A 125,172-nucleotide genomic window follows, 5' to 3' on the forward strand; every position below is an offset into this window, starting at 1 on the left:
AATCGAATGCACACCATCTCAACATTCTAAGGGGACCCTTCACTCCACACAGCTCAATCGTGTCCTGCCAGGTTCTCAGTGCTACGTTAATCCAGGTCTATTAATTTGTTATCTGCCACTATTGCTGCTAGTTGGACCCTGTCTGTCATTTAACTTTCAATTTCCTTCCATCTTGCTGAGTACGATGGTGGCGCACCAGCAAACTATTGGCCTCAGTTGGGCTGCATAGAAGTAGTCCCGCAGGGTAGGTTTATTCCCCCTTTTTCTTTTCTTGTCTGTAGCGTTTTATATCTGATTCTGGGTTTTTCCCCCTGCCAGAGGAATCTTGATATTAGTCCCATTCCATGAATTGCTTAGTGGGTATCTCCACTGGGAGGGTCTGGAACAGGTATAGCAGTCTTGGTAAGATCTTACAGTAGATTTCATTCACGGTATTTGCTGCCCTGTAACGGGCACCTGTTGGTACTAAATCCAGATTTAAAGCTGCCATTGGAAAGAGGAGTTTTGGGCCGATACATAGATATATGACTTGGCCATAATAAGGCAATTTATAGGCCTGATATTCTACATTCTATATTCATATTTCAAATTGCATGTATCCAGGTGGCGAAATTCAGTACTGTATCTAGAAAAAAAAACTGTAAATCATCTGCCCTTTGTTCATTTGTTAGATTTTTTGTACAATTGATCTTAAGAAGGTGCTGAATGGGGGTGCTCCAGTAGCACACCATGTACCGCGCTGCGTCGCGGAATACCGTGCTGCGTCACGGACCTGGTTGACTCCGAGTTCGATTCCCGGACTCGCCGTCATTTGCCGAATGTCTTCCCCTGCTCTCTCTCCCGTTTCACCCTATACATCTGTCGGTCATGCTTGACCAGAAAAGCGATAAACGCTAAAAAATGAAGTTTAAAAAAAAAGAAGGTGCTGAATGTTTCACTTTTGGTCAATGTTAGCATGGTGTTATTCACCGTCAAAGATGGGAAACAAATTTATAATAATAATAATTTATATTCTCCTTTGGTTCATTACAATTTACTCAAGCATATAGTAACAGACACAATATTCCTGCATTAGGAATACATTCCCTGAGGTCCATAGATGTCCCTAGATCAGTGGTTCCCAAACTGTGGTGCACGCACCCCTTGTGGTGCGCAAGCGCCCTCTAGGTGGTGCGTGACATGAAAAGGCTAATGGTGGTAAAAAAAATAAAAAATAAAAAATTACAATAAAATGTCATACAAATCTTAGTCAAACCTTTAGTATTATGGATATTAAACATGCTGGCAGAGTACATGCATCCATGTTGTCGTGAACATTTTAATTAAATAAAGAAATTCCCTATCCATAGTCGCCGTGGGAAGAGATAAAATAAAAAATAAAATCTGTGCACAGAGACCAGCAACAATTTTTTCTAACAGAAACCCATTGGGGGGTCAGCTAGGTCGGGAGGTGACAGGGGGTGCACGGCCAAAAAAGTTTGGGAACCGCTGCCCTAGATACCAAGAACATGCTAAATGGGAGAACAAATCTTCCATTTACTTGGGTATCGCTGCTGTCGGGACAAAACCTCATAACTCCAAAAACCCAACTTTTCAGCAGATGAAAAAAACTAACACAGATTTGAGGGTGAATAGAGTTAGGAGGTTTAGACAGATGATCGGTTTAATTCTTTCCCATTGTTTAAACTTTGTAAAACCCACACACACATATGGAGGATGATCTACGGAGTTGATTTATATAATAAAAAAATAAATAAAAAAATGGAGTTATGAGGTTTTGTCCCGACAGCAGCGGTATGTACTTTTAGGCAAATTTTCTGAAAATATGGTTAGTGTTAATGGCTAGGTTAATTACAATGACTGGTATCCAAACACACGCACACAACATCCACATAGATCATCCATTGTCTGCAGGAAAGAAAAAAAGGCCCAGCTGTGGACTTGTAGTCAGAATAGTGTTGTTAGAGAAACAGCAGTCTTGTGTCACCAAATACATATACTATCGATAATCTAGCGTTTATTTGAAAACGATTCATAAATAGGCCGAAAAAGTACGTTTTTTGTGTATGCCAGAATATTCCAGTAAATGCCGTTTTTTTTTTAAACTTTGACCAGACAGCTGGTTCTTTTTAGCGTTTATCGCTTTTTTCTGGTCAAGCACGACCGACAGAAACAGGTTGAATGGGGTATAGATCAGGGGAAGACACTCTGAGAGAATACGGCGAGTCCGGGAGTTGAACTCGTGTACCCCAGATCCGTGACGCGCACGGTTGTCCCTGACGCCGAAATGGCGCCGAGATACGCGGTGAGCTACTGGAGCTCCCCCAGTAAATGCCGTTTATCACGGAATCTTATATATTTTCCTGAAAAACGAGGGCTTTTCAAAATGCTATAAAACGGAAATGAACCGATTAAAAAACAATCCGTTTCGACAATGTTGACTGCAAACAAGTCATTGATAAGCGACGGGCAGATTAGACACATAGCCATAATTTAAGACATAGATTATGCGTTCACAACACTATTGAAGTGGGTGCTGGCATTCAACCATGTTTTACCATGTTAACCAGTGGCATCCAAAGTGTTAATCACAAAAACTGTAATTTAGGTTAAAATCCTGAAAAGGAATAATTATGAAGTATGGTGAGGACTGAACTTAATAATGGTATTCATATAAAAAATAATTGAACGATACATTAATCTGTGGGATACAGATTGAGTCCTTTTTTGAGAGGCCGGAGGGCTAACGAAGTGGTGGTTCAATAGACAACAACATCAGCATAGTCCAAATAGGCATTCATAATTGAGTACCTCAGATGTAGAACCATATAACTCTGAGTTTTCAGAGGAACCGTGTTGTGTTGACTTTACAGTGATTTAGATGCAGTGGTGTGTATCATATCTGTCACCATACATCTAAGAGAGCAGAATGATAAGCAGAATCTAGTGGTTTAAGGGTCAAAGGGGCAGCATTTCTGTAAATCATGTCTCCATAATCCAAGACAGATAAGACTGCTTCAAATAACCCTCTTTCTACTCATCATTGGGAAACTAGATCTATTCCTGTACAGGAAACCATTTTTTTGCCTCAATTTACTGGCAAGGTTTAAACAAAAATGTATTATCAAGCCAGATTCCAAGATATTTATTCAGTTACCCTTTATGTCAGACCCATTTCTAGTTGATATATGCAAACTGTTCAATCAATATTTCTGGCTCAGCATGCTTAACATGCTGCCTTTCCATCTTACATTCATTTAGTTTGACACATTGTTTTTGTTTTGAGTTTCAGTCATTATGTGTATTTGTGTCTTTGTATTGTATGTCATGTTGCACCACCCCCTTGAAAACGAGATTCTACATCTATCCTGCGAAACAAATAAATAATGTCCACAACATGAAAGGCGAAGCATAGCCTATATGTAACTGAGGGGTACAATTCCCTGACTGTATTGATAAGTATGGTATCATTAAACCACTACCTGCTTTATGTACTTTAAATACTGGCCACACAGTACATGATGTAGATATGATGAACACTTTCCCACCTGATGAAACGAAGTCCACACAAATGTATAAATCGAATATTTTATATAGCAAAGGGTATATACAACGTTCACTTAATGACATTTATGATTTGAATGCACTTGTAAGGCAAATGAGTATTCGTAGGTAAATCAACATTGAATGTCCAATCTCTGGTTACGCAGGGAGCAAGTATACAACCTGGTTCTTTAGGGAACTATAGCGATGGTACTTAAATGATTATAGCTGGATATACTAAAGGGGGGTCCCGCTGGTTGTAAGTCAGTAGGGGGGGGGGGGGGTTAGGAGAGCCGCTGGCGATATCCCATCTGGCCGACGATTTCTTGGGAGAATTCAGAGTGCTGAACACGGTGCCCACAGAACCTCGGTCCGCAGATGAATACAGCTGGGCCCTCTTGTAGACGGTAGCTGCCGGTCCACAACGAAGAGACGTGAGGCGACCTCACTCGGGGTAGAGCGCCGTCTCACCTGGACTCCTCTCGGGGGGGTAGTTCCAACACTCAGCAGTGTTGGCCGTTATCCATGGCATAATCAAAGCACCCAAAGCACGTAGATAATCCAAGCCGTGTAGGGCTCGCCGTCGTCCGGGTGAAGTAATCCAATGTACAGGTCCACTCGTCCTGGCCCAGAGCTCCTCGGATGCAAGCACCACACGTGGTCTGCCCAGCCTGGTTAAGACTCTAGATAACGCCAGGAACGATGGGGGTACTGCTCACTTTATAACTCTAACCGAACGATGCACCATACATAATAGACTATTATTAACTTAATAGAAATACGTCCCACTCGACGGTATAGTGCCAAACTATGACAATTCAACTATTAATCCACACGATGTCTCAATGCCTATTCTGAGGCCAAGTAGGCCATACTGCACCACACGTGCGTCGTGGGTGAGGCTTCACGTCTGTTACTAGGTTGGAGGGTAAAGAACTAATGGACTAAAAAGAAAGTTCTACTTTACTTGCGCCATATATATATGCGCTGTGAACAAATAGTACCATTCATATTTCGCCAGACGTATTCCTACGCGGAACCGGGCTTGTAACGACATGTTCGTCGGCACGATTGAACTTGAACCAAGGGGCTTGGCTGCTGGCGCCAGGTTCTCGTCCAATGGTAGAATGAAACTATTATGGGCTGTTAGTAGACTAAAGGGATATTCAGTGTATATGTACAAGGAATATACAGGGGATATCAAACGATATACAAATACTATTAAATATATATCCATAAATAAATATATATATTCGGTTTAATCTGATCCTTCACAACAGCCGCCCCCTAATTAGTCCCACCTAATTAGCTAAGCAGAGACAGATTAACCGCACTGTCTACCACTCAAGGTCCGCTGTAAGGGTCAGTCAACTCACAAAGTCGTGGGGTCATGGTCGTCATCGATAGTGTCTGGGAGTCTGGGCAGTTCTATTAGCCTCGCCACGGGTCGTGTGTAAGTTCGCCCTTGGACGAGCACCTCGGCTGCTCGGACCTTGCCATCGGCACCGGTGATCACTTTGCTTACGCGGCCAGCCGGCCACATAGCTCTGGGTAGTGACTGGTCGATAATCATGACGACTGTTCCTTCTGTCAAATTGTCTCTCTCTTTTACCCACTTCTGGCGGGTCTGTAGAGACGGTAGGTAGTGGAGTAGAAAGCTGTTCCAAAACTTGTCAGCTAGTACTTGACTGTACCTCCACATTCTTCGGCCGTTCGCTTCTTCAGGCCTGTACATTGTCTGGAGTAGCGCGGGGTCCAGCCGCCCCATCAAGAGTGTGTTGGGGGTGACTGGGTCGACATCTGCTACATCACTGGAGACGTAGCCGAGGGGCTTGGAGTTCAATACTCCCTCGATCTCCGTGAGGACTGTCATTAGGACTTCTTCCGCCACAGTCTGGGCCCCAAGCACGGCGTACAGGGCTGTCTTTATAGAACGTACTTCTCGTTCCCAGGTTCCACCGAAGTGGGGTGCGTTCGGGGGATTAAACTGGAAGTCAATCTGGGATGGAGCGAGGTGGGTCTTAAGTTCTGGGCCCATAGCTTGGAAGCTCTCTCTCAGCTCTCTTTCTCCGCCTTTGAAGTTTGTCCCGTGATCAGACAACAATGTAGACGGTTTTCCTTTCCGTGATGTGAATCTTCGGAAGGCCATAAGGAATGAGTCTGTGCTCATGGTTGAAAGGAGTTCGATATGTATCGCTCTGGTGGTCATGCATTTGAATACAATACCCCACCGCTTCTCGGTTCCTCTTCCTTTCTTTATATACAACGGGCCAAAACAGTCCATGCCTGTGGAGTGGAATGGCTTGTCGCCGAGTCGGAGGCGACAGGGAGGTAGGTCAGCCATCCGGGGTATGCTGGGCTGCGCGCGCCACTTTCGGCAGTCTAGACAGGTTCGCTGGAAGCGTCGCACTGCTTCTCTTCCTTGAAGTATCCAATAGCGACGTCTGATCTCCGCGAAGACTCTCTCTGCTCCTGCGTGGTGTACATCCTCGTCGTATTTCTTTATGATCAGCTCTGTGACCTTGTGTCGGCTGTTCAAGACTATCGGGTACTTAATGTCATCCGGTAGATCGGGGGCTCTCCGCAGACGACCACCCACTCTGATGAGATTATGGGCGTCGCTCTCGGGTGCCAGGTGGAGCAATCTGCTGTCTGATGGGACGGGCTTTCCTCCCTGTAGACAGTCTAGCTCATCGGGGAACGAGTCTCTCTGGGCTCGTTGTAGTAGAAGAAGTTCTGCTTCTTCGTAGTCAGCTGCTGAAATGTCGGCAGTGGACTGAATCTCTCGGTGGTGCCACAGGAATGTCTTTAGCTGCGCACTCTGTAGGGTAATGCAATCATCTATGTTGGGGTCTGTGGAGGCGACTGTGCTCAGTCCACAGAACATAGGTTTCTTGTTCTCAGCCTCCTCTTTACTCGCTTCCCGTGGGGTGGGCGTAGGCCACTCTTCTTCCGGGAGCTTGAGGAATTCTGGTCCGTCACTGTAGATGTTGCGACGGGTGAGGTCATCCAGGGACATTCCCCGGGTGATGACGTCAGCTGGGTTGTGTTTGGTGTCCACATACCGCCAGCTCGCTGCTTCTGTTAACTCTTGAATCTCGGTGACTCTGACTCCCACGAAGACCTTGTATCTGCATGAATCAGACTTGATCCATGTGAGTACTGTCGTGGAATCTGACCACAAGATTGTTCTGTGCACCGGAATGGTGAGTTCACGTTGGATTAACGTGGCTAGATGCGCTCCTGCTAGGGCTGCGCAGAGCTCTAGACGCGGGATAGATTGTTGCTTTCGTGGGGCTATTCTTGAGCGAGCCAGGATGAAAGCAGTGTGTATCTCTCCTCCCTTCTCTTGGGCACGCAAGTAGGCCACCGATCCATAGGCTACTTCGGAGGCGTCACTGAAGACGTGTAGATCCATCTTGCATGTCTCTGGCCTCACTGTGGGTGGGAAGTAGCTGCGGCGTATATTGACGCCTGGGAGTGAGCGGAGCTCCGTCTCCCACTCTCTCCATGTGGAGGCAAGGTGTGCGGGTATTGGGTCGTCCCAGCCCTGGTCCTTGTCCCATAGTGCTCGTACAATCATCTTTGCCCTGGTGGTGTAAGGTAGAATACATCCCAACGGGTCATATTGTCTGGCGAGTGTTCTGTACACACTCCGTCTGGTGGTCGGTGTGGCGATGTATGACGCCGTGGATGGCTGATACATCGGCGAGCGTTGGGGGAGAGGCCTCCTAGGCGAGTCTCCTCTTGCGCCTCTCTGTGGGCTGGTACCGGCAGGGTACCATGGCCCGCTGGTCCAGGTGCTATTCCTCGGGGCTGGTCGTGCGTCGTGCTCACCCGTGAATAGAGTCGGGGGTCTGTAGCGCAGCGCCGCGGGGGTATAGCCTGGGCTGTACTGGACCTCCTGGTCCGGTGGAGTACTGTGCTGTCGTCGGGCTTGGTTCTCCTCCTCTCCCTCTTCTTCTTCTATCAGGTCCTCTAGATCCTGTAGTCGTTTATTTAGCTTCTCCGCAGTGTATGCCGCTCTTTCCTTGTAGCTGGGTCTCGCTTGGACCGGTCTGGGAAGGGGGTCTGCGGGGGGTATAGGCTTGGTCTGTTGGTCAAGTTCAGGGTCGCTTGCTCGGTTAGGAGACGCTGCCCTTGACTGTTGTCTCGACGAGTTCCTTGAACCCCTGGCGGAGGGAGAGGGTGTTGCCTTGAGGATCAGCTGCTCCATTAGCTGCGCTTGTAGTCTGTCGCGCTCGGCTTGTAGTCTGTCGCGCTCGGCTTCGCGCTTGGTGAGATCTGCTTCTCTTTGGGCACCGGCAGCGGCGCGCTGGGCGTCGGCCCGGTCTCTTGCCATATTCTCTTCCGTCTGAAGGCGTCTCATCTCCAGGCGTATGCGCTCTTCCTCGCTCCGTTGCTGTGTCTGGAGTCGATCGCGTTCACCCTGAAGTCGATCGCGTTCACCCTGAAGTCGATCGCGTTCGGTAGAGGCTGTCAGGCTGACGAGGAACGCCTGTGATAGCATCCTCTCCGCTTCGCTGGGGGAAGACGGTTGTAGAGGTGAGCCGCTCCTGGCTGTACTCGTTGGGGAGTCCTGGAGCTCTATTTCCTCTGCGCTCTCCTCCTCTTCTTCCGTGCAGAGTTCTCTCTCTGTAGGGTTGTCTTCCTCCCGGGGCTGGTCGGGGACTACTTCTTCGGTATTGGCGGGGGGTAAAGGCATGTCAGCTCCCTCCTGGTCCCCACCGTGAGCTTGGTCAGTTACATTAGAACCCACTAGGGCCTCTGTGGTCGGGGTAACCTGTTCGTTAAGGTCAGACATAATTTTACTTTCTACTTTTACCGCGTTTACCGTTTGTCGAAGGCTAGGTAGTTGACTGACAGCGTAATCCTCTAAGTACTGAGGTGTCTGTCGTCTGCGCCGCGGGCGTTCTACGTTAGGAGGACCGTTTCGTGGAATGTTCATCATAGGCCATTTCAATATTAATAACACTATATTAATATTACACTAGTTACCCTCCGGCTCGAAGGACCAATTGTAACTGAGGGGTACAATTCCCTGACTGTATTGATAAGTATGGTATCATTAAACCACTACCTGCTTTATGTACTTTAAATACTGGCCACACAGTACATGATGTAGATATGATGAACACTTTCCCACCTGATGAAACGAAGTCCACACAAATGTATAAATCGAATATTTTATATAGCAAAGGGTATATACAACGTTCACTTAATGACATTTATGATTTGAATGCACTTGTAAGGCAAATGAGTATTCGTAGGTAAATCAACATTGAATGTCCAATCTCTGGTTACGCAGGGAGCAAGTATACAACCTGGTTCTTTAGGGAACTATAGCGATGGTACTTAAATGATTATAGCTGGATATACTAAAGGGGGGTCCCGCTGGTTGTAAGTCAGTAGGGGGGGGGGGGTTAGGAAAGCCGCTGGCGATATCCCATCTGGCCGACGATTTCTTGGGAGAATTCAGAGTGCTGAACACGGTGCCCACAGAACCTCGGTCCGCAGATTAATACAGCTGGGCCCTCTTGTAGACGGTAGCTGCCGGTCCACAACGAAGAGACGTGAGGCGACCTCACTCGGGGTAGAGCGCCGTCTCACCTGGACTCCTCTCGGGGGGGTAGTTCCAACACTCAGCAGTGTTGGCCGTTATCCATGGCATAATCAAAGCACCCAAAGCACGTAGATAATCCAAGCCGTGTAGGGCTCGCCGTCGTCCGGGTGAAGTAATCCAATGTACAGGTCCACTCGTCCTGGCCCAGAGCTCCTCGGATGCAAGCACCACACGTGGTCTGCCCAGCCTGGTTAAGACTCTAGATAACGCCAGGAACGATGGGGGTACTGCTCACTTTATAACTCTAACCGAACGATGCACCATACATAATAGACTATTATTAACTTAATAGAAATACGTCCCACTCGACGGTATAGTGCCAAACTATGACAATTCAACTATTAATCCACACGATGTCTCAATGCCTATTCTGAGGCCAAGTAGGCCATACTGCACCACACGTGCGTCGTGGGTGAGGCTTCACGTCTGTTACTAGGTTGGAGGGTAAAGAACTAATGGACTAAAAAGAAAGTTCTACTTTACTTGCGCCATATATATATGCGCTGTGAACAAATAGTACCATTCGTATTTCGCCAGACGTATTCCTACGCGGAACCGGGCTTGTAACGACATGTTCGTCGGCACGATTGAACTTGAACCAAGGGGCTTGGCTGCTGGCGCCAGGTTCTCGTCCAATGGTAGAATGAAACTATTATGGGCTGTTAGTAGACTAAAGGGATATTCAGTGTATATGTACAAGGAATATACAGGGGATATCAAACGATATACAAATACTATTAAATATATATCCATAAATAAATATATATATTCGGTTTAATCTGATCCTTCACAACACTATACATTTTAATTTGATCAACATTCACTAGTCTTAAAATTTGCCTATTTTGACCAATAATTAATCAGAGTTGCCTTGACAAATAATATGTACATAATACAGATCATGCTTGGAGTTGTAGCCTATAATATTGCCTAATCTTGCATTCCAGAGCAACACGCAATGATTTCGCCAACCGATTCGAAATAATTGAAAGAATAGTTCGACTGATAAATGGAGATGAAGGAAAGGAAGGAAAGATGAAATTACCTACCTGGGTTCCATCCTAGAGGCTAATCTCTCCTGTGACAAAATGGCATCCAATGTAATAAAAAAAGTCAACCAACGAACTCGATTCTTGTACCGGATCACCTCTCTGGTAAACAAGAATACCCTGAAGACTCTGGCAGGAGCACTCATTCAGGGGTACTACGACTATGCTTGCACCTCATGGTACCAAACCTCAAAGGCGCTAAAAACAAAATTACAAACATCTCAAAACAAACTGGTCAGACTACTGCTTGACCTTACTCCTAGAACCCACCTCACCCCTGCCCACTTTGACAACCTAGGATGGCTTAGAGTAGACGACAGAGTACAGCAACTTGCAATGGGCCTGGTCTACAAGATACACTACACGACCAAGGTACCCATGTACATGTCAAAATACTTCCCAAAGGTCAGTGAATACCACGATCACAACACCAGAGGGAGCTCCACAAATCATGTTAAACCCAGATTCGGCTCAAACAAGGGACTAAACACGTTTCGCAATTATGCCACATCAATGTGGAACGCCCTACCCAAAACTGTAAAGGAATGTGAATCACTACCCACTTTCAAAACCACTCTCAAGGGACACCTACGGGAGACTGCAATTCGAAACTGGCCCCTGTAAATGTCCTAACCCAACCCCCTCCAATGTACAGTAATTTACCTAGTATGGTTGTCAATATTCCAATGTACAATTTTGCTTGTTTGTACAGTGTGCCCCCCCCCCCCCCCCCAATGTACAGTTTTGCTTGTTTATACAGTGTCCCCCCCCCCCCCCCCAACCACCTCTAATGTAAATTACCCAGTATGGTTGTCAATATCCCAATGTACCCAACCCCCCCCACACAACCCCACCCAACCTCCTCCAATGTACAGTTTCTATGTCAAATGTATATACTCCCTTTTCTTGACTCTTTTTGTATCACAAACAGTACTGTATTTGCAAATCTGGTATGTCATAAATGTATAGATGTAGCAGTACTGTCTATCTGTATGTCATGTATGTCATATATGTCCTGATGAATTGAAAATGGGGGACCCTGATGTAAACAAGACGAAAGTCTTTCTCTGGTCTGCATAGGGTGACCACAGAGCAAAAAGTCCAAAAGCAGGACAACAGTAAGATTTTGGTGGGACAAAGTGGGACAGATAGATAATGTAATTTTTTTTATTAGAATAACATGGTCTTCACCGAGACCAATGTTTTTTTTTTTTGCTTCAAAAAGAGGGACATCCTCTCAATATGTGGGACGTTCGGTCAAATGGTGGGACAGTACAACCAAAAGGGGGACACCTGGTCACCCTAGGGTCTGCATCCCCTTAACAATTGTGGGTATTGAGCTGTACTGTATCGTACCCATTCTGCAATCTATTAATAAAGTTTTCAATCAATCAATCAATCAGTTGCTTTTTCTTTGGTAGGAAAACATCTTGGTGGGGCGGCTGAAGACGACAGAAACGTGCCAGATGTATATCTCTTGTTTGTGTATCTTCTTCACGTGTAGTGCAGTCATTCACCGGTGGCTCCCACAACACAACAACACAAGTACTAGGAACTCTGCGGCAAAGTCGTCATAAATAATTTGTTTTATTGAAAAGGTAAGAAAGGAGCTTCCACTGTGTGGAATACATTTCAGTTTGTGTTGTTGTGTAATCTTTGCGAGACGCCGATGTCAAGTCAACTCGTGATACTGTGAACAAGTGATCTAGTGTCTGCTCTTACTGCATGTTGTATCATAATTATGTTCTGCACAGTGGCCTATTATCATACATATCTTTCTAACGTACATGGAGTTATTTGCCCCCGATAGCCGACATTACTAAAGCCGGCGAGACGTGATTTAGGTTTGGTTTCTCTCCCAGGAGAGCAACATTGTGCATTGCAACGCGGATGTGGATGCCCTCTAGCCATTGAATGAATGAATGAAAACTTTATTTAACAGATTGCAAAATAAGTACAGTACAGCTCAATACACACAATTGTTAAGGGGATGCAGACCAGAGAAAGACGTTGGTCCCCCATTTTCAATTCATAGTGAATTACCATCCTAACCAACTCAATGTTAGCTCCAGTAGCTAATACCAACATCCAGGCGATTTCACACGAGATTCGTGTGTTTCCCTCTGGTTCTTGCACGAATATGAGTGTCCAACGTTACAGTGTATAGTTTATCCCATATAAACAAGTACATCTCTGTGGTTTTAGCTCTGGTTTTAGCCAAAGACACGAGGACGATAGTGGCTAGAAGGCATCCAGCATTACAACAGGCTGCCTCTGACCCCCTAAACTAAAGGCTCGTTCCGACCGCCTCCAGCCAAGTCCTGCAGCGCGGCTGCATTCAATTAATTTACCCCGTGACTGCACGCGCTCCTCTACATCGGCAATTAATTGAAAGCAGCCGCGCTGCTAGTAATGGCTGGAGGCGGTCGGAACGAGCCTTGAGGGACCCAAGTCAGTGGCGGAACTTTGGTCCCAGCGGTGGGGGGGACATATTAGGGGGCGTGGTCAGTGACGTCGCAGGGGGGGGGGGTAGGGGGGGGCACCCCCCCTTCACATTTTTTTTTTTCTAATACCAGGTGTGCAATACGCATTTTCCCAGGCGGTGGCGCCTCTTTTAAGAAGTGGTCATCGTGGAGCCAGGGCTTGTCCAGCTGCACGTCCGCTAATTTAATATAATGATACTAGTGACATTTTTTTTAACTCTGTCAAAATAAACGAGCTGCATAGGCATAATAAACTGTAAGCGACATATACATGTTTGCACTGTCTTTTTTCTATTATAAAGTGCCTCTCGAGACTCGGGTCCATAACACATAACAGATCAGTCATTTGATTGTAATGCAGGTGCTCGCATTATAAATCGAATGTATGCGAGACAAACAATGTAATCGTTTTGATGCATACATCTCTGCCCAGCCTACCCCACCTGTTGCTGTTGCGCCCCTGCACAGAGACACCCATATCCCCGCACCAGAACGCTACGACGGGGACGTCTCTAAATGTCATGCCTTTATTTTTCAATATTCACTAGTATTCGGACAACAGCCGCACACTTAAAGTGATACATCTAAAATCGCTTACCTTACCTGTCGGGGGTCCAGGACTCCTGCGTTAGAATGGGCGACAGGCAGCTCGATCTCCACTTCCCTCTGCAATTCGTTCCCTGCATACATCGCAAAAGGTATTCGACCACCCTCCCGGGGGCTCTGATAGTTCTTGTAACTGCCTCCGTGTTCAAGTTTAAGTTAAGTATGATGTCATAGACTATGTCAAATGTCATGACTCATAGTCATAGGGCAAAATCAGTACTAATAGGCACAATCTATAGACCACCAGAACAGACTGGTTTTTATGATACTCTGGATGTGTGCTTAGCTGGAGCTGAGGATGCGGAAAAAATTCTTATTGGGGATTGGAACACGGATATGCAACAAAAAAATGCACCCGTCTTCAAATCCTTCAATAGGTTTTGTGATCTGCACGGCCTCAGCCAACTAATCACCCAACCCACAAGGATATGTGAATCAACTCAGACTACCATTGACCTCATACTGACCTCTGACAAGTCCAAGATCTCCAGTAAAGGGGTTATAGCATGCGGGTTAAGTGATCATTACATGATATTCTGTACCCGCAAAAAGCTAAAACTAAAGGCTGGCTGTCACAAAACAGTCGCATCTAGAGACCTCAAAACCTACTCTAGCGAGGCCTTTAACCTTGAACTGGAGAGTCTGGACTGGTCAGATGAACTCAATGGTACACTGGTTGAAGAAACTTGGCTTGGCTTCAAAACCAAATTTTCATCAATACTAAACAAAATGGCCCCCCTAAGAACCACCAGGGTAAAAAATCGCGCTGAGCCATGGATGCACACTGAAATACTGACCGCTATGAAAGCCAGAGACAAAAAATGCTCTGAGTTTCGTAAAAGTCAGTCAAAGCTTACCAAAAGCACGAGCAGTGAACTCCAAGACCACGTGACTGAACTCAAACTAGAAAGAAACAGACTAAGAAATGACGTAAACTCCATGATCAAAACTGCAAAAAAAAATTTCATCAATGACAAAACCGAGGAAAACAAAAATAAACCACGTGAACTTTGGAAATTACTCAACAATCAACTAGGCTGCAGTAAAAAACTCAACCAGGTTCTCAAACATAAACATAAAGACGGACAACACGCTCATCACAGACAAGCTGGATGTAGCCAATTACTTAAACACTTTCTTCACAAACATAGCCACAACACTGGTAAACAAACTACCCTCCCACTCAGGGCAGTATGGGGTAGAACACATAGTAGCATACTACATGAACCTAGGCGTCCACAAAGACGACTTCAAACTGGAAATAGTAACTACAGATGAGGTACTCAAAAAACTGAGCGCCCTCCAACCAAACAAGGCCACTGGCCATGACAACATCCCCTCCAAATTCCTCAGAGACTCAGCAGCAGCCATCACCCCAGTCATCACACACATAATAAACCTCTCCATAAAACAGGGACACGTCCCCAAGGACTTCAAAATTGCGAGAGTAACACCCCTGCACAAAAAGGGCAGCAAATTAGACCCGGGTAACTACCGCCCTGTTTCTATCCTTACATCCATCTCGAAAGTCATAGAAAAAATAGTATACGAACAGATCGAAAAATACCTCGCGGAAAAAAATCTAATCTACGAATTCCAATCTGGCTTCAGAACATCCCACTCCACTGACACATGCCTTCTCTACTTGAACGACCACATCAAACAAGAGGTGGACGCGGGCAAATACTGCGGCATGGTCATGCTGGACCTACAAAAGGCCTTCGACACTGTCAATCACACCATTCTGATTGACAAGCTAAAAGCAATTGGTTTTGATAGTTTATCAGTGAGCTGGATACAATCCTACCTGGAGGGGAGGGAACAGATGGTGGAAGTAAACGGTACCCTATCCCCCCCCCTCACAGTGAGCTGTGGTGTTCCACAAGGAAGCATACTAGGACCGCTACTATTCCTAATTTATGCAAATGACATGTCGTCAGCTTGTGACTGCAACTTGTTCCTGTTTGCGGACGACTCAGCCCTGCTGGTCTCTGACAAGAACAAGTTACAGGTTGAAAAAGCCCTCAGCTCGGAACTAGGCAAAATCTGCATATGGCTCGCCGACAACAAACTATCATTACACATGGGCAAAACAGAGTCCATTCTCTTCGGTTCAAATAACAAACTCAGCAAGACTGACGGCTTCTCGGTTACAGTGGGTGACAATATTGTCACAAGGAAAGATGAAATTACCTACCTGGGTTCCATCCTAGAGGCTAACCTTTCCTGTGACAAAATGGCATCCAATGTAATAAAAAAAGTCAACCAACGAACGCGATTCTTGTACCGGATCTCCTCTCTGGTAAACAAGAATACCCTGAAGACTCTAGCAGGAGCACTCATTCAAGGGTACTACGACTATGCTTGCACCTCATGGTACCAAAGCACCTCAAAGGCACTAAAAAACAAATTACAAACATCTCAAAACAAGCTAGTCAGACTACTACTTGACCTGACTCCTAGAACCCACCTCACCCCTGCCCACTTTGACAACCTAGGATGGCTTAGAGTAGACGACAGAGTACAGCAACTTGCAATGGGCCTGGTCTACAAGATACACTACGCGACCAAGGTACCCATGTACATGTCAAAATACTTCCCAAAGGTCAGTGAATACCACGATCACAACACCAGAGGGAGCTCCACAAATCATGTAAAACCCAGATTCGGCTCAAACAAGGGACTAAACACGTTTCGCAATTATGCCACATCAATGTGGAACGCCCTGCCTAAAGCTGTAAAGGAATGTGAATCACTACCCACCTTCAAAAACACTCTCAAAAAACACCTACGTGAGACTGCAATTCGAAACTGGCCCCTACAAATGTCCTAACCTAGTTGTACAGTAAATGACCAAGTAAGGCTTTGTCAACATTCCAATGTACAGTGTAAAATGTGTATGTGTCCCCTACCCAACCCCCCCCCCCCCCCCCCCCCACCTCCAATGTACAGCCCTCACCCAACCCACCCAACCCCACCCCACCAACCTCCTCCAATGTACAGTTTCTACGCCAAATGTATATACACTCCTTTTCTGGACACTTTTGTATCACAAACAGTACTGTATTTGCAAATCTGATATGTCATAAATGTATAGATGTAGCAGTACTGTCTATCTGTATGTCATGTATGTCATATATGTTATGATGAATTGAAAATGGGGGACCCTGGTGGAAACAAGACGAAAGTCTTTCTCTGGTCTGCATCCCCTTAACAATTGTATGTATTGAGATGTACTGTACTGTACCCATTCTGCAATCTGTTAATAAACTTTTCAATCAATCAATCAATAGTAGAATCGGCTGGCTTGTTCGCCATCCGCCAGGGAAACCGCAGATATATTCCTTTACTGCGAATTGAGAGCGTCCCAAAAATGATTCCAGGCCGCTATTTCTTTACCAACGGATTTCCAGTTCCAACTGGTTCATGCGTCGGCTACACGCTGCTTTAATAACACTGCATTATCGAGACAGCGCCCCTATGTATGACTTTGAGGATCTGGCAATGAATTTCAAGAGTAGGGTAAATCTGCAGTGCCGGCACTGTGTAGTAGCGAGTCACAGTGCTGGCCGCCAGGCCGCGCAGTTGCAGCGGTTTGGAAAACATGGGGGGGACAAATACTGCATTCTGAAATCATGCGGGGGACCTTTTTTCCGGGGACCCCCCCCGCAAGTTATGCCCCTGACCCAAGTCCAAAACACCACTTGCAGTGATATTATCACTCTTATTAGAAAATATTAAATCAAGGGGTTCTTCAGATTAGGCCTGGTGGTAGGATCAGTGATGAGATGAAATAAATTAAGGTTAGAGGAAACGGAGGCGGCTAAGTGGCGCAGTGGGCAAGGCGCTCGCCACTAATGCAGGAGATGCTGGGTTCGAGCCCAGCTCTCGGCATTGCTACCAGCTTGGCTGGTCGTTCATACTAACGCAATTTGCAGTATTAGGGGTGGGAAGCTGGTGGGTGGGGATCGGACGTTGTGGACAGCGACTCCTACAGGTCGGTTGGTGTGCCTGTACAGCAGAATCAGGAAGCAATGGGGGCGGCGTGTCCCTCCCACGCAGACCCTCGCCACTGAGAGATCGCGCTGTGCAGGTGAAAAGATGCGACGGCTGCCTCCTCGTGTACCGGAGGGGACACGTGATGTAAGGCTTCGTCCACATTGCAGCCGGCCTGTGGCATGGCCTAACAGCGTTCGAGACAGGGGAGGGTAGAATTGGACGATACGAAATTGGGATGGGAGAAAAATAAAAAATGGGAGAAAAGAGAGCGGTCAGGTGGCGTAGCGGAGATTGCGTTCGTCACCAACACCGGAGACGCTGGATTCGCCTGTTCGAATCCAGCTCACAGCTCCGGCGTTGTCACCAGCTTGGCTGGCCGTTCACACTAATACAATTGGCTGTATTAGAGGGTGGGAAAGCTGGCGGGGTGGGTCCGGGTCGTTGTAAACAGCGACTCCTACAGTTCGGTCGGGGCGCCTGCTCAGCGCGGATAGGATCTAAGGGGGGTAGTGTGATCCTTCCACACGTTACACCCTCTCAGTGAGAGTCCGCGCTGCCAGGTGAAAAGAAGCGGTTGATTGGCTAGACGTGTGTCGGAGGAAGCACGTGATAACCTCCACTCTCCCAGACCGACTGTGGGGGGTAAGTGCGCAGCGACCAGGAAGGGGATTGGGAATTGGCATAACGACTAACATTGGGATGGGAGAAAATCGGAGGAAAAAGGAGGGGGAAAAAGATAAAAAAATTAAATGGGAGAAAAGGTAGATAAAAAAAAGATATAAATGTACTGAATTGTTATTTGTTATTAAAAATAATGAATAATCGTGCACCAGCAACTTGAACAAAACATAAAAAATAACAGGAATCAAAATTCTTTGTAAACGTTTAGTGCAAATAGGAAATAAAAGAATTCCAATATAAAATAATGTAGCAGCTGAAACTGAGAAATATATAAGTTAAATCACAAGTCAAGTAAAGAAGTAACTTGGTAAAACATTCAAAATAAACAGGTATCAAAATTCTTTGTAAACATTTATTGCAAATAGAAAAAATAAATAAAAAATTTGAATGTTTAAAATCTCTGATACCCGATCTAGCTATTTATATCGGGGCCGATATCAATATCTGATCGGTGCATCCCTAATTGTCATCTTACAGCACAAGTACAGTACAAAAAAAGAAGTTGGCCTCTAACCAGAGTGCAAGGTAACAATAAAGTGCATAACAATATTATACAGTGTAACAAGTGTTTATATATATAACAAAGATACTGAGTGAATATGCTAATCTGATGTATGTGTGCAGTATTATTATGTACAGTGATACAAGTATAAACACTAGGGGTGGGAATCACCAGAGGCGATATGATATTATCACAAAGCTAGAGTCACGGTATTGTAATATTACTATATTGCGACTATTACCCTTTTTCAAATGCATATTATGTCCCCAATGGGAAACTTTGTTAGAGGATAACTTCACTATTTTGGACCTTAGACCCACCTACCATGTACCCAACAGAGTATTGAGCTAGCTACACTTTCCCTGCAGGCTCTCACTGGGCTACAATAGAAGACAACGGGGCCATCCTAAATCAATAAATGTACCTTTCCTGAGACGGGAAGCTCGGGGTGTATTCTTACCCGGTCTCAGTATGCTCTCCTGTGAAATGTATGGCAATCCAAATGTTGAAACAACAGTTCCATTTGAAATGTAACGATTTCGCCGACCGCACTAGTACGCACTACGCACTGTAAGCTTCAACACTCTAGCTAGTCGTAGAGAAGGGAGGGCCATTAAGCATGTATGAATGTTCGGATGGCGATACAGTTCATGGGTCATCAATCATGACACGGATAATTCGGATGTAGGCTCTGTGATCTCTCTCTCTCTCTCTTTCTGTGTGTAACAACCTCTGCACCCACCACCCAATCATATGGATGAGTTAGGCATTTAACCCACTTCTTCCTCTCTTTGCCCGACCCCCACCCACACCCCACCTCTCCCCCTCCCTAGTGGGTGTCTTCTTGTCGGGACGACAGCATGCTGGCAGCGCAGGCGGACCGGGTCATGCTCGCGGGGGAATGGGAGGAACGCTGGGAAGAGGACAGAATTGGCTTCCATCAGCCCCACGTACACAAGTAAAGGATTCACTATTGCGCATAATAAGTAGGCGTTTATATGGGTCTCATCAACTATAAAACTAGACAGGCAAGCGCTACCGGAGTCAAATGGCCGCAGTACAGAGAGACTCAGAAGGAGCTTCTATCCCCAGGCCATCAATGACAATGACACTATTATGTAACAACCCATCATCTACACTCACTGCACATACATCCACATGTACACATACTCACTTTAAACAAACACTCACCTTACCACTCACTTTACTCACTTTAGACACTTTTAACACACTTTATATGTATCTATTATTAAAGAGATTTGCACTACATTCATACCTCGTTTGCACCCTACCCTAAGTTTTGTACCTCTGCATTCTACTTCACTGTTACTAATTTGACTCTGTATTATATATTATGTATATTGACTTTACTTACTTTTTACTTACTTTTTAATATTTTTTTTTTATTTTTATTTTTTACTTACTTTCTTTCTTTTTACTGTATGTAGCACACTCTCATGGGCTCATACAGAAACAAGCATTTCATCATAAAGTATTCTGTATTTTGTTGTGACTAATAATAAACAAACTTGACGTGTAAACCAAGAACTGTGTGATTATGCTTAAAGTCACGGAAGTGTTTCAACAGGATGCTGGAGAGTAACCTGGAGAAGGTCGTCGCTGGACGAGCGAGTGTTCGCTTCTTCTTCCCCCTCTGTGGGAAGGCGGTGGATATGAAGTGGTGAGGAGGTCATAGATGTTCTAAAAGACGAGTTGTTACATACATACAAACATGCATCCCAAACGCCACCTAGTGGTGTCCATTCTGACCAGCAGAGGGTGACATACAGATACGATTTTAAAGGAACACACCGACATTATGGTGAATTCACTCACCGTCTTCTCCAGAGTCAGCTAGCTTAGCACAAATGAATGGAAGCAGTTACGGACCAGCTAGCCAAAAACACCTCTCCTGCTCGCTCCCCACTGATTGTGTGTGGTTAGTCTAGTGCTGCTTCTCAACCGTTCTGAAAGAATGATTATTACAGCAGGTGACACAAGGTGATGGAGGTACTGTAGCAAGAGTCAGTGTTATTCCATTAACTGTTGTACATTTCAAAGAGGATTATGAGGAAGTGGGAATTAAGAATTGGGAGGCAATTCTCATGTCGTGTAGAAAGTCTCGTTTGGTTGCGTTTTGATTTAAAAAAAATAATAATTTAGCAATGTATTTCAAATGATTGCTACCAGGACTTGCTCCTTTTTTGTTTAGGCTGGCAGACATGGGCCATTCCGTGGTCGGGGTGGAGATGGCAGAGAAAGCAATCAGACAATTCTTTAAGGAGAACAACATGACGTACAGCGAGCAGCCCGTCCCTGCTGTACCTGGAGCAACGCTTTACAAGGTCAGCCAAGATATTATACACATGAACCCTTTCACTATCAGGGCGGCTAGGTGGTGTAGTGGGCAAGGCGCTCGCCATCAACGCTGGGTTCGAATTCAGCTCTCGGCGTTGCTACCAGCTTGGCTGGTCGCTCATAGTACTAACACAATTGGCAGTGTTAGGGGTGGGAAAGCTGATGGGTGGGTCCTGGGCGTTGTGGACAGCGACTCCTACAGTTCGGTCGGGGCGCCTGCACAGCGAGGGTAGGATCTGGAGGGAGGTAGTGTGACCTTCCACACGTTACACTCTCCCAGTGAGAATCTGCGCTGCCAGGCTGGCTGCCGGCTGGCTGCACGTGTGTCGGAGGAAAGCATGTGACAGTCTCCGGCCTCCCGGACCAACAGTAGGGGGGAGTGCGCAACAACCAGGAAGGGGGTTGGGAATTGGCATAACGACTAAACAGTGGGATGGGAGAAAAAATCGGAAAAAGGAGGGGGGGGGGGGGGGGAGATGATTAAAAAAAAATAAAAAATCACTACCACACTACATAAGGTTAACCCTTTCACTACCACACTACAGAAGGTTAACCCTTTCACTACCACACTACAAAGGGTTAACACTTTCACTAACGCATTACAGACAGTTAACCCTTTGTAGTGTGGTAGTGAAAGTGTTAACCCTTTGTAGTGTGGTAGTGGATGGGTTAATGGAGATTTGGTTTAACAGCAAAACATCCGTTTACAAACTCTCACAACTTTTCTCACAAGCAGTTTTGTGAAATACTGAGCATACAACTGGATGAACAAGACTTGGATTATACTGCACAAGTTGTGAGAGTTTGTAAAGAGTTTGTTTTAAACTGCCGAGTTGTGAGAAATGTATATCTCTATATCGTTAGAGAAATGAACACTCGCTAATAAACAATAACATACAGTAGTTTGACCACATTGTCTTTATCCCACAGAGCTCTGAGGGTAATATCTCCTTGTACCACTGTGACCTGTACAAATTCTCCAGGTAAGGCAACTGTGTATTTCCCATCTCTTACACTCATAAGAGAGCTGGGGAAGTACACTCTCCTGTTGTCACAGAAATGTATTTTTGTGCATTGTTATTGGAAATATATACAGTACTTTCTAGAATGATTGGTGCCCCGTGGTGGAAGGAACTTCCCAGCACAGTCAGGACAGCCGAAACCCGACCAATCTTTCGCCGTCGACTAAAAACTCACTTCTTCAATTAATATCTGAAATGAAGGAGAAAAAAATAAACAAACCTTCGTACTGTCTTCTACTATCATGCACTCTTCCACTAAATAATCGTCCTTTCCTATATTACTACCTACTATACTAACATGTCTCTACTACTATGCAACACTGCAGCGCCCAAGTTTCAACAGTGTTTGATGAACATTGTTACTCCGCTGAAAGAGTTGTACCCTTCCTGCTGACTTGTAAGTTGCTTTGGATAAAAGCGTCAGCTAAATGTAAATAAATATCAACAAAGGAGGCTGGGAGTTGAGTTAAAATTGTTCAAAGATAAACAATTTTTAACTTATTAAGAAATAATTATCGTTCTCAAAAACCTACACTCATTGGCACCCTGAGTAATCTAATAGATGTATATTCTGATTAAAATTAGACTTATGATGATTATGTACTTTCACATTTGAACTTCAAGAGGATGTAATCAGAGCAGCATACCTGGACCACACACCACTTTAACATGACCTTTAATCAGAGCAACATACCTGGACCACATACCACTTTAACATGACCTTTAATCAGAGCAGCATACCTGGACCACATACCACTTTAACATGACCTTTAATCAGAGCAGCATAACTGGACCACATACCACTTTAACATAACATTTAATCAGAGCAGCATAACTGGACAACATACCACTTTAACATAACCTTTAACCAGAGCAGCATAACTGGACCACATACCACTTTAACGTAACCTATAGACAGTGTTGGGAAAGTTAACTTTCTACATGAACTAGTTCAGTTCACAGTTCACAATTTTTAAAATGAACTAGTTCAGTTCATGGTTCATAATTCAAATTTTTTTAACTAAAGTTCATGGTTTCAAAAATGAACAAATTTTGTTATTTTTAGTTCTTTTTAGATTTTTTTTGTATAGAGATTTTTCACGTACAGTTACTTACATTACAAAAACACACATTGGGACAAGGGGGGGGGGGGGTCCTCCAGTTCATCTCTATGCCATCATCCACACCATAAGCAAGCAAAAACAAAACAAAAAGAAAAACAAGCAAAAAGGAAAGCAAACCAAGACAGGCACTGTACAGTATTGCACTTGCCTCGAGCCCATTCACATGTAGACATACATATATTTTTTTTCTTCCTATTTTAGGATCAGAGAAATTTAAGCAGGAAAATAGTCTAATAGTGGGGCCCACACCTCCTGAAAGGAAGCGTCGTTGCCTCTATGCATTGCACAGTGTCTTTCATGGGGTAGCACACGAAGATCTCTCTATACCACATTTGTTAATCCAGTTTATCAGAATGCATTTCCGGGCTGAAAGTAGAAGTTTATCAAATAGTTTGAATTGTAAAGGGTGTCACCCCTCCTACCCAACCCCCCCACCCACCCAACCACCTCCAATGTACAGTCCCCCCCCACCCCACCTACCCAACCTCCTCCTCCAATGTACAGTTTCTACGTCAAATGTATATACTCTCTTTTCTGGACTCTTTTTGTATAACAAACAGTACTGTATTTGCAAATCTGGTATGTCATAAATGTATAGATGTAGCAGTACTGTCTATCTGTATGTCATGTATGTCATGATGAATTGAAAATGGGGGACCCTGATGTAAACAAGATGAAAGTCTTTCTCTGGTCTGCATCCCCTTAACAATTGTATGTTTGATTGATTGATTGATTGATTGATTGATTGATTAAAAAGTGTATTAACAGATTGCAGAATGGGTACAGTACAGTACTTTGCTTGAATTGTCTTTATTATGAAAACTAAAACAGGACGTTTGCATATTCTCAATGTTGCTGTCGACGACTCGACGTCGATGTGCGGACTTGCTTCTTCAAACCGGGTGGACAAAGTTTACAGACAAACGTTAGATTGTTTCCGTCTGAGTCAGTACTGACTTTAACGTTAAACTCTTTTAAATGCGTCGCCGACGTCTAGAGGTAGAGTCTGACTCTGAGCGAATGCTGCTGCCGCTCTCGGCTTGATACTGCTCGCAGATTCCGCGGTTCCACTGCTTGTTGTGAGGAGTCTGATGATGTAGCCAGGGGTGACAGGCGCGTTGCCAGATCGGGTGGTTTTCCCGCATACATTTGATGCCTGTTTACAGTGTGTTTTAACTAGGTTTTCGGCTGAAATGCATATGAAATCTGGCACATCTTTGAACGCCGTTATAATAGAGTGCTGAGAATGAACGCATGTTTGAATGCCGTTATACAGCGCTGAGAATGAACACGTTCTCAATTGCGTTCATTTAGCGGATATACAGTACGTTCAGTTCACGTTCGCCCAAAATACGAACGCGTTCATGAACGATCGTTCATTGAACGTGTTCGGGTACATCACTGCCTATAGACATCAATGGATCGAGGGTGGAATGCTCGATCCATTGTGTTTCCATGTCCGTTTAAACATACTTGCTTTCCCTAAAATCTCATATAGGATTTTCTCTATATACAGTACTAGAGAACTCTGATGACATGCATGTTTTAGAGAGAAAATATTATGTCCTGATTTAAAAAATAAATAATTAGACATTTGAATTGTTTGAAAAACTCAATTGGTGGTTAGCTTTCTCTCATATGTTGAGTGTAAGGTCAAGCTGATGGACAATAATGAAAAATTAAATCACAGCCTTTTCTTTTTTCTTTTTTCTTTTTTTTTCATTTACCTAGGCTGCCAATAATTCTTGAGGGCACTGTAAGTCAAACTCACAAACTCTGTTTCTATTCCACAGCGCCATCGAAGGACAGTTTGGCGGGATTTGGGACAGAGGTTCACTAGTGGCTATCAACCCAAAAGACAGAGAAAGGTATGAGCACATAATGCTACAGTACAGTGTAACTTAAGCCCCGGGGGTGTGCTGTGGGGGGCGGGGGTATTGTGGGTCATATTGTCAATGTACCTAAGCAAGCCATACATCGTTGGAATGGGCTACTGTAGGTCTCTAGTTATCTTGACTGTACATTTTCATGAGGCTATGGTTATCCTATGGTCACAATAGGTCGTTTTATATAGTGAGGTCCAGTTTTATTTTTTAAACATTGAAAGAGCTATTATTGGGACTCGTATCACCACAATTGGGCTCATTCAATTCACAAGAGCCTCAGCAGTTTAGGGACCACAATATGCAGAAATATACAGAAATATAATAAATAAATACAATTTGTATAAGTGAAAATCACATCTCTGCATGGTTTTCCCTTAAAACCATGAAGGTGAGACTTGTCGTTCCATTGAGCCAATTCTTATTCCGATACCTTGAGGTGAAGGGTCAAGAGACCCCTTTTGAAAATGGCCAATTTCCCCACCAAAACATTGCCTAATTTTACAGCAATATTTAGCCCCTTTCCCGGTAAGCTAGCATAGCATAGGTCGGCACCTACAGAGTTCCTAGCGATCTCTAGTTTCATATGATGCCACTAGCTTGACAGAAATATAGTAGATTGATATTAATCAGTATCATTATCGTCATCATTCCAAATGAGATATTGTTTTTAGCACTGAACCCCATTTGTTTTGGTTTATTTTGTAACCGTTGTCTCATCATAACGCCGTATAGGTAACTGTTGTCTCATCATAACGTGGTATAGGTAACCGTTGTCTCATCATAATGGTATGGTATGGTTTATTTCTTAATCCCTGAGGGGAAACATGGTTTGCCACCAGAGCGAATACAAATATACAAACATGAAAGAAACAATTACATGATACAATACAAGATACACAACACAGTAAAAAGAGGAGAGCCTCTCAACACAGTGCTAACGGTGTTCGTTAAAAAATGTAACCGCAGCAGGGACAAAGGACCTTCTCAATCGTTCAGAAGAGCATTGAGGCATCAACAACCTATCACTGAATGAGCTTCGCAGAGCATAAAAAATAATGAACAGTGGGTGGCCTTCAAAGGATACAATTTATAATAACATCGTAACCATTGTCTCGTCATAATGCTGTATAGGTATGCTGCTCTGATCACGTCCCTCATGGCCCAGGACTGCAGACTCCTCCTGGACACTTTGCTGTACAACCCTGAACAACACAACGGTAACAACTAGCACATCACTGATAACGTAGTGTCATTACTATGCCAGTCGTCAGGGCTGTAATAATATGCCCTAAACTACTTGAGTTGCAACCAAATCTAGTAACTCGGTAGTCGTAACAAAGTAACTAGTAGCGACTAGTGGCTCAGGAGGTAGAGCGGTCGTCTGGTAGTCGGAAGGTTCCCGGTTCGGTTCCCGCTCCTCCCGGGCAGCGTGTCGATGTGTCCTTGAGCAAGACACTTAACCCCTAATGGCTCCCAATGTGCAGGTTGGCACCTTGCATGGTTGCCTCCGCCGTCGGTGTGTGATGTGTGAGTGAATGGGTGAATGTGAGGAACAAAATTGTAAAGCGATTTGGATAAAAGCTGCTATATATTTACCTTTTACCATTTTACCAATCAGTAGCTGCTACATCTCTTGCAAGGACTTTACACCCTAATTTAGACACAAAGTTGCGGATGTCAGGTACAACCTGCTCCAGATGTCCCCAGAGACGGGTGTAAAGGCACCATAGCCACGGGCAGGGACCACTGCTAATGGCGGCAGAACTCGAGAACTGCTAGGAATGTCTGATCACCAAGTGTGTCTGACTCTTACCGTCTGCACGGACTACAACGTGTAACGTATGGCGTATATATCATGCCAGTTAGGGTACCTTGTGTATACTGTACCTGTGTATACTGTTTGCTTTACATTACTCATAGGATATTATATTATAATTCTTTCTTCCCCATATTTATTGTAACGTATAATATAACTGTTGGGGCATACATCTGCACCTTTGATTACACTGTTTATTTTCTCATATTCTTATATCCAGAGTCAATTATATTGTTTACACTGTTCATTTTTATAAAAAGAGAAATTATATCAATATTTTTTATATTCAGATCTAATTGTATTGCCTGTATTTATGTATTCTACTATTACCCTGCCCATACCTGTACCTCCCCTCCCCCCTCCCCCATGCTGCTATGATGCCAGAATTTCCCCCAAGGGGATCAATAAAGGGGCGACAGTGGCTCAGGAGGTAGAGCATAGAGCCATATGAAATCCGCGTTCACGGAATCGCGGACGGAATCGCGGAATTGAGCAATAAAAATGGAATACTGTAAAAAAAAAAAAACGTATTATTTTTTTTTTATTATTTATTTTTTTTATAATGTTGTGGGACTTGTACAGCACTTTGTTCAACGTTGTCAGTGCTGTAAAGTTTAAACCTTTTAAAATCTTAGACAAACAAAACACTTTGCTTTCATGAAATATTGTAAGCCGTCATTTGAGGCTTTATAAAAGCAGCACAATGAACACAAATCTGTCAGTGCCGAGTCCGACCTCATCTTAAATAACAAACAGCATTGCTTGTTGTAGTTAACAAAGAGGCAGAGTTGATTTTGCACAAAAATAAAAATAAATATCTTTATTTTTTATTTTTTATATAATCTAATTTTATTTTCATATTCGAATCCCATGCCCATCGAACGAAGCTTCGAAGTATTTAAGACAGCCCTATTAAATGGACTGTTATATCTTATTAAATTGTGGACATTTATTCATTCCCACTTATTAGACACTATTTCTGTTGGTAGAATACGTGTACAAAGCAAAATACAGAATTTTGAAATATTAAAACGGAAAAAATGGAATTTGGACAAAAATAAAATGGAATTTGGAAAAAAATAAAACGGATTTCATATGGCTCTAGTAGAGCAGTCGTCTGGCAATCCGGAGGTTCCCGGTTCGATTCCCGCTCCTCCCGGGCAGCGTGTCGATGTGTCCTTGAGCAAGACACTTAACCCCTCATTTCTCCCGATGAGCAGGTTGGCACCTTGCATGGTTGCCTCCGCCGTCGGTGTGTGAATGTGTGAGTGAATGGGTCAAATGTGAGTAACAAATTGTAAAGCGCTTTGGATAAAAGCTGCTATATAAAAAAGCAGCCATTTACCATTTAGCCAATAAAGGAACATCTTATCTTATCTTAAGTCCAGTGAAGGACCCCCACACATGTTCCTCTACTAGCCAAGGATCTAAGTCCACCAGAGTGACCTCCTCTGTGTCTCTCCTAGTCTTTGTCCCACTCATCGTCCCGATGTGTCCTCATAAAGAAAAGAAAAAAAGGAGGGACATTGTCGTGTGAATGCATGATGTTTAAAGGGGAACTATCTTATAAATGGCCTTTTTCAGTGTTTAGCATTGTTTCCTAGCTATGTGGACTTATATTAATAGGATCTATGTCTCTAATTCTCATATTGGCGCATTCTTCCAATTCTCCTCTCACAATATTCACCCTCACTGAACTGAGTCATCTGAAAATGTGCATATCTGTGATGTCAGAGATTTCTCAGCTGCATAATAATGTGGCAGTTGATGTGGCAGTTGCCACCAGGCCACACACAGTGGTTGGAGCCCAGCCTCAAAACGGCTTAAGATCTTGAGGTAGAAAAATGCTGTTTTTGAGTACTTGATTAGAAATACAAAACAATGCATTAAAAAAAAAAAATAAAAAACTCAGAGGTGTTCCATAGACTCTCAGGAATTGTGTAAAAGTGCCCAAATAGTGAAAGAAATAGTAAAATAGTTCCCCTTTAACAAGTGAATCCTTTTCTGCTTCCTCATCCTCCCACAGGTCCGCCGTTCTTCGTGCCTGACGAGCAGCTTCACAGTCTGTTCGGTGAGTGGAATCACTTCAAAAGAGGCTCATTATTATTATTATTATTATTATTATTATTTCTCAAAGAACAGTTTATTGCCCAGAATCTTACAACACACAACACATGTGGTTCTTGGTGTGGTACGCGTGCAGACGGCCCAAAATAGGACTTCGTGGGGGGGCGCTCTAGTAGCACACCATGTAACACGCTGCGTCGCGAAATGGCCGACCCGGGTTCGACTCCCGGACCCCGGCGTCCTTTGCCGAATGTCTTCCCCTGCCCTGTCTCCCATTTCCTCCTCTCCCTCTCTCTCTACCGGATTGCCCGGTAGTACACAAACCAATAAAAATCGACAAAAACATATTAAAAAAAAAAAACAGGACCTCGTAGGCCTTTTGTGACCACCCCCCCTCGCTGACCATTAACGGTGCCAGTCCCATATGTAACAGGCACTGTTAAGAAATAACAGTCCCATTGTGGGCGGCTACGTGGCGTAGTGGGCAAGGCGCTCGCCACGAAATGCTGGAGACGCTGGGCTTGTCAGTTCGAGCCCAGCGCTCCACATTTGCTTTCAGTTTAGCTGGTCGTCCGTACTAATACACATTGGCCGTATTAGAGGGTGGGAAACTGATGGGTGGGGAGCGGGCGTTGTGGACAGCGACTCCTACAGGTCGGTTGGTGCGCCTGCGCAGTAGAATCAGGAAGTGTCGGGGGCAGCGTGAGCCTCCCACGCGTTACTCCTCGCCACTGAGAGATCGAGCTGCGCAGGTGAAAAGATGCGCCTGCTGTTACCTCAAGTACCGGAGGGGACTTGTGCTATGTATGACTTAGTCCACATTGCAGCCGGCTTGTGGGAGGCAAGAAACAGCGTCCGTGACAGGGGAGGGTTGAATTGGATGATACGAAATTGGGATGAGAGAAAATATAGAAAAATGGGAGAAAAAGTGGATAAAAAAAAAGAAATAACAGTCCCACCTGGGTATTTGCTTAAAGGATGAGGCCAGTGTCATAAAATATTTTGAAAAAACTACTACGTTGTTCTGTTGACTACTGTGCATTGATAAATTGATAGAGCAGAGTATGAAGAGTATTGACAGTAGAAGAAATGTATTGTAGGTCTTTGTCTTTTCGTAGGCAATAGGGGGGGAATGTAATATACATATTATAATAATATAATATTAGTGCCTGTCTGACACATTATTTTACATGAAAAATACACCACAAACACACAACCTAGAGACATAGTGATGTCTGTTCTGACCACCAGAGGGCGACCATGCATTACATAAAGACATAATTTAAAGGAACGTGCATAATTTAAAGGAACATTATTTCCTCTCTCTGTGCGTTCAGTAGAAACCTATCCGGCTGCAAGCTAGCCTAGCTTAGCACAAATGCATGGAAACGGATACTGACCACTAGCCTAGCTCAAAACTCCGGGAGGGGTGTTTTTGACCAACAGCTAGGTTAGCTGGTCTGTATCCGCTTCCATTAATTTGTGCTAAGCTAGGCTAGCTCGCCTTATTTTGTTCGCCCACCTTCGCCGTTGTAGTTCTATTAATTTCCATTTGCTGTACAGTATATATGGACCAAACTACTTAGCTAGATCATTCTCCTTGTAACGACGATAACTGTGAAAATAAAGAACAAGAGGCTTGCCTCTCGATGGACCTCAAATGCTAATATATCCCTCTGAGGATACTATGCCACGCGCGCCTGGGAGGTGGACTTACAAAAGTGGGAAGCGTCCCTAGAAACGCAAGGAGAATAGGGTAAAAAAGAATCGTATGATTAATGAACATACTGCATATAACGTGATGCTATGTACAGTAGATATAGTTGGACTGATATCATAAAAGAGACTTTGTATAGGGAGGTGTAGTCTGACGTCACTTTAGTTTCCCATGTAGTCCACCCGTATAGGGATTTATCATTTGGGAAAATGTATTATCGGCTATCGGCTAGGGGGACTGCCAATGGAAATTAGCCTTTTGGCTCAAATTGGGTGCATTTACATCTGTAAAATGTTTTATTAATGTACACTGTCCCCCTTGAACAAATAAAGTAAACCTATTGTAATAATTCTGCCTCATGAACATTGGCAAGCTTTCCATTGCACAAAATGAGTTCCCTTCTATCACTATCATTATTGTTTAAGCATTTTTGGTTGAAATACAATTATACGTAATTATTTTACGATTAATTGCGAATTCTTTCATGTTGAGCTATAGATTGTGGATGAATACACACAGAAAGGTTTTGTTACGACACGATTTAGAAATGTGTCCATTGGAAATGCATTGCAATTTCAAGCGAGGTGGACCGGCCGGAAACAACAATGACATAACCACTACACCTCCCTATAGTCTGACGTCACTGGTTGTTCCACCCGTATAGGGATTTATCATTGGGAAAATGGATTATCGGCTATTGTGACAATTCTGCCGCATGGAAATTGAAAAGCTTTCCATTTTTGCACAAAATGCGTTTCTAACATAATATACATAATAATATAATAATAATAATAATAATAATAATAATAATAATAATAATAATAATAATAATAATAATAATAATAATAATAATAATAATAATAATAATAATAATAATAATAATAATAATAATAATATACTAACATAATTGCATTTTTGGTTGAAATAAGATTTGGCAATTTTTTTTTTATGATTAATTGCGAATATTTTCCTGTTGAGATAGATTGTGGATGAATAAGCACAGAAAGGTACACCATGCAAATGTTAATGCTTTATTTGTTTTAAACAAGACGATTTAGAAATTGGCAATGGGGAAATACATTGCGTTGGACAGAGGGGTGGGAACATGAAAAACGGCAATGACGTAACCACTACGCCTCCCTATAGAGGTCCATATTTAGGGTTGAGCTTACTGTGCAGTATTTAATAGTGTGTATATGTTTTTTGTTTTTCTAGGGAAGACTTGTGATATCGAGTTGCTTCAGTCAGAGGACGCCCTGACGGATAGACACAGAGCCTGGGGACTGGACTCCTTCACTGAACATGTGCACCTCATCATTCCAAAGAGTAGTAGTACATAATCTTGAACGGAAATGTTAGTCAAAAGATTATATACAGTGTACACGGTCGGGTAGCAACTGACTAGTCCACAAGTAATCGGTTTATGAAAAATAAGGTAACTATAATCTGCCCAGATTACATTGGGGAAAATGGGTAATTATAAGGACGCTTGATTACATGTTTGATTACATCTATAAAATGTGGCAATTTTCAACCCCCACCCACGAGAGCTCAGCAGGACAGCCCGGGTCTCTAATCCCTGCGTACCAATCCACACCTCAGCTACTGACACCCCCCTCCCCATGCCCCCCCCCCCCCCCATCTGATTGATTGATAGATTGATAGATGGATTGATAGATGGATAGATATATAGATAGATATCTCTATCTAGCCTCTCCAGCTCCCTCTTCACCTGGGACGAAGTGAAAGACAAAGGTGGTGGTAGGCTGGGGGGTGGGGGAGGTGTTGATGGTAAAAAAAAAAATAAGGTAAATGGTGCATTGATATAGCATAGTATAGCTTTTATCCAAAGCGGTGTACAATTTGTTCCTCACATTTTACCCATTCACACACCGACAGCGGAGGCGGCCATGCACGGTGCCAACCTGCTCTTTGGGAGCAGTGAGGGGTTAAGTGTCTTGCTCAAGGACACTTCGACACGCTGGGGTGGGGGGGGGGGGGGGGGTTCCAGAGACTTATAGAATCTATGGCTTGAGACTGCCCATGTTCTGAAGAGAATGTCATGGAATTTCTTTTTGATTCTTTGAATGACTTGTAATAAAGCCTTTTTCCACAGCCGTCGCATCTTTCATTTGAATGTGGGGCGGGAAGGGACTGAGATAGAATCCAGTCCGGTGTTATAATATTAGTTCCACTTCATTTTACAAGTAGGGCATACACGTCTGTATGTCTTTTTCTGTGCCTAAGCCGACCACACCCCTTGAGACTTGAATAGGAAAAGAACAAGAGGTTTATCTTCTACAGTATATGTATGTCGGGTGTGTTGTGGAATATTTTAAATGAGTCAAGACGGCGAACTGTAGAGTCAAATTGTATAAAAATAGAACAGTAAAAAGTATCCTCAGTTTACAGTCCGAGATGAGTCTAACCACGAGCGTCTGACCAGAAAGTGAGAGAGCTCTGGTCAGATTTACAATTTAAGTACCAGCTGGAAATGACAAATAAAAACAAAGATGAGACAATTAAAACAAAAGATGGGTTTTGTCGTGTCTCACACGAGACTGATATGAAGACAACAAGAAAAAGAACAAGATGTGATTCTTATTGGACGTGTCATATCTAAGTCAAGCTGTCCTGGGCCTTGGCCGTAGTTTTAAGAACACTTAAGACTGTCGCCCTAGTATCTGAGCTGTATACTAGTTAACCATATTATCTAGTCATGGCTGTACAGAGAATATGTATTTAAACAGCTATGCACATGATCATATTTTCGTCCACAGGTGTTTCTCACACACCAAGCTGCAGAAGAATAAGGATGGTGCAAAATGAGAAAGTTCTCGAAGCTAATGCGTTTTTTCCAGATGTACACTATTACTGCTAACAGCAATGACTCATCCACCACCCTTTTTAGATGAATATAAAGATTGTATCTGTAGAATATCAAGAATAAATTAGAAATAAATCAAAGGGGCAATGGTGAGCTGTGAATAAGAGAAACGATAGGTTATGACTATAACCAAGTTCTGTTAGTTAGGGGCGATGCTTGGCATCACACTGCACTATCTCGCGTACGTGCACGCGTACTGAATAAACCACAAATGTACCTCTAATACCAGTATTAGTCTGACCACACCCCTCATCAGCTTACCTTCATAAGCAGGTGTGTGGTCACCTGCTCTCCTCCTTCCCAAGCTTTCACCACAAGGTGAGGACAAGGGCTGCAGCGGCCGTCTGATGCCAAGCATCGCCCCTAACTAACAGAACTTGGTTATAGTCATAACCTATCGTTCTGCATCGTTAGTGGCTTAGCTTGGCATCACACTGCACAAGGGAGGCCAAGCGGAGCCACTGGCTGACAAATACACCCCGCTGACAGCCCCCCCACAACCATCAGAACAGGGAGGGCCGAGCCCCCCCGACCCCCCCTAATGGCGGGTAGCCCCCCTATTAGGGACGTCACGGGAGGGCGACGGACCCGACCGTGCGAAGAGGCACTCAAGCAACTCAACGCACAGGGTGAGCAGACCGTGGCTTGACCCCACGACTACACACACGCACAACCCGCATGCCACCCGGGAACGAACGGAGGAACAACCTCGTTACTGCCCCCAGAATCACGGGGTCAAGGGCAAACCCAACCCCGTGGCAAGGCCGTAGCAGCGGAGCACGAAGGAAGACCCAGACCCACCAAAAGGACTGGACTCCCTAGAATGGGGGCCCGGAGAAGTCCATGATGCCAGCATCAAGACCCCACCAGGTGGGCACGTAGTGCCCCGCCCCCCACATCGCCAGCGTATTCGGACAAAGGCCCCTCAGTTACCGCACCTGGTATTCCCAGGCGGAATCCCATCCAAGTACTAACCAGGCCAGAACCTGCTTAGCTTCCGAGATCGGACGAGATCGGGCGTGTTCAGGTCGGTATGGCCGTAAGCCGAGCGGGCCCCGTCCCCCCAATAGTACACCGCCTGGCACACTGACCCTGCAGAACAGGCAGTCAGCATGGCCGTAAGCACACAAAAAAGGTTAACCAACGGAAGCAGGCAGCGCACCGGGGAAAAACCAGGCAACAGGCTGTTAACCCTAGCCTGGAGACTGCGGACGAGACAGGCGCCAGAGGGGACAGCTGAACACAGCCGCCCCGGCGGAAGGAGCGTAAGCTGGCGGTGTTGCATGACCAAGCCTCCATTTAACAACCCCCACCCAGAGGGGTCGAGGCAGAGAAGGCTGACACGATTGGCAGACGTCATGAACGTGCAGGGGCACCCTCAAACGGTGAACCCGGGAGTTGACACTGCTCCAACACACCAGGGAATCAACCACCTCGGTGTTACCCAATGCGGTGGTTGTTCCTATAACCCCTCAAGAAAAAACTCCAAAACACACCTGCGGGTATACACCGGCTATACCGCAGTACAAGTGTTTCAGTTTCCAAAAAGGGTTAACCCAGGCCTACGGGTCGCAAACATCACTTCGGACCGGGCCTGGCGGTACGGGAAGCACAGGGTCACCAGAGGAGGTCAAAAAACCACCCCCACAGGCCCCTCTTCGCCATGCGTGAGAGAGGAGCGAAAAATAATGGAGAACCAGCCCCTAAGCACACCGTACCTGGTATTCCCCGGCGGTCTCCCAACCAAGTACTAACCAGGACCAACCTGTGTAGCGGCCGAGATCCGACGAGATCGAGCGCGTACAGAATGGCATGGCTGTAAGCCATGACGACAGTGCTGAGTAAAAACATACCCAACCAGGGTCTCCATAGCGCTTAACCCTGTGACACCCAGACCGACCTGGCATTTTTCCCCCTGAAAAAAGCCCAAGTCCCTCAGGGTACCAGAACAGCAGATCTGCATCCCCGGCGGACAACGGGTTCAACTGATCTGGACCAGCGTGACCAGAACCAGTCCCGTGCCCTAACCACGCCGACATGCCTACTCCAGGAGAAGGGCAGATATGCGTGTTGATCTCAACATGAAAAGAAGGCGCCACCCAGACGTTCGGACGAACCGTGCCTGGTGGCCCACCCCAAGGGCGTGAGACCCCACTACATATGTTCAGATCCATCCCGTCATCATCCCCCAGACATGAACGAGAATCCGTCGACAACCCACCCAGGTCATGGGATGTGGTCGTCGGAAGAGGAAAAACCCCCATCTCAGTTGCTTTATAAAAACGCTGTTTCAACCACAAGCAACCAAGGCGTGCCAGTCAATCGCCTGTTTACAGCGAGCTAGCACTATACGTGCGTCGGGACACACCCCCATCAATGAACAGGCTATTTAGACCTGACATTGAATCCCCAAGGCGCCCAGGGGAACGACAAGAGGGGTGTGACACTCCCTAACTCCAACACTTCTGGAATAGAAAGAAGGAAGCATCAACAGTATGTATCCCAGTCTACACAGCCGGGGTAAAAAATGTTCACATTTTTACATCCCACCACCCTCCCATAGGAAAGAGACGGGGATCCCCAGAGAGACTTCCCACGCGAGCTGTACAGATTGAAAAGAATATATTGCACCTTGAGCCATGTAAAAAACTGGTTTTAGGGCCTCCGGGGAAGAGGCACTGAACCCATACACACTCAATAAACGAATTGAATCGAATATACATACAATACAGGCTTGTGGAGGGGACTGAAGACAATAACTGACTACAAAGTCAGCGCCCCCGCAATGGGGAGCGACGACGCCTCTCTAGCGGACAAACTCAACTCCTTCTACGCTCGGTTCGGTGTAGACAGTGTCGCCGCTAGCCCTCTGGCTAGTGACGTCACTGGCGCACCGGCTGTTGTGGAGGGGGGGGGGCAACCGCGGGGGGGCGGGGGCGCTCTCTCGTTGTCGGAACACAGTGTGAGAAGAGCATTTATGCAGGTGAACACCAGGAAGGCTGCAGGCCCAGATGGTATAACAGGACGCATACTTAAGTCCTGTGCAAACCAGCTTGCCCCGGTGTTCACCGCCATATTTAATCAATCCCTGGCGGAGTCAGTAGTCCCTGCCTGCTTCAAGATGTCTACCATCATCCCTGTACCGAAGAAACCCTCCCCAACATGTCCAAATGATTACAGACCGGTGGCACTCACCTCTGTGGTCATGAAATGTTTCGAGAGGCTGGTCAAGGACCACATTTGTGCCTCTCTCCCCAGTGATATGGACCCTATGCAATTTGCATACAGGACAAACAGGTCCACTGATGACGCGGTCTCCCAGGTACTGCACAGCACTCTCTCCCACCTTGACCGTCAGAAGGGGGGCTATGTGAGACTGTTGTTCATTGACTACAGCTCAGCGTTCAACACCATAGTCCCCACCAGACTGGTGGACAAGCTGATCGAGCTAGGCCTGAGCTCCGCCCTGAGCGCCTGGGTACTGGACTTTCTGAGTGAAAGACCCCAGGCGGTCAGGGTGGGGGGTCAGACCTCCAACACCATCACCCTGAGCATCGGGTCCCCCCAGGGCTGTGTTCTAAGCCCCCTGCTGTACTCACTCTACACACACGACTGTGTGGCCAAGTTCAGCTCCAACTCCATTGTGAAGTTCGCCGACGACACGGTGGTGGTGGGGCTGATCTCGGACAACGACGAGAAGGCCTACCGGGAGGAGGTTGAGGTACTGGAACGTTGGTGCCAGGACAACAGCCTGCTCCTGAACATTGGTAAAACCAAGGAGCTGATCGTGGATTATAGGAGAGGACAGCGGGAGACACACACCACTGAGGATTAACGGGGCTACCGTGGACAGGGTGAGCAGCTTCAAGTACCTGGGGGTCCACATCTCAGAGGACCTGACATGGTCAACACACATAGGCACAGTAGTAAAGAAAGCGAAGCAGCGCCTCTACCACCTGAGACAGTTAAGGAAGTTCAGAGTATCGGGGAAGATACTTCAGTCCTTCTACTCAGGAGCTGTAGAGAGCATCTTGACCGGAAACATCACTGCCTGGTATGGGAACAGCACGGCACAGGACAAGAAGGCCCTACAGAGTGTGGTGCGCTCAGCCGAGCGTACCACGGGTATTGCGCTACCTCCCCTGCAGGCTCTATACAACAAGAGGTGCAAATCCAGAGCCTGCAGGATAATGAAAGACCCCCACCACCCCAATAACAGCCTGTTCCAGCTGCTGAGGTCAGGCAGACGCCTGCGAATTCTAGAGACTAAGACGGAGAGGCTTAGGCTAAGCTTCTTCCCCCAGGCCATCAGAGCCTTGAACAATGAACATTGAGAGACACAGAAACTGAACTATCCACACACAAGTACATACACGACACGCACGCTGAGCACGCTCACACACTAGCAGCCACTTTAACACTCATGCCGCACACACGCACACTTATGGCCAGAGGAAAGGCCACTTAAAATAGTATAACATCAGGAACAGTGTATTGCACTACTAAAGCTAACTAGCATGTCCTATATGCTCTGTAAATACTAATGTACAGATACCGAGATGGCACACCATGTACCTGTTTATTGCACTGTTTTATTGGATTCTATTAATATGTTGTACCACTGTATTTAATTGGATTCTATTATATGTTGTACCACTGTATTGCACATCGTCGCGGGCAAGACCAGCCGCATTTCATTGTATACCTGTATGCCGTGACAATTAAAACTCTTGAATCTTGAATCTTGAATCTTGAATAGAAAAGGACCCTTCTAGAGGGTCCACTCACTTTGACAATCTGAGGAGGAAGGCTCTGTACTCTGATGGAGGCTTCCTCACATGGAAGAAGGAGTCCGAACTCACAGAAGGCCTGAATAGGCGCTTGGTGAGGAGGAGCCCTGACCACCCCCCCTGAAAACAGATCCATCACATGGACCTGAACAGCACACGGAAGTCCTACCAACAGAGACGCGCACGGTGACGTACTCTATGGCGGGGGAATTCCTGCGGTGCACACGCCCAATATACCAGGCCGTGGGACCAGGAACTCCCCCCCCCCCCCCCCCCCCCCCCCCCCCCGTAACGTGCCGAACCGCCACGTGACGGGAACTTTGAAGGACAGGGGGTGTACCCCTGACCGACAGAACAATGGGGAGAGGAAAGGTTACCAGTTCACCCCTTTACGACCCCACACCCATGATACGACGTAACGACAAAAAGAGAATATGACACAGTCATAGTCAGCTCTATGAAGCGTTTCACAGCTCCACACAGCGCATGAGCTAACCTGCTATCTGATTTTTACTAAGGAAAAACACAGAATAGAGAGGGCTCTAAGAACCCCGGTCCAACATACACATGTGCTTCTGTGGCCAGTACAACCCAGTTGTAGGTCACATGACACACACAACCCATCATCACCTACAAAAAATGGCAAAAACACTCAACAGAGGAACGCCGTTTTTTTCACAATGAGAGAATACATCATTCTTGATTAGTATCGACCACAGGCCTTGCTAAGCACACATGACAGCAACCAAACCAATTTCCCTTTAGGAAATAAGTTTCTCCAGCAGATTTAGCACAACCTCAGCAATCAAGCTAAGAGTTACATCGTATCCCTACCACACAAAAGACACAATTAATGCACAACATGTCTGATAGGAGGTGATAAAGTCCCCAGGGAACCGGGGGGGAAAACACAATCCTCCTATTTTACCCTCAATACGGCCAGTTAAAACAGGAAAACCTGTTAATGTGTGAACACACTGTTCATTGTCATTACAGTCTGAGAAAGAACATTCTTTTACTCACTTGTCACCAAGCATAGCTTCATAGGTTAGTTGCCTTAGTAGTGAGTACACGGTACACATAAACACCATGATGTTTCTCACACAACAACCAGATCAATACATCACGATCTGCACGGAGAAGCTAACTGCCAGTGACAAAAACAGCTCACACATAACCCGCAACGTATCCTAAATGCATTGCAACAACACACGTTTTGGGAAAAAACACCGTTATTCACAATACATTTAGCAAAGTAAAACCAGAAGACGTGTTATGAGGTCTGGTCAACCCCGTTCCTACCCGGAACGCAGATCAGCGAAGTGCAGTCACAAGACACTGTAGAACACAGCCGTCCTGTGTTGTTCGATCCGGGCAGCGTCGCCGCTCCAACCAGTCGCTACAGTCCTCTTTGTTGACGCAATCCCCGTCCAGGCTCAGGGCAGGGTCGACGAAACATCCCCTGTCAAGGATGACGTCGCGGTCAAGAGTGTAAAACATGTTAAAATCAAAGCACGTTCAACAGAATAGCATCAAGCTAACGGCGATCAGAAGCGAGCTCCCGGCGGCGCGCGAGAAGCTAAGCTACCCCGCGCCAGCCATGGCCATAGCAGCAAGCTAACGTTACCTAGCGACCACGACATGCTAGCCCCGCAGCTAACAGCTGACTGGCTAATAGTAGGCCTTAAGCAGGCCATGCAGCGATCCAGCAGGCTAACGCAGCAGTTAACAGCTGACTGGCTAACCGTAAGCTATGAACATGTAAACAATGACATAACACTCACCCAGACAGGCCGCCGTTCTGAACCTCTCCTCACTTTTTAAGAGAAAAGAGAAAACAAGACGTCAACACCGCTTCACAACGGTGACTTTCCACATCCGGCGGAATCAGCACAGTACCAACTGGCCTGTATAGCTGACTTTGAACATGAATCTGCCGCTATCGCACATTACATGCACATATCCCCTCGTGAAGGAATACTCTCATTTGGATATGAAAGATGGGGCCTTAACACGGTGACAGAGAGAATCCACTCGTCCAGAACACACAGGGATCACCAGTGTCAATGGTCGCGGCCCACTAGTTAAAACTATAATGGTCTCCAGACCAAGGCCTTCTGTCGCCTAGGCGGCTAAACAAAGGACCCTAGCTTGGGGCCGGTTTCCATAAACTTTGTCAAGTAGCCCCCATAGCACTAACAGACAAGTGGAGCCCGCCAGCAAACACTACTCACCCAACCTGGAACGCACCGCTTCTCACAACAGCGGCATGTCCGACAGTTCAGCTGTGGCCTGACAGGTTTCACCCCAACAAACACAGCAAGGAACTGCAGTTGAGAAGCATGCAGCGGCGTGCTCCCAATACGAAAACCGGTGGAGGGTTTTTAGAATGATCATCATCTTCTAGACACTCCAGTACAAAGACAATATCGCCGTATTTTCTCGAAAAATAGTGAGAGAGAAAATAAAGATATGATGTCAACGTATCCTTGTTTCCCAAGCTGTTCCTAATCCAATTTCTTCCATCATGGTGTCAAGTGTGGGGATCTACCGAGGCACTTCTTCCTTGTGGTGAAAGCGAGAAGGAGGAGAGCAGGTGACCACACACCTGCTTATGAAGGTAAGCTGATGAGGGGTGTGGTCAGACTAATACTGGTATTAGAGGTACATTTGTGGTTTATTCAGTACGCGTGCACGTACGCGAGATAGTGCAGTGTGATGCCAAGCTAAGCCACTAACGATACAGAACCCTTTCTCATGTGAGCTGTGAATAAGCTGTCTCATGAGACAACTATACTTGAAGAGAGTTTTATAAAGGGTACTTGTTAAGTTGTTCCTAAAAATAGATCCTTGTCATGCTGAATTACCTTACAATGGGAGTGGAATTATTTTGCAGAATGTGAATTATATCAGTTGAGAATAACTACAAAAACATCAACTATTGGTGCTTGTCACAGGAAACTGTTTCTATACAGGATTTGTTACATTATTCAAGAAATTGACAAAATTCTAAATAATTGTTATGTTATATTATTGTATTGAAAATGGGGGACCCTGATGTAAACAAGGCGAACGTCTTTCTCTGGTCTGCATCCCCTTAACAATTGTGTGTATTGAGCCGTACTGTATTATTTGTACCCATTCTGCAATCTGTTAAATACAATTTTCATTAATTCATTCATTCACAGACAGTAACACAGGACAAAAACACATTTCAACCCCCTCCCTTCCCTAATTATAATTTAAATTGACATTCACGTCAAAGTAAGCTTACTATTCTAATATTATATTCTTGTCTCCAAAGTGTGTGCATGTTTTTTTTCTTCCTGGGGATGGCGCCATCCCCCCATCTAAACATGATGTGTTTCTTTTCTCTTCTTGATTGATTGATTGAAAACTTTATTAACAGATTGTAGAATGGGTACAGTACAGTACAGCTCAATAATTGTTAAGGGGATGCAGACCAGAGAAAGACTTTCGTCTTGTTTACATCAGGGTCCCCCATTTTCAATTCATCATAACATATGTGACATACAGATAGACAGTACTGCTACATCTATACATTTATGACATACCAGATTTGCAAATACAGTACTGTTTGTGATACGAAAATAGTCCAGAAAAGAGAGTATATACATTTGACGTAGAAACTGTACATTGGAGGAAGTTGGGTAGGTGGGGGGTGGGGGGGACTGTACATTGGAGGTGGTTCGGTGAGTGGGAGGGGTGGGTGGGTGGGGGACACTGTACAACTGTACAAGCAAAACTGTACATTGGAATATTGACAACCATACTTGGTCATTTACTGTACATTGGAGGGGGTTGTGTTAGGACATTTACAGGGGCCAGTTTCCTGGGTTTAACATGATTTGTGGAGCTCCCTCTGGTGTTGTGATCGTGGTATTCACTGACCTTTGGGAAGTATTTTGACATGTACATGGGTACCTTGGTCGTGTAGTGTATCTTGTAGACCAGGCCCATTGCAAGTTGCTGTACTCTGTCGTCTACTCTAAGCCATCCTAGGTTGTCAAAGTGGGCAGGGGTGATCAAAGTCCTTTTAGCTTGGCCCTCAGAGCCCACCACTTCTAAATATTCTATATATTTTTTAAAGTGACATATAAAAACGCCACTGTGCGTGCGTGCACCTGTATGTGTGTGGGGGGGGGGGCCTCCACAAGAATCTGGCCCAGGGGCCTCTGAAGTCTTAATCTGGCCTTGCCAGTGCCCATCATAAAACGAACGCTGCATAAATCAAGATGAGGCAAGGCCCGTTAAGACCCGGCCAATGAAACTCACATGCGTGTTCGGTGTTCCAACAATGGAGAGTCAGTCAGTTAGGGACATCCACATCGTAGGCCGGCTCTCCAAAATTAAACGACAACAGTGTCACAAGAGCAATGGCCCCATTGCAAAGTAGTGTCAGCGTGAGCATGAGGGATTTGCAGTGGTGGTAGAAGTACACAGTTCCTTTACTTAAGTAAAAGTAGAAATACTCTGGTAAAAGTCATCCATTCAAATTCTACTTAAGTAAAAGTGGAGAAGTATTTGCTATTGAATGTACTTAAGTATCTAAACAAGTAAAAGTACACATTCTACATGACGTTTGTGTATATCCATTGACCTCTATAGGTTAAAGTGGTATGTGGTCCAGTTATGCTGCTCTGGTTAAAGGTTGTGTTAAAGTGGTATGTGGTCCAGTTATGCTGCTCTGATTAAAGGTTATGTTAAAGTGGTATGTGGTCCAGTTATGCTGCTCTGATTAAAGGTTATGTTAAAGTGGTATGTGGTCCAGTTATGCTCCTCTGATTAAAGGTTATGTTAAAGTGGTATGTGGTCCAGTTATGCTGCTCTGATTAAATCCTCTTGAAGTTGACATAGGCTTCAAATGTGAAAGTATAGCCTAATCTTCATACATGTTTTATTTTGTATATATTGTGTTTTCTATGCTAAATCCGTTTCTTCAAAGTAACTAGTAACTGATGGGTTCAGATATTCAGATAAATGTAGTGGAGTAAAAAGTACAATATTTCCCTTGAAATGTAGTGGAGCTCGAAAATGTATTTAAGTTAAAAAAAATGTATTTGAATCTTATGGAACACAATGGTTGTGTCTTTGCCTGCCATTTTACTGAGATCATGTCTGTAGTGTCTTGATCCACAATGATCAGAGGTCCAACTACCACCAGTCTAGTCTACATCCTGTAAACAGTCCAGTGCTGCTCCCATGAGGCTCCAGGGGACAAAAGCACTTCTACGGAACAACAGATTTGAACTACTACTACAAAGCAGGGGTTCCCAAAATTGTTCTTGTCAACGACCCCCAAATAGATGCATAGATAATTATATGCATTAGGCCACAGACTCCATGTTATGATAACATCTTGTCCCACGGCTCCATGATCATCTGAGAAGATTTCAGCTGTGAGATATGATTTAGTACAGAATTGCATATTGTTTATACTGTAGCTGGAGAGTTGAGAGAATAATAACTATTAAAATGCATTATATACATCATCTCTAATTGTACTAACTTCTAGTAAATTAAATAATAGTGATATGAAATCATTTTGAATTTTCAGTTTGAATAGAACATGACATTAACTGCTTCTATTGGGTTTTGTCTAGAACAACTGGCCTCACCCTTTCCGAGTTTAAAACATGAACAGGACCTGACGCGGTCTTACAGAGAGGTAAGATCAAATAGAGTATACTCAGTATTCTGACTCAGAGACAGAGAGGCTAGTGTAATAATGGGTGGTGTAACAACAGTACGATTCAGTCAGGACCTGAAGCGGTCTTACAGAGAGGTGACTAAGACAATGACACAATAGTCAGGCTGAAAACATAGTGTTTTTAATTTAGTTTTAGTCGTGACTCGTGAGTCATGAGTGGTTGTTTAAGGTTTTAATAAGTAAAGCACCATTAAAGTAAGGGCAAGATACCCCAAGAATGATGTCTATTTTCTGTTCAAATATAGGCTATGGGTAATTCTATTAATAAGGAGGCCAAAGTGTGACATAAGGGTCAAATGTTTTAGGTTATTTAAAACAGATTAAATACTATTTACAAGATAGTTTATAGTGTTTAAGGAGTTATATAAGAGTTATTAGCATATAATATGTAGTATACGTCTATTATATGTTGAATGAATGAATGAAAACTTTATTTAACAGATTGCAGAATGGGTACAATACAGTACGGCTCAATACACACAATTGTTAAGTGATGCAGACCAGAGAAAGACGTTTGTCTTGTTTACATCAGGGTCCCCCATTTTCAATTCATATAGTGACATTTATGACTTTCTTTCAATTATATATTGTACATAATGTATATTGACTTTACTTACTTTTCACTTACTTTCTTTTTACTGTATGTATAGCACACTCAGGGGCTCATATGAAACAAGCATTTCATCATAAAGTATTCTGTATTTTGTTGTGACAATTAATAAACAAACTTGAAACTTGACAGGTCTGGACTGTTGTAATGCATCTGTAGCCCTTCACCATGATGATTCAATCAGCATGTATGTTTAAGTACTTCCTGTACCAGCCATAAGTACAGTAAAAGGCTCAAAGAAGGTAAATTCTATCACCAAGAATTGTTTTTGCTGACTCATCTCTAAGTTATTCCACCAACATTTTAAGCTAATGCTTTTCAATAAAAGACTATTTTTATGTGACCACATTTGGCACTAAATGCCCCCTTTTCATTGGTGTAACCTTTACAGAAATCATGGTTACTCAAGATAATCCACACCTTGTTGTGAGCAGTTTCATGTAAGAACTGTTGAACTGAATTACATCCCCATAATAATGCATGGTGGGTGTACGATGTACGTCAGTAGAAAATAGTTCCCAAATGAAATAGCTCATGAAGGTATGTGGATTATTTTGAGTAGCCATGATTTCTGGAAATGAGACGTTGCTTTAGAGTTTAAAAAAAGAAAAGAAATGCTTTGTGTGCCACTAACCGAATGCCATTCAGTTCCATTGTATCGGAGTGGTGGCTGATAGCTCCAAAACATGGCAAATCACACCATAAACGATCTGGATGGATAGATAGATGAACTCCAGTTAAGAGGATTTATTTATTTATTATTATTATAATTTTTTTTTGTGTTTTCATTGTTTAGTTTTTTGGGGGAACTGTGTACTTCTTCCACCACTGCTTTGCCACATAACTGCTGGAATGTGGTTTGTAGTTCTCAACCCGGCAGTCTAATTGTGCATCAGATTTTAAAAGTGCTTTATAAATAAACATTATTATTATTATTATTATTATTATTATTATTATTATTATTATTATTATTATTATTATTATTATTATTATTATTATTATTATTATTATTATTATTATTATTATTATTATTATTATTATACGTGTTTTCTATTGACACACACAAAAATGTCCTCAAGATTTTGATTCCAGTCTCACTTTTGGCATACCATAGCTACTGTATATATTATAGTATATAGTATATTTCTGGAGCCCTGAAGGTGGAAGAACACAACATGAGAAATATTCCCAAACGTTGAGGACCAAGAATACAGCACCAAAACGACTTCTTTCTATCTGAATGGAGGGTTCTTTTCATTATACTTTTCAATGAAGGGGATTAGCATTAATTAATTATATTTGTCAAAAACCACAAAAAATCTACCTTAAAGAAATAACAAATTGATTAGCACACTTGGCATGTGTCACTCATTATAATAAATGTAGTCTTCTTGGGCCACCGAATACATTTCCACAAGACATTAAAATTAGATTAGATTAAACCAGCTCATAATAATAATAATAATAATAATAATAATGATGATGATGATGATGATGATGATGATGATGATGATGATGATGATGATGATGATGATGATGATGATGATGATGATGATGATGATGATGATGATGATGATGATGATGATGATGATGATGATGATGATGATGATGATGATAATAATAATAATAATAATAATAATAATAATAATAATAATAATAATAATAATAATAATAATAATAATAATAATAATAATAGAAAATGCCTAATCTCTCTGTATCACTGGAAAAGCCCGCCCCCCTCTGGTTGCAGACACTGTTTATTTAACATGGCTTGGTTTTGAGACGACTAGCTTTATTGGAAATGTATTGCATATCGAATATCATAGGCTCTATATATATAATAAATAAAGGAACAGTATAGCATGTGCATAGTAGGATATTACTTCTGGATTTTATCTTTTCCCAAGTTCCCAACGTGTTTACAGTGACGAGTGGGTGAGTCATGTGACCGAGCAGTTTCTGGTCATATGATAAGTATGTTTGAAGAGGATGCGGTGTGTAAGGTCCGTGCGCTTCAAGTTTAGCTTTATGTTCTTGCGAATTTAGACATTATTTTAGCTTCATATTACCGAGTGAAGTCAACAGAAGACTTGTTGTGGACCTCACCAAACAGCACATGGCTGCACGACCTACAATGGGAACGAGAAGCCGACTTGCAGGACTAACATTACTTCTGACTGCTGTGCTGATAATTCCGTGTTTGTGCACCGATTATAGCCAGGTAACGTTACTGTAGGATATACAGTATTATAGGATATATATGTTGTTGTCTTTTCAAATGGGCTAATTTTTGTGGTCTGTATGGTGGACATTTCGCAATCGCAGGGTCATTATGATCAGTGACATCAAGATCTAGCTGAGTAGCTGGTATAAACAAACTGCACTTCCGCGTTACATACATTGAGGAGTGAGTCGGGGGAGAAAAGAAAATGAATGAATGTGGATGAGAGCCTCGACATTAAGTGGTTGTAGGTACGGCTGTGGGGGTGCTGGAGACATGCTCCAATATACTTTTATACGCCTGAGAGTCTCCTGAACACGGAGGGACCAGTCCCAAGTCGATCGGCACTTTCTCGGCCGAGCTATAGTCACTTTTCCGGACCTACTACTCCTGAACTACGCATGCGCATATTGCCCATTCAATCTGCGCATGCGGAGGTCTTTATATGATTGATTGATTGATTGATTGAAAACAGATTGCAGAATGGGTACAATACAGTACGGCTCAATACACACAATTGTTAAGGGGATGCAGACCAGATAAAGACTTTCGTCTTGTTTACATCATATATATATATATATACATTTACATTTACATTTAGTCATTTAGCTGACGCTTTTATCCAAAGCGACTTACAAGTTCTGTAACAATGTTCATCAAAGTGTTGCGTGTTACAGTGTAGGTTAGTTTATTAGGACAAGTGCATGACATTATATATATATATGTTGACTGAAACCTTTATTTATACTCGGGTGAGCTCTGAGGTGAGGCCACCTCGTTTACAGAACTGCTGAGTGTACAACAAGATAAAACAACAAAACAATGTGCAGTGCAATCAGTTACAACATGAATCATGAAAAAATGAAATCAGACATTTAAATAAGGGAAGGGAAGAACTTCCAGCTTTAACTTTGTTTGAATGTCATTCCAGGACTTTGGGGCTGCATAAGAGAATGCTGTCCTACCGAGTCCTGTACTAGTCTCTGTGGTATTTTAAATGTGACCAGTTACTATATTGTGTTTGATGGGTGCTGGAGCATTCCTGTCCAACAGGGCAGGTGGCTGTTTGCCGGTCAATGCCTTGAAAATGTACAAAAGCCAATGATAGTCTTGCCGAGCTGCCAGGGAATGCCAACCAACCTTACTAAAGGATACAATAGTGTGTATCATACCCATCTCCAGTAATAAATCTAAGTGCAGAGTGGTACACAGAGTCCAAGGGTTTCAGGGTGTAAGCTGAAGCATGACGATAAATTACATGTCCATAATAAAGAACATACAAATATTGACTCAACAACTATTTTCTGACAGAATTGAGGGAATCTTGGGTGATTTCTGTACAGAAAGCCAACCTTTTGGCGCAGCTTAGACGCAAGTTTTTCAGTATGAAATTTAAAGGTTAATTTTTTTCGTCTATCCACAGGCCCAGATATTTATATTCCGTGACTCTGCTAATTTGTGTGTACCATTTAGTGATGATATCTGTAAACTATTGTGATCTAAATTGTTTGCCCTGGAAAATATATCATATATGGTCTAACGCTTAACTGCATAGTATGAGGTTGGGAGATAATACCATAGGCCAGAAAACAAAACTCGTCATATGGGCGCGACTCAATTTACAGACTTCACAATTACTTTGTTTGCCTATGTTGCAATATTCACTCGATAGTTTGTGAAGTGCAATGTTTATAATCCCAGCACTGTTTGCATATGGCTTTCCTCAAATTTAGGTATGCAACCTTGACACGTGATTGCATTGGCAGGTGACCTGCCTTGCCTGGCAGGTAACTCCAATTAGGAAAACCCATAGGAACCCTAATTTGGCCTTCTGAAAATGCAATCACGTGTCAGATTGCATAGCTCAGTTTGAGGAAAAGATAATACAAATGGCACTTTACAAATGATTGAGTAAGTTAGGTATTGTAAATAATGACAAAGCCAACAAAGTAATTTTGAAGTCTGTCCATTTGAGTCACACTCGTATGGCGAGCATTTGTGTTCTGGTAGTATGGCATTTTCTCCCGAACCTAAATTATGCTAGATAATAATAAGGTGTAATTATGTTAATTCTCATGTCGGATGACTCATAGTAGGCTCTGATCTTCAGTTATGTTGGTGGTGAAGGAGGCAATTTCCACCCTACATTGAGGGTCTGGAAAAGCGCTATATAAATGTAATGAATTATTATTATTATGTTGTTACTGTAAACCTGGAGGCCTCACTTGTCATAGTTTTATGTGTGTAGCAACACTCCCCCTACCGCTACACCTGTCTGCGTCTCCTCTTTGCTCTCCCTCACCTCTGCTGGTCTCCCCCACGACGGTCTCACTTCGCCTATCTCTTCCCCTCTGTCCAGATTGACCCTCTGGTGTATGAAGAGCAGCTGCTGTGGGTGAGCGGAGGGGCTGGGGAGGTGAGCACCTATCGGATTCCCCTGCTCACCTTTACCCCGAAGGGAAGCCTGTTGGCGTTTGCCGAGGCCAGGAAAAAGTCTTCTTCTGACGTAGGAGCAAAGTTCCTGGCACTGAGACGGTCCACGAACAAAGGTACGTCCACTTACTTCTCCCCGGACAGAGACTGATTCACCCAAAGGCTACCTTGAGCTAGCTAGTGGAACACCTGGGCTTTCTGCATGGGGGGGCCAAACATCAAGACTGATCAGCCGGAGCGGCTGGGTAGCGCAGTGGACTAAGCACTCGCCTACCGCCGCAGAGACTCTGGGATCTAATCCAACTGTCAGTGGTACCTCCGGCGTGGTCAGTTGTCCCTACTAACACAATTCGCAGTGTTAGCGGGTGGGAAGCCGGTGGGGTATGTGTCCTGGTCGTTGCAAACTGTGACACCTACTGGTCTGTCGGGGCGCCTGTTCAGCAGGGAGGGGATCTGGGGGGGAAATAGTGTGAACCCACGTTCTCCCATTGAAACTCCTCGCTGTCAGGTGAAAAGAAGTGGCTGGCGACTCCACATGTATCGGAGGAGGCATGTGATAGTTCTACACCCTCCCCAGACCGACAGGGGGGGAATGCGCGCAACGACCAGTAAGGGAATTGGCATAACGACTAAATACAGAAAAAGGGGGGGCCGAGCTTCGATTTTAATTATTCAAAGCTTTTTATTTTTATTTTTTTTATCTTATGTTGTGGGACTTGTACAGCACTTTGGTAAACTTTGTTGTTTTTAAATGTGCTCTATAAATAAAGTGGATTAATTAATTAAGTAGCCCCTTATCGTGACTGTGACGCAGCCAACAAGGTTTCACTCGGCTGCGCTGCCTGGGTGCAGTGGGGCTGCTCTCACAGCCAACGACATGACATTACATAATTATGTTGCAACATTCGTCTATCAAGCAAACAATTATATTATATTTAATTTATTATTTATAATTATATCAGACAATGCACCTACAAAAGCAGATGATTACAATTAAATTAGCCAACTTGGTAACACATTAGTCATAGCAGCATAGGCATAGCCTTATTAATGTTTTGTGTGGCGTCGCCGTTGTGTACAACGCCAAGGGATATATTCCCTTGGAGATGCATTTTGGAGGCAAACAATTTTTAATTTTTTTTTTTTACACTTCGATTTTTTTTTAATGTTCGAAGCTCATGCCATCGAACAAAGCTTCGAAGTATTTAAGACAGCCCTCACATTCATTTAGTTTGACAGTTATTGAGAGTCTTGAGAGGTCTTGCTCGAAAAAGAGATCTTTGATCTCAAGTGACTACCTGGTAAAATAAAGGTAAAATAAAATAAATAAAATAAATGAGGTTGAATATGGTCACCGGTGATGTCGTCGGGGACATTGAATCCTTGTGTTGTGTTAATTAATTACAGCTAAATAAAATGATATGGTAGCAGTCCCTATAAGACGAGGTATTGCAAGGTAAGAATGGACTGCATTGAAGAAAGCAAGACTGTGATCTTAAGCTACAGGCATTGGTGGATATTTTTCGGAAAGTGGTAAAGTAGGAGGGCAGTTTATCAATGATGGCTTTGTAAATAGAAATGTACCAGTTTATCTGCTAATGCGTTCTTGTGTAATTTCCTGATACAGGACGTGTCCGAGATTAGTGATAAAATGTAAAAGCTGAGTGGTAAAGTGAGTCAAGAGTCTGGAGTGTGCATACAAATGATGTCACAGTAGTCTAGAACTGGTAAGAAGGTAGAGGAGACAAGTTTTTGCTTGGTGTAAAACAAACTTTTGACTAGTTAATAGTTTTTACTAGTTAACATTTTACAATCTTTTTTTTTTGTTAGTTTGCTCTTTGAAATTGAGAATCCAACCAGACTCCCAACCAGACATGTAACTTGTAACTTGCAACGCACTGCTAGCTGGTTTACCAGCTACCGCCCAACCAAGCCACTTCAACTCATACAGAACGCAGCGGCCCGCCTGATCTCCAACCTACCAAAGTCGGCCCATGTCACTCCACTCCTCAGAGAGCTGCACTGGCTCCCCATCGCCGCACGAATCCACTTCAAGGCCCTCGACCTGGCATATACCGTGCGGCGAGGGGTACGGCTCCCTCCTACCTCCGGTTAATTGTTCTGTAACTACACACCCTCAAGACCCCCTGTTCTGGCCACCTCAGACCCACTCCTATCCGAGCTCCGGTCATCAAAGAGAAGCCGGCTATTCTTGGTCCTCGCTCCACAATGGCGGAACGAACTTCCCCACCACAGTCAGGACAGCCGAAACCCGCCCAACTTTCCACCGTTGACTAAAAACGTATTCTTCAATCAATATCTGAAGAAGGAAACATGTTTTTAAAATACTAACCATCTTTTACTATTATGCACTCTGCTACTTTGGAATCTACCTTGCCTATATTACTACCTACTATGCTAATTATATTATGTCTTTACTACTATGCACTCAAGACTAGGGGTGTAACGATGCGACCTCACAACGATTCGATTCGATTGCGATTATTCAGGCAACGATTCAATGCATCATGAAATCTCTTCATTTGACCACGATTCGATTTGATTAATTTCTGATTAATTCAGTTAATCCCCCCAAAAAATTTGAATACACAAATGTGGCTGGGGGAACTGATTCACTCAGCATGAATGAACTATAGGTCAATAAAAACAATACACAAAACAAACAAAAAAAAAAACATTAAAAAAAATGATTTTCTCTTTTAATTTAGATTATAATCGATTCTAACACATTCAAATCGATGCATCGATTCTAACACATTAGAATCGATGCATTTCGATGAATCGATGCATCGTTACACCCCTACTCAAGACTGTAGCACTCAAGTTTGAAACAGTTTGACGGACAATGTTAGTGTTACTTCCTGCTGACTTCCTGCTGACTTGTTGTACAGAACTTGTAAGTCACTTTGGATAAAAGCTTCAGCTAAATGACTAAATGTAATAATAATAATAATAATAATAATAATAATAATAATAATAATAATAATAATAATAATAATAATAATAATAATAATAATAATAATAATAATAATAATAATAATAACAATAATAATACCCATATATACCCATATCTGAAACACAATGGGAAGCAGCACTTAGGAATAGTACAAAAATATCAAAATGTGTTAGATATAAAATTATACAATTAAAGATACTACACAGGGCCTATATAACACCCTGTACATTGAATCTATCACACTCTACCCAAATTGTGCTGGCATGGGTGTGGAGTAGAGGGTACGCTCATGCACTTGCTGTGGCACTGCCCGCTTGTTAGGACATTTTGGTTGGACATTGCTGAGGACCTGTCAGTTACTCTCCAAATTGACATTAATCCTTGCCCTATAATGTGTATATTGGGTGTAAAAATGGACACTGCTCAAGCAAAGATTGTAAATAATACTGTAGCACTGGCTTTTCTAGCATGCAAACGGATTATTTTAATGAACTGGAAAGAACGCAAACCGAACTGCTTCAGTATGGAGAACTGGCGCAAGGACTTCATGGACTTGCTATCGATGGAACAGGCTGCTCTGTCTCTTCAAGAGAGTGATAGGCCCGATGGCCTTCAAGGTCCCCTGAACTTTATTAGATCACTATCTGGAATAAGTTTGTCTACTGAACCTTTGTAACGCTCTGCAACCCCCCCTCGCCCCTTGTTGTTATTGTTATTATTATAATTTCTTGTCTTGTTTTGTCATGTATGTATTGTCTTGTTTGAGAAAAATAAAAAACTTTAAATATAAAAAAAAACAATAATAATAATAATAATAATAATAATAATAATAATAATAATAATAATAATAATAATAATAATAATAATACATTTTATTTATAAAGCGCTTTTCAAGAACCCAAAGACGCTGACAATGAGCAAAACAAATGAACAGAGAAACAAAGAACCACAGGGAATAAGCTATGAATATGAATACTTATTTATTTATTTATTTATTTATTTGATTACGGATCCCCCATTAGTCATCACCGCAGCAACAACTAGTCTTCCTGGGGTCCACACACAACAAAACAGTACATACATAACATTATAGTAGCAGCATACATTAAAAAATATATTCCAATATTCCTACATATAAAAAGAATTCCAAATAGCATTACAGTACATAAATCAGATCACAGAAAATACAATAAAAGGGATTAAACTCTCAGACAGTCATATCTTTACAGTGTATACTACAGTATCTTTGTTTTTCTTTAATGTAAACTAATTTCTTTTTCTCTCAATGCTGTTTTCAAATTATTTTTAAAACGTATCTTACTGGTTATCTGTGTAAGATGTACTGGCAGTTTATTCCAATATGACATGGCTCTATATAACACAGTTTTCTTTGCTGCATTGGTTTTTGGTAGTAGCAGTGCGTTTCCCTACAGGCATGCCTAGTACCATACTTGTGTCGATCATGTGTACATGTTAGCTACAAACAGATAGGTTCTCTTGAGATATAGATATTCCCCATGAACAAGATCAGGCTGCAATCCAGTCTGTCTTCCACCTTCAACCACGACTTCCTTGGTATGCATCCCCTCCACACTGTTTCTCATTGAGCAGTTCAGGCCCAGACAGGCCGCTCTGTTCTGAGTGAGCTGGATCTTATTGAGCTCTTGTCTTGAGGCATTAGACCAGACAGCTGGACAGTAATCAAGGTGAGAAAGAACTAATGACTATCGCTTGCTTCAATATCAGATCGGTTAGAAAATAATTACACCTTCTGATACCTCTTTGAAATACCTCTGCTCATTTTGGCAACCATATGCAGGACATAAAACCATGGGTAACAACACAAGTAACAAATACAGAGTCCAGTAGGGGAACAGTCAGGGAAGTAAGGAAACCGAGGGGAGGGGGGGGGGGGGGGGGGGGGCAGGGGGGGGAGAGAAAGTAGGGAAGGGGAAGGGGAAGGGGAGGTGGGAGGAGGGAGGAGGGTGGTTATGGTATAGGGAAGGTTGTATGCTTTGGGAGAACAGGTAGGTTTTGAGTCAGGATTCAAAGGTGGAGAGTGAGGGAGAGTCTCGGACAGTCTGAGGGAGGGTGTTCCAAAGTCGGGGTGCAGTAACAATATGTGTATTATTTGCTGCTGTAATGAGTTGTTGGAATAAGGGACACTTGAGATCTCACGGCTAACCCTAACCTGAAAAACAGCAAAACCCCTTGGTGGTTAATATCCTAATCTGTTTAAATTATTCATAAAAACTAAACGTGTACTCACCCATAGGGGTGGGAATCACCAGAGGCCCCACGATACTGATATTGTGATCTTATTACCCTTTTCCAACTGCAAATGATGTCCCCAACGGAAACATTTAGGGTCTGTTTTATCTACCGAGATAATGTTTTCAGTCTGTTCACCTCACTCCAATATTTTTTATTGCAGCAAAATTAGATTGTCAAGCAAAAAAACAACAAAATAATAATAACGTTTCTTCGTGTCAGTTTATATATATAATATTGGCATGCAAAATATTGCGATATATCGCTGTATCAATTGTTGTCCCCTAACTCACCATGCCGTGGACATGCAGGCATGTACCCGGAAATGTGCAACATCACTCTTTCCCATATTTACTATAACATATACATTGTATTATAGAGAATATCTCACTAAATGCAGAATACTGTATACTTCATCAGATCATATATATTTAGCATTTTTGCATATAGCATTTTTAGATTATATATTAGATTTAGATTATTGGATTATTAGATTACATATTGCATATATTTAGCATCGAGTTTTTTTCAGACTATATATTAGATTAGATTTAAGATTAAAGATTCAACAGGTTTATTTGTCACGTACATACCAGGGCATACAGTGAAATGCGGGTGGCCATGCCCGCTTCGATTGTGCAATAATACTAATAATAAAATAGACATAAAAAAAAAACAGGTAATAAAATAGACATAAAAAGGGCATGATAAAATAGGCATGCTAAATTCCTGAGATTGTTAGCTATTTAGATTATTGGATTAGATTATATACTGTAACTATTTATTGTAGGGCAAATATAACTGAGAGGGCATACATACCCTCATCTCGCACCTTGTTGACCATTATGCACATGTCCAGAGTTAATTATGTTATGTTAAGTATATTGATTTGTTATATTGTTTACACTGCTTTTTACTACCTCTATCTCCCCAACCCCCTCCCCCATGCTGCTATGCTGCCTGAATTTCCCCAAGGGGACCAATAAAGAAACATCTTATCTTAAATGTTTTTGTCTGTACCCCCACCCCCCCCAGGAGCCACCTGGTCCCCCACGGTCTTCATCGTGGATGATGGATCCAAGGCGGATGGTCTGAACCTGGGCTCCGTTGTGGTGGACGAGGAGACCGGCTCCGTCATGCTGATCTACAGTCTGTGTTTCCACCAGTACCAATGCAGCCCCTCCAGCATCATGATGGTGGAGAGCTTGGATGACGGCCAGACCTGGGGAAGACCCAGGAACCTCTCTGTTAGCCTGGGGGTCAAGAGCTTCGCCCCCGGGCCGGGCTTCGGTATCCAGGTAGGAGACTGTCTGGCTGTCCAGATGTAGTGTCCTTCTTCAGAACATGGTTTCCCAAAAGCACCTTTAGTGCTAGGATTAGACTAAACAACATGAATGTATGGGGCGACAGGGGCTCGGGAGGTAGAGCAGTCGTCTGGTAATCGGAAGGTTCCCGGTTCGATTCACGCTCCTACCGGGCAGCATGCCTTGAGCAAGACACTTAACCCCTAATTGCTCCCGATGTGCAGGTTGGCACCTTGCATGGGTGTGTGAATGTGAGGAACAAGATTGTAAAGCATTTTGCATAAAATCGCTATATAAATGCACCATTTACCATTTATTTACCAAATCCAACTCTATTAATCACTAACATTGCCATGGGAATCTAAATTAACTTTAATTAAAGGTGCTATAGATAACATTCAGCCAGTAGATGTCACACTAGAGCACCAGCATGTCATTTATCCAATCGGGTGCATTCCAAATGTGGAAATGGGAAATAGGGAGGGGATACATCATGTAACATGTAAACATTAATTTTGGACCCGCAACATTTTTAAATGGAGAACTCCCTGCAGCCTACCACCGGACCGGGGCAGTTTATGTGAGTGTTTTTGGAGAAAAGATATGTCTACACACCAACTGTGTTTTAGAAAATCACTCTCACAACCTTGCAAACACGCTCACATGAAATTACCTGGATGGGAGGCTGCTGGGAGCTCTCCATGGCCCTGATTGCAGAGAAAATACTCCGCTTTCAAAAATATTTTGTGGACAGGACCATTAGTCATGATGTTAGCATTTTCCATAAGCTCCTGTTTCACCCGTCCACACGAATACATCATGTTCTGAGTTTCTAAAATAAATAATAATAATAATAAATCTTCACCCTGGCAGGAGTTTTTAACGAGGTCCCGGTTCCGTGACCTTCAGGCCAAACCACATAGAAAAAGTTATGGTTTCAAAAATACCCGTGTACGTGTGTACATTGCCTGAGACTAACATTTAAGAGTGCTAGAATGGTCACTGCGACGATGACCACATAGACCTTTGACTCTTGAATGAATGAATGTAAACAAGCAAGAGTGTAAAAAGGTTTGATTTGATTTTTTTAATAAAATTTATTTGTGGGCTTTCTGTATTTTTCACCCATCCCAATTTAGTCGTTATGCCAATTCCCTTCCTGGTTGTTGTGCGCATTGCCCCACTGTTGGCTTGGGGAGGGTGTAGAACTACCACATGCCTCCTCCGATACATGTGGAGTCACCAGCCAGGAGTTTCACTGGGGGAACGTAACGCGTGCGTGCGGAGGTTCACACTATTTCCCCCAGATCCCCTCCCTGCTGGACAGGCGCCCCGACCGACCAGTAGGAGTCGCAGTTTACAACGACCAGGACACATACCCCACCGGCTTCCCACCCGCGAACACAGCCAATTGTGTTAGGGCGTCTTCTCATTAGGAACGGGTGCTCCGCTCCATCCTCGCGCCGTCCTCGAGTGCGAACCCCCCCCTCCCTCTCCCCCCTCTGGTTTGTGTACACACTGCAGTCTTGTGTTTCGTTCTCAAGCTCAATTGAGGAGAACAACTCTCTATAGTCTATATATTTCTGAATTAACCAAAACAGTTACACGGGACATTTTCGCTGTACCTCGGGAAGTAATGTACCAGCTAAACCTACACGATGGGTTAGATACAGGCGGGATTTTGGATACTTTTCCTACACTAAAAACATTATGGCCATGCCCATAGACGCCTGGCCATAAGAGCATTCGGAGCATATGCTCTCCCACTATTGAACTTGGGGGAGCAAAGGTATGCTCTTGCTCCACCACTTTTTGATCATATGAAAAATATGATATACCCCCCCCAATATATAAATCTAACCATAACTACGTAATTTCAATCAAATTAATAATACGCAATTACACTTAATAACAAGTTTTTAAGTTTCCAAAGATTGCGAACCCCCCCCCCCCTGCCCCATTATGGTTTGATCCAGTGCCTCCCATCTCCAGCGCTTAGACCTTTGCACGCACAGCGCTGCAGTCTGGCTGCAGGTAGGCTGAGTGTAAATATCAAAGCCCACAGAGTGTGTCATAATATTGGTGGCAGGCAGGCAGGCTTTTCCAGTAAGTTGTTCAAATAAAAGGATTATGTTAGACATGTCTTTACTATTGAGTGGTAGTAGAACTTCTACGGTTCTACCACGCAATACAATAAAAGTGTTTCACGGTCCCGAAATGCGATCTGGTCATACGGTTTCCTCTAATAAATAATAATAACGTTTCCCTCTCTGGTTGGCGTTAGCTTTAGTGCTAGCCGCTAGCTAACGTTATCTAGATATGTGGTGTGAGCTGGATGACGTTGACTTCATTTGCAAACGTTAACGCTATCTATATGGCAGACGAGCAGGGCCGGATTAACGACGGCTGCGGCCCGTGGGCTTTTAGTGACGAGGGGCCTCCATTTTTTTTTTTTTTTTTTTTACTTTTATTTTTTTTTTGAGATCGATGTCATGATTGTGCACTGCAGACTCAGGGAGGAGGCAGATAAGGAGAGAAAGAGACACAAGAGTTACAGGTAATGGAAATATATCTTTTTTCTCTTTCTTATTAAAAACTTGGCCTATTTGAAAGGAGATTGATTTAATAAAAATAAATGAGCGAAAAATCTATACAGTATATATATATATTAATATATTATTATTATAGTAATTGGCTATCATACTGCAATATAAACTGAGTTTTATAGTGAAAAGAGCAGCTTTATTGGTCAAGAGGTTGGTTGAGGTCTGAACTCGCCAAATTGCCCATAAATATCGTTTTTGTGGGTATTGTCCAGTTGTTGTATGTTTTTATCTGCCCAAAATTCAAGCAAGCATGAAAGCATTACAGGTTTGCTTGCACACCACGCTCCGTTCAGTGCGCACCCGAGACCACCTTTTCAAGCGGTCCCGTCTTGGAGCGAATCAGCGTCCCCGGTGACGGGGGGGGGGAGCGTTCTCATCACACTTATTTTGGTGCGATCGTGCTCTGATTCGACCCCGAATGGCTAGTGTGAAAACCGCCCCCTTAGGAGGGACGACTGACCAAGCCGGAGGTACCGCTGACAGCTGGATTTGATCCCAGAGTCTCTGCGGCGAATGCCGAGTCCACTGCGCTACCCAGCCGCCCACGATTTTAATTTAGTTTGGTTGAACCTGAGCACCACACGTTCTCTATCACACGGTCCGGTCCCTCTTACACTCTGTTCATTCCACCTGTGTAACTACGCTGTATTCTGGATCTGCTCCAACTACTTGCATAACTGGCATAATGATCAAGATTAAACCTGAGGAGAGTTAAATTAATTAAACTTTAAAAAATGTTGTACTACATTTATGCAGACTTCTGTGTTGCCTTTCTGTTAGTCAGCAGTGTTCCATCCATATGCTTTTCATGTGAGACTCGTCACATGATGTGTTTTTTGTTATTATATCTCTCCGTTATTGCTTACATATAGCCTGTTGTGTCCCGTCAGCAAAAGAAAAAGGTTGTTACCCCTATCGGTGTTCGGTATCGTTGTTATTCAGGAGATGGATTTCTGTCATTTGGTCCGAGGAGAAAGAAAAATGGAATAATGTGACGGATTGCAAAGTGGAGAAGGGACGGGCCAGAGAGAGTGTCCAAAGTTTGGGATAATTTTGTGTCAAACCTACATTTACCTCTTGAGGGTATTTTGAGTACACAGTTCCTTTACTTAAGTAAAAGTAGAAATACCCAGATAAAATTGTTATCTGGTAAAAGTAGGTCCTCCATTCAAAGTTCTACTTCAGTAAAAGTAGAGAAGTATTTGCTAGTGAATGTACTTAAGTATCTAAACAAGTAAAAGTACACATTCTACATGACGTTTGTGTATCCATTGACTTCTATAGGTTAAAGTGGTATGTGGTTTGCTATTGAATATACTTAAGTATCTAAAGTAAAGGGATGCATTCTATGTGATGTTTGTGTATTCCAGTGCTTGGGAGCATTCAACTCTCAAACCATTGACCTCTAAAGGGCATGCTAAAATAGTATGTGGTCCAGTTATGCTGCTCTGATTACCTTCTCTTGAAGTTGGCAGGCTTCAGATAAAAAAATATTTAAAAAACGACGGGATGGGAAAAGTGCAGAGAGACATTTCATCTGCGACTGTGTGTGTGTGTGTGTGTGTGTGTGTGTGTGTGTGTGTGTGTGTGTGTGTGTGTGTGTGTGTGTGTGTGTGTGTGTGTGTGTGTGTGTGTGTGTGTGTGTGTGTGTGTGTGTGTGTGTGTGTGGTGTGTGTGTGTGTGTGTGTGTGTGTGTGTGTGTGTGTGTGTGTGTGTGTGTGTTCCTGTGGGTCGCCCATCTCGCATGTGTGTGTGTGTGTGTGTGTGTGTGTTCCTGTGGGTCGCCCATCTCGCATGTGTGTGTGTTAATCTGCATGACAAATAAATACTTCTTCTTCTTCTTTTTCACCACAGAAGCACTACCCCCCGGCGAAGGGCAGGCTGGTGGTGTGTGGCCACGGCACGTTGGAGGGAGACGGGGTGTTCTGCATCCTGAGCGACGACCACGGACACACCTGGAGGAACGGCGCGGCCCTGAAAAGCATCCCGTACAACCAGAAGAAGAAGCCTCTGGACTTCAACCCCGACGAATGCCAGGTGAAACGCCCGTTCTTTTGGTGGAAATTAGGTCGTGAATAGGGGCCGTAATGATTCAATCCAACAATGAGTCTATTAAATTCACAATGTATCGGTTAACCCTTTCACTGCGACAATACACAGCAGGTTAACCCTTTACTATCACACTACCGACGGTTACCCGCTTTTATAAAACGGTCACTAAGTAGGGCAATATGAATAACCTCTCCAATGTCATCCAAAACCAAAAGGCCTGCACACTGAGAAATATATAGAGAGAGGCTCTCTGGATGCAATAAATAAATTTATTTACATTGTGAAAAAAAAGAGTGCAAGAAACGACAAACAAAAATAAAGTTGAACGTTTCGGTCCTCAGACCATCCTTAGTTATGTGTTTTTTTTACAGGGGGGTTTGTCCCTGGACAGGTGCGTTTCAAGTGTGCAGTCCCAGAAGCAAGGATCTTCTCTCGTTGTAGCTAGCTTGTTCTCAGCCGCGGAGTGATACTGAATTATGCAAAGGAATTAGACGTCATAGCCGTGGTATATATGGTGTGATGTACCACTCGGATTGCTTGATTTGAGCTACCCGTTTTATAATATGGCCATACAAGTCATTCTGGGTAGCATAGTATTTGAACGAAGGGAGGGGGGGGGGGGGACCAGCATAACTGTGGGTCTTCAGAGGTTGAATAATCAATGACGAAGCATTATTTCTTAACCCTTTCACGGTTAACTGTCTGTAGTGTGATAGTGAAGGGTTAACCTTCTTTTTTGTATTTTATTTTTTTATAATTTTTTAAACAAACACATAAACAAACATGACAACACAAGATAAGATATACAAGCATTAATTAACAGTGCACATCCAATGAAATCACCATTTAGTTAAATGTCTTATACAGGATATACCCCTAATACCAGCTATCTAATACCCTACACCAGGGGTGGCCAACCTTTTTTGAACCAAGATCTACTTTTTTATTTACCACCTAGCCCGAGAGCTACCAGCCAAAATTGTATATTGTAAGCCGTCATTTGAGGCTTTATAAAAGCAGCATAATGAACACAAATCTGTCAGTGCCGAGTCCGACCTCATCTTAAATAACAAACAGCATTGCTTGTTGTAGTTAACAAGGAGAGGAAGAGTTGATTTAGCCGCGGAGTGATACTGAATTGTGCAAAGGAATTAGACGTCATAGCCGTGGTATATATGGTGTGATGTACCACTCGGATTGCTTGATTTGAGCTACCCGTTTTATAATATGGCCATACAAGTCATTCTGGGTAGCATAGTATTTGAACGAAGGGAGGGGGGGGGGGGGGACCAGCATAACTGTGGGTCTTCAGAGGTTGAATAATCAATGACGAAGCATTATTTCTTAACCCTTTCACGGTTAACCGTCTGTAGTGTGATAGTGAAGGGTTAATCTTCTGTAGTGTGGTAAGTTAGTGAAAGGGTTAACCTGCTGTCGTGTGGCAGTGAAAGGGTTAAACCCAACTCAACCCGACAAACTATCTTGTTCTCTCTGACTCATTCTCTCCTCATTCTCCCTCCCTCCCTCCCTCCCTCCCTCCCTCCCTCCCTCCCTCCCTCCCTCCCTCCATCCATCAGCCAGTAGAGATGGACGACGGTAGCATTGTCATCAACGTGCGGAACCAGAACCGGTACCACTGTCAGTGTCGCGTTGTGGTGCGGAGCCTGGACGGGGGGGAGTCCCTGCCTGTGGAGGAGCTGTTCTTCGACTACACGCTGATAGACCCGGTGGTGGCTGCTGGGGCGCTGCAGAAGGAGGGGGTGCTCTACTTCACCAACCCAGCCAACACGGACCACAGTAAGGGGGGGGGGGGGGGGGGGGGGTAGTAGTAGATCAAAGAGTTCTATTCAAATGTATCACCCTCTCAGTGCAAAATGAACACATAAATAAAGTATTTAGTCAGGTAAGATTTTTTATATAATATATATATATATATAGGTCCAATAAGCCCTGTTGGAGTTCCAACAATGAGCCACCTGCTAGCTCAATGTCTTTGGTGATGTTATGATATTAACTTTTCTTTTTTTTAATGAAAACTAAAACAGAACTGGCTGTTTCTCCTCTTATTTTTCGGATTATTTGTTGTGATTTGTTGAGTTTAAAAAAAAAAATTAAATCAGTTTTCAGTGACCTGAAACACAGTTTGCGTTGTGGACAAAACTACCAAACTGTAAAGGGAGAAAAGGCTACGGTTTCAAAAATACCCGCATACACAGGGACTTGGTCTAAAAGCGTATTTTCCTACTAATCAAACTCTTAAGAGTGCAAGTGCTATACAAATAAAGTTATTATTATTATTATTATTATTATTATTATTATTATTATTATTATTATTATTATTATTATTATTATTATTATTATTATTATGTGAATATAGCTCGCATTATGGTCAAAGAGATTCCATACTGGGGCTTTAAGTAATCATGTGCTACAATATCTGTTCTTAGTGTGAGTTATGAGTATAGAGTTATGCCATTGTTATTTTCAGTCTTCAACAAAAGTGAGTGTGGGTGTCGATTTAATTAGTCGCAATAACCTTACTCCCCCCCCCCCCCCCCCCCCCCCCCCTTAGGAGTGAACTTGACCCTCCGTTGGTCTCTGACCAATGGGAAGTCTTGGGTGAACAAGGCCGTCCAGATCTGGGCGGGGCCAAGCGCCTACTCCTGCATGACATCACTGAACAGCGGCTCCGCAGAGGACAGGAAGTACATCTTCGTCATCTATGAGAAGGGCCACAAGGACTACGACGAGACCGTCTCCTTTGCCAAGATCCACCTCTTCGGTGGCCGGTAGGATGCGTTGCGGAGAGACTAGGAAGAAAAGAGAAGGAGGAGTAATTGATGTCACTGGAGGCAGATTATAGGGTGTAACAGCTGCACAGTGATGTGTTTTTTTTTTTTTTTTTTTTTTTTTTTTTTATATATCCTTTTTATGAAAAAGGTGGAACCGATTAGTGAAACTGACCACTGACCGTGTGCCCTACTAGTTTAAGTTTATTTGGATCCCCATTAGCCACAGCAGTGCTGTGGCTATTCTTCCTGGGGTCCATGACTCTTGATGCTGACCACTCCTTCTCTTTTCCTCCTAGAGGAGAGGAAGGAGGAGGTGGGGGGGAAAGGAGGCGGGAAGAGGAAGAGGAAGTTTGATTCCCATTATTTTCTCAGGAAGGAAACGAGATATTTTGATACTTTGAAAAAACCCACTTTGTGCTGTTGAACGGAAATGTGAACTGTTCATTGTGACTGAACCACAGCTCTTGATAACCGATGCCAATAGGTAACATTTGAACACCAACACATCCTGTTAAAACTGGTTGCAATGGGCATGTGGTGCTGATGTGTGCTTCCTGCCTTTTAAGAGCAGTTCACCCAATATATAAAAAATAATAATAATAATAATCTCTTAACTGGAGACTCTGCTATCTATTTAGAAAGTATTTTCTAGTAATAATAATATGGGTGTACTTTGGTAGATTATAGTGCCTAAATAAAACTGTTCGCAACAAGGTCTGTGGGTTATCTTGAGTAATCGTGCCATGTTTTGTGGATTCTCTTGAGTAATCGTGCCATGTTTTCTGGAAAGAGTCTCTGCGGTTGGAGTTTTTCAAATGTATTTCTCTTTGTCACTTTGAGCTCCACCTGTGATAACTCTGTCGATAATCTCCTCATTGTTTATGCTTGCCCTCTGAGACTCGCACAGCTGAGAGCGGAAGTCACACCCACTTTTTAATGACTTTTTTTTTAGGGGGTGGGGGGGTGGTGAGGAAGGAAAGATGTAGGGCTAGACTTAAGATGAATGAGTGTATCACCAAGCCATATGATTGTATCTGGCTGAGAACTTGCGCAGGCCCGGTACTTTTTAATTTTTTTGTTGCCTGATTCCAGATAATATATAAGACTATAGGAAATATATATATGATTTGGTGTGTTTATATCTTGGTAGACCAAGCTAAATGATAATGTACAACATCTGACACCATGATAACATGGCAAAGTCTGCAGAAAACTGCCGCGTCAACATTTGGTGGTTAGACGTCGTCATACAGAAATAAGCTTATGGCAAGCTGGTCAGCTTCTATAATTTATATAGTTATTATATATATTATATTCTTTCAACATTGGATGTTGGGATGGATCTTTTTTCCGTACACTAATGCTCACACTCCTACGCAGAGCTGCCTCTACACCTATACGTCACACATCTTGCAAAACAATTCTTCCCCGGTGTGGCTGGGTAGTGTAGAGGTCTAAGCACTCACCTACCACAGCTGGGTAGTGTAGAGGTATAAGCACTCACCTACCACAGCTGGGTAGTGTAGAGGTATAAGCACTCACCTACCACAGCTGGGTAGTGTAGAGGTCTAAGCACTCGCCTACCACAGCTGGGTAGTGTAGAGGTCTAAGCAATCATCTACCACAGCTGGGTAGTGTAGAGGTATAAGCACTCACCTACCACAGCTGGGTAGTGTAGAGGTCTAAGCACTCACCTACCACAGCTGGGTAGTGTAGAGGTCTAAGCACTCACCTACCACAGCTGGGTAGTGTAGAGGTATAAGCACTCACCTACCACAGCTGGGTAGTGTAGAGGTATAAGCACTCGCCTACCACAGCTGGGTAGTGTAGAGGTCTAAGCACTCGCCTACCACAGCTGGGTAGTGTAGAGGTCTAAGCAATCACCTACCACAGCTGGGTAGTGTAGAGGTATAAGCACTCACCTACCACAGCTGGGTAGTGTAGAGGTATAAGCACTCACCTACCACAGCTGGGTAGTGTAGAGGTATAAGCACTCACCTACCACAGCTGGGTAGTGTAGAGGTATAAGCACTCACCTACCACAGCTGGGTAGTGTAGAGGTATAAGCACTCACCTACCACAGCTGGGTAGTGTAGAGGTATAAGCACTCACCTACCACAGCTGGGTAGTGTAGAGGTATAAGGCAGCGGTGCCGCTGGTTTGTTCTGTCATCTCTATGAACACAATTGGCAGTGTTTCTGAGTGGGAAGCCGGCGGGGGGGGGGGGGGGTCGTTGCAATAGCGACTCCTACTGGTCGGTCAACGGGGAGGGGATCTGGGGGAGATGGCATGAACCTCTGTGCGCGTTGTACTCTCCCAGTGAAACTCCTCGCTGACGGGTGAAAAGAAGCGGCTGGCGACTCCACATGTATCAGAGGAGGCATGAGGTAGTCTACACTAGGGATGGGTACCGAATTCGGTTCTTTTGAGGTACCGAACCGAAACACGTCGGTACTACCGAGTATCGATTCAAGTGAGATGTAACTTTTTTTTTTTTTTTACTTTTTTTTTTTTTACCTTTTTTCTTTTCATGTCAACGTTTACACGCACAATATATGCTTACCTAGGATTTGACTTGATTCAACAACAAAGCAGTTGGAGCAATGGCAAGCCGAAAACTGTCGAAATTGTAGTTATTTGAAGTTAGGATTTTTTTTTTTACGACTGAAAAAAAATGTTTAGACTAAAGTACCGAAAAAAGGTACCGTTGGGTACCGGTATCGATTCACAGGTACCGGTTACCGTATCGGTTCAAATGTGAAAGGTACCCATCCCTAGTCTACACCCTCCCCAGACAGACAGTGTAGGGGCAGCTTAATGGCCAGGAGAGAGTTGGCATAACCACTACATTTGGGGGATGGGAGAAAAAGGAGAAAAGGACAAAAAAAATTATAAAAAAGATGTGCACAAAGTGCCTTTTTACTCTAACCAAATTGGTTTGAAAGACAAATGCAGTAATAACTTATTAATTTCATGTATAAATAGTATCACAAATAACCCAATATTAAGCATATCTGAATATTTACGAGTTATGCAGCTATGCAAATATCAGAAAAGTAAATAACTAAAATGATGGGCGGAACAATTAATATAATAGTATTTATTCAATATGTTAAGGGGAAATAATATGAGTATAAGTAGCACCGGTTAGTTTACTTCCTCTTTGGACAATGATGTTTGACAGTTGAATGTTGTTCAACTCTCTGCGTAGGAGTGTGACTAATGCTACCAACAGAACCTATGTTCAATATGGATCATAATTGTTGCTACTTATTACAATGCTATGATACTTGCCAATCTTTGCATTCATCATAATGTTTTGGTATTCATAGTGTTCTTATAACGTGTCATGTCTTTCCTACCAATATGGGGCAACAACATAAACACAGCTCATTGGTCATGGTTTCTGCGATGATGATGCAATGGAATACTATAGATGGCAATGCTTAAAGATTCGGTACAATGTAAAGCACGTTTTTAATTGTGTTGCATTTATTACTGAAGGTATGTTGATGTAAATTACCCAATATGTTGTAACTGTTGTTGTGATAATAAGCCCTTTGATCTCTATCCCCCTGGATATCAACAAAATCGAGCCATTTCAGATATCAAATCTGCTTCCTTTCATATCAAATCGGCTTCCTTACATAATATACTCGGGTTACCCTGATTGGCCCATCAGTCAAGCCCACTATATGTCTGATTGGCCCATCAGTCACATCTAGCTGACTAAGGACACTGAGTGCTTAACAATGAAACATCTATAGTGAACAGAAGGCCACGCCCCCTCAGCCTACGGAGAGTGGGCTGTGCCCAGAGAGGGTGCACTAAAACACTTGGAACAAATCAAATGATGCATCTGAAGCTGAAAAAACTATACCCATGATGTTAAAAGTCCACAATAAACTTTTTTTTACGACTGAATTAAAACATCATTGTACTGGATCTTTTAAGTATCATTCATGTATATCTCCCATGTGCTGCAGATTTGAGTCATCTTAGGTGCAGTATATGAAGGAGTGCATTATTTGTCACTCACTCACTTTGTATAAACGGAAGTTCCTATAAATGTATTAGTTTGTTTTTCTTTAATCCTTCATATACTGTATCTCGGTACACTGAAACTGACTTAGCATTTACTTTCCTTACACGGCCGCTCGGAGGCGTAAATGTCCTTGTCGATTAACTTGCGTAAGCCTAGCGAGCTCAGCATTGCCTCATAGACCTGCTCTCACCAAATCAGTTTATTGTGTGCTATGATGGGAAATACTTGCTTTGTACTGAGATGTGTAGGACCTCAGTGATTGGAATGAGCCGTTATTGAATTGTTTTGTTTTTGAGAGAATGAGACGATATTATGTGGCACAATGATGATAATGATCTTCTGAAGTGAGTGACCTCTAATGTTAACTAGTCCAGTGGTTCTCAAAGTGGGCTCCTGCAGGGGTCCTTGAGGGGGTTTAGCATGTAGCCCAATGAGAAAACGTATAAGAAGGACTCGAAGAAAGACTGATCATAGGTGTCACGTTGTCCTCCATTATCTCCCCACTTACAGTATAGATAGTGATGGAATGGATGGAATTCTGGACTAAATCAACAATAAAAAGAAATCTTAGATTGTGGTCCCTTTGACAAATTCGTATCCAATGGGGGTTCGCAGCCTGATATGCATCAAATGTCTGGGGCCTTTGAGAACCACTGCTCTAGCCAATGTTCATAAGCTTTTGTTATGAGAAATGTATTACTATTCCCTATTGGGTTTTGAAATCAGAAATGCTTTTAGAAAATGAATTATTATAATAATGACAAAAGGGATGTGACCATGTATTTATGTATGAGAGTAAGGAAGCAAGTGCATAATGTGAGCTTAGCATCCTCCTCTTTACTTGTACATTTTGTAATTAATTATGTTCAGTCAAAATGTTTGACCTCTACTGGAATCTTCACTCTGCTCTACTCCATATTAGATTGTTTTGTTTTTCATCAGTAGTGGCATGTACCATGTATCATCTTTGGAACCAGGATTGCATTTTCTTTATTCCAACCCTCTGGTCTGTACCGTTTGCTGTGTTTAATTACAGTGGATTGAATAAATTACAGTGGATTGAATAAATAAACCATGTTGAGATTTTTAACTGATTGTATCCTGCTGTTTTATCATGAGCACATTCTTGCTAATCTGGTGCCATAAAGGTGAACAAATCAAATTGTTCTTTGAGCACAGGATTTGCGTTTGTTAAAAGATGGCTAAATACTTTTAATTATACACAGTGCAAAATATGCTTGTTCAGATGCTTGGGGATTATATAGGCCTAAATTAGCATAACTAGGTCGTTTGGAAGAGTGGGATTTTAAACAAAAGACAAATAATTTTGATTTGTGTATCTTGAGTGTGTAAACCTGGGATTTGGATTTTATTGTTTATTTGACCCTGCCTCTGAATGAATGAATGAAAACTTTATTTAACAGATTGCAGAATGGGTACAATACAGTACGGCTCAATACACACAATTGTTAAGGGGATGCAGACCAGAGAAAGACGTTTGTCTTGTTTACAATTCATATTCATATTGACATTTATGACATACATAATACACATGACATTTATGGCATAGGGACATACATAACATACCTATGTCTCTAAATACAAGGTGAAATACCTTCTGTAAAATAGAACCAAGAGAAAATATGGTATTTGCTTTATTGCCTTTCTGTAGACTAAAGCTCTTTTGCCCAAAGGACTTTGTGAATATAGGTTTAGGAGATACTGGACCCCTATACAAAACCCTTGGTTTTGAACATGGATTGATTGATTGATTGATTGAAAAGTTTATTAACAGATTGCAGAATGGGTACAGTACAGTACAGCTCAGTACATACAATTGTTAAGGGGATGCAGACCAGAGAAAGACTTTCGTCTTGTTTACATCAGGGTCCCCCATTTTCAATTCATCATAACATATATGACATACATGACATACAGATAGACAGTACTGCTACATCTATACATTTATGACATATCAGATTTGCAAATACAGTACTGTTTGTGATACAAAAGTGTCCAGAAAAAGAGTGTATATACATTTGGCATAGAAACTGTACATTGGAGGAGGTTGGGTGGGTGGGTGAGGGCTGTACATTGGAGGTGGGGGGGGGGTTGGGTAGGGGACACACACACATTTTACACTGTACATTGGAATACTGACAAAGCCTTACTTGGTCATTTACTGTACAACTAGGTTAGGACATTTGTAGGGGCCAGTTTCGAATTGCAGTCTCACGTAGGTGTTTTTTGAGAGTGTTTTTGAAAGTGGGTAGTGATTCACATTCCTTTACAGCTTTAGGTAGGGCGTTCCACATTGATGTGGCATAATTGCGAAACGTGTTTAGTCCCTTGTTTGAGCCGAATCTGGGTTTTACATGATTTGTGGAGCTCCCTCTGGTGTTGTGATCGTGGTATTCACTGACCTTTGGGAAGTATTTTGACATGTACATGGGTACCTTGGTCGCGTAGTGTATCTTGTAGACCAGGCCCATTGCAAGTGGAACATCTACTGACAATGAATCAACTAATGCAAGTCTATTTGTCAAATGTAGTGGTATCCCTGAATCTTCAACCCATTCAAACCTTTTTCCAAATAAAAAATGTATTTGCATCACATTATCAAGTTAATAAAGTGACCGACTAAAAGTCCTATATGAGAAACAAGGTACACACGGCAGACATATTGATAGACTTTGTGTTTTATGATTAATTGAAAATGGGGGACCCTGATGTAAACAAGACGAAAGTCTTTATCTGGTCTGTGTGTGTATTGAGCTGTACTGTACCCATTCTGCAATCTGTTAATAAAGTTTTCAATCAATCAATCAATCAAGCCTATTATTTTCTTATCGATCAAAACCATAATTGCTCTTGTGCTTTTCTAATAATAGAGATAATTAAATGTACCAATTTTATAACTGAAGAACAAAAGCTATAATAAAGTGGAACACACACTTTTTTTTATTTTACATTTTTATTTGTTTTCCATGTCCCAAAACGGCACCCAGCTCACGCAATGACCCAGTAGCCGTTGACGGCTCTTGTGTAGTGACGGATCGAGCCCCCTCTCTGTTAATATTTTTCTTTTTCCTTTTCATTTGTTTTGTGGGAAAAGAAAAGGAGTACAAGTAAGCAGCTTTCTTTAAACATCAGTTTCCCACTAGTGTTGCCTTTGCTCGACTTTTTATTAATAAGCGTAAACTATAGACATATAGTTCGGGGGGCGTCTGTATAGAAGACGAGCAGAACTAGCAGATCGAGGAGAGAGAGCTAACGACGTTACTACTTCTAGCTAGCTGCTGGGGCTACATAGCATTGAGCTAACCTCATTATTCCGCCGATACACATCCTCGAGACAAGTCGGAACAAGACCAGGTTAGTTTGCTGGCAAATCTTCCATGTTTTATTGTTCCATTTCAACAGGGTGGACACTAATCAAGTCAGCGGTAACGTTCGCGTTGTGGAGAAAATAGCGAGTTTTAGCCAACGAACACTAGCCTTAAATGTGTGTTTGCTGGGAGTTGTTGGGAGCTTGCGGTGGTTGTGTTCGTGAGCTCATGCTAATGTTAGCTACGATCTATAGCTAACCGATCGTGTCAGCGGGTGAAACTGGAAGTGTCTTCCTTGTGTTTTTGATTAACTATTCCTAACTATACAGATAAGTCGGCTAGCTAACCGACGAACCGAGCTAGTTGACATTTAGTTACGTCCATGTTTCCAGTCCAACGTTATGGTCGATGCTAGCTATAGCTAGCTAGCAGGTCGCAAGGTCTCAACGGGTTCCTGACAGTTTACGATGTTGTGCTACAAGATAACCACGTTGATCGGACGTGTGTTTTCGCGTTTATAGTCCTAGCTTAGATGTGTGTTTTTATTACGAAGTCTCTGTTAATAAGAAGAACGTTAGTCAACAGTTGTTGGGTTTGTTCTTCATGTTCCACCGTTCTGTATCTGGGGCCTCTATATCCTCGCCGCCATTTTGTTTTGTTCCTCCTCCTCGTATAAAATCGCCTTTCTAATATCGTCTCACTATCCTTCTGTATTGTGTGAAATCATTGATATCTCGCCGGTATCGATGTCTACATGTCGATGCGATCGAAAGCGACCGTTTTCGCTGAGTTCGAGGGCCTTTTCGGCCTACGAGCGAGGCGTTATTCTGAAACATCGCAGTCCCCCTCCCAACGTGAAGAGCCAGGCCCTGTGTGTGTGTGAGGAGCTAATAGGCTAACAGCAGCTAGCACTGTCTGCAGGAGGGCAAGCTAATGTTTCCAGTTTATCTTTATTAGTTGTTGTCATACAGAAGTACAGAATACTTTTATATAAAATGCTTTTCTTTTCTGTTTTGCTCCAGAGATTGTGCTAGATACAAATAGATAAGTATAAAATAAGTATAGTAAGTATAATATAGAAGTCAAGTATGTGGACAAAAAGTGTTCAATATGTACAATGCAGAGTAGAAAAGTAACTTGAGTTGCAATATACTATACAGTACAATGCAGACATGGGACGAGGTACAATTTACAGTAGCCTAAGGTGTAATGAGGTATGGGTTGTAGTGCAAATTCTTTACCAATAAATATAAAGTGTGTTTAGGTGTCTAGAAAGTGGGTGCTGCAGTGAGTTGTTTGTTTAAAGTGAGTGTGTGCTGTGTGAGTGTATTTGATGTTTGTTATACATAGTGTTATTGTCATTTAGCATTCTGATGGCCTGAGGATAGAAGCTTCTTCCAACATAATGTGTTGACTGTCTACGGGCAATTTGAGGTGTATCTTATTTTAGCATTTGACATTAGACATTTGTTTTGCTCTATATATCCTGACGTGGCAGGAGTTGGCTTAGTATATATTCGAATCACAACAGAACAGTAGTATTCCTCCCAAGGCTGAAACCTCTCTTTTCTGTGGCCCATGTAGCTTAGCTTCTGTTAGCCATCTAGTACAAGGCCCCTTTGTGGTGTGTTGCAGTCATGGCTTGCTGCTAACGTAGCTGCTGCCCCCGTTAATCCCCGCACAACATGTTAGTTGGACAGCCATCCCACGACCTAATTTTCTAATCTCGTCGTCAGTGTATAGGAGCCAAAGCACTCATGAGTTATACCTTATTTCTATTGGCTTAGTTGCCTACACTGTTAAAGTCTACATTTCAGAATACAATGGGGCTTAGCTGTATATTTAGGTTATTGTATTATATGAATGTTTATATGTTTATTTTTATAACCTTACATTGAAACGGCATCAGGAATATTGATTGGATTTAGATAAAGTCATTGAACCGTCATAATCAAACATCTAGATCATTTGTGATGTCACAGTATGATGTCATGATCAAACATTCTAGAGCATTTGTGATGTCACAGTATGATGTCATGATCAAACATTCTAGAGCATTTGTGATGTCACAGTATGATGATGTCATGATCAAACATTCTGGAGCATTTGTTGTAGCTATTCAACAGTTCTCTCAGAGGATCTCAGTGTGCATCTTGGAACAGTACTGAACAGTACTGAACTCAACAGATAGACTAAGCAACATAGTTTGAAGCCTGCATTTCTAGACCCGGGTGCCTTGCCTACCGTTTTGCTGTGGAAAGAGCCGGCAAGTTGATTTACGGCTTTCAGGTGTGGAGGAATTTTGTCGTGTGTCGAGTCGGTGGTGATTTTGGAGACTGGGAAAATACAGTTTTCTTACCTAGTAGTAACGTGAATATTTCGTGGCAGTAAACAGCCAAACAAGTTTTAGTTTAGGAAAATAGCTTTAGGATCACTTCTGTAAAGAAAGACTTCGCTGTGGAAGAGAAATAAACCATTTGGATATCTTTGTTTTACACCGGAGCGGCTGTGGACATTATTTTTCTTTATCAATGAACGTACTACTCACGAGTAAGCAACTTTAACCAGTAGAGTGGACCGTCGGCCCTCATAGTCAGGCTATTGAGAGACAGTTCCGCTTGGTAGTTACTGTGGGGGGGGGGGAAGTCAAACAATAGGTTTACCGGGTGTCTTAATTTTCTTAATATTGGTACATTTTGCATGGAAAACATGCACTGTGTGAAGTTGTATTTTGTAGGTGCTGCGCAGCACTCGATGTTCTGCTTCTTTACAGCGGAATCTGGCAGTTTTGTGTGTGTGGCCATGGCTCCATTTATGTTATACACTCCGTTGGTATCCTCAATACACTTGGTCTTACCGATTGTTTACTATGTTGTTGCTACGATCTGTGTTGTAGCTATTATTTCAGCGAACTCTTTCAACGAGAAAGCTTGACAGACGATTTTTACATCTAATGCCAGTATATACTCAAGCTACCTAGCAGATCAGAGTGTTGAACTAAGAACCATAATAACTTAAAGAGGCTGTTGTGTAATACACACACACAGTCAGTGACACATAAGTACTCGCCATTGATCAAATGCCAATCGATGCTTTGGACTCCTTCAGTCATGAACTACTTGCATTGGCTCGCAGCAGTTTCACACACACTATCAAATGCCATTGAATAAAATGACATGTACAGAAATCATAGGAGTATAGTCCGTTCTCAGTAATTGTGCCTAATAGGGGAAGGGGGGGGGGGGGGGGGGGGCTGCAGTTCAACCCTATTGTGTACCAAAATCTTTATGAATCTGACAGATGTCAGCCCAGTGTGTTTTATTGCTGTGCAGTCAAATGTGCTCAAGCATTAAGCCTGGCAGTTGCCATGGAGGCAACCCTACCTCAAGGCTAGGCATAGAAGAACATCATTTATAATGTGTCACCATGGCAACGAACCACGGTTCTCGGCTTTTTCCTTCTCTTTAGTACAGTATTTACTGTGATGAGGGGAGGTACTGGACTAGACCTACTAGCCTGCTTACTCACATCCATGCCCAAGGGAATCATCACTTTGGCCTAAGCATAGCTGCCCTCCATAATTGTGTGGCTCATTACTTACTGCACAGCAAATTGCAGGATATTTCAGTTAAGATGATAACGAAGGGCCTTTCTATTTGTGTTAGTTGTGTTTAGAACCACTGCTTGTCAACCCACCAGCACATTTAACTCTCACTTCCAAATAATGCCTGTACCTGGTGACTCTTATCTATCCCAGTCTCAGGGCTCACCATACTCAATGAGCGGACAGCGCAATGTCAGAGCGCTCTGGGCAAACTGCAAAGGGGAAGGATGGCAAAGCCAAGTATGCGTCTCTCAACCTGTTTGATACCTACAAAGGAAAGAGCCTTGAAGCACAAAAGCCTGTTGGTGAGTAGTATCTTGGTTCTAAGTTTTCTTTATGTGACTGAATGAATACACATCCGCTGTTGCATAGCGTTGCAGTCTTCTTCTTCCTGTATCTTTAGTGTTGGTGTGAAAGGTGTGCTTTTCCCGTTGCCTTTCATCTAGGCTGCCAATGATCTAAGGTAACAGCAGGTTCATCAAATGTAGCCTCAGGAAGCGGATCCGTTTTGGCCACAGCTGGAATTACCAGTTGGCCCTCGGATTAAAAGCGGCTGGCTGTGTTGCATTGTTTCCTGCTGCTGAGCGTTCAGGGTTTGATGCGTTCTAGTCTACTGTCTCCCTAATGGCTCTAGTGCTGATTTCCACTGCAGAAAGTTCTCCGCAAACTGCATACCTGGTTTTGCTAAATGCACATGTTGTTATTTAGCGGCCTCGGATATTGAATCACTCTTCTTCATAGATCTTCTCTACATTAATCCTGGAGAGGGAAAATGAACATCATCTAATAGAATACTAGACTAGGTAAGCTTCTGTCATCAGATATGTGCAGCAGTGAAGCTTACAGAAATGATGACGTGCACAACGAGGTGGGTAAATGACTCAAGTCCTGCTATACTGACCCGAGCCCCTGAACCATGACTCCAGAGTCCTGCTGTGACGAGCCCCTGACCCATTCAGACTGACCTGAAACAGAGGCTGACTTGTGGACGCAGTCTATAGTCTTTATTCAGGAGCACCCCATCAGATCTAAGCAGACGTCCCTGTTTCCAAAATACCCCCACACAAAGGCCACGTACTGGTGTACTTTCAGCTTCCTGAAACAAATGAGGGGTTGATATTCAGCGCGGATTCACGTTTCAGATGGTTAGAGCCGTGAAACCCCGGAGACCACTTCTCCGTGGCTCTGTGACCATAATACGTACTAATCCATCAGCTTTAGTGAAATGAGATGAAGAAGAAGAAATTTTTTTTTCTTCTTCTGGTAATTAAAAGAAAAAATACATAGTCATCAGAAGCATGTGGCTGAAACTGCATAGCCTCGAGCCCCGTTAGATTGTTCAGCATCTTATTGTACATCCCGCCATGTCAGCAAAGACCTCTGCCCACAGGCCCCATCCCTCTCCCCACGGTTCTCTGTGGTGTCGGGTTTCAGTGGTCTCTCTCTCTCTCTCTCTCTCTCTCTCTGTGCACTAATGACTCCTCTCCCTATTCTCTCTCGCCCACCCTATCTCCCCTTTCTCAGTTCCCCCCCGCCATGGCCTGCAGTCTCTTGGTAAAGTTGCCTCCGCGCGGCGTATGCCACCCCCTGCCAGCCTGCCCAGTTTGAAGGCGGAGAACAAAGGCAACGACCCCAACGTCTCGCTCGTTCCCAAAGACGGCACAGGATGGGCAAGCAAGCAGGAACAAGCAGACCCAAAGAGGTGAGTCCTCCCATCAGTCTTATTACACTATAGAGCCACCATAGTTTAGAAGTGACCCGCACTTCCTGAATTGTAGCTAGTAGCACCAAAAGTAGACCACTCAAATAACTGTAGCGAAATACCTTTGTCGTTTTGGAACTCACAATTTTTTTTAAATCTTTTTCCCCCTCCTTTTTCCTCCGTTTTTCTCCCATCCCAATGTTAGTCGTTATGCCAATTCCCAATCCCCTTCCTGGTCGCTGCGCACCTACCCCCTACAGTCGGTCTGGGCGAGTGGAGGCTATCACATGCTTCCTCCGACACATGTGTAGCCAATCAACCGCTTCTTTTCACCTGGCAGCGCGGACTCTCACTGAGAGGCGTCTATACTTTCCGTAGCCGCAGTTCTGCAGGACACTCTGATTGGCCGACTCCAGTTTCTACACTGGTTAGGCTTAGGCACTCTTTCGAAGTAGGTTAAGGTTAGAGTTTGTCTTAGGCCCTTGTTACACACACTGTTTTTGTGCTCGTTTTTGAATACGTTTGCTGTCCCTATTAGATGGAAATGCCGTTTTTGCCGGAAACGTTGTGGCCCTACTGAAAACGCTAAATTGTGTTTCCGTTTTGGAATAGCGCCAAAAACTCGCGACAACATGTGTAATCTGCACGGAGCCGTTGTTGCTCAACTCCCATGCGCAGTAGATACCATCTGAGTGCCCTTCCGGTGACAACAGAGCTGTCCCAAATAGCTGCAGCTACCATGCGTTGTCAAGTTATTGTTATAAGGACCCCAGTCCAAGCTACAACAGTCTGCATTCCCTTAACAATTGTTTGTATTGAGCCGTATTGTATTGTACCCATTATGCTAACGTGAGCTAGCGTTAGCTATCAGACCCTGTTAGCTCAAGCTCCTCTTTCAATCTTAACAAGCATTAAACAAAATGGCCCAGTCATGTATTCACCTTTGTTTAATACACACAGCGTTGTCTCTAATGTTATCTAGCTACTGATAGCTCCCGATATCATCAGTTTGGTGCTGGCTGGTTAATGTGAGCTAGCGTTAGATTCTAGCCACAATGTTATACTGGCATATTCCATTCATGTTAGCATGTAGCTAACAACATCGCTGATCCTTTTTGAGACTAAACTATTCGCTCTTGGTGGTCACTTGTGTTGATGTTAGTTTTGTTTCATCAACAAATGAGAGGCAGAACACACAGTTTATGTATCCGTTTTGTTTATTGCACTTTTATTACACTTTGCTGAAAAATAAGTGCTGCATTGGGTAAATAGGCATTTAAAGATGGCGGCGCCTTGTTGACATTTTCTTTGCAGGGAGTGTATTGGCACATTCAAGTTCTGATTGGTTGAAAATTGCTTTCATGTTCGCCACCTACTGCCACCTACTGCTTTGGCAGTGTACTACATCACTGTGCTCAGGTTGCAAAACGTATGTCTCACTCGGCTACCGCTACGTTGCGACCTGGAAAAGCGAAACTCATCTGAAAACGAAACAAAGGTGTAACCGCAGCCTTAGAGCGTGACGGCAAGTTCTTTCGACGGTTAAGCTTAGGCACTCTTTCGAAGTTGGTTAAGGTTAGAGTTTGTCTTAGAGCATGGCGATAGAACGCCAGGTAGTTTGCAGGCTGTTCGACGCGGAAATGGGCAAAGACACAGCTCGTCACGCTATTGGGCAAACATGTCAGTGGCCAATCAGAGAGCGTCAGTCAGTGGTCAATCAGAGAGCGTCCTGCAGAAATGCGGCTACGGAAAGTATAGACGCCACTGAGAGGGTGTAACGTGTGCAAGGATCACACTACCCCCCTTAGATCCTTTCCTCGCTGAGCAGGCGCCCCGACCGAACTGTAGGAGTCGCTGTTTACAACGACCAGGACCCACCCACCAGCTTTCCCACCCTCTAACACTGCCAATTGTGTTAGTATGAACGACCAGCCAAGCTGGTAGCAACGCCGAGAGCTGGGCTCGAACCCAGCTTCTCCTGCGTTGGTGGCGAGCGCCTTGCCCACTACACCACCTATCCGCCCAGGAACTCACATTTTTCTAATATGTGCCCAATATGCTTGTCATGCTATTTACGATACAATAGTCCTGATACGTTACATATCTCATATCATTTAGCAGCTCGCCATCCTACCAGCCGGCAAACTTTAGCTTATTCTCTAACCTGTCGTGTTTTGTACTCCTTGGAGAAGTCTTGGCGTCTTGTCTCTGGGATGCTTGGCAAGGTTTCAAGTGTTTCCTCCTTTGCTTTCCTTTTCTGACACTGTTTTGTAACACCCTTTGCATACAAGCTCCGTTATGTCAGTGGGTTCGCCATCAGTGTCTGCTCTGTAGGCAAAGTAGTCTCACGGTAGACTTGAGCAGTCCCTTTCCTTAACGAGTACATGGCGGGGAGGCATCGTTTCTGAACTGTTTTTAACAACAAAGTATCTGAAAAAGTTTGGGTATACCATGCATACTGTACCCATACCATACCATACCATGCAACACTAGCCCCAACACATGCAAACTGAGTTGCTCCAGTTGGCGGGAACATACTTTAGGTAGTTATTATATTGTTATAAGCAAATATAATATTGTTTAAGCAATCTCATTAGCATTAGCAATGAGGATTGTTCCAAGGTAAAACAATATTCCTTTGGTTTCATATGTGCTCTTGTATGGAAATACATTTTGATCGCTTTACGCAAATCCCATCTCTCAATTATTCCTCCTCCGATCGGTGAGAATGATCCGGGATCACGTCTTTGCCTCTCGTGAGACAGTGGGGTTTAAAACATCCCTCGTCGTGAGTCATGACTTATTCTACAGAGGATGGAAACCTATTCATAATGGGCTCCTAGCTCAGTCAATGTTAAAATGATTGACGTATCTAATAACCGTCTTTCTCTCTCTCTCTCTCTCTCTCTCGCCCTCCCTCGTGTCTGTTCCGTCTCACACCTTCCTCTTCCTCAGTACCGATGTATTGTCAGCACCGCAGCCGGAGTCGCAGCCGCCTGCGGCTTCACCGACACCTGCTCCGACCCGCCCGAGAACCCCGCCAATTCCAGAGGTACCGGCAGGCAGTCATACATACCTCTTTGGAGGCCAATGGATGTTCTGGAAAATAATGTTCTTTTATTCTTACATTTAAAACAAACGAGACATGTGAATCACAGCCAATATATTGCCTCTAAACCTGACATGTGGTGTGTGTGTGTGTGTGTGTCTCTCTCTCTCTCTCTCTCTCTCAGGCTCCAGCCACAGCTTCAGCCCAGGCCGCAGGGGCAAGGTCCTGGGCACAGGCCAGTGTTACACATGGAGTACAAGGAGATGGTGGGTTTACGCCATTTTGTCCTCATCTTTTCATACTTTTTTGGAATGAGCCTTTTTCTTTCTTTTCTTTTTTTAACCCTTTCACTGCCACACGACAAATGGTTAACCCTTTCACAACTACACTACAGAAGGATGCGCTCTTGAACATGTCTGTGCCTTTTTTCTATTGTTTTCAATGGTTTTATCGCAACAGGCAAACGCCTTGTGTGCGTTTGAAACGGTGCTTTTTCAGGCGCTCTAACGTTAAATGTCACCTTTTTGTCCATGGACCAATCAAATCAACTGAGCGGAGGGATTGCAAATATCGGTAGCAAAACAAACTAATCGATAATGGAGGAGGAGTTAATTTTGGTTTCTGACAAACCTTGTTTGTACGACCAGGTCTTACCACGACCGAGATATGAACAGCAACGCCTGGATGGCTGTGAGTAGTAATGTATGTAACGTGTACTGTGTAACGTTGGCTGAGGTAGCGGCGGTCATCAGCGCTATCCGTGATTCTCTATGTACAGCGCCGCGCCTCGCGTTTGAGCGCGAGAAAAAGGCATCCAATTTTATCACAGCCGTTGGCGTGTGTATATAGTAGGAGCAAGAAGGAGCCAGGGTGACATGATTTTCCATAGACTGGTGTGAGTTCAGTCTACTCAGACTACACAATATTATACGTTTCCTTAGTCTAGTCTCATAAATAAATGGTGCATTTTATATAGTGCTTTTATCCAAAGCGCTTTACAATTTGTTCCTCACATTGTTCCTCACATTTGACCCGTTCACTCACACATTCACACACCGACGACGGAGGCAACCATGCAAGGTGCCAACCTGCTAATTTCCGTTGTTATATTTACCTTTTTGTCTTGGCCAATAACATCCTTGGTGTTCTTTGTAATTGTAGGTGGAAAGGGATCAAACCAACCATCGCCATTCTCTCGCGAGGAATTTCCCACCCTGCAGGCGGCTGGAGACCAGGACAAGGCTGGCAGAGAACAGGGCACTGCAGATCCGTTGTATGGGCCCGGACCAAGCCTCCGCCCCCAGAGTGAGTTATCACCTCTATGCATCTTATCAATCAGTCAATCAAACCTTGTTTTTGTTTTTGTGTTTTTTATTTTATACAAATATTTGAAGTGCAATACGGAAACAAATTAAGACCTACACCGAAGGGAGACAAATGAATAGATTGGATTCAAATGTATTGTCATAATACAGTCAACACAAGCTGGCATCCAACCAGAGTGCAAATGTAACAGTAAAATGCAATAGTAATATACAATGTACATGTGATTTAAACTGGGTATCAAATATATAAATTAGTACTACTAAGTAATAGTGCTAATATGTATGTGCAGGATCAGTTGTAATATTAATGTGTAGGGATGCAGGTATAAAGATACTATGGTAGTACCGGTAAGTCATACTGATCAGCAGGGTAACTAGTAAGAGTAGGTAAGGGATATGTACAAATAGATATAGTATCTACAGACATGTAAAAAGGATTATATGCAGATATGTACAGATGGATGTATATATACATACATGCATACATTATAGGGGTTTATTACATGGCGTTTTCACATTCGCCGAAATGCTTGCTTGTGATTGGTCAATAGCGCTCGTCAGAGGTCCGATATTACTCGATAACGGACCCCTGTGGAACAATAATGACCGCTGTGCGCAGCTGTTCGCAATCAAGGCCACTGACACACTGCATCAGTGCAGCCAATCAGACACACCTGCTGGCTGCACTGACAGCGGAGTGTGAGTGTGTGTGACGATGACAGCGGAGCCAGAACACAACTGCGTCTGCATTTGATCTCGTCTTGTCGATGTAAAATGAATTGGGTATATTGTTAGTAAGTTAGCCATGTAATAAGCGGGATAATGTATAGCTATACTCTATCATTGTCGCAAAATAATTTACCTTCACTGACGTTTAAAACACCTCGGCGCTGCGCCTCGGTATTTTAAACTCTGTCGGTCAATTATTTTGCGACAATGACCTCGTAGCTATACATTATCCCTTACGTAACGGTACGTGTATTCGTCCCGCGGATTTACGGTACGCCCTCACGGTGCGGTACGCGCGCCATACGATGAATACACCTCAGCGCAAACACACCAGTCGCACATGCGAGAACAGCCTGACGAGCGAGCGAGAGAGAGGGAGACAGAGAGGGACACGGAGCACCGCGCACGTGGGGAAACACACACGTGCGCGCGCAGTCGGGAGCGCGCGCAAAACGCTCCGCATCCCTCCCTCTCCGACTTCAGAGCGGGCGAAAGTGTACGAGAAAGGCACATTTACATTGGAACAGCTGCAGGGTCGTTTTCTTGTTCGCTCAATAACGTTAACCAAATGAAACCAATGGAAAGACACACACGCGTCGCCGACACACACGCGCCAACAAACACATCAACATTCTCCCCACAATCAAATAGAAAAAAATAAACATACTTTTCCGGACAGATCATCTGAGCTCCACTGTGTTTAAATCCAAATAATCCTCTGCCATTGTTGTAAGTAACATGTCATCTGTTCTCTAGTATTCAGTCTCGTCGTGAAGTTAATTCTCTCTGGAAGTGAAACTGAAACTTAAGGATGCACAAGGATAAGTTGTTAAAGGGTCAGTAGGCAAGTGGATGCCTGAACACAGAATGACGCCAGTATCAATGACTACCACGGCAAGCCTATAGACTATTATTCTATTTAATAATAATAATTATTATTATCATAAATATAATATATAAAAAAATATATATAATTATTATAATATTGCTTTTCTGTTGTACCGAACTCGTACCGAACCGTGACCCCAATACCGAGGTACGTACCGAACCGTGGCTTCTGTGTACCGTTACACCCCTAATACATTACATACGGTAAGAATACTAATTAAAATAATAATTATATATACAATATATATATATGGTAAATATAAATGTGTATATATATATATACAGTACATGCCATCATACAGCATTATATGGGTAGACTAGTATGAGGTAGGTAGTTGTGATTACTATGATTACAGTTAGGGCAGTTGTAGACCGTGAAAGCAGGTAGGTATAAATTGAGTGTAGGCAACAGAGTTCAAAGTTCAGAACATGCTGATTTAGAGGTAATAATAACTATTTATATAGCTATTTTCATACATGGATTGCAGTTCATAGTGCTTCACAGCAAATAGCATAAAATGAACATAGGCATACAGTTGACAGAATAAAAGCAATGCATAGTGCAGACATAAGAATAGGTATAAAAGACAATAAAAGTAGTGCAATGTAGAAAGTGCAGACATGAGAATAGGCGTAAAATAATTACAGTGTTGCTCGAAAGCATGAGGTGATGTAGAAGTATGTGAGTCTTAAACGATGTCTCCGCTATGTTTCCAAAGGCATGGGGTCCCATCCTGAGCTCATTCCACTAAACTATTAAAAGTAAACCATACTGAACTCTCTCTTGCTTCTCTCTCTCTCTCCCGCTCTCTCTCTCTGTCCGCAGACGTTACAAGTTGGCGGGATGGTGGGGGCCGTGGCCTGGCACCCACCGAGGGGGCAGCGGAGGGTCGCAGCGGTGGGGCTCTGGTGATGGAGGGGGTGGCCGGGGGAGGCCAGGTCCCCCCCCAGTCCCACGGGCCACCTAGGAACCCTCCTGCCGGCAGCCCCGCCCTGCCCCTCCCCCAGCCCCCCGTTGGGCCTGGGTTCCCCCAGTACAGGGGGATCTTGCCCCCCTTCGTAAGTTCACCTCACTTCACTCTTCCCTCCTTCTGGCGTCTTTGTCTCGGTAGAGATTCTACCGAGTCTGCAACACGGTCACAGCATCAGTGAGATAATTTGGATGAATCTTAGTTCATCGGCAGGTTTCACCGAGATGCAGCATTTAAATGAGCTCTTGCAATAGAAAGCCAGTATATCTAGGTGCCACGGCTACTCGGCTAGGTGCCATGGCTAGGTGCCAGACTGTCGCACGGCTTGGTGTCGTCACTGCAGATAGTTTTGTGGTCTGTTAGACATCGGGGTAGCAGCACTTGACTTGTCAGTCAACTCTCTGTGAGCACAGCTCTTAACTCTTGATCACCACTAACCACTCTAATGCAAGTCAGTGGATCTCAACCAGAGTTATTGTAGTTTAGTATTTTTTCATTAGTTGAAATGTTTTGTTTTCAATTCAGCTTAGTTTCAGTTACTTTACAGAGTGGGGTTTGTAGTTTCAGTGGAGTTTATATTGTTTAAAGATTAGTTTTAGTTTAGTTGTTAATCATTTCAGTATTAATCTTTTTATTTTAATATATAGGGGCTATTTGTCGGGCAATATTTAAAGGAACATTATGGGAAATGTGCTTACCGTCTTCTCCAGAGTCGGACAAGAAGATTGATACCAACTGCCTCTCTGTGCGTTCAGTAGAAAGCCATCTGGCTGAAAGCTAGCCCAGCTTAGCATAAATGAATGGAAGTGGATATGATATGATTCTGAAACTGATGTCCAGCTATGGCTAATGTGGTGGCGTTGACTTCCTAATATTATTTTTGCCACAGGGGTAATATTAGCATGCTGGCCCTGATGTTACACAGAGCTGTTGCATGTAATTATGTAGCTAGCTAGTTACCGCCTATATCAAAATGATTGTGATCAATATAAAATATTTAACTACACTAAGCCACTAATCCATTGTCATACATTCTATCACAAAAAAAACATGCTTTAGTCCTGAACCAATCATTATTTAGAGGTTACGTTGGTCATGGCTAACTCTCTCTCTCTCTCTCTCTCTCTCTCTCCTAGATGTATCCTCCCTACTTGCCCTTCCCGCCCCCATATGGCCCTCAGGTGCCCTACAGGTATCCACCGCCTGGTGAGCAGGCCCCCAGGTAAACACTCCCTCATCTCTTCAAATAAAAGGATATTGTGAAGTTAACGACCCACCTAGTTTTTGTCATGCGTTTAGATACAATCTTGATTATGGCCCTCAACAAAGATCCCTCTCCTTCCCTCCAGGTTCGCTCGTGGGCCGGGCGGTCCTGACGGAAGGCCTCAGGGCGGTCCGCGTGGCGGGGGTATAGACCTTGTGAAGCTTCCCCCCATCCTGAAGCAGGACGACATAAAGGCGTTGGATGAGCTGGATCACGACGTCGGAGACGATGGCTGGGCAGGTGAGGGAGGACAAACGCACACATTATGTTCAATCTAATAATATCACGCATTATGTGAATTGCATCAGTGTAAAGCCCACATGAGTATCATGCAAAGTATAAATGGAAAGGTACAGATTAAACAAGACCAGGTTGGATAGTGCAGGCAGGCCCTGCGATATGGAACACTATAGCTGTTAAGATCCTTAGTTAAGGTCCTTGGGGAGATAAGCAGCAGAGCACGCACACCAGGTGGCCTTAAAGCTGTGTCAATAGAGATAAAACCTGGTTTTAAATCTGCACTGTCAATGAGGAAAGGAACGGAGCAGCAGAATTAAAACAAAAAATTAGGGATGCACCGAAAGTTTTTGGCCGAAAATGGCAAAAAATTGCCTTTCGGCTTTTGGCCGAAAGAGTTTTTTCACCGAAAATATATCACCGAAACAGAAACAACCTTGCGTGTTGTTGTGATGATGTCGCGCTGTCGGGAGTCTCGCTGCCCCTATGTAAACTCTGCGCGCAACGCGTCCAACAAATGCGTCTTCAACATGCTTCCATATCCTCATTCACTATTATGCCCGTCGCGGTAGGAGTGATCTATGCATATCATTCGCGTGTTGTTGTGATGATGTCGCGCTGTCGGGAGTCGCGCTGCCCCTATGTAAACTCTGCGCGCAACGCGTCCAACAAATGCGTCTTCAACATGCCTTTACATCCCCATTCACCATATGCCCGTCGCGGTTAATCACCGAGTGATCTAATATGCATATTATTCACATTTTGACGCTGTCTACTGTGCCGAGTCAAGCGAGCACATTCAGCTGGGGACTAGAAAGGTGCGCTCAGTAGAGCACAGATGTCCGCTGCGGCAGCCAGAGAAAAGATGGAATTAATGTACTGTATGCATTCAGAAGTGCTGAATAAATGTTTTATGGGCCCATAATGGTGATTATTTATTATTTAAGTTAAGTTTTGCCATAATCATATATTTTTCCATAATCATAATGTTCCACAACATTGGTAAAAAAAATCTATTCTATGAATCATTTTCGGCCTTTCGCCTTTCGGCTTTCGGTTTTCGGCCAACTGTTTTCTATTTTCGGTATCTGTTTCGGCTTAGAATTTCCCATTCGGTGCATCCCTACAAAAAATGTACGCGTTGAAAATGTTTTGAATGAATAGAAAATCTCTTTATTTTGACAAGTTACAAGCACACAAACTATTTAAAGGACCGCCCCAGTGTCTAAATACAAGTTGTAACCATTTGCTAATTAAGCACACACATTAACCCCCCCCCCCCCCCCCGACCAATTTCCTGACCATAGATTATTTATTAAAAAAAAAGTTAATATTAGGATTTGAATTTATTTTGCTTTGTTTAAAACAAACGTTATGGTGATGAACCATAGAATTGTATAAGAAACCTACCCAAAATTATCTCCTGGTCTTGCTAACAAATCACTCATCGTTCGCACACCTGTGTGACCTAAAGGAAATTAATTGGCGCATGTCAGTAAAAAGGTGCAAAATGCAACCAGTCGCCTGCTGCTGTCCTCGTCTGTTTCAGTCAAGTGAAGGCTACTTGAAGTGCAGGCGAGATTGCTGGCTAGGCAGTATGTTAGATGAAATGACTTCTGTGTCCTCGACTTTGGATAACTGATCATTGTTGCAGTCTGGAGCCCTGGTGTTTCAATGTGTGCACTCACAGACCTTTCACACCATGCCGGAGCCGGTTCCCGAACCTAATCTCGAACCGGACGGCACGTTCACACCGGGATTAATTGGTTCGGAACGTGAAAAATTGGTGCTCGGCTGGAACCGAATTTTTTTTGGGTTTTCCTTGCGAACCGTGACATCATCAGTGGGCGTGTCATATTCTAGGCTGTGAAGACGGGCGTAAACGGAAGCGATTTGCAACTGATCTCAAAACTAGATTAGATTCAAATGTATTGTTATTATACAGCACAAGTACAATACACCATCCAACCAGAGTGGATAAAGAAATGCTCCAGAAATAAATATGAGTGGAGAAAGGCTTAGCGAGCCTCAGTGCGCGAGCGCGCACACACACAGTATATGTTCAAAATGAATCGTTCCAGCAAAGTAGGCTTCTATTATTAAAATTCCTTTTTTTATTAGGTATCATAGTAGTAAGTCCTACTGTAGAACATGACATATTAGGATAACATCTAATTTATTAATGCCAATACTGGACGACAAGCGCAATTGGCTCTTGACAAGTGTAAACTATGGATTAGTCGGTCTCGGTCAATGTCGGACCGTTTAGCTCAACTGGTTAGTGCAGCTGCCTGTGGATCCTATGGTCCCAGGTACAAATCTCTTGGTTGCACACGTTTTTCTTCTTTATTTTTTTACTCTGGTTGGATGGTGTATTGTCCTTGTGCTGTATAATGACAATACATTTTCGAATAAAATTGAGATTGCTACCTGTTGAGTGGATCAGCATGGTGCAATGCCAAACCTTTGAAGCTGTTTTATATAGGGCACATATCGCCACTGTCGTGTTCATATGATTGTGTTTACCTCCGCATGTGTAATGCCCCCCGTTGATGACGGAGACAGTGGAACGTTGGTTCTGCTTAAATAGGTGTAAACGCGGGCTAGTTCGCCAGAAAGCACCAAGGTTCAGAGGCTCCAGAACGGAGCCCGAGCTTGAACCGGAGCCCTGCCGGTGTGAAAGGGGCTTCAGTGAGTGAGTGAGGGAGTGACAGACTAGCTGTAGCTGCACTGAGGGAGGGAGGGAGGGAGGGAGGGAGGGAGTGAGTGAGTGAGTGAGTGAGTGAGTGAGTGAGTGAGGGAGTGACAGACTAGCTGTAGCTGCACTCAGGTAGTGAGGGAGTGACAGACGATATTGATTTTTTGACCCCGATATCGATACCGATAACTTTCTGCTCCTCAAGGTCGATACCGATAACCGATAATATATATATATTTATTGTATTATAATTTTTTTTTCTTGTATATTCCTGTAGTTTTGACCTAACCAGATTTATCATGACATGAGCGTTACTACTATGAACAAAACAAAGATAAGAGAACAGTTTTGACTCTTCAAATAAAGTGACTATATTTATTTTTCCAAATAAATATAATTTGAGTCAATCACAAAATTCACAATCCGTCAATGTCATTAATGTGTTTCCCTGAACAATGAGTGAACTAAAAACCAACAGGTATTGTGCTTTGTCAGCAGATAAAACATTTTACGCTATAGGAGAGGAGACTGTTGTGGTCTTGGTCCATGAAACAACTATTACTTGGCATTTATAGGACAGCACGCCTCAAAAAGAATGAAATAAACCAAACGAATCATCTCTGTCAAACGTCTTTAATTTTGCAAACGCCTCGTCAATAGGTACAAGCCGCGCAGGTTCCTTTGCAGCTGGCTTTGGATTCGCAGCAGCTTAGCCTTTAGCTGCTTGCGCGCCGTCGTCGGATTTTAATACACCATCGTAGCGGTGGTGATGTTTCAGGTGACTTATTAGGTTGGATGTGTTATAGCTTGTTGCCCCTTTCCCTCCTCGTGGAACTTCTGCATTTGTTACAAATCGCAAGCAAACTGTTTTCCTCTGAAACTTTGAAAAAGTCCCACACTACCGACGCTGCCATGTTTGTTTACTATCTGTGCTGCTTCTGAAAATTACGTGACTACGTCACAGCCAGGCATGAGAAAGGGAGCGCTGGATTTGTGAAAACTCCCTCTTCCTAAACCACACGCTATCAGTCGTACCACAGTACTGGCAAAACGGGAGGAGCCTACAGAAAAACAAACGCCCTTTATCCCAATCCCCCCACACCGGATTTCTTTTAACCGAAAAATTTATTATCGGAGCTATCAATAATGTTATCGGGTTTATCGGGATGACGTCATAACTGCTATAACTGATAATTATCGTGCATCCCTAGTAGTGAGTGAGGGAGTGACAGACTAGCTGTAGCTGCACTCAGGGAGGGAGTGAGTGAGGGTACCGTAATTTTCGGACTATAAGCCGTGCCTTTTCCCCCCATTTTTCGACCCTGCGGCTTATATAACGGTGCGGCTTATATGTGACTCGATGTGACCAAACCCAAAATCTAAATGTAGCTTTTTTGACTGCATTGAAATGTTATTTATCTGTTCCCTTATTTTCTAAACTTAATACAACTTGTAAATGAGTTAACTCTTGTTATTTGTCCGACAGTATTGTGTCCCAATGCTAATTACATATGGTAATTAAACATTAAAACACCTGCGGCTTATAGTCCAGTGTGGCTTATATATGTACACATCATTCAATTTAGCTGCTGCGGCTTATATTCAGGTGCGGCTTGTAGTGCGAAAATTACGGTAGTTTTAAAACCAGTGACAGTGGACATACTTGTCTTTCTTGCCTGCAACTTAAAGTAATGGCTTTGCTTGTCCAAATGACAATACTGACCAAATTGAGATTTATTTGTCTCTTGTCCATTTATTTTGTTTGCTTTCTAATTTAAAATACAGTTTGAAACCGTCTGTACACAGTAGGCTATGTGTGCTAGCAGAGCTAGTCTCCAGTCACGAGTCACGGTGCACATGTGCGGTTTGTCCACCAAAAAAGCGCCAAAAGACTTATTCAACTCCCCTGGAGCCACAGCCAGCGGAGAAGCTTGTTTACTTTCGCTTTCAAACCAGCTGCAGCCTGAGAACTGGAATGTGAGGGGCTGTAACACTAAAGATGGCGGCAACAACAAAGAATTTCTGCAAAATAAACATACATCTGTTTAAAAAAAAGAATTCGATTTTTTTTTAAATTTTTATACTTTTTATACTTTTTATACGATTATCGATATCGAGTGATATGATAACATTATCATATCACAATATCATTTTTGGCCATATCGCCCAGCCCTAGAGCAGACTCCCTGCACTCAGGGAGTGAGGGAGGGACCGACTGCGTCATTACTTTTACCAAACGGTTAGTGCGTTTTGCTAATCTGATTGGCCACTGACGTTTCTGGTCATGTGACATGTGCGCCCAATCGTGTGACGCAAGTTCTTTGGACGGTTAAGCTTAGGCGTTCTTTCGAAGTTGGTTAAGGTTAGAGTTTGTCTTAGACTCTAGAGCATGGCGATAGAACACCAGCCCTGATTTCAAACTCTAACCTTAACCAACTGCGAAAGAGTCGCCTAAGCTTAACCAGTGATAAACTAGGCGTTAGGTCATTTGCAGGCTGTTCGACACGGAAATGGGCTAAGACACTGCTCGTCATGCAGAAACGTGCGTGGCCAATCGGATTCGCAAAACGCACAAACCGGTTGGTAAAAAAATAGACGCGGACCGACTAGCTGTAGCTACACTGCAGCAAGGTTCAGTATCATCCAACATTATTGAAAGGTTTTCAAAATCTTTTCTCAAGGATTAGTCGCGGTGAGCATTGCGGTTAGCGATGCACCGATATTGATATCGGCCCCGATATGACTAAAATAGCTGGATCGGGTATCGGTAAAAAATATATAATTTAAACAGTATTATTTTATTTATAATAATAGATATAAATGTACTGAATTGTTTTCTTATTTTATTTATTATATTATGTTTATTTGTTACATTTTATTTTTTTATCTACTTTTTCTCCTATTTTTTTGTATTTTTCTCCCATCCCAATTTAGTCGTTATGCCAATTCCCCCCTCCCCTTCCTGGTCGTTGTGTGCATTTGCCCCCCACTTGCCGGTCTAGGGAGCCCTATCACATGCTTCCTCCGATACATGTGGAGACGGCAGCCTCTTTTCACCTGACAGCGAGGACTCTCACTGGGGAAGTGTAACGCGTGGGAGGATCCGGCCGCCCTAATTTGTTAGTTTGTTTAACTAAGTTAGGAAAGTAATGTTTTAAGTCGTGCCTGATGTTGCCTTGCACAAAATAATGATCCCAGTCTCTTCCACACAGTGAGGCATACAGTTTATTAATTGAACAATGGATATCGGATCGGTACTCCTCGGTATCGGCCGATACCCAAAGCCCAGGTATTGGTATCTGTATCGGGACTGAAAAAGTCGGACCGGTGCATCCCTAGTTGCGGTGGCATTTAGAACCCAAGTGGAGCGCTCTGTGACCAAGTCACCGTAGTAGTGCAGGATGTTCATTGTTCACCGTGTTCTTCGTTGAGCCACAGAGGGCTGATGCTTCCAGAGTCCAGGGCTCCAGACTAACTTTTTTCACCACCGTCCCGAAATACAATTGTTACCGTCCCAAAGTGAATGTAAACCATCCCAAAAATCTAAATGTCGTATCTTTACTTTGGTTTTTCCGTCTATAGTTGTTATTGCCATAAAGACACCATTCAAATGATTAGGAAATGAATAATAATTTTTATTTGAAATAATTATTTATTTGAACAATAGGCACATTATATCAACAGGTAACAACAAAACAACAACCAAAGCAATAACGATATTGAAAGACCTTTCTTATTTTAGTGTGTGTGAGAGAGTGATGAATGAGAGCAAGCATCAAATCTCAGTCTCGGTTGCCTCAGTCTTTGTTTCTGTAGAGAAAGAGAAAATAAATGTATTTAGTCAAAAGGCAACTTATTTCACAAGGTTCATTATGATAAAAAAAATATATACTGTATATATATTGTTAGTGTTAATGATGTCTTGTAGATTATTATGGATATTTAACTTATTTTAAGGACTGATAGGATAGTTTAAGAAGTAATAAAACATGTAGTGAAAAGTACATAAATCATCTGACATATCTAAGGGAGTCAAAGTGTCCAATTTCATGGATACTGTAAGGAATACAAGTGTGTTCATTCAGCCATATTTATTCCAAACTGAACATTTTCGGTGGCAGCATAGTCATTACAACAGACATTTGAGCCTCGTGGATTCCGTACTTGTGTGATGTTACACCAGGCAGGAAGTCAAGACACACAGTTGTAAGCTAGAGCATAGATATGAGCTGCGTGATTTTTTCCCCCTAGCGACATGTAAACCAACAGCCAATAAATGTGAGTAGGGATGCCCCGATCGATCGGCCAGCGATCGGTATCGGCCTATATTCAGTATAAATATGAGATCGGTGAATTCCGATAGTGAAAACCGATCGAAAAACATGATCCAATTCTTAGCGGAGATCTCACTCGCTGACTCTCAGGCACACAGAGCTGCAGCGTACTGCTCCTCCTCCTCCTCCTCCTGCCCCTCCCGCACCCGTGTAAACACGGGTCTAGTCTAGTGGGACCTCCGTGAGCTAATGTTAGCTACCGTTACAAAATGACCCAGTCAACTATTCACTTTTAGTTTAAGACATGAGGCATTGTCTAACGGTATCTAGCCGGCTAGCTACTGATAGCTCCTGATATCAACAAATGCTCCAGCAATAGTATAGTAGTGTATGATACCTCCGTTAGCTCACGTTAGCTCACTACGAAATGTCCCAGTAAACTAAATAATTCACTGATGCGTTGTCTTAACGTTATCTAGCCGGCTAGCAGTAGCTACAGATGGCTCCTGATATCAATGTCTTATAACATTGATTCGATGCGTATTCGAGTCTCTGGCTTCCATCGCATGAGGGCATGCTGAATATGATTTGACCAGAGTATAGGTCCAGCTGCAGCGCCGGAGAATCCTGGCTGGAGCTGGAGGCTACTCGAGTATACACACAGACAGTGGAGCTGTTTGCAGATAGCGAGCATTTTGACTTGTTGCGTGGTGGCGATGTCTTGCAGATAATACAACTACAAGTATGATTATATAATATATATATTTTATAAAAAAAAAAAATATTATATTTAAATTTTTTTTTTTATATAAAACCAAAAACGGTCGGTATCGATATCGGCCGATATGGCTCATAGACTATCGGTGATCGGTATCGGTGGCAAAAAACGTGATCGGGGCATCCCTAAATGTGAGGTTAACTTTGAACCTCGATTGTCAAGCCTCCTCAATATAACATACACCTAGCTTAGGGCTGGGCGATATAACGATAATGATAAATATCGCGATATATTTTAATAATCGATATCGAATATTGAAATTAAAAAAAAATCTATTTTTTTTTTTTTTTTCTTTTTTTTGTGACCTGTAACAGGGCAGTTTTAAAACCAGAGGTGGTGGACAGACTTGTCTTTCTTGCCTGCAACTTAAAGTAATGGCTTTGCTTGTCCAAATGACAATACTGACCAAATTGAGATTTATTTTTCTCTTGTCCATTTATTTTGTTTGCTTTCTAATTTAAAATACAGTTTGAAACCGTCTGTACACAGTAGGCTATGTGTGCTAGCAGAACTAGACTCCAGTCACGAGTCACGGTGCACATGTGCGGTGGTTTGTCCACCAAAAAAGCGCCAAAAGATCGAAAATAAACAAGCAGAGCCAGAACTGTTCAACTCCCCTGGAGCCACAGCCAGCAGAGAAGCCGGTTTACTCTGGCTTTCAAACCAGCTGCAGCCTGAGAACTGGAGTGTGAGGGGATGTAACACTAAAGATGGCGGCAATGACAAAGAATTGCTGCAAAATAAACATACACCTGTTTAAAAAAAAAAAAAAAAAAAAAAAATCTTTTTTAATACTTATAACAATTCGATAATTATCGATATCGAGAAATATGATAACATTATCATATCGTTATCGCGATATGATTTTTTTTTCATATCGCCCAGCCCTAACCTAGCTAGTAGCTAACATGAGGCGGGCTGCTTTGACACACACACACACAGGACTAACGTTAGCTAGCAAGCAGCTATATAGCTAAAACGCTAACTAGAAGCTAACTACTGTATACAGTTCCAATAGACTAACATACACCTCTGTGATTTAAATGTGTCCTTACCTTAGACTTGAGGGTTGTACTAGGGTTGGATGCAGTTCCCCGTTGGTCGGTCTGTCTGTTTTCAATCTTCTGCTGTGTTTAACGTTATCTGTTTGCGAGTGCTCCCTTGACTGATGGCTAGTAACCCGGGAACTTTTATTAAACATTCTATATATTCGTGGGTCTTGTGCAGTGCTCTCGTGGCACTGTCAACAAAGCGAGCACTCAGAAGACGTGCACCGTTTGCCAGTACAGTGATATGCGCACGGACAGTCGGCGCAGTTGACATTTTCCAAATAAATCCTCTTCGTCCCCACTGCGTCCTGGGGAGGATTTGTGTTCGTCCCAAATACATATTTGGCCAGAGTCTTCTCATCAAGGCTGTGTCATAAACCCAGCCTGATACATTTTTCATCAGAGAGACTTGCGCTAACCTATACCATCCATATCCCTAGACCTCTTTGCGTGATGATTCTGTGCTGCTTCTGGCACTAAATGATTTAGGAGGTGGGGATTTTAGCGGGAGCGAGAGTGAGCGCCTGCTAACGCTGTTGAGTCGTGTGTGGTGTATTGGGTTTCCTGCCCGGCAGGAGAGGCCCTGTCATCTCATAGGTCTACTATCTCTGTGTGGGGGGCGGTGCAGGAGAGACCCTGTCATCTCATAGGTCTACTATCTCTGTGTGGGGGGCGGGGCAGGAGAGACCCTGTCATCTCATAGGTCTACTATCTCTGTGTGGGGGGCGGGGCAGGAGAGACCCTGTCATCTCATAGGTCTACTATCTCTGTGGGGGGTGGGGCAGGAGAGACCCTGTCATCTCATAGGTCTACTATCTCTGTGTGGGGGCGGGGCAGGAGAGACCCTGTCATCTCATAGGTCTACTATCTCTGTGTGGGGGCGGGGCAGGAGAGACCCTGTCATCTCATAGGTCTACTATCTCTGTGGGGGGTGCGGGGCAGGAGAGACCCTGTCATCTCATAGGTCTACTATCTGTGTGGGGGCGGGGCAGGAGAGACCCTGTCATCTCATAGGTCTACTATCTCTGTGTGGGGGCGGGGCAGGAGAGGCCCTGTCATCTCATAGGTCTACTATCCCTGTGTGGGGTGCGGGGCAGGAGAGACCCTGTCATCTCATAGGTCTACTATCTCTGTGTGGGGGCGGGGCAGGAGAGGCCCTGTCATCTCATAGGTCTACTATCTCTGTGTGGGGTGCGGGGCAGGAGAGACCCTGTCATCTCATAGGTCTACTATATCTGTGTGGGGGCGGGGCAGGAGAGACCCTGTCATCTCATAGGTCTACTATCTGTGGGGGCGGGGCAGGAGAGGCCCTGTCATCGCATAGGTCTACTATCTCTGTGTGGGGGCGGGGCAGGAGAGACCCTGTCATCTCCTAGGTCTACTATCTGTGGGGGCGGGGCAGGAGAGGCCCTGTCATCGCATAGGTCTACTATCTCTGTGTGGGGCGGGGCAGGAGAGACCCTGTCATCTCATAGGTCTACTATCTCTGTGTGGGGGCGGGGCAGGAGAGACCCTGTCATCTCATAGGTCTACTATCTCTGTGGGGGGGGAAGGAGATCAGGTTTATGGAAGTGGGGGAGGATGAGACGAGTGGCCTGCATTGTTCCATGCCCCCCCCAATGTTTTTGTAGTAAAGATTGCAACGGTACAAATGCACATATGCCTATTGTTATGTTGTCTTTGTGAACAGGGGCCCACGAGGAGATCGATTACTCCGCCAAGTTGAAGTTCAGTGACGATGAAGGAGAGGAAGAGGGGGATGAGGAGAGAAGCGAGAGCAAGAATGGCACACGGTAATGTATACCATCATAATGTGCATGACTAGGGCTGGGTATCGTTCAAAAAGGTTCTTTACCGATGCCATAACTTTGATACCGGTTCCTAAATTATCCTCTTTTTTTTTTATGCCAATCTTTTTTTTATAATAAATCACATTTTAACCGGCTGTTGTGTGGCAGTGAATGGGTTAACCTTCTGTGTATTGTCGCAGTGAAAGGGTTAACCGTTTGGTAGTGCGGCAGTGAAAGGGTTAACAAAAAGAAAATTACATCATCACATTAGGGTACAAATCTTTTATTACCGTACTTTTCGCACTATAAGCCGCACCTGACTATAAGCCGCAGCAGCTAAATTGAATGATGTGTACATATATAAGCCGCACTGGACTATAAGCCGCAGGTGTTTTAATGTTTAATGACCATATGTAATTAGCATTGGGACACAATACTGTCGGACAAATAACAAGAATTAACTCATTTACAAGTTGTATTAAGTTTAGCAAATAAGGGAACAGATAAATAACATTTCAATGCAGTCAAAAAAGCAATATTTAGATTTTTACATTTTTGGGTTTGATCACGTCGAGTCACATATAAGCCGCACCGTTATATAAGCCGCAGGGTTGAAAAATGGGGGAAAAAGCTGCGGCTTATAGTCCGAAAAGTACGGTAGTTATTTTTCAGCTCCTTGGCATTTTTACACTCAAAAAGCAGTTTCATAACATTATCTAGGCTAAAATATTACCTAGGCTATATTGGCCTGCTATCTTTTAACTTACAACACCCTTTACAGCTGACGTACTAATTAGGGATGGGCGTGAGTAATCGTAGCTATGAAAAAAATCAACAACAAAAAAAATCGAAATGATAAATATTTATGAAAAAAATTATTTCATTTTATTTTTTTACATATCTTTTCACATGTATATGTAAGATTATAACTGTTTGTTGGTTTCCTTAAACATATATACGTGAATGAACAAAAAGAAGTAAAAAAAGAAGAAAAAAATCTAGTTGACATAGCTTATAAGTAGATTGTATTCTAACTATATCAAGTTAAGAATATGCTGTGCCTTCATCCATTTAACACCAGCTGTCCCCCATTGTAATCAGTCTCTCCCAGAGTTCTGTTTTTTCCCCTTTTTTCCCTTTTTTTTTTTCCTTTATTTAGTTACAGTTTTGTTTTGTCATAGTTACAACACCCTGAAGAAGGCCATGTGTAGGCCGAAACATGTCGGTATTTTAAAAACGTTCTAAATAATGTAAGCCAATTAATAAAGGCATTTTAAAATTGTAGAGCTGCCTTGGATCTCAACTTTTCTTCTATATGGGATTCCATTGTTTAGTGAGCCCACTGAACAAGTAAACCCTTCTGGTTCTCTGCAAGGGAAGATGGTCAAGGGAACACCACTAGTGGAAAGCAAAACCTTAGATCTCCTTATAATATTTGCAATATTATATTTTATTATATATTAATTATATACTTTTTCGACGTGACAGACGTGGAATTAACTTTAAATAAAGGAAGTATTCAAAACTGAAAGTTGCCAATAGGCTACCCCATTAATATGCACAATTGTTAGCCGTCATACTGTTGATTGATTTCATCGTGGATCCAGTGAGCGCGTGGAGCATGGGATTGTGGCATGATACACTTCATGCTGGAAGCTTGCATTTTATACCCTTTGTGGAAGGGGAGGGAAAACGAGGGATCAAAGGAACGTTCAAAGGAACGCTCTCCTCCTTCACAACAGTTGGAACCAAATCGCACTTTCTGTCGGCTGCCATAGACACACACCACTGAAGGAAGAAGGCGTACCATTACAACCTGCAGAGCTTCAGACGGATGACTATGAACCAGAAAGTGTTTTCTGTGTACTTTAAAAACCTGCTACAGTAGTCTCCAGTTCCTAACACGCACCTTGTTGTCACTACAGTAGTGACCTTTCAATTGCAAACGCTTCAAGGACGGAACTTCCCCCAGTCCTTAACCAGCTATACGTATGCTAATTGCGACAGGACAGCTGTTCAGTGGCATCGTTTCAGTAAAAGGCAAGGTACAGTATGGCGAGGAGGGAGGGGGGGTGAAGGGTTTCCCCCCCCTTGGTTGATTTTTTTTGTCAAATCAGTTGTGCAATAGTCACTTTTGGTGAGTTGTTTCTATACAATTCAGTTATATGACATTTAGGTATGACACAGGACTACACAAGCATTTTTTGTATAGAAATGTGTCAACAGACTAAAGCAGGGAACCACAATATTTTGCATACGAATTATGCAGAATGTAATATCATAACTGTTTATTACTTTTCTTGCAATTGAGCCAATTTTCCTTAGGTACGGTTTTGAGGTGTGTGTTCAACAGAATGTAGTATCAAAAACACATTCACAAAAAGTATGGGTTACTGAATGCTGAACTGCACTGTTATAATCACTAAGCCACTGTAAGACCTTACCTGTGTCCCTGTATCACTTGTCTCTGCTGCCCTTTGATTAAAAAATGTCCCTATGTCCATTTTCCTTTTTTTTGTGGCATATTTCAGTTAGTCACAGTAAAAGTCACCTAGTAAAAGTGAGATAATTGACAATATCAAAACATGCTAGGGCTGTACCGAATAGTTCGAAGCTTCGTTCATAATGTTGACATTCGAATTCTAAATCAACATAAAAAATTGTAATAATAAAAAAAAAAAATCTTAAAAAAAAAAATTGCCAAGGTATGGCGAGTGCCATAGCTTGCCATACCAGAACGACGCCCCTGCAGCTGTTTCAATTGCAAATCACTGGTGGCACCATTCCTTTCTCTACAGTGTTTTAGGATCTAAAACATGCGACTGCTCCAGTTTAATGTAGGTTTAATCTCTAACTGGTAATTGTAAACGGCCACCTTTCTGGTTTCTGTTGTACGTGATCCCAAGTGCTGTGACTACAAGCTCTTATTTTCCCTTTCTCAGGGAGCAGCAGAGGCCCCATGACGGGCCGCCCGTGGTCTCTCGCTCTCGAGCCTCGGACAGCGGGGGCGAAACCCGCCGCACCCCGCCCTCCAGTGCCGACGATGGCCCCCCGCCTGCCTCCAGCAAGCCAGGACGGGCAGAGGAGGGAAGCGGCGGCGGCCGGGGGGGTCAAGGCGCTCCACCCAACTACCAGGTGGGATTGATTAACATAAAAAAAGGCATTGCCTAATTGGCCGCGCTCGAGTTGTGAAAAGATAGGAAGTCCGAAACACTTTTATGCATGGTAGAGAGCAAAGGCTTCCTGTGAGGGCAGATATGTGTGTGTGTACTAAGGCTGTCCCCGAAGCCTGTTTTTGGGATTCAAACCTCGTCAGGGTTTTTCGAACTAACCTTGTGCTCGTCACCAATGCAAGAGACTCCGGTCTCGACTCCTCGAGTCGGCATTGCCTGCGGCTTGGGCCAGTCGTCATACTATCTCAATTGGCAGAGGTAGCGGGTGGAAAGTAGATGGGTGGGGATTGGACCTTGTGGACAGCGACTCCTACAGGTCGGTTGGGTGACGCCTGTACAGCAGAGACAGGAAGTATCGGGGGCAGCGTGAGCCTCCCACGCGTTACTCCTCGCCACTGAGAGTCCGCGCTGTCTGGTGAAAAGATGCGACAGGCTGCCTCCTTGTGTACCGGAGGGGACACGTGATGCAAGGCTTCTGTCCTCACTACAGCCGACCAGTGGGAGGCATAGTCTAGCAACGTTCAAGACGGGGGAGGGGAGAATTGGCGATATACGAAATTGGGATGGGAGAAAAATAGAAAAATAAGGCGAAAAAGTGGATAAAAAAAAATCCTCAAACTAAATCCTCAATTTGAATAAAGTGATTAATCTGATTAAATTAGTATTTTTTTAATCATTAAATCAACTTTCTTTAATGAATATAACTAATCTTTATCTGCAACTGTGAAGAAAACCCCCATTGGTTTAAACTGAATGAATACACATTAAAAAAAATAATAATAAAAAAAAATGTAATAAAACAATTCTAATGTTGATTTTAGAATTCGAATGCCGACATAACGAACGATGGTTCAAACGTTTGTGCTCAGCCCTAGTGTGTACGTACGTTTGTCAGTGTAGTGTAATTGTGGGGGAGCCTGGCTTACTATGCTGTGTCTGTGCCTGCCTGTATACAGAGGCGCGGGCCTGGACTGGGTGGTCCCCGGGAGCAGCCCTCCCCACCACCCGTCCCGCTCCTTGGACAGGGGCCCTGCTCCCATTACAGACAGGTAGATATCTGGTTGTGGATATAGGGCCTCATGGAGACATCATTGTTATCATCCATGCATCCACCACCCAATAGACATTTATTCCTAGTCCACCTTTTGAAAATGGAGTTTGACAGATTGTCTTCCACTTAGAATGTCGTCATGGTCATCGAAGAAGGGTTTGTTACTGATGGTAGCAGCATAGTATCTGATAGTAGCAGCATAGTATCTGATAGTAGCAGCATAGTATCTGATAGTAACTGATAGTAGCAGCATAGTATCTGATAGTAACTGATAGTAGCAGCATAGTATCTGATAGTATCTGATAGTAGCAGCATAGTATCTGATAGTTCTGATAGTAGCAGCATAGTATCTGATAGTAGCTGATAGTAGCAGCATAGTATCTGATAGTAACTGATAGTAGCAGCATAGTATCTGATAGTAGCAGCATAGTATCTGATAGTAGCAGCATAGTATCTGATAGTAGCAGCATAGTATCTGATAGTAGCAGCATAGTAGCAGCATAGTATCTGATAGTAGCTGATAGTAGCAGCATAGTATCTCCTCTCTGCTTGTCTAACTGATAGTAGCAGCATAGTATCTGATAGTAGCAGCATAGTATCTGATAGTAGCAGCATAGTATCTGTATCTGATAGTAGCAGCATAGTATCTGAGAGTAGCAGCATAGTATCTGATAGTAGCAGCATAGTATCTGTATCTGATAGTAGCAGCATAGTATCTGATAGTAGCAGCATAGTATCTGATAGTAGCAGGCAGCATAGTATCTCCTCTCTGCTTGTCTTTCTAAAACGAGTCCCTTCTCACTCAGGATCGAGCCCATAACCAGGCTGCCTCACTGGGCCCCGCGAAGCCTCTTCCATCCCCTCACCTGCAGCAGCAGCAACAACAACAACAACAACAACAACAACAGCAGCAGCACCAGCCAGCAGCAGGGGGGCCCACCCCTCCTCCCCCGGCTGCCTTGCTGGCCCCTGGGCCCCAGGGGGAGGACGAGGACGAGACGTGGCGCCAGCGCAGGAAGCAGTCCTCCTCTGAGATTTCGGCGGCGGTGGAGCGAGCCCGGCGGCGGCGCGATGAGGAGGAGCGCAGGATGGAGGAGGAGCGGCGCGCCGCCTGCGCCGAGAAGCTGAAGAGGCTGGACGAGAAGCAGCAGCATCTGCAGCAGCAGAGCGGCAGCGGCAGCAGCAAGCCCCCCAGCCTGGACGGCAACTCTACTATGGCCGCCCCGGCCGGAAGCCCCAGCCCGTCGCTGTCGGCCTCGTCCCCCAACATCAGCCAGCCCCCTTCCCCCTGCGTGGACCCAGAGGAGTCCCCGCTCCTGGCCGTTCAGCCGGGGCCGCCGGGGCCAGGGGCCGGTGACAGGCAGAGAGCCAGCAGCAACAGCAGCTATGACTCCAACACTGGTGAGTTGGTTCACTGATGATGATGATTCACGTCTGTATGAAGAACCCCAGCTGAGTCTTTGTGATCAGTGGCTGGCATTTTTGTGATTCAGCTTCCTATGTGAGTCACACTTCAAATAAAGCCTTCGCCTCTTGAGTAGGATCCCTTAACCTCTTAACTGGCGCCCCCAAAAGTGGCAATTTATTTTACTTGACTTATTTTACTCGGCTGAAAATGACCAAAAATGGAAAAGAGTTTTTTCACCGAAAATATATCACCGAAACAGAAACAACCTGTAACCTAACGCGTGTTGTTGTGATGATGTCATCAAAACGTGGCTTCAGTCATTACATGCGCGCTGTTTCTATGTGTCGCACTGTTTCTATGTAAACTCAGCGCGCAACGCGTCCAATAAATGAGTCTTTAACATGCTTTATATCCTTATTTACTATATGCCCGTCGCGGTTAACTAAAGGGGGGGGGATTGTGTTTCTCACATTGACGCGGTCTGTCGTTGATAATATAATCTGAAGAGCATTATTATTATTATCATTCTTGAGAATACACGTCGCGCGTCTACTGTGCCAAAGTCAAGAGAGCACATTCATCTGCGGACTAGAAAGGTGCGCTCAGTAGAGCACAGATGTCCGCCACTTGACTTGGAATTAATGTACTGTATGCATTCAGAAGTGCTGAATAAATGTTTTATGGACCCATAATAGTGATTAATTATTATTTAAGTTAAGTTTTGCCATAATCATATATTTTTCCATAATCAGGTAGCTGAACAACATTGGTAAAAAAAAAATATCTATTCTATGATAATTTTCGGCATTCGGTTTTCGGCCAACTGTTTCCTATTTTCGGTATCTGTTTCGGCCAAGAATTTCCCATTCGGTGCATCCCTACTCTATACTTATAGCACATGCATGAGCCTGGTCTCAATTGAAAGATGACATTCTGAAGTGTCTGATAGAATAAAGATACATTTACTTTTAGTGCTAATGAGATAGAGTAACATAGGTCTGAACTTGAGTTGTAGAAAAACTTGTTACTCACGTTTTTCTGTAGTAGTTAGTAGTCCAGAAGTAGTATTTCCAAAAAAATTGGATGGGCTGAAAAAACACACTGAAGTCTTGTGTAGTATGTGTCAAAATTTCATAAAAATCCGTTCAGAAGCGATTTTGGTAAAAAGTGAAGGGAGAGAAAAAAAGGCTGCAGAAAACGATTTCCGCATTGACTCCAATGCATTCCACGGAAATTTCTCTTCCTGTTTGCGCTCGTGACTTTTCACCTAGATCCCTGATTCGCTCATCCCCCCGTGGGGTACCATTGGAAAGCCAGACTCATTGCTTACAACCCTGTCCAATAATCTTCGAGATCGCCTAATGATTGACGGAGGTAGAGCCTCGGGAGTCGCGGGTGGTATTCGGAAAAAAAGAAAAGCCTGCCCTGTACTTCGGCCCACGCCTCGCATATCGGCATGTAACTTGAGAACCGCTGAACGGATTCTGTCGCCTGAAGCAATCGACAGGCAACAAATGGGGCTTTAATTCGATATATATATTATATGCGAAATATGCACACCCGAGCCGCTAGAGGTCGGCAAAGTGGCCCGTTGCGCCGGTAGTCAAATAGCATTTTGAAAGGAAATATAGGCTTATATATCTATGTTATTAGATTGATGTATTAATGTGCACTCTGTTTCTTTTTCAGATGTCCAGCAGTGTCCTCAGGCCCCTGTGCCCCAACAGCAGCCCCAGCCCCAACCGCAGCCCCAGCCCCAACAGCAGCCCCAGCCCCAACAGCAGCAGCTCCAACAGCAGCCCCAACAGCAGCAGTCTCCCCCCCTGGAGGCTTCGTTACCTGGGGAGATTCAGGAGGAGGCCCTGGGCATCGCTCACCTCCACAGTGCAGCGGTGGACCCGGTGAAAGTGGAGAGTGTGGGAGGGGGAGCAGGGCGTCAAGCCAGCGGTCCTCCAGGCCAGGGGTACTCAAAGTACCAGAAGTCTCTTCCTCCACGCTTTCAGAGGCAGCAACAGGTTAGAAACCCTCTTTACAAATGGTGGTAACACTCTTGAATCAATGTCGCCCCTCATATGTGCCATGCATGTGTTCTTGTGGTTTCTGTGACCTGATGGGGTCAGTATTGATCATCGTGTCTGATAACTGATGCATTGTTTACTGTGATGACAACGACAACAACTTGATACAGAAGCAATTCAAACCAAAATAAATGCAGAGCACTGTAATGAAATATTGTAAGATGGCTCACAACTCCTGTGATATTGCAGCTCCACAAAGGCATCTTAATGTTGATATTCCTCTTCCCAGCAAAGAATAGCAGCAGCTTGAATCAATACAAACTAAATCAATGGACCAGAATAGTTTCTCCATAGCTGCGGCGTTGCAGTTTTAACACCCGAACCGAGGAGCTAAAGCTCCAGGGTTAGATTCAACCACACAGAGGGACTAAACGCTCCAGGATTAGATTCAACCACACAGAGGGACTAAACGCTCCAGGATTAGATTCAACCACACAGAGGGACTAAACGCTCCAGGGTTAGATTCAACCACACAGAGGGACTAAACGCTCAGGGCTGTACGCTAAGCTTTTTCACTAGGGGCACACTTGCCCCTAAATTAGAAATTTAGGGGCAAAAAATATGTTTTAGGGGCAAATTTTTTAATAACAATTTTACCATTATAGTGCAAAAAAATATGTTCCTCCTGCCTCATTACTGTGGTCCTTTTATTTAACATTTAAGTGCTTTTGTTGTCAGGTTTGTATCTTTTATAATGAACCAACTAGGGCTGGGCGATATGGCCTAAATATGATATCACGATATTTTCTGACCTTTCGGCGATCACGATGTTTTTCTTTTTTACCCCAAACAATTCATTATGAGGCTTACCAAGACAGTATGAGTTTGCAAGCTAACATTAAAGACAAAATAAAATACCCATGCATTTAGCATTTTTATATTATATATTAGATTTAGATTATTGGATTATTAGATTATATATTGCATATATTTAGCAATGAGATATTATATGATTTAGATATGAAATATGATGAATTGAAAATGGGGCACCCTGATGTAAACAAGACAAAAGTCTTTCTCTGGTCTGCATCCCCTTAACAATTGTATGTATTGAGCTGTACTGTACCCATTCTGCAATATGTTAATACAGTTTTAAATCAATCAATCAATAAATAGCATTTTAGCATTTTTATGAAACTACTGTATATTTGTATGTCTCTAAATGTTTTGATGAATTGAAAATGGAGGACCCTTATGTAAAAAAGCCGAAAGTCTTTTTCTGGTCTTCATCCTCCTGTACTGTATTGTACCCATTATGCAATCTGTTAATAAAGTTCTCATTCATTCATTCTGACGGAAAACAGAATAATTTTGATTGACAGTAGAGTCTGCCAATTACGTCACAACACTTGCACCCGCCCTGCTGTTCTTAGCACCAATCGGCAAGCGCATTCGTTTTTGACTTCCTGAATGCCCTGTGTGCTGAACAACGTCAACAAAGCTACTAACGTTAGCTGCCCACGAGTAGGAGACCAGTGCTCTGCAGGATGACTAAATGAGGCATAATGATTTTACCTCAACGAATGTTATAATAAAAGCCTTTCCATACATCTGTCTGATTGAAAACTTTATTAACAGACCACGGAATGGGCATATCTCAGCACGGGCTGAGATATGAACGAGTAACGTGTGGACCAGATTGACGCGACACAAGGTTTACACAACAGCCCCCACCCCTTGTTTTATTGTATTTGTACCTGTACTACCTGCTGTCAGCTGTTTATCTCTCTCTGTGAGCTTGATTAGCTCACGTTAGCTAGCGTTAGCTAACCCTGAACTAAATCAATGACTAGGTTCTAAAGCATTTCGAGTAGTTTTCACTGCACATAGAAGCAGCCAAACAGCGGGAGAATTTCGGGAGCATATGGCCAAAACCCAGTTAGGAACCATCGATTCCCATCCCTACTACTAACTTTACTTTTCTTCATAGCTAAATCAGACAGTCAGCCAGTCTATCAGAGTGAGTGCTCAGTTGATTTTCCCCGCTGATCATACCTGAGTGCTCAGCGTCATCACACGCCTTGGATCATTTAGGAGTGAAATGCGAATGCAAGGCTTGAAATCCCTACTCGCAAGCCCGCCCCCAAATATTATTTACCAATCGCAACGGCCAATTAAAGGGGCAATTTGCGATGAGATCATCGCAGCGTACAGCCCTGACGCTCCAGGATTAGATTCAACCACACAGAGGAGCTAAACGCTCCAGGGTTAGATTCAACCACACAGAGGGACTAAACGCTCCAGGGTTAGATTCAACCACACAGAGGGACTAAACGCTCCAGGGTTAGATTCAACCACACAGAGGGACTAAACGCTCCAGGGTTAGATTCAACCACACCGAGGGACTAAACGCTCCAGGATTAGATTCAACCACACCGAGGGACTAAACGCTCCAGGGTTAGATTCAACCACACCGAGGAGCTAAAGCTCCAGGGTTAGATTCAACCACACCGAGGAGCTAAAGCTCCAGGGTTGGATTCAACCACACAGAGGGACTAAACGCTCCAGGGTTAGATTCAACCACACCGAGGGACTAAACGCTCCAGGGTTAGATTCAACCACACCGAGGAGCTAAAGCTCCAGGGTTAGATTCAACCACACCGAGGAGCTAAAGCTCCAGGGTTGGATTCAACCACACAGAGGGACTAAACGCTCCAGGGTTAGATTCAACCACACCGAGGAGCCACACGCTCCAGGGTTAGATTCAACCACACCGAGGAGCCACACGCTCCAGGGTTAGATTCAACCACACAGAGGAGCCACACGCCCAGGGTTAGATTCTAAACCAGGCGCATCATGTGGGTTAGTTTATTCATATAAACGATTGCACTCAAAAGATACTTCGTCACGGCACTCCCACTTTACAACCCATGAGGAATGTTGTCATAGCACGTCAGCAATACGATAAGCTACTTTGATAGCACTGGCTCACCTTTTATTGATGTAATGATGAGGCTTAATGATGATCCTGTGGGGGTTTCTTGCATCTCCAGGAGCAACTCCTGAAGCAACAGCAGCAGTGGCAACAGCAACAGCAGCAACAACAACAACAGCAACAGCAGCAGCAACAGCAACAACATCAACAACAACAACAACAGCAGCAGCAGCAACAACAACAGCAGCAGCAGCACAGTCAGGCAGCCCAGAGCCAGCTCCCACCTCAGCCCCAGGCACCACAGGGCCCCTCCCCAGGTTCTACACCCCAGCCAGGGCCAGGACCAAAGCAGGGTGGACCCCTGTACCAGCCCGGCAACATGGGCCGACCGCCGCCCCTGCCAATGAACTTTGACCCTCGCTGGATGATGATGCCCTACATGGACCCCCGCATGATGCAGGGTCGCCCCCCACCCATGGACTACTACTCTGCTGGCATGCATCCCTCTGGTGAGTGAAGAGAAACCACAGAACGGCTCCGATAGGATGTAAACCACGCTGATGGTCCTGAAAAGAATAGGTAAACAGATGCTGTCCTGGTGGCAGACCGCGTCTCGGCCCCTATCCCTCCCGTCGTGCCCGTCTCTCTCCACTATACTTATCCAATAAAGCAAAGAGGACATTAAGGGCACCGTCACTCCGCCCCTGTTTAGTACCGGTTGAATCTTAACCTCGGTGCGGTTTGTTTGGGTCGGTGTGTGAACACTGGAGTTGAACTCCGGTCCGCACCAAACAATCGGACCCTGGTCTCTGTGTGCTTCCAAGTGAACTAGGGGTGTAACGGTACACAAAAACCACGGTCCGGTACGTACCTCGGTTTGGAAGTCACGTTTCATTCCGGTACAGTGGGGGGGTTGCCTAAATATTAAAGGCAACCAACTTGTGTCTAACCACGCCCAACTTGCGTCTAGCCACGCCCCCGCGGCGACGCGGCAGCAGCAGAGCGGAGCGTAGCGGCAGAGCGGAGCGTAGCGGCAGCATTATATGCCAGTAACCGCGCCTTATTCAGTATCCAGAAATAGCTCAATTGGCAACGCTGCATGGCTGTGGATCCTACGGCTCGTTGCTGGCTAGTTCGATTCCCTTAATTTTTTTTTTTTTTTTTAACGTGCATTCGCATTCTTTCGCCGTTAAGTTTAGGCATAACTTTAAGCATTGTTTCGGAGTTGGTTAAGGTTAGGCATTGTTTCGGAGTTGCTTAAGGTTAGAAGGGTTAAGTTTAGGCGCTGTTAAGGAGCTGGTTAAGGTTAGAGTTTGACTTAGAGAATGGCAATAGACAGCCTATTTCCGCGCTGCCGCTCTCTCGCGCTGCCGTGGTCACATGGGCGTATTGGCCAATCAGAGAAACGCTAAACACAAGTTGGTTGCCTAAAATATTCACGCGGGGGGGTTTGCAGAACGTGGCTTTCCATGTTCCACTCGGGGGTGACGTAGTGTGACGTTACTGTTGAGTAGCTCTCGGTAGCTCGGGATGTCCACCCCATCGGTAGTGAGAGCGATAGCAGATGCCTTGGATAAGTCGTGGACAACTGAAGCGTGTGCTTGTTTATACAGAGCTGGTATGACTTGCTGGCTGAAATACGGACGAGAGGGAACTACGTAGCGGGGCTCTATTACTTTTAACATGTGCTTAAACCCTGTGTTCTCGACAACGGAGTATGGTCGCAGATCTGCTGCTATAAGTCAAGTCAAGAGTTTTATTTGTCACGGCATACAAGCATACAGCGAAAGGATGAGATATGAAACGCTATAAAAACACCTATGGCGTTTGTTATTGCTTTGGCCCGGTTTGAATTAATAGCGAGATGCTGCTTGAATGCCACGGGGAGCTGGGTTTTTGCAGTAGGGTCTGTTTCTTCCTTGTACCAGTGATATTCACATTCGGGTGATGCCGTTTCAAATGAGTGATAAAGTTCGACGTACTGACAGCGACATACCCGATCTCAGTTGAACAATGCCGGCACGTAGCTTTAGTGCGATCCACCTGTCTTTGTCCATTGCTGTAGTTAACTGGGAATCCGAAATGATCCCAAACGGGAGACTTGAATGTTGTGGGAGCATCTTCTAGCTCTGGCTTGTCAGTTAGTATTGCACCCGCCATACTAAGGCTAATATGCTATGCTGAATTACAGCTATCGCTCAGCGTGGCTGCGTGCTGCGTGGGATGAACAAACAACATCCGGTTAGTTGTGCACGTTATATTTGGGACGGGGGGATTTAAGTTCTGCAAAAAAAGGTTCCGTACCGTTGCAATCGTTCGGTGCACAGCGCGTACTGTACCGGAGAACCACATTGAGGCGGTACAGTACGGATATGCGTACCGTTACACCCCTAAAGTGAACCCATGGAGTGGTTCGTTTTGAGGTGAGAGAGCAATCTGACCTGTAACCCCCCCCCCCCCCTTGCAAATCACTCATTTAATGAAGCTGATTGGACAGTTTTTTTTTCTTATCACAAGGTTACTATTTTCATACTAGTAAGTTCATAATAGCTGGACATGACATTAAATGAATTAGGGCTGGGCGATATGGCCAAAAACGTTATCGCAATAAAATAATTTTCATATCACTCGATATCGATAATTATCGTCGATATAATTTATGTCAAGTTTAACTTCTTATGCCCGGCGCTGTTCTTCTACACAGTAAACACGGCCCAGTGCATAGATTATTATATTCCACCAGGGGGCAACCTACCGCCACTGGATCATATGCATTATAAGAATGGAACTAACACAGTTAGCCAGAGCAAGCGGTGTATCCCCGACAATGTACTAACCATCACCCTAAAATACTCCGTTCCACCCCAATACATTGCAACGAAGTCCACCGCCCCACACTACTCTAACCGTTACCTCAGAATTCACGCCACACACCCACTCCGCACGTAAACTATAAAATAGTGGCGTGCAAGCTAATGATCCTAGCCAGCCTTGTTTCCAATGTACTAACTATCACCCTAAAATACTCCGTTCCGCCCCAATACATTGCAACGGCATCCACTGCGGCGCAGCATACCCCACACTACTCTAACCGTACCCTCAGAATTCACGCCACACACCCACTCCGCACGTAAACTATAAAATAGCGGCGTGAAAGCTAATGATCCTAGCCAGCCTTGTTTACTACCCAGAGGCAGGGACCGAAACTAGAGTGCGCCACCCGCCATTTGCGCTCAGTTTTTACGTTTGGCGCCTCCCACTGAGACGTCTGAGCGCCGTGTGGCGGGCAATCAAATAGTCATGTGAAAACCGAAAATCATGATCCAATTCTTTAGCGGAGTTCTCACTCGCTGTCTCAGCACAGACATGAAGCGTGCACCGCGCACTGCTGCTGCTGCTGCTGCTACCCCCCCCTCCCCACCTGTTTCTGTATGCCTGCATGTAAACGGAGGCTATTGCCTCCGAGTCACCGTGACGTTAGTTAGCACTGCTGTTGCTGCTCCTACCCCTGTATGCCTGCATGTAAACAGAGGCTATTGCCTCCGAGTCACCGTGACGTTAGTTAGCACTGCTGCTGCTGCTCCTACCCCTGTATACCTGCATGTAAACAGAGGCTATTGCCTCCGAGTCACCGTGACGTTAGTTAGCACTGCTGCTGCTGCTGCTCCTACCCCTGTATGCCTGCATGTAAACGGAGGCTATTGCCTCCGAGTCACCGTGACGTTAGTCTAGTCAGTGTGGGACCTTCGTGAGATAACGTTAGCTACCGTTACAAAATGACCCAGTCAACTATTCACTTAGTTTAATACATGAGGCATTGTGTAACGTTATCCAGCCGGCTAGCTACTGATAGCTCCAGACATCAACAAATCCTCCAGCAATAGTCCAGTGCATAATACCTCCGTTGGCTAGGTAACTAGTCACTACGAAATGTCGCAGTAAACTAAATAGTTCACTGAGGCGTTGTCCCAACGCCATCCAGCAGTAGCTACAGATAGCTCCTGGCATCAATGTCTTACAACAACAACATGCGTATTCGAGTCCCTGGTTTACATCGCATGAGTGAGGGCTGCTGAATAGGGTCCAGCTGTAGCTCAGGAGAATCCTTTTGCATGCTGAATGTAGCGTTTAGGGTCCAGCTGCACCCCCGGAGAATCCTTGCTGGAGCTGGAGGCCACTCGAGTATACACACAGACAGTGGAGCTGTTTGCAGACAGCGAGGTGGCGATGTCTCGCAGATAATACAACTACAAGTATGATTATATAATATATATATTTTATTAAAAAAAAAAGTTTATATAAAATGATAATAAAAAATAATTGTATCAAAAAAAAGTTGGCAGGTAAGAAATATGCTTGGCGGGTAGATTCTTCCCATCTACCCGCCACTGGCCGGTGAGTCAAAAAGTTAATTTCGCTCCCTGCCCAGAGGTGCACCGCGGGTCTCCTTCGCTGTCGCCATCTCCTTCACTGATTGGTTGTTAGTGCGCGTGTGCTGATATCCAAGCTTGGAAAATCGATATATCGAAACTTTGCGACCACGTTTCATGTTTATTCCGAGGAAATAATTTATCGTGATAGTTATCGTTATCGTTTTATCGCCCAGCCCTAATAATGAATACCTTGCATGCATCATTACTACTTCATATGTTATATTAGTATTTCATAACAATTGTGCAAGCCGAAGTGAAGATCACATGATGGTTTTTGTTCACATAATGTTTGCTAGTATTCTAAACGATGTCCAATTAAAGGCTGACCTGCGTTATCACATGGCTTTGTTCAGAGAGTATGGTTTGTTGATACATAACCGAACCAATAGAAAACGCAACAAAAGGAACTATTTTACTTTTGATTTCGGATAATTTCTAATTAACTTTGGTGTCAACCTACGTATGTACATTTGTTTTCTTTTTTTTATGAATAATGAATAATAATTTTGACCATTTCCTTTCTGCTCCCAGGGCTTATGGGCCGTGAGCGGTCCGACTCGGGGGGCTCTGGATCAGACCCCTTCGACAGGCAGCAGCAGCAGCAGCAGCACCCAGGGCACCCTCATCGTGGGACACCCCCCATGGACCCCAAGTTGGCTTGGGGACCAGAGGTGTTCCCCGGGGGAGGGGAGGGGCGTGGCCTGACTTCCCCTCTGAGGCAGAAGCAGGTGCTGGAGGAGGAGGAGGTGGTGGCGAAAGGGCCCAGGTGTGTACATGCAGGCAGCATCGGGTCCTTTGGATGTAGGGTTGAAGGTGTTTTATATTAGTTTGTGACTCCAGGCTAAATTTATAGCCCTAATGTAGTAGGGGTGTAACTGTGCACAAAAAAACACCATTCGGTACGTACCTTGGTTTTGAAGTCGCGGTTTGGTACGATTTCGGTACAGTGGGGGAACATTTGGAGAATGTGGCTTTCCATGCTCCACTCGGGGGTGATGTAGTGTGCAGTTACTGTTTAAGTAGGGCTGTCAACTAATATTCTATGTAAGGGATAATGTATAGCTACGAGGTCATTGTCGCAAAATAATTGACCGACACGGAGTTTAGAATACCGAGGCGCCTCGCAGAGGTGTTCTAAACGTAGTGAAGGTCAATTATTTTGCGACAATGACCGAGTATAGGCTATACATTATCCCGCTTATTACATGGCTAACTTACTAACAATATACCTAATTCATTTTACACCATCGACAAGACGAGATCAAATGCAGACGCAGTTGTTCTGTGGCTCTGTCAGCCCAACGGAACTGAACCGAAAGTCCTGTACCGAAACGGTTCGGTACGAACATGTGTACTGTTACACCCCTACTATGTAGGTATATAACAATATGAAGTCACACAATATGTTGTTAAAGGGGCCCTTCGCCAAAAGAAACAATGCTGATAGTCACACACATCCAAAAAGGTTCTAAACCATTTTGCACACATTTATTTAGTTTTACATTTATTGAGAGTAAAGGAGTTTGAATGTGGCCACCAGTGAGGTCATCTGGGACATTGGGTCCTTAATTACAGCTCAATTGAATGATAAGGTAGCAGTCGTTATAATAAGACTGCTATTTTTTCATCTACATCATTACATGGTGCTGTAATTAACAGAGGATTCCATGACATCACTGGTGGCTATATTTAACCTCATTCACTCTCAATAACTGTCAAACTGTGTGCAAAACCTTTGAGAGTTTTTGGATGTCTGTGAGTTTATGTGCAAAATAAATTGCATTGTTTTTATTTTGGTGAAGTGCCCCTTTAAAACCACAATCTGACTAAATGCAATTGGATGATAAGACGTAATTCCTCATTTCAAGGAAGAAACCTTGCCTACACCAGTGTTTCTCCTACCATTGCCTTGGCGGGGCGGCCCCCCCCCCCCCCCCGAAAAAATTATAATAAAAAAAAATGTATTTTTTTTTCCTATTTAGTGAGCTTTAATCACAGTAACGTTGGCGAGCTAGCTAAATTATATAAAAACAAATTGGATAGTATAAGTTGATATATGAACTGGATAGTTCATATAAGCCATTCTCCCTTTCTGTGTGTGTGCGTGCCCGTCCCAACTCTGGTCTTTGGAAAGTTTGATATTTACTGAGGATGGCCAGATAATGTTGATGTTTAAACTTTACTGCGTGCGTCTATGACGACACTGTTGACACCACGTATCCGTGACACGCGTGCCCCGTGACAACACTAGTAGTTTTGGGGGGCCTACCACCCCCCCCCCTGAAAAAAATCCTAGGGAAAACACTGTACAGCTTTTCATTCATTTAAACTAGGGCTGTCAAAATTAATGCTTTAACTTTGGAGATTAATTTAAAGCATTAAAATAAATTAATCTAGATTAATCTATGGAGTGAAAAATCTTCAACGTTCTGAACTTTCAGCAGTATATTCGCCGCGGATATAAGAAAGAGGTTTAGCTGAGTCAATGTTGATGGTTTTGTTGAACATTTGTATTTCACAGGAGAGAAACTGTATTCAAAGAAAGCTATTAAAATAGTCTTTGAACGGCGGCTAAGTGGCGCAGTGGGCAAGGCGCTCGCCACAACGCAGGAGATGCTGGGTTCGAGCCCAGCTCTCGGCGTTGCTTCCGGCTTGGCTGGTCGTTCATACTAACACACATTGGCAGTGTTAGAGGGTGGGAAAGCCGGTGGGTGGGAATCGGACGTTGTGGACAGCGACTCCTACAGGTCGGTTGGTGCGCCTGTACAGCAGAATCAGGAAGTATCGGGGGCAGCGTGAGCCTCCCACGCGTTACTCCTCGCCACTGAGAGATCGCGCTGTGCAGGTGAAAAGATGCGACGGCTGCCTCCTCGTGTACCGGAGGGGATACGTGATGCAAGGCTTCGTCCACATTGCAGCCGACCAGTGGGAGGCATGGTCTAGCAACGTTCGAGACAGGGGAGGGGAGAATTGGATAATACGAAATTGGGATGGGAGAAGAATAGAAAATGGGGAAAAAAAAGTCTTTGAATCTAAATATACTTTTTGTGTTGATTTTACATTAATTCCATGATTTTACTCAAGTAAATATCTGTTACAAGCTTCGGTCTTAAATAGAAAAATGCTATTTTTAATCTAGATTAATTACAGAAAATTGTGAGATTAATTAGTAAAAAAAAATTTGTATCTATTGGCGGCACTAATTTAAACGTATTCTTCATTTCTAATATTGTATAATGAGCCCTGGATCATATTTAGAAATGCATCATAAGCTGAGCCTGGCATTGAGTATCTTGACATGATGAAGATGAAGCCCCGAGCTCTAGCCTTACCGCTGTCATCTCTCTCTCTCCACAGGAGCGACACTCCTCCACACCGCATGCGAGAGGGTGGACCGGGCCCCATCCAGCAGCCCAGCTCCAGCTCGGGCTCCTCCAACCAGACCCCACCCCCTGTGGGCGCCCAGGCGGGGGGCCAGGGAGGCGGCCACCACCCTCACCATTACATGGGCGGGCGGGGCAACTACAGCAACTTCCCCGACCAGGGCTCCAGGATGCCCCCCCAGCAGCAGCAGCAGCAGCACCAGCAGCAGCAGCAGCGGGGCGGCGAGAGGGGAGGCCAGCAGCACGGCTTCAGTCACCAGGAGGACGGCCCCCCCAGAGGGTCTCAGCAGGGCCAGGTATGGGGCACCGCCCCCCACCCGCACTACGACCGCAACGGGCGAACGGACCTCTCCCCCATGGAGAGCAACTCGCACCTCCACCACCATCACGGCCACCACGCCCCCCACCAGTCTCACTTCCCCCTCCAGCCCCACAAGCCAGAGAACGGCCGCGAGAGGGGAGGCGAGGCTCCCGTCAAGAAAGGGGACCCCTCCCCCCCGCCTCACCAGCCCTCCCTCTCCTCCTCCTGCTCCTCCTCCTCCTCCTCGTCCTCCGCCAGGGAAGACGGCAGTGGCAAAGCCGCGCCGCAACACCTCCCACCCAAGAGGGAGACGGAAGCGGGCACAGGAGGGCACGGCGGCGAGAGAGGCGGCGGTGGCAGCAGCAGCCACGCCAAGCAGGAGAAGGCGGGTCCAGGCCACGCGCATCACCCCCCCCTGTCCTCTGGCCCGTCTGCCTCTCAGCACGGCAGCCATAACCAGCCCCATCAGCAGCAACAGCAGCAGCAGCACCCCTACCCCAAGCCCAGCCAGAGAGGGGGACGGGAACACAAGACCGAGACCCAGTGGGGGCCGCGGCCCGGCAGCACCGGGGGGGCCTCGTCACACGGCAGGAGGACCAACAACAACGCAGGAGCGGGAGGGAGTAACTCCAGAGGAGGGGACGATTCGTCCAATACGGCGTCGGACCACAAATCCTCCAGCCAGTCGGGCGGAAGCGGCAACGCCAACAAGAGGGCGGGTCCTATCAAGAAGCCGGCCCTGAAGGAGATGATGAAGAGGGAGGGAGGCGACGCGGAGGGAGGAGAGAAAACGAGCGCGGCTTCCGGGAAAGATAAAGAGCAGCAGGACAGCGGCCAGCCCGCTTCGGCCAAGCAGGAGGCGTCCTCCGCCTCCTCCCAGAACACAGCGGCTCCGTCGGGCAAAGACGAGTCGGCCCAGACGCCGAAGCCCAGGAACGGAGGGAAGGAGCGGTCGTCGGGGGGCAGAGGGCCTAAAGACACGGACATGTCCGGCCCCTCGTCTCGACGCGAGAGGGAGCGCTCCTTCGAGAGATACCACCACGGAGCGGCGCCCGCCCCCCGGGGCAGCAGGGCGAGCCGCGGCCGAGGGGGAGAGTTCTACGGGCGCGGCCGCGGCTACCGGGGCACGTACACGTCCAGCGCGGGGGCGGCAGGGAGCAGCAGCAGCAACCGGGGCCGTGTGGGCGGCAGGAGCGGCAGAGACTACCGGCCCTCCGGCGGCGGCGGCGACGGCTACCACCAGGAGCCCAAGGGCGAGGGGGCGGGGCGCGGCCGGCACGGTCAAGACCGGTCGCAGCACAACCCGGCCCGCGCACGGAACCGCAGCGAAACCCGCAGCGAGGGCTCGGAGTACGAGGAGATCCCCAAGAGGAGGAGGCAGAGGGGCTCGGAGACGGGCAGCGAGAGTGGCGCCAGCGACCTCGGCCAGTCGGACAAGGAGGATGCCCGGAAGCAGCCCGGTGCCAAGAACGGCTCCGAGAACGTCACTACCTCCTCCGCCCTGCCCAGAGGGTCCCAGGCCCGGGTCTTCACCCCCAGAGGCGTGCCCTCCAGGAGGGGAAGAGGCGGAGGCAGTGCCGGGGGAGGCGTCTACAGGAGCACCGGCGGCGGCGCAGGGGCGGTGGCCGGAGGACACCGGTCGGGAACGGGCTCGGCCTCTCACGGCTGGCCTTCCAAGTCCTCCGGCTCCTCGGTCCGGAAGCAGCAGGCCCCGGTTCAGTCCTCCGGGCCCTCCAAGGACGCGGGCCGAGGCGGCAACAGCGGGGAGAAGAAGGACAAGGCGGCCGACGGAGGCCAAGCCCAGAGTCAGGGGGCGAACCCCCCTCAGTCCAGCGCCCCCCCCGCCGCCCTACCTCCGGCCACACAGGGCACCGCTGAAAACGGAGGGGTCGGCACTCCGCAGTCTTCCACCAACTCCATGTCAAACTCCGGCGGTCCCAACGCGCTCCCCCTCTCCGGTGGTCGGGGGTTCCCCCCCAGTGGGTTCGAACGTCCTCCCAGACGCCGGCGCCACGGGCGCTCTCAGCACCAGCAGGACAAGCCGCCCCGCTTCCGGCGGTTGAAGGAGCGAGAAAACGCCGCTCGCATCAACGGCGGTGTGGGGGTGATCGGGGGAGGAAGACCCTCCTCTCCCTCCCTGAATTCGGGCCAGGACATTGACGGGGGGGCGCCCAACTCTGCTCCCTCCGCGGGCAACGCCCCGAGCGTCAACCACAGTGTTACCACCGCCGCCAACAACAACAGCAACAGCAACAGCAGCAGCGGTGTTGGCGGCGGTGGTGGCCACCATGGCAATGCAAACAGCCACCACCATCATCACTACAACCAGGGCAACCCGGCGCAGATCCACCCCCAGCACCATCACAACCACGGGGCCAAGTCTCCCGACTTCTCCAACCAGAACTCGGACCAGGCCAACGAGGAGTGGGAGACGGCCTCCGAGAGCAGCGACTTCACGGAGTTCCGAGAGCGGGAGGGGGGAGGAGGAGGCGGCGGCAAGTCCTACCCCTCCCACCACCACCACCACCCACCAGGGAGGGGCGGAGGTGGAGGAGGGGAAGGGAGAGGGGCGTTGGAGCGCGAGATGACGGCGAAGGAGTCGGCGGCTAACAAGAGGAGCTTCTCCAGCCAGCGGCCGGGCATGGAGCGACAGAACCGGAGGGTGAACGCTGGAGGTGGAGGAGGTGGAGGAGGAGGAGGAGGAGGAGGAGGAGGAGGAGGAGGAGGAGGAGGGGGGGGTGGGAGGAGCCCCCGAGGCCCGCCCGGCGGGGGGGGCGGAGGAGGAGGAGGCGGCGGCAACGGAGGAGGCAACCGCGGAGAGAGGCGCGGCAACTGGCCCTCCCCCAAAAATAGGAAGTGATGGAAACGTTAATAAATAAATTTAAAGAGAAAACATTTCAAATGAATGCCCCAATTAAACCCACCCTCTTCATCTTTCTGTCCCTTTCTGTCTTTATCTTTCTTTTATCTATACGTTCTCATCCCTTGACATATTATTAGCACATTGTACAATGCATAGTTATGGAGACGGTATATAGATTCACTTTAGCCCCCCCCCCCCTCACTATCTCTCTCCATTGATCTGCTGTCTACCGTCCGTTATTGTAAATTCTCCCTCTGCTCCCCGCCACGCCCCCCTCCCCTCCCCCCATCCGCCCTTCCTGAATGGATTCAACAGGCGCGTGGTTCTCCTTAACGGACGCAAGCATCGTTTTCACTGACGACATTCACACCCGATGTAATCCACACACACACACACACACTTTTTTCTTTTTCTTTCTCCTTGCATATACCAAGCACAATATGACAGCTTCAAAACACACCAAAACACATACAGAGAACAGTCATGTGGATGATGCAGTGTGACATGAAAACGTGGAATGAATTGGAAAAACATCTTGAGGAAGAGACGGGCTGATTTTTATATTTATGTACCTGTGTATATTTCTACCACGCTTTGGGCTGGGGTGGTATTTCAAGTAGTGCCGTTCTGCATCGCCGTTCCTCACGAAGGGTCAAGGAGCGCAGGTTCTTCTTTTAATGAGAACAATTGTACCATAAGATATTTGTTTCTTTAATTGTGTATTTTTTTTTTTTTTTTTTTTTTTGCCTAATTTGTCAGCTCTGTTTCAGCCTCCCTCCCCCTTAAAAACATTAGGGTGTGTTTTGTTTTGCAAAACAGGTGATTAAAATACCTTTTTATACAATCCCCCATTTTCCTCGTGAGTTTATGATCTCCTAAGAAAAAAATAAATGAAAAAAAAAAGTACATCTGATTACTGTGACGACAGACCCGTTGAAGTACTACTGCTCACCCACTCTCATCCTTTTTGTTTCTGATATCAATGTATTTTGCTGCTTGTTATGAAACTAGACGGTGTGGTTTTTTATTTAGTTGACCTGCTCTACTACTTTTTTTTTTTTTTTTTTTTTTTTGCTCTTGGTTGGTTCATTTAGGGAATAATAATAAAAGAAGAAAATTAAAAAGGCTCTTTTCAGCCTAACGGTAGCATTTTCTGCACACCGCAGTAATGGAAGCTTCCCAGAAGAAAGGTTTCTCTCCTATTCTTATACAGAGTTTTGTTTACCCTGAGAAGACTGATAATAGATTGAGTGCTTTATTTTAACAACCACGTCTCCCCCCCCCCCCCCCCCCCCCCCCCCCCCTTTGGTGACTTCTGTTTTCATGGACACGTTCTCTCAAAGATACTTTCAATCGCAAATTATGTATATCTTTGTTAGGAGAAAAACGAATGGCAGTGAAAACATAGGTCACGGTGGAAGTAAATGGAAGCATTTGACTATTCCATTTAATTTCAGAAAGAAATGGTTTATGTTTCAATAGATAACTGAGTCCAATCTAATAAGCACTCCTTGTAGTCTAATAAATCCATGGTTGGTGTATTTTCTTTATTTAATTTTTTTTTCTATAATCTTATTGAGCAAAGTTACATCAACATACAGCAGGGTTGTTACTCTGTCTGGCCCCAGAGTACTACGGTTTGCCGTCTTGAGTATTGTACTGTTGTACTATTTTATCTGCCCTGCTGTCCTACGTGCAGGGATGCACTCTCTGCACCTTTGACTAATCGGGACTGGCAAGAGCTCCTTTTTTCGAGGAAGTATTTTGAAAAGTGTACATTATTTCAGGATGGCCGCTCCCAGACCGCGGCAGCAACCACAATATACAGTAGCTCGACTGAGCTGAATTCTGAACTAAAGGCCGCGGCGAAGGTGGCCGTCGTTTCCGAACGCTCGTCTGCAAACGCCTGCTTGGGCGTTGCAGGGGGGTTCCTTGGGATTAATTAACACACGTTAACGTGTATCTCCAGTCGCAAAATGGCACAGCTTTTAAACTGAGGGGGCTGAGCTAGATCAATATCATGTTTATCCTCATCTGCATCAATTCTTTCACTGCTGTAAGTTGGGGTTTGTTTGTTTACTGACGACCACAGTTTTAAGATTGACTTTGGGATGTTGTGTGAGTAGGGCATTCGAGTATGTGCGTGTGTGCGTTTTCTGGTGTCTGTATAATAACCTTGAGGGAAGGGACGGGAGGGTAATAATGTGGATGGCAAACAACTTTCTGCCTCGTTTGCCCACACTTGGTTTTAACCAATATTAGGACAATTCTCCAGTTTTCTTTCTTTATATACATTCACGTATATACATTCAAATGTGTGTATATGTTTATCCAAATGAAGTATATATACAGTGCAAAACTCTCTAGTTTTTTTCCCCAGTGTCATTTTCACATACACTCTTAAGCAGGCAAGTCAAGTTGGGTATATTTTATTTTTCACTGACTTCCAAGCATGAACACATCAACGGGTGCTGCTTGCCTTGCCTGTTTTCTACATCGGTAGCCGTACACTTAAGACTCTGAAGAGTCCTCCATCCCTCCTTATTAACTCCTACTGTCGATGTGCGCATATTCTATGTACCCATGTTAAAGAAAAAAATAGTGTATTCTTGAAATATTCAAAGATTGTACTATATTTCCAGCATTACCAAGGTACCTGGAGTGGTTCGAGCTTTTATGGTTTATTAATGGAACCGTAATATACACACATGTATGTATATTGGTATGTATCTAAGTTTTGTCTACCCCAACTTACATTCCCACAAACAAATGTTGTTGCCATTTTTTAAGTTCAAGGGAGCAATGTACAAGCAGAGAAGTGTCTTATTATAATAAAATTATACAGAGAAAAAGTTAAATAAACTTCTTTTGTTTTAATGGAAAATGCCTTTGTTTCATTCTTGTCGATCGGTGACGTCTCTCGTAGGTGTTTGCTTTAGGATGAAGGTATTGGTGTTCAATTAAAATATAGTGACATTGTGTTAAATCTAAAATGTTAATTTTGATCCTGCTCCCATGGTTGTGCTCTTTCAACTTAATTTCAAATATTGAAAAACGTGTTATATGGTCATATCCAACTTATTAACTGAGAAAGAATGCTTTACATTTAAAAAGCGAGTTGCAGTTCATTTGTAGATTTTGAGTTGACTGAAGGAAGCTCCTGCTTCAAATTAGACATTGGAAACTTTAAATGTTTACCTTTTCATTTAACAGCCCTTATTTCAGATGGGCATGAGAGGTAAGGTAACGTCAATTACAAGCCCACCAGGTGTCCAATAATAATATTACAAATAATAAATAATATGCTACCATCATAATCGCTCCTACAGTATACCCATTCTACAAGCTGTTAATAAAAATGTCAATCAATCAAACCTCTTTGCATGGGACTACCGTCAACAACGGCACGCATTACGTCATGGCTCTTGGGCGCGCTCTAGTGGAGACTCGAGTTACCATCCGTTACTATGCATATAGCTGTCTGATTGATTGAAAACTTTAACAGATTGCAGAATGGGTACAGTACAGCAGCTCAATACATACAATTGTTAAGGGGATGCAGACCAGAGAAAGACTTTCGTCTTGTTTACATCAGGGTCCCCCATTTTCAATTAATCATAACATATATGACACACGACATACAGACAGTACTGCTACATCTATACATTTATGACATACCAGATTTGCAAATACAGTACTGTTTGTGATACAAAAAGAGTCCAGAAAAGAGTATATACATTTGATGTAGAAACTACATTGGAGGAGGTTGGGTAGGTGGGGGGACACACACTGTACATTGGAATATTGACAAAGCCATACTTGGTCATTTACTGTACATTGGAGGGGTTTGGGTTAGGACATTTGCAGGTGCCAGTTTCGAATTGCAGTCTCCCGTAGGTGTTCTTTGAGTGTTTTTGAAAGTGGGTAGTGATTCACATTCCTTTACAGCTTTGGGTAGGGCGTTCCACATTGATGTGGCATAATTGCGAAACGTGTTTAGTCCCTTGTTTGAGCCGAATCTGGGTTTAACATGATTTGTGGAGCTCCCTCTGGTGTTGTGATCGTGGTATTCACTGACCTTTGGGAAGTATTTTGACATGTACATGGGTACCTTGGTCGTGTAGTGTATCTTGTAGACCAGGCCCATTGCAAGTTGCTGTACTCTGTCGTCTACTCTAAGCCATCCTAGGTTGTCAAAGTGGGCTGGGGTGAGGTGGGTTCTAGGTTTGATTTTGATTTGATTTGATATTTTTTATTTTCGTGTCTTACATACAGATGTATGCCCAGCCCATATGGGCTTACAAGACACATAACAATAAGTATATAATAATATACTTTACCAATTACTTAACAAATTACATAGACCAAGATGGCCATAAAAAAATAAAAATACAAGAAAATACAATAAAACGTAATATAACACAAGCTGTACTCAATGTAAATAAACAGAAAAACAAGGTGAATTCAAATACAATTATATAGGATACAGTGTGTTTTGTCTCAGGTGCCATGCCTTCTCCAAAAATCCTGCAAAACCGAAGATGTCCTCCACAAAAAAACAACTCAACATACAGCTCTCAGACTGCCAAAACAAATCTGGGTTTGCAATTTGAATTTTTTCAAATAAAGCCCTCCTCAAAGTGGTGTACAAAGGGCAATAAAAAACAAAATGATATTCATCCTCCACCACTCCCAGATCACACAGAACACACAGCCGCTCCTCCTCAGGTTTACCCTGGAATCTACCCACTTCCACAGCCAATGGCAGGGTGCCAGACCTCAACTGGGCACACAGAGACCTCCGTCTTCTCTTTAAGTTTAACATTACATAAGGTTCAGTAAAATACTCATTTTTAATTGCAATATATTTTCTAAGTTTAGGTTTTTTCAAAATCTCCACCTTCCACTTATCCTGATGGATTGTTGATAATTTTGTTTTAATTATGTGAACCTTACACTGCAAATTGTTCATAAAAATCATACTCAAGTCAGTAGAAGAAAAAATCATAGACATCTCTCTTGACCAGGGATGACCGTGTGCTCTGTCCCAATTAAAAATCTTTTTAGTCACCCTGCCATTTGGCAGCTGGACCAGGCGGTTCCATAACCTCACCATTTCACCCTTTTGCTTGACCAAGCAAGAATCCCACCCCATGTCCCCTTCTATAGCCCCTTTTGGTGTGTATTTATGGACTCCTAAAAAGTATCTTATGGCCCGGTTCTGGATCGCATTACATTCAGGAGCATCATCAAAACCCCATACTCCAGCAGCATAAAACAAAACAGAACCCACCATTGAATCAAATAATTGTGTATATGTTGAAAACCCAAGGTCAGTGCACACTTTCATTTTACTCAACACGCCCCCTAGCGCCCTTCCTGCTGACTCAGACATTATTTTCCTTCCTTCTATGAAGCACATGTACTCATTAAAGGTAAAACCAAGATATTTATAAGAATGTGTGTAAATCAGAGGCGTTGGTCCAAATTGAAACTTATGACTACTCTGCTGTTCGTGTTTTTTCCTAAAGTGCATAATCTGTGTTTTTTCACTGTTAATCGCAAGTCTCCATTTCATGCACCAAGAACTCATAATATTCAACATGTTTTGTAAATTTGCTTCATTTTCTGCAAACAAAACAATATCATCAGCGTACAATAAAATACTTAGGATTATATTATCTATTGGAATACCAAGATTGGCTTGCTTGATTTCTTGCGCCAGGTCATTAACATAAAGGGCGAATAAAGTAGGAGAAAGCACATCTCCCTGTTTTACACCGAATGGTGTGGGGAACCAGCCGGTCCTAACATCATTCAGCTGCAGACAGGCAGATGGGGCATTATACAGGCTTTTGATAGCCTTATAAAATAGTCCATCAATACCAGAACAGATTAATTTATAGTCCAAAAGCTCTCTATTAATCCAGTCAAAGGCTTTTTTAAAGTCAACAAAACAAACAAATGTATTCTTGCCCTCGTCCAATCTGGCTCTCACCACCGATGATAAAACAAAAACATGATCAATACAAGCTCTCTTAGCCCTAAACCCATTCTGCTCATCCACCAACATTTCATTATATTCTAAGTATTTATTTAATCTATTATTAAGAACACTTGAGTATAATTTATAAACTGTACTGATCAAACTAATACCTCTGTAATTTAGTGGGACTCTAGGGTCAGCTTTTGCAGATTTGGGGATGGGCTTAATAATGGACTTGTTCCATATCGAGGGGATGGTGCCTGTGTTAAAACAAGTTTGATATAAACAGTGTAATACATTCAGCAGATAGGGAGTTTTAAGGACCTCGTTCGACAACTCCTCAATACCCATAGCTTTCTTCAGTTTCGCTCTGTCCACTACACTCTGTACCTCGTCTAACGTAATGTCACTATTTAATAATTCACAACCTGTAGGGCTATTGCTCATCCCAAGTTCGGCCTCACATTTTAACTTACATATTTCTGTCAGGAAACCATCATCAAATAAAGGGTGACTACTACAAGCATACAGACTACTATAGTCGGTTTCCCACTTTTTCAGAATCTGCTCAGTTTCAAAACATGATTCACCGTTATCCAATACAATCTCCATTGGGACTGTCTGGGTTTTTTTGGGGCCTAGTTTATTTATTTCTTTCCAGAATTGCTGGGGATTACTGACTTGTAGTTGTTCTATATGGAGAGCTTGTCCTCTCTTGAAACGTCGTTTGAAAAATCTGAGTTTCTTATCAAATTTAGTTTGACAAGCTTTAAATTCATTCAGTAAGTCTCTTCTCACACTCTGTTCCTTGCATTTTAGAAAAGATTTTTCGGCTGCCCTTGAATTAAGCCATAGCCCATTTAATTCATTATTCCAATAAGGTTGTTTGGTCTTAAAATACTTTTTGGGCGACCCGCCTTTCTTTGTAGCACAGTGTCGACCAATTTCTTTATGCAGAAAACTACATAAGTTATTGTAACAGAGATCAATATTCTCCTGGTTTTTCGGACCGTTATTCAAGAGCTCCATGACATCTAGTAAAGCCCCCTGGCAAATCTCAGAGGAAAGAAAATTAGCTGGCAGGTGTCTATTACATGGTTTGATTTGCTGCAGGGGTTCAACCATGCTCTGGATATTAACTGAGTCACCGGCCCGAAAGTGTAAGCATAGTACTGAATGATCAGGTAATCTACTATGGATATCAATAAGATTTGCACCTTCAGAGCCAACAAGTTCAGATGGTGTATAAACACTAAATTCAATGCATGATTTCAAGTCAACGTGAGGAGTTACAATGTAGTCCACAACAGCTCTCCCCTTTATAGAAATTGAAGTGAAATTATCTTTGTCAGCGTTTAATCTCCCATTTACTACACAGCATTTTGAGTCTTTTAAAAATTCAATGAAGGATTGTCCGTGTTTATTTACAGTCAGATCTAAAGCGGATCTAGGCGGGATGTCATCTGCCTCCACATAATCTTTCAGATCTGCAATGCGACTATTTAAATCACCACACAAATAAATAGCATCTGCATTAACTGTATACAATAACGTCAGTAAATGGTTAAAGAAAAAGTCTGCATTACGTCCCCAATGTGAGGTTTCCGGAGACAGATAACAAGAAATGATAATGAAAGAATACTTTGTCTCCCGGTGTTCAAAACGTAGAGCGAGAATTCCATCGTAGGCTTTGTCCACAATAATAACTGAGACGGCTCTAGGAGTTCTAGGAGTCAGGTCAAGCAGTAGTCTGACTAGTCTTCACATCAAAAGCGAACTATCAAAACGTACACGGACCAAAATCGGCCCATTATTTACTCCTTTTTTTCATTTGATTCTGACACCAAAATACGAAAAACAGCTCCGTATTTCTGTTTTCCCATGTTTTTTTTATTTTGGTTTCAAACGGAAATAGGAAAACACCTCGTATTTCACTGCGGTCAAGTGAGCCGTCTTTTGCTTTTGCGTGGTCAAATCAGCCGCTCTTGTTTTTCGAGTGCGCGATTAGTTCCAGGTTTACGGTAATGCATTAAAACAAGCCTGGGACGCTGTTGTAATGAACCGACGTGACTTTTGTCACAGTCTCACAACAAGTAGATCTTACAGAAATACTTAATATGACATTGAATGCGCATCGAATCAATAGGACGTTTAGTCTAATCAATAGGACGTTTCGTATGTGCAGTATTATTGAACATCGAATCAATAGGACGCGCAGTATATTCGACCACTAAACTAAAGCTACAGACAATTCCACAGAGGAACACTTCCGGCGAGGATTTCAAAGTAAAGGATGGCATGTGGTTCATTTCTATTATTTCATAAGTAGTTTATTACACTGCCATGTTTGTACTTAATACTTCTCAAGACTACTTGCACAAATAATATTAACTACTTTTACTGTGTACTTTGAGTAATTTGAGTTTCAAAGTCCTTTTTATAGAACAATGAGTATTTTCGACTAACTTTGATGTGGGATAAAAACCATTTCTCCCATAAGCAGTTTATGAAACTTCCATGGTTGTACTTAGTACCTCTTAGACTACCTGTACAAATTATATGAAATATTTTTACTGTGTACTTTTTGAGTAATTTGAGTTTCAAAGTCCCCAGAATCAGCATTTTCGACTAACTTTGATGTGGGATAAAAAAAGATTTTCCCATAAGCACTTTATGAAACTGCCATGGTTGTACTTAGTACCTCTTAGACTACTTGTACAAATTATATGAAATATTTTT

General features: G+C 44.0%; 3 protein-coding genes across 6 annotated transcripts; all 3 read left to right on the top strand.

The window, feature by feature from the left end:
* Positions 1 to 11,690: 11,690 nt before the first annotated feature.
* Positions 11,691 to 32,455, top strand: LOC311227191 (putative thiopurine S-methyltransferase). Of its 2 annotated transcripts, XM_084312742.1 has the most exons (9): positions 11,691 to 11,813; positions 19,320 to 19,444; positions 20,075 to 20,167; positions 20,699 to 20,831; positions 21,775 to 21,827; positions 24,784 to 24,858; positions 26,008 to 26,093; positions 28,719 to 28,763; positions 31,692 to 32,455. In XM_084312742.1, exons 2-9 carry the CDS (start codon positions 19,347 to 19,349, stop codon positions 31,814 to 31,816), a joined length of 708 nt encoding a protein of 235 aa, XP_084168868.1. In that variant the 5' UTR covers positions 11,691 to 11,813; positions 19,320 to 19,346; the 3' UTR covers positions 31,817 to 32,455. The 2 variants fall into 2 exon arrangements, with proteins under 2 accessions (XP_084168868.1, XP_084168869.1); XM_084312743.1 differs by lacking the exons at positions 11,691 to 11,813; positions 19,320 to 19,444 and adding an exon at positions 19,450 to 19,472 and having other exon boundaries at positions 20,055 to 20,167.
* A 14,047-nt stretch (positions 32,456 to 46,502) lies between these two features.
* On the top strand, positions 46,503 to 65,304 carry neu1 (neuraminidase 1). Its single transcript, XM_084311697.1, has 6 exons — positions 46,503 to 46,715; positions 49,075 to 49,264; positions 55,432 to 55,694; positions 60,161 to 60,343; positions 61,936 to 62,155; positions 62,931 to 65,304. The coding sequence occupies exons 1-6, from the start codon at positions 46,611 to 46,613 to the stop codon at positions 63,149 to 63,151; spliced, it is 1,182 nt and encodes a 393-aa protein (XP_084167823.1). The 5' UTR covers positions 46,503 to 46,610; the 3' UTR covers positions 63,152 to 65,304.
* A 4,926-nt stretch (positions 65,305 to 70,230) lies between these two features.
* On the top strand, positions 70,231 to 117,293 carry prrc2a (proline-rich coiled-coil 2A). Of its 3 annotated transcripts, none has more exons than XM_084313583.1 (17): positions 70,231 to 70,323; positions 74,282 to 74,433; positions 75,653 to 75,830; positions 78,786 to 78,882; positions 79,064 to 79,145; positions 80,041 to 80,184; positions 82,648 to 82,880; positions 83,929 to 84,014; positions 84,142 to 84,296; positions 94,783 to 94,885; positions 97,825 to 98,017; positions 99,012 to 99,104; positions 99,913 to 100,507; positions 102,204 to 102,529; positions 105,586 to 105,976; positions 110,432 to 110,666; positions 113,258 to 117,293. In XM_084313583.1, exons 2-17 carry the CDS (start codon positions 74,319 to 74,321, stop codon positions 116,442 to 116,444), a joined length of 6,213 nt encoding a protein of 2,070 aa, XP_084169709.1. In that variant the 5' UTR covers positions 70,231 to 70,323; positions 74,282 to 74,318; the 3' UTR covers positions 116,445 to 117,293. The 3 variants fall into 3 exon arrangements, with proteins under 3 accessions (XP_084169709.1, XP_084169708.1, XP_084169710.1); XM_084313582.1 differs by lacking the exon at positions 70,231 to 70,323 and adding an exon at positions 70,404 to 70,570; XM_084313584.1 differs by lacking the exons at positions 70,231 to 70,323; positions 99,012 to 99,104 and adding an exon at positions 70,404 to 70,570.
* The last annotated feature ends 7,879 nt before the right edge of the window (positions 117,294 to 125,172 follow it).

The sequence above is a fragment of the Notolepis coatsorum genome (genome assembly GCF_963971535.1).
Source record: "Notolepis coatsorum genome assembly, chromosome: 4".
NCBI classification, from domain to species: domain Eukaryota; kingdom Metazoa; phylum Chordata; class Actinopteri; order Aulopiformes; family Paralepididae; genus Notolepis; species Notolepis coatsorum.

What these genes read in the sequence shown, in the direction of transcription:
- LOC311227191 (XM_084312742.1), top strand. Translation starts at nt 19,347, where the DNA reads ATGCTGGCAGCGCAGGCGGACCGGGTCATGCTCGCGGGGGAATGGGAG. An exon ending in CATCAGCCCCACGTACACAA is followed by an intron (nt 19,445 to 20,074) that starts GTAAAGGATTCA and finishes GTGTTTCAACAG; the next exon opens with GATGCTGGAGAGTAACCTGG. An exon ending in GACCTGTACAAATTCTCCAG is followed by an intron (nt 21,828 to 24,783) that starts GTAAGGCAACTG and finishes TCTATTCCACAG; the next exon opens with CGCCATCGAAGGACAGTTTG.
- neu1 (XM_084311697.1), top strand. Translation starts at nt 46,611, where the DNA reads ATGGCTGCACGACCTACAATGGGAACGAGAAGCCGACTTGCAGGACTA. An exon ending in TGTGCACCGATTATAGCCAG is followed by an intron (nt 46,716 to 49,074) that starts GTAACGTTACTG and finishes CCCTCTGTCCAG; the next exon opens with ATTGACCCTCTGGTGTATGA. An exon ending in GGCCGGGCTTCGGTATCCAG is followed by an intron (nt 55,695 to 60,160) that starts GTAGGAGACTGT and finishes TTTTCACCACAG; the next exon opens with AAGCACTACCCCCCGGCGAA.
- prrc2a (XM_084313583.1), top strand. Translation starts at nt 74,319, where the DNA reads ATGTCAGAGCGCTCTGGGCAAACTGCAAAGGGGAAGGATGGCAAAGCC. An exon ending in CAGCTATGACTCCAACACTG is followed by an intron (nt 100,508 to 102,203) that starts GTGAGTTGGTTC and finishes TTTCTTTTTCAG; the next exon opens with ATGTCCAGCAGTGTCCTCAG. An exon ending in TGCTGGCATGCATCCCTCTG is followed by an intron (nt 105,977 to 110,431) that starts GTGAGTGAAGAG and finishes TTCTGCTCCCAG; the next exon opens with GGCTTATGGGCCGTGAGCGG.